Source organism: Glycine max, chromosome 3 (assembly GCF_000004515.6).
Source record: "Glycine max cultivar Williams 82 chromosome 3, Glycine_max_v4.0, whole genome shotgun sequence".
Classification (NCBI taxonomy): Eukaryota; Viridiplantae; Streptophyta; class Magnoliopsida; order Fabales; family Fabaceae; genus Glycine; species Glycine max.
In genome coordinates, this window is record NC_016090.4 from 13,451,666 (window position 1) to 13,595,844 (window position 144,179).

The 144,179-nt window shown below is 40.7% G+C and overlaps 1 non-coding gene across 1 annotated transcript; it reads left to right on the forward strand.

Annotated features, from left to right (window-relative positions):
- The first annotated feature begins 136,516 nt into the window (after positions 1–136,516).
- LOC113001265 (small nucleolar RNA R71) lies at positions 136,517–136,623 on the forward strand. The gene has a single exon (XR_003266584.1). It is a non-coding gene; the product is annotated as a small nucleolar RNA R71 (small nucleolar RNA).
- Positions 136,624–144,179: the final 7,556 nt, after the last annotated feature.

Sequence of the window (144,179 nt, forward strand, 5' to 3'; positions counted from 1 at the left end):
TGATTTTTCTGCCAATTTGTGTGATTTTTAGTATTTTTTCCTTTTATCCAAATCACTTGGTTCTTTTTTTATAATTTTGTTCCAGATTTCTGTAAAACTTTCAGCTCAAAATTCGTAGTTACCAATTCCCAGTAATTTATACCTCTTCGTATGTTCAAGCTGCCAGCACCAACGATTTCAACCTAGAAATCAAGAGTAGTGTTTATGTTGCTTAAGGCTTGGATAGTTACAATTTGTATTTGCTTATGCTCAATTATCTTGAATAACACAACTCAAGAGAGCTTAAGACTTATTTGGATTCACAAATCAAGCCACAACTCAGCACCATAACTCAACTTCATCATAGGCATCATGTAGGAAACTTAGAAAACGAAAAAAAAAAGTTCAACAACAATACTACTTCTAGGAATTGATTTAGAACATGTTATGAACTAAATAACATGCATGGATTAAGTGATTTACACTTAGATTTTTGTGTTTTTTTCTAATCAATATTTTGGAAGAAAATTTAGATCTAAAGGTTCGACACAAGAATATTATGACTGAAAAATGATAGAACCTAAAATCAACACAAAAACTTGGTTCAAGAGTAGATCTATAAAATTTGAACCATAGAAATGCAAGAACAAGTGTAAATCTAAGATTTAATCAGTTTATATTTTTTAATCTACTCTAAACAGAACCAAACCACAAGACAATGGAGGATATACATGGAGAATAAGATGAATAACAAGGAATTAAAGTGAATTGACTGAAAAAAAAAAAATAGAGGAAGCAAAAGAACATCACCTAGATGAAGATGCTCTTGATACCACATGATGTAGCTCCATGTGAAGCTTGTAGGCCTTGGATCTTCTTCATCAATGGATTCCTTTGATTCTTGAGGTCTGATTGTAGTGGAATGGAGAAGGAGAAAGATGAATGGAGACACCACTTCAAGTAGAAGATGAGTCTAGAAGAAGCTTACCACCATAAGAAGCCATGGATAAGAGCTTGAAGGTAGAAGAAGATGAATGAAGGGAGAGGAAGAGAAGAACATGAAATTTAGTGCCTCTAAAGAGATCTGAATTTTGTAGTGTAATTTTCAAATGATCAAAGTTGAAAAAATGCACACTGTTCACTTCCGGCAAGTGCACCGGATCGCGCAAGTAGTATAAAACGGAAAGAACCAAGTATCGAACTCTCAGGGAACTTGTGTTACTTGGTAAAGCTATTTTAATGAATATGTGTCTAGTGTGAAAAGAGATGTGTTTACTATGAACAAGTGTGTAAACTAACTATTAACAGGGAAAATCATGTGAGTAATGATGCGCAAAGACAAGTAGACGACACGTTGGTCTTCCTAATAGGTGCTTGATGTTAGAAGGATATTCTCTTCTTAACAATGCTCATGCGTTCTATGGTGTCTCCTGAAATGCTAAACCCCGATTCCTCATGATAGTCTAGCCTAATCCTGATCAAGCATCATCCGCATATTCCTCTTGTTGGACTAAACTTGGCTAGGACCTCATTATGACAAACATACAACAACTACGTTACCATACCACGATTCCTCGTGAAAATACAAAAAACTGGCCCTATCCTATCAAGTTCTAAGAATCAGACCAGTTCCCACTGTTGAATGATCCTTAAAACACATGCATCTACATGATCAAGGCAAAAGCATGGTAGAATGAAGATCTGATAGCACAGTGAACACACAAAACATCATTAAATAGATAAAAGAGATATTTACATCAAGTACCTACAAGGAAGATCCAATAGAGGATTAAGCTTTCCATAACTAGGAAGCTTCCTTTACAACAAAGAGAAGAGAAAGATGAAAGATTGCAGAAATACAAGTAGTGGGGATGTCTCCTCCACCTCTAGGACCTCACAATCACTCTCAAACTCATCTCAAGCTCTTAGGACAGCTTCCTCTTGTTGGATCGAGTGGCCTCAGAATAATTAAGAAGGGGGGTTGAATTAATTATTCCCAAACCTTTACTAATTAAAAAATTACTCTTTTAAGGCTTTTACTTTTGTTGTTAAGAGAATATGGAGTAGAAGAGAAACTTAACAGAAAGTAAAAGCAGAAATTAAATGCACAACGGAAAGTAAAAGAGTAAGGAAGAAGGAAACAAACACACAAGAGTTTTATACTGGTTCGGCAACAACCCGTGCCTACATCCAGTCCCCAAGCGACCTGCGATCCTTGAGGTTTCTTTCAACCTTGTAAAAATCCTTTTACAAGCAAAGATCCACAAGGGATGTACCCTCCCTTGTTCTCTTTGAACCTAGTGGATGTACCCTCCACTAGAACTGATCCACAAGAGATGTACCCTCTCTTGTTCTCAGTCAAACCCAAGTAGATGTACCCTCTACTTGTACCACAAAGGATGTACCCTCCAATGTGTTAAGACAAAGATCTCAGGCTGTTAAACCTTTGATACTTTGTGAATAGGGATACAAAAGAATTCTCAGGCAGTTAGTCCTTTGAATACTTTTGTATTAGGGAATGGGAAGAATCAAAAGAATTCTTAGACTGTGTAGTTTTGAATTCTTTGACAAGGGAGAGGGAGACACAAAAGAATTCAGGCGGTTAGTCCTTCGTTCTTTAGGAAAAGGGAGAAGAGAGACACAAAAAGAATTCAGGCGGTTTGTCCTTGGCGAATTCTTTTTGGCAAAGGGAGAAGAGAATGAAAAGATGAATAACACAAGTTTTCAAGGTTTAGAAAACCAGAAAACTTCAGAAAGCTTTTGGTACAAAGAAGAAGAAGAAGTTCAAAGAGATTCAAGGCTTGTAAAGGATTGTATGAATAAGTGTTCAAGATTATTGAAATGCAAAACAATGCCTTGCTTTTATAAACTCTTCATGTCTGGTCAAGAAGACCATTTAGAAGAGTTATAACTTTTAAAAAAAACTTAAAACCAATTTGAAAAAGTCAAAAACCTTTTTGAAGAGTTACATCTTTTGATTTATCAGAAACAATCACTGGTAATCGATTACCAAATTAGTGTAATCGATTGCACAAGGCTTTTAAGTGAAAGGATGTGACTCTTCACCTTTGAATTTGAATTTCAACATTCAAGGGTATTGGTAATCGATTACCAAAACATTGTAATCGATTACAGCTTTTTGAAAATAATTGGAACGTTGTAAATTCAGTTTGAAAACTTTTTCAAACTCATTTTGCTACTGGTAATCGATTACCAGAGAGTAAAAACTCTTTGGTAAAAGGTTTTGTCAAAAATTCATGTGCTATTCAAAGTTTTGAGAAAAAAACTTTTCATACTTATCTTGATTGAGCCTTCTCTTGATTCTTCAATCTTGAGTCTTGAATCTTGATCTTGATTCTTGAGATCTTGAACCTTGAATCTTGATTCTTGATTCTTGACTCTAGACTTTCTTCTTGAGTCTTGAATTCTTCTTGATTCTTATCTTGAAGTCTTGAATTGTTCTTGATTGATCTTGGATTCTCTTGAATTGTTCTTTGTCATCATCTTTTGTTATCATCATTGTTATCATCAAAACACCTTTGAATCACCTTTGATTCACCATGAAGCTTTGCTTCTACACCTCTTCCAGCTCTGGTCTCTGCAGATCTTCACACAACAAAATCTCTCAAACTCTCTGGAACTTAGACCTTTCTCTCTCTAGAACTCTCTAGACATGCAGAAGCTTCAAGAAAAGGCCAAACTCCCTTTCAAAATCTGATTTCAGGCTTAAATAGGTGGCTTTGTTCGTACTCGTGAGCTTAGCGCAATTCTGAACCGCTTAGCACGCATTAGTGAATTTCGGCTTAGCGTGGCTTTTCTCACTCAGCGTAAACAAAGTTAAAGTAAAAGAAAGTAAAAATAACAGAATCATGGGAACAACAAAAATAGGGAAATAACGAAAAATGTGAAAATAACGAAATTTAGTGCTTCGGAAATCCTAAATTACGGAAATGAAAATAACAGAATTTGGTGCGTCAAAAATACGTAAATTATGGAAACCAAAATAAGTTAATTCAAGAATAACATAGGATTGGATTTCATCGCTCATACCTTTAGTATCCTAACAAGGTTAACATATATAAGTCATTTTCTAACATTAATCATGCACGCATAGTTATTCCAAGTCAATTCCTTGCACTTGGAACCTAAGAATATTTATTAAATATTGATCCCTCGCATATGCAGTAAATATCCTACCATTACAATTATATTCTTGTGCTTTTTTTGCAATCAAAATGATATGCTCCATTCCTAGCAACGTAATGTAAAGAGTAAAACCATTCGGTTCAGATTCTAAGATTACCTTTCAATCTCACTTAAAAACCAATTTCATGACACTAGTGATCAACTAGAATCAAGCATTACGAGTAGAATGAAATTGCCAATAATGAGTAGAAAAGATTAATACATACATAATATCAAGAGGGGAGTCATAAGGGTACAAGACTAACAAGAGAAATGGTGAAGGAAGTGATCCACGGTCCCAATTCTGCAACGCCTCGGCTCCACTTTTTCTCTTCTTATTCTTCTTATGCTTTTTTCTCTTTGGTTTTAGGTTGTTGAACCCTTTTTCCTTTTCCCTTGCATGGCTATTTATAGAAAACAACCATTGAGTGCAAGGGAATTCACCCAAGCGAGCTGCAGCTCACCCAGGCGAGTTTGCTTAGGGCTGAAGGTATCTACTCGCCCAGGCGTGTTGTAGCTCGCCCAGGCGAGTGGCTTGCTTAGGGTTGAAGTTAACTCTTACCCCAGGTGAGCTGGATGCTAGCCTAGGTGAATTTAGGGTTAGAAATCTTCATGAAAAGACCATTTTACCCTTCCTTGTGGCTTTGTTTTTAGATCTAACAAACAACCATCAAAACCCTGAGTGACCCCTTGGCCTTACGCTATAAGCGATGCCAAATGCCGCAATTCGATTGGCAATGATAAAAACATTATACCCGAATGATAAAAGCATTATACCCTAATCTGAGAATGGCCATCGTACATGCCCTACTTGTGAAGAAGACACAAGCTATGTACAGCTGAAACATGGAAGAAAAACAGTATACTCTCAACATCGACATTTTCTAAAAGCTTATCACCCTTACCGGCTATTAAAAAATCTTTTAAGGGAAGTTAAGAGCATGATAGTGTGCTGATACCATTAACTAGTCAACAGGTTCTTGAGCGGGTTGAGGGCATCAATACTATATTTGGAAAGACCCAAAAGAAGAAAAAAAAAAGTAAAACTTCCATATGGAAGAAGAGGCTGATATTGTTTGATCTTCCATACTGGTTCGATCTAGATGTCATACATTGTATTGATGTTATGCATGTCGAGAAAAGTGTGTGTGATAGTGTCATCGACAATCTTCTTAACATTCAAGGCAAGACAAAGGATGGTTTGAATACTTGCCAAGATCTAGTTGAGATGGGTATACGAGACCAGTTACATCCAAGGTTTGATGGTAAGAAAATATACTTGCCTCCAGCTTCTCATACTTTATCCAAAAAGGAAAAGCTAAGTTTTTTCTCATACTTGTTGAGGTTCCGGAGTCTTAGCATGGCGAAAGAGTGGGAGGTAAGGGTTCAAGAGGATTGTATGTTATCACTCCAAGTCTAGAAGAATTGCAACAAGCTCATTTGTATATACTAAATAATAGTAATGAAGTTATGCCATACATAGTTCGTCACAAAGCTTTAGTCAAGGAAAGTAACCCAAAAATGACCAACAATAGGATGTTGAAAGAGCATAACAAGACTTTCCTAAATTGGTTTAAAGACATAATCTTTAGTGACGATAATGCATCTGAAATGTGTAAGAAGTTAGCAGATGTGCCTAAAAGAAATGTTATAACTTGGCAAGGATATGATATCAACAAGTATTCATTCTTCACAAAATCACAAGACGACAAGAGTACAATGCAAAGCAGTGGTGTTAATCTAAGGGTTGAATCTCAACACTTTGCTATTGTACATGATGACAATCCCCGTGTAGCTTCCATGCCTTACTTTGAAGTCATTGAAGAAATCTGGGAGGCTAATTATGTAAAATTTAGTGTCTTTTGTTTTCAAGTGTAAGTGGGTTGATAGCAATATCAGTGTGCGAATTGATGATTTTGGATTTACTTTGGTAGATTTGAAAAAGCTTGCTTATCAGAATGAGTCTTTCATCATGGAAAAACAAGCTAAACAAGGGTTTTATGTTCAAGACCCTTGTGATGAAAGATGGTCATTGATTCTATATGGAAAAACAATTAGTCCTAATATTGAAGATGATGATTCAACCATTGATACTTGTCTCAGTCCTTTCTGTAGACAAATGCTGACTAACATCAACAAAGAAGAAGTTGACGAAATCCTCGCAAATCGTAATGATCATGATGAGAGAGAATTAATTAACATCATATAGTGTAATTTATTTCATATTTACTTCTTTTATTAATTTCAGTTACACGACTTAATATAGTTTTTAGACATTGTTTAATTAATGTTGTTTTTTAACAGGCACATGGCTACACCACCCAACTCCCCTCCTCTTCATGAGTCAGTAGCACTTTCACCATCTACGTCAAAGAAGACAAGAAATGCAACACAAATCAGATCATTGGCTACTAGACCAGTTAGGGAAGAGGGACCAGTGGTTCATGTCGATCCTGCCACTGGGAAAGTCGATGGTCCCTACAAAAAGAACTTAAGAACATATTTGGAGATTGTAACTCATAATAAGGTGGATGTTACATATGATAATTGGAAACATGTCCTTGCAGCTCAAAAGTGATGCAATCCTCCCTAGGAAGGGACTAGTCACTAGAGCCATAAGCAAGAGGCTCCAAGAGGATTGGGCTAGAGCTACTGAAGAAGGCCCTAAGGTCTCATGAGAACTTAAGAGCATATTCGGAGATTGTAACTCACAATAAGGTGGATGTTGCATATGATAATTGGAAACAAGTCCTTGCAGCTCAAAAGTGATGTAATCCTCCCTAGGAAGGGACAAGTACACTAGAGCCATGAGCAAGAGGCTCCAAGAGGATTGGGCTAGAGCTACTAAAGAAGGCCCTAGGCTTTTTATGAACCTCAGGATAGATTTCTAAGCGCATGGGACAAGGTTGGGTCCATTTTTCTTTGTAAATATTAGAATAGGTTTTCCTTCTTCCGGGCCTTGTATTTTGGCCATTTTAGATTTGTAGGATACCCTAAAAATTAAGGGCACCCTACCCTACAAGTTAAGGGTACCCTAGTAGTACAGGGTTTTAGCCTTGTATTTCAGGGCATTTTGAGTATTCTTTGTAGAAGGGACTTTTTTTTTGTATTTTCATGTATTTTGGGGGGGGGGGGGGTGAGCTTAGCTATTGGAGAGGTGTGTTCCCATGGGGTGAGCTTAGCTATTGGAGGGGTGTAACACTTGCTTCCCAAGGAAGCTTCTCAAGGAAGCTTTCTTCCATCATGTATTTTGGCATGGGGGTGAGCTTAGATATTAGAGGGGTGTAACACTAGCTTCTCAAGGAAGCTACCTAGGCTATAAATAGAAGCATGTGTAACACTTGTGGTAATTTTGATGAATGAGAGTCTTGTGAGACACACTTCAACGTTCAACTTCTCTCCCTACCTTTCCTTCATTCCCATGCCACTTTCTCTCTCTCTCTCTCTCTCTCTCTCTCATTCTCTTCCTCTATTAAAGCTTCCTCTCTAAGCTTCTTATCCAAGACATTCTCTTGGTGGTGAAGCTTCTTCTTCCATGGCTCATCCCCTGGTGGATGACGCCTCCTCTAACTTCTTCTCCTTTATCTTCCAGTGTAACTCCATGGCTAAAAATCACCATTGAAGGACCTCATTAAAGCTCAAAGATCTAGCCTCCATAGAAGCTTCTCAAGAAAGCTTCCATAAAAATGGATTTGATCTAGGAGGATATTCAGGTATTTCAATTAAATGTTGAATGCTGTTGTAATTGGTTGTACTAAAAATCTTAATTTGTAATTGACTAACTAGAAAATGTATTTAATGTATCGCAGGCTGAATTTGATATTCTTGAAGCATCCGATTTGGGGACAAAGAAAAAAATACTTCATACCATAGGAGAGTGTGGAGGTAGGTTAAGTCAAATTTGACCTCCAAATGGGCTGTGGCAAATGACAAGGAGGGCAAGGATGACAAAGTATGTGAAAAGTACGACAAAAGCAAAGAGAGGTGGAACCAATTTTGTCAGAGCCATAGAGACCCTTGATGGGAGTTTAGTTGAAAAGTATATGATTTTTTCATTGTTTTTTATACTTCATATTTACATATTATTGTCAAACGTATTAAGTTATACTTATATGTAATTGTCATAAGATGTTCAAAAGAAGGCGCAAGCCATTTAGAAACAAAACTCTGCCCCTCACGTGTTATCTCGTGCAGGTTATGATTTTCTAGAACAAAAGTTGATGGAGGAGAAGAAAAAGAAATGATTGGAGGAAGCAACCCAATATGGGAGCACTGACACAATCCTTGATCCTCCATCTCCCAATGGACGACACATGAAGTGGAAGATGGCCCGCATGAAAAAATTAGGTCAAATGATGTCTAAGGCAGCAAAAAAAATTACAAATAGGATTGTAAGTGACTCTCATTTTTTATAATTAGGTCAGTGGTAATTTTTTATAATAATTATTGGATAAGTAAATCAAATTTGTTTCATTTTTTTACTACAACAGGGAAACTTTGTTGCCCATGGACGTCAAGATGGACTGATTGACTGCTGCCATTGGGTGACCAGAGCACCCTAGTCGTGTTCATGCTGTTGGAATCGGTGTCACGATCAAAAATACTTTGGAACGGCTTCAAGGGGCTCCTACACTTCTTCATCCATGGCTCCTGAAGACCTAGATCAGTTGACACACAAAATCCAAGACCAGCTGGAGGAGTGGATCACACAAAGAGTGACTCAACAATTAATGTTTTCCTTCAGCCAGATGCAATCGCAGGGACTTGCACTGCCTCCTAAGGTTGAGGTTGGTCCTTCTGCTTCTTGTGTCGGCACAAAGGAAAGTTGTATCGATCCCTCAAGGTAGGACCCAGAAACAGTGACTAAGAACAAATGTAGGTTGTATGTCGATGACAATCCTCCCCGTCTAGTTGCTCTTGGAAGAGTTTATGAGGGGTGGACGATCGTCCCCAATATTCTTGTCGCAACCTACCCTTCGACAGGAGGGCGACGCAGGGCTCACGGGTGCATCTTCCAAGGGAGGCGCAACCAACGTTTATTTGAGGAAAACGTCAGAAAAATCGGAAAGGTGTAGTCTATGAACTTTAATTGCGAAAGGTTCAGGAGTTGTTTTTATGCACGGGGAAGATATTAGCACCCCACACGTCCGTCACAAGGGACGACAACCTTTAACCATGTGTGCAATATCATGTCTTCGATTTGTTTTATTTTCCCTTTTTTACGATTTTAGTTTTTTATGGTCCTTTTTGTATTTTTTATCTTTATGTGGTCGACAAGGGTGTGTCCCTTGCTTCTACGTATTCCTCAATTGCGATGAGGAAATCAGACCTACGTAGTTCTTTCAAAACTAAACGTTGGTGGAGTTGTTTTTATCTTTTTTCACAAGATATATTTTAATCAAACAAGAGGTCATTTAAGGCGTTGGACCATTAAACGATCTTTTGATTTTTGAAAAGTAGAGAAACGTTAAGGCGTTGGACCATTAACGATCTCTTGGTTTTGAAAGGAGAGAAACGTTAAGGTGTTGGACAATTAACGATCTCTAGGTGTTTGAAAGGATAGAAACGTTAAGGTGTTGGACCATTAACGATCTCTTGGGGTGGTCGACAAAAGCGGGGCTTTTGCTCCTACGTATCCTCAATTGCAATGAGGAAATCAGATCTACGTAGTTCTTGCAAAAGCTGTAAAGTTATGTGTTGCTTTTGAACGGTCCATGTTAACTGATAAAATCAAAGAGGACCATTTAAGGCGACAGACCTTAAAACGGTTTTAAGTGACTTTTTTGGACAAAGCTTGATTTGTGAGTTGATTTTAGCCTTAGTTTCACTTTGATTATTAGTCAATTCATTCAAGGAAACTTTCAAAGAAAAATGTCTGATTGATTTTTTTGATTATTTTATTATTACTTTTTTCAAAGATATTTTGATTATTTTATTATTATTTTGCTTTTTTGGTTTAACCGAGGTTACAGTGTGAACGATCTGTTAGATTTTTCTTTAATAGTTATTAAACGAGATTACAACACAAATGATCGGTTGAAATTCATTTTATCATTTATTAGGCAAGATAACAGCTTAAACGATCGGTTAAAGCTCATTAAAAATGGAAGAAAAGAAAACTGAAAGTGATAGAAATAAAGATGAAAGCCAACAAAACAAGAAATGAATTGAAAGTCTCGGATTTGAAAACTTACCGGTTGAAGAACGAAGAACGTATGAAGAACGGTGAAGAACGACGAAAAATCTTCACGAAATTACTCATGGAAACATCTCGGAAACGTTACGGAAGCACCTCAGCTTGGATTTTCTTCACGAAAATACATTTTTTCACCCAAAACAGCTTAAATGCATAGCATAGGGGTCAGGGACCCTTTGGAACAGCCACCCCCCCCCCTCGCCTATTTATAGAAAAATGGAGAGGAGGTTCCCGCCTAGCTTGCCCAGGTGAGCTAGGTTACTTCTTCCTTAAAAAACCCAGCTTCCAAAATGTTCTGGAAGGGCCTGGATTCGAAAATTTGAAAATTTCTATTTACACCCCCAACTTCATAAGTTCACCCCCTTTTTCGTAATTTACGAAAAAGTTATGGAAGCCTTACAGAAGCATATAGGACTCGATTTTCTTCTTTTTTCTCTTCCTTCTCACCCATATTAAGTGAAAAATGCTTATTTAGGGTTTCAGGAATTTTATGGAAGCATTACGAAAGCCCCGAAAGCCATTTTTCAACAAAGGAGGGAGGTGCTTGCCGCCTATCTCGCCCAGGTGAGTTGGTTGCTTAGCCAGGTAGAAAGAAAAGGTCCAGAATCCTCTAGATAGGCCCAGATTTGAAAATTGCTATTTGCACCCCCATTTTACTAAATACAACCCCTTTCGTGTTTTTCTATCGATTTCTTTCCGAAACCTCTCGAAACTTTACGGGTTCCATGGTGATAGGTGTTTTTCTTCCAAAACATTGCGAAACTTTATCGATTACGCAATGATGCTTGCTTTTCCTTTTGGAATGTTGCGAAACTTTATGGAACACAACAATGCTTGTTTTGACTTCTGGAATGTTGCGAAACTTTACGGATTACGCAAAAATGCTTGTTTTGAGGGTCTCGAAGGGAACAAACAAGGTTTGAAAGCCGACCGCAAGTGTCCCCGGATGAAATTAGGGTATGATAGTTGCCCCTCTTTACTTGTCTTTTATTGGAGATAAAAGGGAAGTAAAGATTAGACACTAATTTCATTCTAGCGGAACATAACTCGACCGATCAATAGCCCAACCAGCGGAAGCTTTCAATCAGAAAGAATAGAAAAGGCATCAGGAGCACCAGTAAAAACCTCAATGCCTTGAAAGTGATAAAACTGGATAGCCATGACGTTTCCACATGCTATCGTACTTGATCGTCTCTGTTTAGCAGAGAAGAGTCTTGCGCGTCATCGGACTTGAATGTCTCTGGATGACAAAGGTAAAACCTGCAAAAATCTTCAAATTGATTAGAAATGAGACTTGTTTGCCTCTGGACGACCATCATCATCCCGATATCATCGGACTTGTTCGCCTCTGGCTGACGAAGATGCGGATAACCATGAGGTATCTCCACATGCTACCAGACCCTTGAGTCTGACGTAGAAACAAGACTTTTTTGCAGTCTCGGCCGGAAGATGCTGACATCTCTGGGAAAGGTGCAGATGACCACGTTGGTCTCTGCGTGCTACCGGACCCTTGAGTCTGACGGTAGAAACGAGACTTTTTCGCAGTCTCGGCCGGAAGATGCTGACATCTCCGAGAAAGGTGCAGATAAACATGTTGGTCTCTGCATGCTACCGGACCCTTGAGTCTGACGGTACAAACGAGACTTTTTCGTAGTATCGGTCGGAAGATGCTGACATATCCAGGAAAGGTGCAGATGACCATGTTGGTCTCTGCGTGCTACCAGACCCTTGAGTCTGAAGGTAGAAAAGAGACTTTTTCGTGGTCTCGGCCAGAGGACGCTGACATCTCCATGAAAGGTGCAGATGACTACGTTGGTCTCTGCATGCTACCGAACCCTTGAGTCTGACGGTAGAAACGAGACTTTTCATAGTCTCAGCCGGAAGACGCTGACATTTCCTGGAAAGGTGTAGAAGACCACGTTGGTCTCTGCATGCTACCGGACCCTTGGGTCATGATAGCAAAAAGTGTGTGCGGATAAACATCGGGTGTCTCTGCATGCCACCGGAATCACAGGTCACGATAGCATAAGGTGGGGTGGTCGACAAAAGCGGGGCTTTTGCTCCTACGTATCCTCAATTTGTCATGAGGAACTCAGACCTACGTAGTTCTTGATAACTATGTGAGACTAAAATTGTCTCGGTATTCTTTCACTAAAATGCGTACATGCTTTAATAAAGAAAAAAAACGTCCAACCGATCAGAGCAACATATAATTTTTGGAGAAAAACAATGTGTTTATTGGGGAAGGAGAGTATGCTGATGAAATTTTCTCGTAACCACAAATGAGATTTTCGATGTTAGCGTTTCATTTCTAAATTACCATTTAGAGGAAACAATAGGTCCAACTGAAAATAGAAGAAAATCACTCAGAGTGTATAAACCTCACACAGGCAAGTGTTTCATCCTAATTCCGAACCATAGGTATGTCATGATTTGACTTTGCAACTCATTTCCTATCAAATCAGAGATAACGTGCGTGATCATGGATCACTAGGACTTTGAGTGTTTTGGCCTTTTCCTTTTCTGTTTTTGTTTAGTGCTGGGCAAAAAAGTCGTTGACGCACAAGATTTTGGTTGGTAATTGATGTGTCATTATTTTCTCCTATTTCTTAACCCTTTTTGTCACCATTTTAATTACTGATTAGCCTTAATTGTTAAATTAATTATGCAATTTTATCATTTGGGCCTACTTGACTAATTTTGTGTTTTTAATTTAATTTCAAGAGAATTATAAGCAATTGGGCTTGGATCTGGAATTGGGCTGAACCGGCTTGGACTTCAAGAGAGCAGACAATTTTATTTTATCCAATTTTATTTTATTTGGGCCAATTTTATTTTATTTTGTTTTTGGGCTTGGACTTAGAAGAGATTTGTAAGCTTTGGGGCTGAGGACCTTTATAACAACAACAGGGTTTCAGTAGAAGCAGACTGTTGACATGAGAAAAATTTTAGGGTTTTGCATTTCTAGTTTTGTGTTAATGTTCACGCGCACTGTTCACGTAGCAATAAAATTCTGTTTTCTGCTTCAAATTGCAATTTCGTTTTCTGCTTCTGCCTTTGAATTCGTTTTCGTTTCTGCTGATTAATGAATGGCTGAGTCTCTAGTGTTGTTTTCTTTTGAGGATCAAGCACAACTCTCTTTGAGGTTCTGTTATTACTATTGAATTCTGATCAGTTTTTCCTCTTCACCAATTGCTTCTGTATTTGTTCCTATTAATCCATGCATGCTAAATGCTTGATTAATTGTCTTTGTGCTTAATTTACGTTCATGCTTAATGATCAGTTTCGTTCATGCTTAATGGACATGTGAGAGGGATTAATTGGTGTATATGTTGCTTAATCACATAATGACAGCCTTAGGTTAATTTTCACTTAGTAAATTAATTTTGGGTTGGATTAAGTGGTTGAACTGATTAGGGATAAATTGTCGTAACCTAGGATAAGAGACTTGCTTTTGAATCAAGGGGAAACATCACGTTTTAGTTCTGTTATTTCTTTAATTCAAGTTACTTGCTGTTTAAATTACAAAAACAAACAAACCCCCCTACTTCGTTACTGTTTGATTAACACATGTTATGAATGTTTTGTTGATCATTGCTCACTGGGAGATGACCTAGGATCACTTCCTAGATACTGCATTTTCAATGTTTATTTGATTCGGGTACGACCTCGATCAAATTTGGCGCCATTGCCGGGGAGTAGTGGTCCAAAGGTTCATAATAGTGTTTAGTTGTCTTGTGTGTAGCTCTGTCGTTTAGGTTGTGAGTGTGTGTTGTTTTGTTTTGTGTAGTGTTCTGTTTTGCATTTCAGTCGCGTCCCCTGTTTATCGCTTCCCTATTTCAATTTTGTGTAATGCTGTGAATAGTGATTAGCAACTGATTTTGCAATTTAATTGGCGATTTTTGTTTTGATAGTTAGAGTTGTTGTTTTTGGCTGATTTTTTGTGTGGTAGTTTATTTTGATCCATATTTTGTGTGAAAAATACCAAGAGCACTTGGTGTGGCTGAATTTGAGAGAGACAAAAAATTTGGGGACTTGTTCTTAGCAAAACTTAAATTGGCCATAACTTTTGCTCCGGGTATCAGAATGACTATTATTATATATGCATTTGGGGTTGAAAAAAAAATTTCCCATGCTGTGGCAACCGGCTTTAGCCGGTTAGGGTTTCCCAAACTCGAAAAATCAGTCGTTTACTAAGTTTTTTTTTTATTTTTCAAGTATTATTGTCCTATTTTTCTAAACTTTTCTTAGGTAGTTTTCATAGTTAGACTTTGAATTTTTCTGAAATTTTTTGTGCTATCTTTTCATGATTTTAGGGTGTTGCTCACAAATTTTCAGCTCATTTGGATATCGTTTGACTATAGTTGTAGTTTTACCCCCTTTGTAGTTCTTATTTGAGAGATACATGATTTGCTGCATATAGTGCATGACTAGGGGCAATCTAGGTGATTTATAACCCTTTGATCTTGAAATAGATAGAACCTTTCATAGATTAGTTAGGCATAGTGTGCATCCTGATCATTCTGAGCATTTTTAGCATTTTTAGCATTTGAGTATTTTGTTGCTGGTGATTCTAAATATTTTGATTTTGAGCATTCGACTATTAATTTTCATATTGAGAACATGACTCAACCTCCACCTCGTGAGAGGACTCTTAGGGAGATGGTTGCACCTGATTTCACTAATGAAAGCTTGTGCATTCAATATCCTGATGAGGATGTTCCATATGTTCTCAAGACTGGACTAATACATTTGCTGCCCAAATTTCATGATCTTGCAGGTGAAGATCCTCATTAGCATCTTAAGGAGTTCATATTGATCTGTTCTACCATGAAACCCCCTGATGTCCAGTAAGATCATATCTTTCTAAAGGCTTTTCTACCTTGCTCCCAGGTCCATTTCTAGTTGGGATGACCTTAAGAGGGTGTTCTTGGAGAAATTATTCCCTGCATCTAGGACCACTGCCATCAAAAAAGACATTTCAGGCATCAGGCAACTTAGTGGAGAGAGCTTGTATGAGTATTGGAAAAGATTCAAGAAATTGTGTGCAAGCTGTCCTCACCACCAGATTTCTGAGCAACTCCTTCTGTAATATTTCTATAAGGGACTTAGCAACATGGTGAGGAGTATGATTGATGCTACCAGTGGTGGAGCCCTTGGTGATATGACTCCTGCTGAGGCTAGGAATTTGATTGAGAAAATGGCTTCCAACTCCCAAAAATTCAGTGCAAGAAATGATGCTATTGTCCTTAGAGGAGTCCATGAGGTGGCCACGGATTCATCTTCATTTGCTGAAAATAAAAAGCTTGAGGGAAAACTTAATGCCTTGGTCAACCTAGTAACTCAGCTTGCCATGAATCAGAAATCTGCATCTGCACCTGTTGCAAGAGTCTGGGGTCTATGTTCTTCTACAGATCTTCTTTGCAGCAATCTAGAGTCAATGAGCAACCTGAAGCTTATGCTGCAAACATTTATAATAGACCCCCTCAGCAGCAAAAGCAACAACAACAGAATAATTATGACCTTTCAAGCAACAGATACAATCCAGGTTGGAGGAATCATCCAAATTTGAGATGGGCAAGTCCTTCACAACAACAACAACATGTCCCTCATTTCTAGAATGCTTGTGGTCCAAGCAGGCCATATTTTCCTCCTCCAATGCAGCAGCAACAACAACAACAACAAAGACAACAAGCAACTAAGGCCCTTCCTCAACCTTCCTTAGAAGAGTTAGTGAGGCAAATGACCATCCAGAATATGCAATTTCAGCATGAGACAAGTGCCTCCATTTAGATTCTGACGAATCAGATGGGCAAATGGCTACTCAGTTGAACCAAGCTCAATCCCAAAATTCTGACAAATTGCCTTCACAAATTGTGCAGAATCCGAAAAATGTGAGTTCCATCACCTTGAGGTCTGGCAAGCAAATTCAAGTGCCTCCACCAGTAGCAGCACCTGCACCTGAACCTGTCAAGCTTCATTCTACACCTAAAAAAGAGGATGAGATAGTTGCACAAAAGAGAAAGCTTCCTGATCATGAGGGAGCTAACAAAAATTTTCATGCAGGTGGACCTTCTTCTAGTAATTCTGACTTGCAGTAGCCTCCTATCCCTCTTCCATTTCCACCTAGAGCAATTCCAAACAAAAAGATGGAAGAAGTGGATAAGGAGATCTTGGAGACCTTCAGGAAAGTAGAGGTGAACATACCTCTGCTAGATGCCATCAAGCAAATTCCAAGATATGCCAAGTTTCTAAAGGAGCCGTGCACCCACAAAAGGAAGCTCAAAGGCAATGGAAGGATTAGCATGGGCATAAATGTGTCAGCATTGATAGGTAAATCTGTTCCTCACATTCCTGAGAAATGTAAGGACCCAGGTACTTTCTGTATACCTTGCATTATTGGGAACAACAAATTTGAGAATGCCATGCTAGATCTAGGAGCACCAATTAGTGTCATGCCTCTGTCCATTTTCAATTCTTTATCTGTTGGACCTTTGCAATCTACAGATGTGGTGATTCATTTGGCAAATATAAGTGTTGTTTACCCCGCAAATTTCATAGAGGATGTGCTAGTTCGAGTTGGTGAACTTATTTTTCCTGCTGATTTTTATGTTCTTGATATGGAAGAGGAATTTTTCTATGGTTCAATTCCAATTATTTTAGGCAGGCCATTTATGAAAACAACCCGAACCAAGATAGATGTTTATGCTGGCACATTGTCTATGGAATTTGGTGATATTGTTGTTCATTTTAACATTCTTGATGCCATGAAACATCCATCTGAGGATCATTCTATTTTTCGTGCTGAGATAATTGATTAGATTGTTGATGATTATATGTTTGATTTTGATTCTCTTTATGGCAGGAAACATCCATTTTTATCTGATCTGCATACATGTCATTCCTTATGCATTGAATCTGAATCTGAGTTTGAATTTGATCCTGTATCTGATTTTTATGCTGAGAGTGAATTTGAATTTGAGTCTGGTTCTGATTTTTTGGGTGTTGTACCTCTTGATGTTGATTTTTTAGAGTCAGAATGCACTAACCATGTTGCAGGAAGTACATACACTTTTGACTTGCTTTATGAGATGCAGGCTGAGGAACCTTCTTCTTCTCCTACCCTGGTTCCTCCCACTGTTCAGCCACCACCCACACCAGAGTTGAAGCCCTTACCAGCAAACCTCAAATATGCTTACTTGGAGGACAAGGAAAAATTTCCTGTGATCATCTCTGCCTCCCTTGCTGCTGAGCAAGAGGAGAAGTTGTTGGTAGTTCTCAAGAAGCACAAGAAAGCCATTGGATGGACTTTAGCAAACATTCCTGGTATTAGCCCATCTACCTGCATACATAGGATACTTTTAGAGGACAGAGCTAAGCTAGTGAGGCAACCACAACGGCGACTCAACCCCGTCATTCTAGATGTGGTGAAAAAGGAAGTGACCAAGCTCTTACAAGCTGGAATCATCTACCCCATTTCTGACAGCCAGTGGATAAGTCCAGTCCAAGTGGTTCCTAAGAAGACAGGCCTCACAATGATTAAGAATGAAAGGGATGAGCTTATCCCCACAAGAGTGCAGAACAGCTGGCGAGTCTGCATTGATTATAGGAGGCTGAACCAGGTAATTAGAAAAGATCATTTTCCCCTGCCATTCATTGATCAAATGCTTGAGCGCTTGGTAGGTAAGTCTCATTACTGTTTTCTTGATGGTTTTTCTGGTTATTTACAAATTCATATTGCTCCTAAGGATCAAGAAAAGACCACATTCACCTGTCCCTTTGGCACTTTTGCCTATAGGAGGATGCCCTTTGGCCTATACAACACCCCTGGTACCTTCCAGCGGAGTATGCTTAGCATTTTCAGTGATTTTTTAAAGAATTGCATAGAGGTGTTTATGGATGATTTTACTATTTATGGATCCTCTTTTGATGCATGTTTGGATAGTCTGGATAGAGTTCTTAATAGATGCATTGAAACTAACCTTGTGGTGAATTTTGAAAAATGTCACTTCATGGTAGAACAAGGTATAGTTTTAGGGCATATCATTTCCAGTAGGGGCATAGAGGTAGACCCTGCAAAAATAGTTGTTATATCACAATTGCCTCACCCCTCTTGCGTGCGAGAGGTTTGTTCTATTCTTGATCATGCAGGGTTTTATAGGCACTTTATCAAGGATTTTAGCAAAGTGGCCCTTCCAGTATCCAATCTACTGCAAAAGGAGGTGGAGTTTGATTTTGATGACCGGTGCAAAGAGGCTTTTGATTGCCTCAAGCGTGCGGTGACTACCACCCCTATCATTCAGGCACCCAATTGGACAGCCCTATTTGAGCTAATGTGCGATGCATCCAATTACACATTGGGGGATGTCCTTGCTCAAAAGATTGATAAGCCGCCTCGAGTGATCTACTACGTTTCCAGAACTTTGGACGCTGCTCAAGAAAATTACACTACCACAGAGAAGCAGCTATTAGCAATAGTTTTTGCTCTTGAGAAATTTTGTTCATATTTACTTGGTACTTGTGTTATTGTTTATACTGACCATGCAGCTCTGAAGTACCTATTGAAGAAGGCTGAATCAAAGCCTAGATTGATCAGGTGGATGCTTTGGCTCCAAGAGTTTGATTTGGAGTTCCTTGATTGGAGCAGTGCACAAAACCTCATAGCTGAACGCTTGAGTAGGATTGAGCGGACGTCTGAGGACTCACCCATTTAGGATGATTTTTCGGATGACCATTTGTACATTCTGTATAATATTTCTGATTCCTTCCCCACTCCATGGTTTACTAATATTGTGAATTATTTGGTTGCTTCTATTTTTCCTCCCTTAGCATCTAAAGCTCAAACTGATAAAATTAAGAGCGATGCTAAGCATTATATTTGGGATGACCCCTATTTGTGGAAATTGTGCAGTGACCAGGTTATTAGGAGATGCATTCCAGACCATGAGATTGACTCAGTCCTGCAATTTTGTCATTCTTTCGCACCAGGTGGCCATCTTGGCATACAGAGGACAACTCGCAAGGTGCTTGACTGCGGTTTCTATTGGCCCACCATCTTCAAGGATGTGTGGAGAATCTGTAGCACTTGTGAGCCTTGTCAGAGAGCTGGCGGCTTACTTTCACGGAGACAGCAAATGCCTCAACAACACATGTTGTTATGTGAGGTGTTTGATGTCTGGGGTATAGACTTTATGGGGCCTTTCCCTGTCTCTTTTGGTTTTGTTTATATTCTCCTTGTTGTTGATTATGTTTCAAAATGGGTGGAAGCCAAACCCACCAGAACTAACGGTGCTAAGGTTGTTGTGGATTTTGTTATATCTAATCTGTTTTGCAGGTTTGGAGTCCCTAGAGCCATTGTTAGTGATCAAGGCACCCATTTTTGTAATAGATCCATGTATGCCTTGCTCAAAAAGTATGGGGTCGTGCACAAAATTTCCACACCTTACCACCCCCAAACTAATGGGCAGGCTGAGATTTCAAACAGGGAGATAAAAAGGATCTTGGAGAAGATTGTGCAGCCGAACAAAAAGGATTGGAGCACCAGGCAGGATGATGCTCTTTGGGTGCATAGGACTGCCTACAAAGCACCCATAGGAATGTCTCCTTATCTTGTTGTCTTTGGCTTGGCATGTCATCTTCCTGTAGAGATAGAGCACAAAGCCTACTGGGTTGTAAAGACCTGCAACTTCTCTATTGATCAGGCTGGAGAGGAAAGGAAGTTGCAACTAAGTGAGCTAGATGAGATCCATTTAGAAGCCTATGAGAATTCCAAATTCTACGAGGAGAAGACCAAGAAGTTCCATGATAGTTTGATAGCTAAGAAGGACTTCGTGGTTGGACAGAAAGTTTTATTGTCTAACTCTAGGCGCGGACTCATGAGTGGTAAGTTGAGGTCAAAGTGGATTGGTCCTTTTGTGGTGACTAATGCTTTTCCTTATGGTATAGTTGAGATCAAAAGTGAATCCACAGATAAGAGCTTCAAGGTCAATGGACACTGGCTGAAACCATTCCTCACAAATCCCTCCTATGTGGATGTAGTGGTGGAGGAGACCTCCTTACTTCACCCTACTTCTCTTCCGCCATGACTTAGGGAGTTTTCTTTTTTTGTCTCCTTCTTTACTTTTATTGCACTTGTCCAAAATTGTTAATTATTTTGATTGCTCTTGATCCTATGATTGTGCTACATTGAGGACAATGTGTTGTTTAAGTGTGGGGGGGGAGATTGTTCTTTATTTGGGGTTTTCTAGGTTATTTTGTTTTTATTTGGGGTTTTCTAGGTTAATTCTGTTATTTTGGATTTATGTTTTGTGTACAACATTGCATGTTTCTCTTTGAATTTTGGGTTATGTACCGGTAATGGGTAATTGTTTTTTGAAATAGAAGTTTCTTGGCATTTTGTGAATTGAAATCCTTGTTTTTCTCTGCATGTCAAGTTAGTTTTGAAAGGTCGAATTGAAAGTGATAGATTTACCCTTGGTGAGATTTTGAGCCATCATCATCTATTTTATTCGGTGTGTTTTGCCCCATTGATTGCTTGCACAATAGCCTTGGCTTGACTCTTGTTGATACTTCTTGCTTCACATGCATGTTGGGAGATGATTTAGGCATTTTGTTCTTATAAGTCTCTAGCCAAATGAGCCTACCTTGAATTAATTCCTTTGATAGCCCCTTTGAGCCTATGTCCCCTTTCTTTGTTTTGAAGCTCATTACAAGCCTTAAGTGAAAAACCATGATCTCACCCTACCCTTAAGGAATTTTAGAGCTTTGGAATTCTTTTAGGAATAAGTGTGGGGGGGTATGTTTCACTGGATGATATGTTTTTGTTGGCCATGCTTGATGATGTATTTTGGCCATGCTTGATGTATATACATATATTTCCTAATTGTTGCTTTATTTTTCAAATATTCAAAATGCTTTTAAATTTTCGTTTGTTGTTCTAAAAAAATTCGAAAAAAAAGAGTGCAAAACAGAAAAAGAATGAAGTTGAATAAATAGGATTTTGGTTTGAGGACTTGGTTGATTTTGTTTTGGGTTTACTTTTTATGCTTAATTTTTAATTTTGGTTTTGGGGTTTACTACTTTTTCTTTGTTCCCACTTATTCCCCATTGCTCCTCTACTCCTTTGGGTTTTAGCTACTTATCCCATACTTTCCTCTACCTTATCCTTGGCCCATTACAACCTTAAAAGACCTTTTGATCCTCATGTGTATATGTTTGTCGAGTTTGGTTGTCAATTTTAGATTTTTTCCAAGTCTATGTGGTTTTTGTTTTCATGGGTGCTCTGAGAGTAAACAGTAGCCTAGACACTTGAGAGATAGAGTGCATATCTTGAGGCTTTATCACTTTTCATTCAATTCTTGAGTTGATTGACTACCTTGCCATGTTTGAGGTGCTTGGATGATTTTCATGACTGTCTTGATTCTTTAACTCTTTACGTGTTGGATGTTGCCCATTCCTTTCATTCCTTGGGATTAATTGAGAAATATATAAATGTTTTTGTGTTTGATTGTCTCTCTTTAATGTCTCTGGATTTGTTCCTTGCTCTGCTTTTTTATTTTGCCTAGGAGTGAAAAAGGCTAAGTGTGGGGAAATTTGATGTGTCATTATTTTCTCCTATTTCTTAACCCTTTTTGTCACCATTTTAATTACTGATTAGCCTTAATTGTCAAATTAATTATGCAGTTTTATCATTTGGGCCTACTTGACTAATTTTGTGTTTTTAATTTAATTTCAGGAGAATTATAAGCAATTGGGCTTGGATCCGGAATTGGGCTGAACTGGCTTGGAATTGAAGAGAGTAGACAATTTTATTTTATCCAATTTTATTTTATTTCGTTTTTGGGCTTGGCCTTAAAAGAGATTTGTAAGCTTTGGGGCTGAGGACCTTTATAACAGCACCAGGGTTTTAGTAGAAGTAGACTATTGACATAGGAGAAAAATTTTGGGGTTTTGCATTTCTAGTTTCGTGTTAGTTCACGCGCACTGTTCACGTAGCAATAAAATTTCATTTTCTGCTTCAAATTGCAATTTCATTTTCTGCTTCTGCCTTTGAATTCGTTTTCGTTTCTGCTGATTAATGGAAGGCTGAGTCTCCAATGTTGTTTTCTCTTGAGGATCAAGCACAACTCTCTTTGAGGTTCTGTTATTACTATTGAATTATGATCAGTTTTTCCTCTTCACCAATTGCTCTGTATTTGTTGCTATTAATCCATGCATGCTTAATGCTTGATTAATTGTCTCTGTGCTTAATTTACGTTCATGCTTAATGATCATTTTCATTCATGCTTAATGGACATGTGAGAGGGATTAATTGGTGTATGTGTTGCTTAATCACATAATGACAACCTTAGGTTAATTTTCGCTGAGTAAATTAATTTCGGGTTGGATTAAGTGGTTGAACTGATTAGGGATAAATTCTCGTAACCTAGGATAAGAGACTTGCTTTAGAATCAAGGGGAAACATCACGTTTTAGTTCTGTTATTTATTTAATTCAAGTTACTTGCTGTTTAAATTACAAAAACAAACAAATCCCCCTACTTCGTTACTGTTTGATTAACATATGTTATGAACGTTTGGTTGATCATTGCTCGCTGGGAGACGACCTAGGATCAATTCCTAGATACTGCATTTTCAATGTTTATTTGATTCGGGTACGGCCTCGATCAGTAATCAAAGGGAGAGGACCACTTCCAATCGTGGTTTTCTTTCTTTTCTTTCTTGCTCGTGACAACTTTGTATGTTTGTTCTCATACTGTCTAGTCTGAAGACCTTTCTGTAGAATTCCTTTTTGTTTTCTTCTGATCTTTGATCGGGAACTTTCTTTTTCTTTTGTTTTCTTCTGATCTTTGATTGGGAACTTTTTTTTCTTTTCTTTTGTTTTTTGCCGATCTTTGATTGGGAACTTTCTTTTGTTTTTGTCTTTTTTATGCATGTTAGCAGCTCAACAGTGAGTGACTCTTCTTTCTTGGGAGACCCCACTGTTCCTTTCTCTGAGGGCAACGATGGAAATTCTCATCCTGGGTCAAGGTTCATGGCGATTTGAGGTCTTAGCTCAAAAGGCTTGCAGAGGAATGTCCCACATTATTTCCATGACACTCATGCAACAATGATGATTTAGAAACTTATGCAAAGCTAGTCATGCATGCACCTATGCAGACACTCAAGCATCAAGTTTTAGGGTTGTGTGACACTAGGGCTCAGGATTCATTTTCCCTATTTAAGTCAACCTAGTGTTTCCAAAACATGCTCTTTTATCAATTTATGCAATCGTCCGAGTCCATTTTGGGTGTTCGAAAAATTCCACAACATTCACCCTTTAGGTTGTAGACACATTTTTTTTCTCAAAAACCCTTGTGTTTTGATTGGTGACTCTTCCCAACGAAAAGCTGGAGTCTATTTCTTTTCGAAAGCATGTTGGCTTTTTAGTTAACCAATTTTATTTTTTATTTTGTTTTTGCTACCTAAACATATACATACGTATTCAAAGCATTTTTGCTACCTAAACATATACATATATATATATTTTGCGAGGTATTACTGCCTTCTCAGTTTGTGCTTGTTTATTTAGGTCCCTAGGATTATGAGCAACTAGGCATGTTCAACCGTGGCTTAAGAAACATAGGTGCACAAAATAACAAACGGAAATTTAAAAGGTACTAGGTTGCCTCCTAGTAGCGCTTCTTTAACGTCTTGAGCCGAACGCGGGATGGTGATTTGTTGATCACGGGCCCAGTACCTGCTCGTACCTGTATCGATGGTTGGGTGCCTGCTGGTCGGCCATGTATCGTAGGCAATGCTCTAGCCTTTGTAGATGAGCTGAGGTGGATTCTGGAGGTGGTGGCGATGCATATGCCGCTAGCTGCTGGCCGTCCCCAGGCTACCGTGGTGCCTCGCCCTGCGCCTGCCTGGGGGCGCAATACTTCTTGATGAAAGCCCGGTTAATAGGGGGCCTGATGACCTTGTTGGGGGCGGCAGGCACTCTGTAAAACCGACAGAGGCCCATAATCAAAGCTAGAACCCCAGGACCTTGTTGAACTTCTTCGGGTCCACTGGGTGTCTTGCGGGCGCGATCCTTGCAAATAGTAGATGGCATCAGAAACTAGTTGAGCCATGTGCATACTTACCTATGTCATGATGGCATAAACCTGCTGACACTTTGGCAGGGGGAGATCGGAGTGGTGGTCACTCTGTAGAACTGACAGAGTCCCATAATTAGAGCTAGAACCCCAGGGCCCTGTTGGACTTCTTCGGGTCCACTGGCTGTCTTGTGGGCGCGATCCCTGCAAATAGTAGATGACATTAGAGACCATTTGAGCCACGTGCATACTTACCTATGTCATGATTACATAAACCAGCTGACACTTCGGTAGGGGGAGATCGGAGTGCTGGTCGCTGGGAAAAAGGTTGATAAGTAGCAACATCATCCATATGTTGGTGCGCACGATCCACACTCGTCTCCTTGCAGCGGCTGGGTGAAATCTTGCCCCAGTATGCATAGTAATTGTGCGATAGTCTCCTCATCAAAGCCAGAGACCTGCCCCATCCTCTGGTTGCGCTTGCACACTTAGTCACCCTCCAATATCAGGGGGTGGCCCAAGAACTAATAAAAGCAAACTACTAGCCCCTCACCCGGGAGCGCAAGCCTCGATTAAGCATTAAGGGCAGAGCACCTTGAGTTCTCAGAAGGCATAGATGTGGAGCCCTCTGAAAGCAAGGATGTGCAGCCCTCTGAAGGCGAGGGCGTGTAGTGCTTTGAAGGCAAGGGTGTGTATCCCAACGAAGGCGAGGACATGCGGCCCTCTGAAGGGGAAGACATGTAGTCCTATGAAGGTGAGGACGTGTACTCCTCTAAAGGCGAGGGCATGTAGCCCTCTGAAGGTGAGGGCGTGCAGCCCTCTGAAGGCGAGGGTGTGTAGCCCTCTGATGGTAAGGGCGTGCAGTCCTCTGAAGGCGAGGGTGTGTAGCCCTCTGAAGGTGAGGACGTGTAGTCCTCTAAAAGGGAGGACGTGCAGTCCTTTGAAGGCGAGGGCATGTAGCCCTCTGAAGGCGAGGGCGTGTAGCCCTCTGAAGGCGACGACATGTAGTCCTCTAAAGGCGAGGGCATGTAGCCCTCTGAAGGTTTGGGCGTGTAGCCCTCTGAAGGCGAGGACGTGTAGTCCTCTGAAGGCGAGAACGTGTAGCGCTCGAAAGGTGAGGACGCGTAGCCCTATGAAGGCGAGGGCGTGCAGCCCTTGGAAGGCGAGGACGTGCAGCCCCCTAAAGGCGAGGACGTGAAGCCCTCCGAAGGCTAGGGTGTGCAGCCCTTTGGAGGACGTGTAGTCCTCTGATGGTGAGGACATGTAGCCCTTGAAAGGCGAGGACGTGCAGCCCTCGAAAGGCGAGGACGTGCAGCCCTCTGAAGGCGATAATTCATGTAACCTTATCCTATCTTTTGCAAATCTCTCCGAGAACTCCCTCAGAGTGTATGTTCTGTTTGATTTAGTCACTTGACCATTTTGGAGTGACGACAATGGAGCCGTTTGACGTTTAATCAATCCATTAAAATCCAAGGGTTTGTCCCCCCCTTTTTTATTTAAAAACATCGACGGGTGAGAACTTTTGATCTTCCCCTAAGTTTTCCTGAGGCTCATGTGCCTTTCATTGCCCCAGTGTAGGGCTCTGAGGTATCCATCGTTGTTTTGTTTTCACAACCTTGTAGGAAGGAAGAATGAAAGAAGCGGTTGATTCTCAAAAAGGATTTCCAAGGACAAGAAATAGTTGAAGGATTTTTCAGTTGACGGATTAAGTCAAATGACTCCTATTCTTGATAACTCACTTCTCTCTCAAAAAGACACTTTTAGGAATGATGAAATGAGGTCACATGAATGTCTATATTTTTACTTGAAAACACAGTCAATCAAATGCTTTTTTTCTTCTTTTCTTATTCAGAAACTTATTGCTTTGAACTTTACTCATCATTTTACGGCACCCCCACCAACGTGCAGGATGAGTAATCTCTGATTGAACAGTCTTGGAAGTCAAAAACTCAGGAGCACAGGTTGCTTGAGCAAACAAACCAATGGCTTACACTCACATTCTGATGGAAGTTGAATTTGCAAAGATGTAATTGTGAGAGGATGAGAGAGACAAGGATGTCAAATTTATCCATATTATTTAGCATTGTAACTGTGGTTCACAATAATGGCATAAGCTTGAAAATCCTAATGAGTCATTAGAGATCTCTTGTAACAACCTTCAAATTGCCCCATGTGTGGCATCTCTTGTCAATGTCGGGATTCACAAGCGATTCTCCTCAAATTTCAGCCAGCCCGCATCAATTAGACCTTGCACCTTATGCTTCAGGGTCCTACAATGCTCAATGGAATGCCCCAGGGCCCCTCTATGATAAGCACATGTTGCGTTCGAGTCGTATTCTCGGAAAAATGGAGGTTGAGGAACCTTGGCTGGGGTTATGGCAACCATTGAATTATCGAGTAGATATGGGAGCAATTCAGCATAGGACACTGGAATTGGGGTGAATTCTACAGACTTTTTCGCTGCCAAATTCATTTCTTGGTTGGTGTTTTGGTTTGCGCTTGGCATTGGATGTGCGGCCAACAAACTTTGTGGATGATTTTGGGATAGCCTTTGTGGATGACTGGGTGAGAGGGACTGTTATTGGTTGAGTAATGACATTGTTGGGCTCATGGGAAATTTGACTGTGTAGGAATGGTAGTCATAGCAAGGGTTTCTCCCTCATTCTCATCCTCTTCATTTGCCCCAGTTTTTGCATTCATCAAAGCAGGATGATCAGATTTGCCTTTTTCCAGACCCACTTTGATACTTTCGTCGGCGAAGACCAAATCCGCAAAGCTTGAAGGTGTGCAACCCACCATTTTTCCATAGAAGGGTTGTGGTTGGGGGCGAAATTAAGGCCCCTCCAAAGTGTTTTGCAGGGGTATACCACCAACTGCTTGCCCTTTAGTGGCATATCCGAGGCAAGGCTCGAAGTCGGCTAGATTGTGGTGGGGAATTTCATGTGTCTCCCCAATGGTTTGAGAGACATGTGCATGATCAGTTTGAGGTTGTCAGCTTTCAATGAGTATGGGTTCAGAGTTATTAACATCCTCACTGGGAGTGTATGCCACATTGGGTGGTGTATAGTTGGGAGGCAAGCCATATGGTGAGAAGGCATGTTTGTTTTTCGCACTAAATGAAGGCCGCCCATACCTCCCAACTCTTTGCCTTCCAGACCTACCATATCTGGGGTTGGATGATTTATTTAGTTGAGGCCATATGGAGGGGTCAAGTCCACCTCAGCAATGGTGCTAGTAGCGGCTATTGCAACCGCATTGACCTCCATTATCTCCTTTATGCTCATCATGGCCTCCATTATTGTGGCCATTTGCTCTTTCAAGGCCTCAGTGTTGGCCTTCATTTGCTCTTGCACCTCCTCTACTTCACCCATTACTCTAGCTCTAGCACCGGTTCGGTAAGGGTGCCGTAAAGTGTGTTATTTCCTTTTGATAACAATGATTAAGTTCGTTTTTTTTTCAAGGAAAGAATGCAATGAGCAATGCAACCAATGAAAAGCATGGATGTATGCGAATGAGGCACAATTGAAGTATTGCAAATTTTTATGCAGGACATGGGGTTGAATCAATTTAGATTTTCAACATGGTCCATGACATCTTTGTCAAGGTGAAAATGGGAGTAATAAGGACATCAACAGTCCTAAATGTGTTTGGCAGTAGACGAAGCAGCGATGTAACTTGATTCATCTTTTGCCCCAATTTTTTTGCAAGATGGTTACTTCCATACTTTAACTTGAGTCGATGAACCTTTTAGCAAAAGCATGAGCTTGGTTCAACCCCATAACCCAAGGAATGTCAATTTTGATCGCCAATACTTTGATAACATTTCATAGAGATGAAAGACATGGGAATACGTATGCTATGCTTGGAAAATGGAATTACGAGATTGAGATGCCTGCAGAAACATCATTTCCTAGTTAACCACACATTAGGTATCATGCTCAATCATTTTGTTTTGTTGTTTTTTTTTAGACATGGTTGGCTCATGGTACCTAACACATGCAACTAAGTATGCAGTGTGAATTTTCACACTTCCTTTTTTTGTTTTTGTTTTGCAGAGGAAAATGCAAGGATCATGCATGAGTAAACATGAAAATAAAAGGTATGCAAAAAGCATGTTAGATGCAGATACATGGTGATGAAATGTCTTATGCAAAATGAAATGCATGAAATGATAAGTCACAAATGCAGGAACGATACGTCCATTACGATGCCATGAAGAGATGCTTATGCGATGCATGATATGAATGCATTTACGGACACGAGAGCCCAAAAAATCATCTCTTTTTACTTGCGCATTCGAGGGCGCAATGCCCCATTTGTGCAGTTAAGAAGGTGATATGAACCATCCGGCTTCCCGTGACAAAAGATGAGACAAGCATACAACGTATGCGTGATGGCATGATGCAGATGCGTGCAAGCGCAACAGGGAATGTACACAGCATGGCAATATCCTCTAATAATCATACAGCAAAGGCGTACATGACATTTAGGTTATATGCATGGCAGTGTTTAAAAGGCACGCAGCGTGTTCGCTTCGTGCCCCTATTTTAGGGACCTAAACGGGAGAAACTAATAGGCTTTTAGTGATAATTCCCAAGGTGGTCATATCTCTCTTGATGGTTTCTAGAGGTATCATCCCCTTCGAAAAACATATTGCGGCAGTAGGGACTACCAGCAGCAATATGTTATCAAAGAGAAAAACTCTAGATGAAGGTTCACTGTTATCAAGCAAGTCGGAGACCCAGCATGACCACAGATTCACCTCCACTCCATATGTTCCCTCGGACCCGGGTATAGGGCCCCTTTTCAACTCACCGCGTGTGCAAAAAGGTGTTGGTGTTGTGTGCATCAAATGAATACATATTTATCTCATGCATACATTAAAACACGCTTATAGCATCGAAGAAGTTTATACAATAACATAAAGGAAAAGGGAAACCGATGAAAGAGAAAACACAACTTTTGCACAAAAGATTAATAGGCCTAACTCTCTAAAAACAGTCCCCAGCGGAGTCGCCATATGTCGCAACCTACTCTTCGGCGAGAGGGCGACGCAGGGCTCACGGGTACATCTTCCAAGGGAGGAAGGCGTGCGGAGTCGCCACCAACGTTTATTTGAGGAAAACGATGGAAAACCCAGAAAGATGTAGTCTACGAACTTTAATTGCGAAAGGTTCGGGAGTTGTTTTTACGCACGGGGAAGGTATTAGCACCCCACGCGTTCGTCACAAGGGACGACAACCTTTAACCAAGTGTACAATATCATGTCTTCGATTTTTTTTATTTTCCTTTTTTTATGTTTTTAGCTTTTTATAGGCCTTTTTGTATTTTTTATCTTTTTGTGGATGACAAGGGTGTTTCCCTCGCTCCTACGTATTCCTCAATTGAGATGAGGAACTCAGACCTACGAAGAACAGTGAAGAACGACGGAAAATCTTCACAAAATTGCTCACAGAAACGTCTTGGAAGCGTTACAAGAGCACCTCGACTTGGATTTTCTTCACGGAAACACATTTTTTCACCCAAAATAGTTGAAATGCATAGCATAGGGGTCATGGACCCTTTGGAACAGCCCCCCTGACCTATTTATAGAAAAATGGGGAGGAGGTTGCCGCCCAGCTCGCCCAGGCAAGCTAGGTTGCTTCCTTCTTAAGCAACCCAGCTTACAAAATATTCTGGAAGAGCCTAGATTCGAAAATTTAAAAATTATTATTTACACCCCCATCTTGATTAGTTCACCCCCCTTTTTCGTAATTCATGGAAAAGTTACATAAGCCTTACGAAAGCATATAGCACTTGATTTTATTCTTTTTTCTCTTCCTTCTCACCCATATTAAGTGAAATATTCTTATTTAGGGTGACAAGAATTTTACGGAAGCATTACGAAATCCCCAGAAGCCATTTTTCAACAAAAGGAGGGAGGTGCTTGCCACCCAGGCGAGCTGGTTGCTTAGCTAGGAAGAAAGAAAAGGTCCAGAATCCTCTAGATGGGCCCAGATTTGAAAATTTCTATTTGCACCCCAATTTTACTAAATACACCCCCTTTTGTGTTTTTCTGCCGATTTCTTTCTGAAACCTCCCGAAACTTTACAGGTTCCACGGTGATGGGTGTTTTTCTTCTGAAATGTTGCGAAACTTTATGGATTACGCAACGATGCTTGCTTTTCCTTTCAGAATGTTGTGAAACTTTATGGATTACACAACAATGCTTGTTTTGAGGGTCCCGAAGGGAACAAACAAGGTTCGAAAGCCGACCGCTAGTGTCCCCGGACGAAATTAGGGTATGACAGTTCCTTTAGGAAATGATCAAGTGAAGGTTGGTGTTGAGGAAGTTGGAGATGCTAATGCTCACATTCATGTACCCACTCAAGAGGTTCAGTTACTGGGGGAGGCACTTAACACCTTCCTTGCTTGGCCGACACATCTTGTAAAAAGCCTTTTTCAGAACATGTATTTCATTGTTTTTGTTTTTAAGAATTATTTAAAAAGTTGTTACAAATAAAGTTTTCACTCTCATTCGCTTATGTTTATTAACTGTGTAAGATAAACAGGGAACTGAGGAACCAGTGAAACCTATAGATAGGTCGGATCCTGATGTCGATCCCATATACCTAATGACATTAACCATCCCGCAGCTTTTCCTCAAGCCGTTGCAGGTGTCGTGGGATGCTATCGTGTTTGGGGTGTATAATGATAACTTCCCATTGTACATAAAGCATGAAGATCTTTCTGAAATAGCACACCATGGTCAATGTCTGAGCATCTTTGTTATACAATTGTGGATTCTGTTAGTCACTTTACATTATTGTATATTACCTACCTGATTCATTTAAATTCATACATAATTTACTTTATTTTAACAACAATAAGCATATGATTAAGACAAGTATGTGAGCGGGGAATGACGATGTGTATGGATTCCTCGAGCCATAGTCCATAAAAAAATTTGGGCAATTACAATTTGAATCAAAAGATTATATTAAGAAATGGATGCAGAATTCACAGAGAGATGTGTACCTAGGAGCCTACTTGAATGGGTAAGTTAAACTGAACAAATCAATTTAAATCATGTATGCTTTATAATAACTTAATATTCTCCAATGCAATGCACATTGGAAAATGGCCGTTATTTTGCCTAAGGACAATGTTGTCATCTGGTTTTGTTCCTTGCACAATAGGCCTGACAACTACTTGAAAAGGAATTATTAACAGGTCAGTTGAATTTTAAAATACATCTACATTATGATTACAATTTGACATCAGTATTTTAATTGTACAATGCACATGCATGTTTCTCTTAATCAATGCTTTGAAGGGATTCAAGGATAGTCAAGGAAGTAAATCCAAGGTTGCTACTAGATGGATTATAGTTAAAGTAAGTCATTTAAACAATGTTTGATGCCTTAAAAAATTAAATTTTATTGCCCTGTACACTAATTTTTAGTTAACGTTGAATATCTAAATATCCTATTCAATTTAGTGTAATAAGAAAAAAGGAAGCAATGAGTGCGGGTACTATGTAATGCATTGGATGCACTATTAGAAAATGTAGATTTAACATCGTCAGATTAACATCAATGGCATAATTGTAAATAATGTATATTAGTTGACATCGGTCATCGGTTTTTGAAAAATCGATGTTAACTTGACTTCGTTAACATCAGTTTTTAAAAAATTGATGTTAACATAAGTTCGTTAACATCAGTTTTAGGAAAAACCGATGTTAACGTTTGATAAGTTAACATCGGTTTTTTCAATAAAACCGATGTTAACATTTACATCACTTGGTTAACATCGGTTTTGTATTGAAAACCAATGTTGAAGATACATTTAAAAATATTAGAACGCGAGCCCTATTTTCCTCGCACTCTCTTCTTCTCCGTCTAAGCTTCATCTTTGCGACTCTATCTCCCTCTACAACCACCGTGATAGCTCGCCACCGTACCCAAGTATTTTGCTGCATATTTTTTACAACTTTGTCTTCTCTGCATCTTTTTGTATTCAATACCATGGCAGAGTTTGGCTCACCTCGCATGGCTGAGCATTTGCTTGCTACACTCCATTGCCACATCATATAGTCACACTTTGTGCATGTCCTTCATGCTTTACATGTCTCATGACACCTAAGCACACTTAGGGGAGAATCTTGGAAATAATCTTGGATTAGTGGGCTGAACCATATCTAAAATTCACTAATCATAATTAGTAAAATTTTGGATTCACAATTTGGCTCCACAAATTCAATTTCAAATTCAAGTGAAATTTGAATAGAAATTCAAATTTCCCTCCAATTTTGTGTGACACTTAGGCTATAAATAGAGGTCATGTGTGTGCATTTTTTCAACTTTGATCATTTGAAAATTACACTTCAAAGTTCAGACCTCATTTGAGGCACACAATTTTGTGTACGTTCATAATAGTCACGAAGTTCTTCACTTAGGCTCTTGCAAGGGTCATGACTACTATAGGATGTATGTTTTTCTTTTCTTAATTCTTTTAGTATTGTCCTTCTTTCTTCTTCCCTTATTTGTTCCCTCTCACCTTGATTTATTTCTACCCTCTCTTTCCCTTTTTCTTTCCTTTCTAGTTTTTCTTTCCATAACTTGAAGAAACTCAACTCATCTAAGATTCTAGATAGAGGGTCCTTATGACTAGTACCCTCACCATTAACACTAGATGAATGATGACTCATGTTGGTTCCTAAGTTGTGGTTCTTTCATGTTGGGGGTTTGCAAAAGGTAAAAGCTAGGGTTCAAAATAACTTAAGATAAGTGTGATAAGCAAGAAGAAAGTATTATGTAATAACAAGATAAACTAGGCATGACTAGTAAAGAAAATAAGCTATGAAAGTAAGCAACAAATTAAAGTGCAAGAAATGTAAACTAGGTGAATCCTAAGAGTGTTTGGATTGACCTGATTAAAGGTTTCCAAAGAAACACTCACAATCCTAAGGGAAAATTGCCTAAAATTATTACACACAAATGGAAGTAGGGTGACCAGTTGGAGGCTCCCAACTTACTTCTAATGAAAGGCCTTTTTGTTACAAAATTTGAAAGCAAAGGAAATTGCCAATTACAAAAAAAAGTCCTCAATTTTGGTGTCTATTCTCTCTTTGGTGTTTCACTTAATTTGGAGTGCTTCTTAGTCCAATAACTCTTAAGGTGGTTGGCCCCTTGCTTCTTGACTCAAATTCTTCAAGGGATGGCACCAATACTCCTTTCCAATTCCCTATATGGCAACTCACAAGCAAGGAAACAAAGAGACAAGTAATAACCAAATACCAAAAAATGAAATGAAAGCAAATCCAATAGAGTTTTAACAAGACAAATTTTAAAGGATTATTCAACAATTAAAGCAATGAAAAGCACATAAAAGCAAGCTAGGACTCAAAGAGAAACTTAGAATGGCTATAGAGTAGAGTAAAAAAAACTAAAAGAAAGACTCAAGAAACCTCTAGTTTTGGCACTTGTTTTCACACTAATATTCAATTGAAATTTCAGAACTAAAATTGGTATAAAATAGGCACCAATTATAGAACAAATTTCGAGCCAAAATAACAAGCACACTTTCCTTTTATCCAAATCACTTGGTTCTTTTTCTATAATTTTTTTCCAGATGTCTAGAAAATTCAGTAAAAATTTCAGCTCAAAATTCACATTTACCAATTCCCAGTAATTTTTACATGTATGTTCAAGCTACCAACACTAGCAATTTCAACCTAGAAATCAAGAGTAGTGTTTATATTGCTTAAGGCTTGGATAATTACAATTTGTGTTTGCTTATGCTCAAATGTCTTGAATAACGCAATTCAAGAGAGCTTAAGACTTATTTTTATTCACAAATCCGGATAGCCACAACTCAGCACCACAACTCAATTTCTTCATAGGCATCATATAAGAAACTTAGAAAACAAAACAAAGTTCAACAGCAAGACTACTTCCAGGAATTGATTTAGAACATGTTATGAACTAAATAACATGCATGAATTAGACTCAAAATTAAAAAGATAGGTTAAGAATGACAAGAGTACATGAATAGATGTATCTAGAATTCAATCAACAAAATCAAAATTCAACAAAAACTTAGAACATAATGTGACAGTTATTATGACTAAACATGACTCTAAGACAACATGGATTAAGTGATTTACACTTAGATTTTTGTGTTTTTTTTTCTAATCAATATTTTGGAATAAAATTTAGATCTAAAGGTTCAGCACAAGAAGATTATGACTGAAAAATTATAGAACCTAAAATCAACACAAAATCATGATTCAAGAGTAGATCTATAAAATTTGAACCATAGAAATGCAAGAACAAGTGTAGATCTAAGGTTTAATCGGTTTATTTTTTTGAATCTACTCTAAACAGCACCAAAACACAAGACAATGGAGGATATACGTGGAGAATAAGATGAAGAACAATGAATTAAGTGAATTGACCGAACAAAAAGATAGAGGAAGCAAAAGAACATCACCTAGACGAAGATGCTCTTGACACCATATGATGTAGCTCCATGTAGAGCTTGTAGGCCTTGGATCTTCTTCATCAATGGGGTCCTTTGCTTCTTGAAAATGAATGGCAGGGGAATGGAGAAGGAAGAAAGATGATTGGAGATGCCACTTCAAGGAGAAGATGAGTCAAGCACAAGCTCACCACCATAGGAAGCCATGGATAAGAGCTTCAAGGAGGAGAAGATGAGAGGAGGGAGAAGGAGAGAAGGAGCACAAAATTTTGTGCCTCAAATGAGGTCTGAACTTTGAAGTGTAATTCTCAAACGATCAAAGTTGAAAAAATGCACACACATGGCCTCTATTTATAGCATAAGTGTCACACAAAATTGGAGGGAAATTTGAATTTCTTTTCAAATTTCACTTGAATTTGAAATTAAATTTGTGGAGCCAAAATGTCACTAATTATGATTAGTAAATTTTAGCTATGGTTCAGCCCAGTAATCCAAGACCAAGTCCAAGATTCTCCACTAAGTGTGCTTAGGTGTCATGAGACATGTAAAGCATGAAGGACACACACAAAGTGTGACTATATGATGTGGCAATGGGGTGTAGCAAGCAAATGCTCAGCTCCCCCTCTAAAATTTAATTGGATTGGGCTTCTCCCAATTCAATTAAATTTATTTCCCTACACACAAATCAAATATTCTCTATTTAGAACCCTAGGGCCTTCTCTTGCATCTCTGGCCCAATCTTCTTGGAGTCTTCTATCCAATGCCCTTGGGGGGTAGGATTGCATCATATGAGCCAATCATCAATCAAGCCTAAAGGATAGACTAACAAAGATCATGAGCTTTTGTGAATCTCAATTTATATATATAATCGAATTTTACTTGATATATCCAATTTTGTCTTATATCTCACTTAGCATTCAAATATTTAATTTGTAGGCACTATTTGTCTTCTTGTTTGCATCGTGATCACGACATTCGTTGTTGGACATTATACACATCATCATCATAGGTACGAAAGTTTTTCATAAAATTTTGATGCTCATTTTTTTACCAATGGTTTTGTATGTTGTTGTCTCTGATTAATGACCAGTGCTTTATATACAAGTTTTGTTCGTCATGAGTGAACCATAGATTCCCGTTTGAGATTGAATACAATGATTCTTGCAGAAAATTTGCATTGGTCATTGTATAGAATCTTGAATTGTCCGTTTGGATAGTTTGGGAAGAATCATATTTTTATGGTAGATTCATGTGTTAAGGTTACCATTATTTTGTTGAATTTAATGAAATTTCGGAACAATGCATTGCTAGTTGTTCTCTGAGTGCATACTTGATTGTCGGGGAATTAATGTCACCGCTTTCATGTCGTGTACTTAGAGATCAATGCGAAATGCTGCCGAAATTTTGTCAAATTCAACAAAAGAGAGTTAACCTTGACATATGAATCTACCATAAAAAAATGTCTTCTTGAATGGGATAGGGCTACACCTTTAATGAAAAAGTGGGATTTTCATGCATTAAATAACTAGTTGAGTATCACAGAGTTATTATTTAGATCGATCAAAGTTGGATGAACGAAAGTCGCATGAGTCCTACGTATGAGGAAGGCATGGGGTAGTTCTTGGAATTTGCTTTCGAAAGAAGTTGACTGGATGGGGATGGAAATTTTGTTGTCCCTGTATAAATTGTTTGAATGGGAGACAACAAATACTTAATGACATACGAGAGCATCTATTGTGTGATGGGATTAAGAAGAATTGTACAACGTGGATATGGCATGGTGATGTAGCTCCATGTGGAGCTTGTAGGCCTTGGATCTTCTTCAATGATGAATTCCTTTGCTTCTTGAAGATCATGGAAGCAAAATGGAGAAGGAGGAAAGGTGATTGGAGACGCCACTTCAAGGAGAAGATGAGTCAAGAACAAGATCACCACCATAAGAAGCCATGGATAAGAGCTTGAAGGTAGGAGAAGATGAGTGTAGGCAGAGGGAGAGACGGGGGCACGAAATTTATGCCTCAACTGAGGTTTAAACTTTGAAGTCTAATTTCTCAAATGATCAAAGTTGAAAAAATGCACACACAAGGCCTCTATTTATAGCCTAAGTGTCACACAAAATTTGAGGAAAATTTAAATTTCTATTCAAATTTCACTTGAATTTGAATTTGAACATGTTGAGCCAAATTTGAAGCCAAAATTTCACTAATTATGATTAGTGAATTTTAGCTATGGTTCAACCCACTAATCCCAGATCAAGTGCAAGATACTATATGATGTGGCAATGGGGTGTAGCAAGCAAATGCTCTCCTCCCCCTCTAAAATTTAATTGGACTGGGCTTCTCCCAATTCAATTAAATTTCTATCCTAACACACATACATCAAATAGTGCACTTAATGCATGTGAAATTACAAAACTATCCCTAATACAAAAACTAGTCTAGGTGCCCTAAAATACAAGGGCTGAAAAATCCTAAATTACTAGGATACCCTCCCTACACTATGGATCCCTAAATACAAGGCCCAAAAATAATGAAACCCTAATCTAATATGTACAAAAATAAGTGGGCTCATACTTAGCCCATGGGCCCAAAGTTTACCCTAAGGCTCATGAGAACCCTAGGGCCTTCTCCTGCCTCTCTAGTCCAATCTTCTTGGAGTCTTCTATCCAATACCCTTGGGGGGTAGGATTGCATCACATGGTGAATTGATAGGCATGCAGAGTAGATCCCAATCTGAACCATTTGATGTAGAAATGGGAGATCGCTTGGAGGATATGATTTGTGATCTTGGACAAAGTCTTTTCAGCAAGCACATGCCCCTTTGTGTGATACATTGCAAACTGATTCAAAGAAGCCTTTGTATCCGGGTGCAAGAATTCCTTGATGTTTTTATTAGTAGTGTTAAGTTTGGTTAATGCGAAGGCTAGATATGGGTGGATTTACAAAAGCTTTAGTTCACTGCTTCAAGTAGTGCACGATATGCTTCCAGATGAAAACACGTTGCCAAAAGGTTCATGCTTTCCCTAATGATTGCATACTGTACAGACATGAGTTTCAACAAATGCACAAATGCTCCAGGTGTGGGGTTTCAAGGTACAAAGTGAAGGATGATGACGAATGTAGTAGTGACAAAAACTCAAAGAAGGGCCCCCCAACAAAGGTGTTGTGCTTTCTTCCGATCATTCCAAGGTTTAAGCGTCTATTTTCTAATGGAGACGATGCAAAAGACCTTATGTTCGACAACTGGCAAGTAGTATAAAACGGTAAGTGAATACCGAGTATCAAACTCTCGGGGAACTTGTTTTACTTGGTAAAGTTGTGGTTCAGTAAATGAGTGTCTTGGGATGAAAGTTTGGTGTGTGGTATGGAAAAATATGTAAACAAAACTATTCTAAAGCAAATCACGTGAGCAGTGGTGTGTGAAGACAGATAGACAACATGTTGGTCTTCCTACTGGGTGACTAATGTTATTAAGGATGTTCTCTACCTAACAATGTTTACGTGTTCTATGTTGTCTCCTGGACTACTAAACCCCGATGTCTCGTGCATGTTTAGCCAAATCCTAATCAAGCTTCATCCTCAGATGTCTCTTATTGGACCAAACTTAACTAGAACCGCATTAAGACATAACATAACAAAAACTAGGTTACCATACCCCGATGTCTCATGAAAATACGATAAGCTAGCCCTATTCTATTAGGTTCTAAGGATCAAACCATTTCCTAATGTTGAGTGACCCTAACTAAGCATGCAGTTGCGTGATCAAGGCAAAGACACACTAGAATTAAGTACTGATAGCACAACGAACACATAAAACATCATTTGGTAGATATACAAATATTTACATCAAGTACCCCATAGGAAAAACCAACTGAGGATTTAGCTCTCCATAGCAGTGAAGCTTCCTTTGCAACAATGAGAAGAAAAGATGAAAGATAAAAGAAATACAAGTAGTGGGGATGTCTCCTCCACCTCTTGAAACCTCACAATCTCTCAAAATCTCATCCAAAGCTCCACAAAATGGCTTCCTCATCAAGCTCAGCTCTTTCTCAATCTCTCCACAGCCAAAAACTCTAAAAAAAACTCAACAACCCTTCCAAAATTGAGATTTCAGCTTTAAATAGGCTATCCTGTCGGTGGGCGTGTGCTTAGCCAAAGATGAGCTCACTTAGCGCCCGTAAGTGACTTTTGGCTTAGGACTAGTCTTCTCGCTTAGCCTAAGGGTTAAAGGCGGTGCACTTAGTGAGTTCACTCTCGCTCAATGCCTCTGTACAACTCATCCTTCTTCCAAATTCTTTTGCGCGCTTAGCTGGAGGATGGTGCGCTTAGCGGATGGCTCGCCCAGCGCGTGGCATGACTCAGCGAGTTCATAAATTCTGCACTTCACCAATCTTGCCCATTTTGCCTGAAATTGAAAAGGAATGATCATTAAATACACAAAATTGGGATACTGAGTACCTATTACTTAAATCAACAAAAAGTAATTAAAATACTACCAAAAACAACTATAAATGGGAGGAGTCATATACAATTTACAACAGTTTCTTACACAAAAGTTAGTCGGATTTACCAACTAACAATCTCCTCCAAATTTACAGTTTTGCTTGTCCTCTAGAAAATACAGAACAACTCACTGATCCTCAAGACAAACATGCAGTGATTATGTACAAAGGTGTGTGATTCACAAAATTTTAATTACATGATAACAAATGAAACAAAAATGCTTTTATCAATTGCTTTTCACAAGACATGCCATTTTTCAGAGAAAAGAACATGTTAGTCAGCACCAAAACTAAATGAAGCTAGGCAGGAGACAAATTTCATGGAAAGATACTTAACCTAATTCTGATGGCCACTGTATCACTCACGCATAAGTGTTTAAACTATTTAGCAATAACAACTAACAAGAGGTCCAATCTTTATACTTTATCTCATGCCATAAATTTAGAAATGCACAAATTGAATCAGAAGGACTTTTATTAGCTTGTACTGAGGCTGGGCTACAAAAAATATTGGTTTTTCTATGATGCAAACACTTGAGTTCTAAGAGAGAACAAATCCTAGACTAACCCAGTTTGTCTTTTCAATCCACTTAGTCCATTCACTAGCCTTTCACTTGACTTTGTTTTAATAGCACACACTTATTTGAATTTCTCTTTTTTTAACACATAAAACATTTTATTAATTTGTTGTGTGTGTTGCTGTTTCTTACCTTTTAAATTATCCATCAAACAAACTCCCCCAAATTTGGGGCAAAATTATCTTAAACCAATGTGCTCTCCTAAAACCTAAGCAAGGTAAATAGAGATGACAATTTCAAAGCTTAAGGTTCAATTTGACAATTACAATTTAGTTAACAGATGGGTGCAAATGATATCATCATTGATAAACAGGTAAGCTTTTTGGTCAAGTGGCTTTCAAAACAATAATGGCCTTCATCATATCCATATTTATGCATTTCATTCTAAAATTCAGAGATTGATACAAAAATCATTGCTCTATGCTAGTCGTTCTCTCAACAATTAAGTTCACACTCTCACCGGGTTATGGTTCAAGCTTTTCTTTCTTAATCAATTTGTCCATTGACTAACATTTCTAATTGTGATCCTACTTTCTTGTTCTTTCTCATCTACATACATGCTCATTCAAAACTCATGATTTCAACACATGCTTCACCCCTTCATGCAATCAATTCACAACACCAATTTCATAAACAAAATAATTATGTTTGCACTGCATACTCAGATAATCAAGTCAAACTGTTCATTATGCTTCAAGACATGCATACTATTATCTACAATCAAAAGTAAACCAATATCACCACAAAAAAGTGTACTAAAGACATAAGTATAATAATTATAATATTAATCCAAAAAAAAGAATAGGAATTTAAAACTCCTGTGATTGGTCATCCTGCTGGGGTCTCTTGATCCTAAGTGCCCTCCTCATCTGTAAAATGTAGCACAAGAGTGGCTGGAGGAGTGGTAGTCAGTCCCAAGACTGGTGTGGCAGGGTCCTCTGGAATCTACAGTAATGGAGTAGAAGGGTTTGCTAGCATCTCATGCATTGGTGTAGCAGGGTCTGCTAGTTGTTGAGGAGAAGATTGATCCATCACTGGCAAGGGTGGATCTGGTGAAATCTGTGGTGACCTCTCTGGAGTAGTAGCCTCCTGCCTTACCTGTGTCCCTCCTGCCTAAAAAAAAATGGCTCAGGGATGGTGGCCTCTAAAGATGCATCCTGTACCTGCTGAGGTACCTGAGCACTGGGACCTCCACTTTCCCTCACAAAAGAAGGCTGAGTTCTTGGCCAGGCTACCTTCTCCATTAACTGCTCAACTGTCAAGATTGTTCCTAGTGGAGCCACAACCTGCATGCTCTGAATTAACAATACCTGTCCCTAATAAAGACTCTGAAGCATGGACTCAAAGTGTTGAAAGTCCAGGCTAGATGGGCCTGGAGGAGTTGGTGTAGGAGTAGTAGAAGTGGAAGGAGCTGGTGGAGTAGAAGAAGAAGGAACATCAGCTGGCCGAGCCCTTGCCTTCCTTGCCCATCTGAAGTTAACTGTCAGATCATCCATATTCCAACAGTTTTTCTTAATGTAGACCAAGTTAATGGCCGGGCTCAGGCTCTCATAAGTCAGACTATCAGAGGTAACTCCTCTAGCTCTATAGAGGGCAGTGATCAAGGCTGGAAATCTGACCCTAGAGGAGTTACTCTGAGCAATATAAGAGATTTGACCTGAGATCAAGGCGTCGATGTTCATATCTATGTGGGTTACCAAGCCATAAGCTAACCTGGCTCTGTCCATGTTCAAATCTGAGGTGTGGGATGTGAGAGCTAAGTTGGAGTAAGAGAAGACACTCCATGTCTGGGCTAGTGTAGTCAGATCCTTTCTAAGGAGTTTCCATGGATGGCCCTCAACATTCAGAATAAACCCCTTGCAGGCAATACAAAGCCTGGCTTCAATCTCCTGAGGATTAGACCTCAACCTACAAAATCTAGAGTAGGTGGGTAAAGATTCCCCCTCCTCTAATACCACTAGAGTCTAAAGAAACTCATTTAGGTTGTCTGCATCTATTTTGATCAGGTGTCCTCTTACTTTGGCTTCCATTGGAGCTTGGTCCTCTGTGGTGTATAAATTAGCATAGAATTCCTTAACCACAACCACCTCTATGCTTCCATCCTGGAGGTTGGTGAGGCGTTTGTGTAGATTACGCCTCTCCAACTCCATTTTGAACTCATCAAACTCAATATGATAAATCTTAACATTTCTCTTCGGAAGGATATTCTGGCCGAGAATGTTGACTGTGTATCTATTCCAAGCTTCCAAAGATTGGAATTGCCTGGTATCTTACTGAGCTACAGGTCTAGAAGCAGTGCTCTTCCTCTTCCTGGATGCCATCTACAATAAAAAGAACCCATCGGTTTATTAGACCAGAAGTTATCAAAATTGAAATAGAAAATAAAAACTGAAATTGGCAATGTGCGCTAAGTGAGACGCAGCTTGCTTAGCGCGCCTTAGGAAAAACAACACACTGGCTTAGCGCAATTGGGGTGCGCTTAGCCAGTCATGACAGGAAATTTTTCTCTGCATAATTGGCTTAGCGAGATAGTCCCTCACTTAGCTTGGAGCACTTTTATTTCAAACAATGGCTTAGCAAGCAGCGCTGGCTTGGCCTTATGCATGCCACAATGAATAGCACTTAGCCCACGGGGACGGCGCTTAGCGCGAGCAACACTTCAAAAATTTGACTAAGTTATATGGGCTTAGCGATGAGACTCGCTTAGCCCAATCACTGCCGCAACGAATTGTGCTTAGCTCAGACAAGCTGGGCTTAGCGCAAGGTAGTCAATAGAAAAAAACTGTCTAAGGTACCTGGGCTTAGCGAGACAGCCCTCGCTTAGCCACAGGTTTGTCATTAATGATGTGTTCAGGGGCTTAGCACACACAGATGCTGCTTAGCCGCAATGTTTATAAAAAAGATGAACATTCAACAACATGGATGAACTCACTTAGTGCAGGCATGTTGGCTAAGCGAGTTTGTCTAGAAATACATATATTCAAGGCTTAATTGATGAACTCGCTTAGCGCATCATGTGGAAGCAAGACTACAAGAGATTTTGATGATGCCAATAGTCAAGTTTTCTTCATGGATAATTCAAGTGAACTTCAAGCAATCCAAGAAATACAAGTTACTTCTACAAGTTAGATTTGAAAGCACAAAGGTTTGGCCAAGAGGATTTTCTTTCAAAACCTTTTATTTTAAAGATTTCTCTCTGGTAATCGATTACCAAAAGCCAATGTGCCTTCTGAAAAGCTTTTAAATGTTTTCAATGTTTTAGAAAGCATGTAATCGGTTACACATGGCTTGTAATCGATTACCAGTGGTTTGGAAAATTTTAAAACAACCATAAGAAATTTGAATTTAAATTTCAAAGTTGTGTAATCGATTACAGTAAGTTGGTAATCGATTACCAGTGTTTAAAAATTCAAATTTCAAATGTGAAGAGTCATAACTCTTCAGAAGTAATTGTGTAATCAATTACACCATTATGGTAATCGACTACCAGTGAGTAGTTTCGAAAAATATTCCCAACAATCACAACTTTTCATTTGAATTTTGAAAGGCTATCAAAGGCCTATAAATTAGTTACTTGGGAACAAAATTGCAATGAGAGTTTTGCTTGGCCAAAATGTTTTATGCTCTCAAAAGATTATGAGAGTTTTGCTTGTCCAAAATGTCTTATCCTCTCAAAAGATGATGAGATTTTTTCATTGCCCAAAATGTCTTATCCTCTCAAAAGATGAAGAGAGTTTTTGATTGCCCAAAAAGTCTTATCCTCTCAAATGATTAAGAGAGTTTTTCACTGAGTTCAAAGTTGTTATCCTCTCAAATACAAATCATCTTATCTTCAAAAATTCCTTGGCCAAACACTTGTAAGATTCAATAAGGAATTGAGTGCTTCATTGTAAACATCTATCTCTTTCAAGAGAGATTATCTTCTTCTTCTTCTCTTTCTAATCAAAGGGCTAAGATACTAAGAGTCTCTTGTTGTAAGGCATCTGATCACAAAGGAAGGGATGTCCTTGTGTGTTTCAGAAGTTGTAAAGGATTTACAAGATAGTGGAACTCCCAAGCGGGTTTCTTGTTGTAAGGCATCTGAACACAAAGGAAGTTATTTTTAGTCCATTTTATCAAAACATTTAGATCAAACCCCAATATCTATAACTTAGTATAAGCTAATATACCCTTTTTTCAATGATCATAAAACAAATTCCAACTTATGCAATGCATGAAAAACAAAATGAAAGAAATCAGAACTGGGTTGCCTCCCAAGAAGCGCTCTTTTAACGTCATTAGCTTGATGCATATACCTCAATGGGTGATATCATATGCAAGATGGTGTTTACCTTTTCAAACTCTCCACCATGGTACAATTTCAACCTTTGACCATTCACCACCCATGTTCTGTCAGGGTCCTGAGATTGTGGATCATACAACTCTATTGCACCATAAGGCCGAACTTTCTTGATGACGAAAGGTCCAGACCATTTGGATTTCAGCTTACCAAGAAATAATTTCAATCTTGAATTAAAAAGTAGTACTTGTTGTCCTGGTTTGAAGTCTCTCTTCAACAGCTTTTTATCGTGATAGGCTTTGACTCATTCTTTGTAGAGTTTTGAAGATTCATAAGCTGTCAGTCGCATTTCTTCTAATTCCAAAAGTTGAATCTTCCTTTGCTCCCTGGATGCCTTCTCATCAAAATTTAGGAATTTAAGAGCCCAATATGCTTTTTGTTCCATTTCAACTGGTAAATGACATGATTTTCCATACACCAGTTGAAAAGGAGATAAGCCAATTGGGGTCTTGCATGAAGTTCTGTAAGCCCATAGTGCATCTTCCAATTTGATTGACCAATCTTTTCTGGTTGACGCCATTGTTTTCTGTAATATCTTCTTTAATTCCCTGTTGGATACTTCAGCTTGCCCATTAGTTGGAGGGTGATAGGGGGATGCCACTTTATGATTCACATGGTATTGACTCAACACCTTTTGAAGCTGAGCATTACAAAAATGCGAACCACCATCACTAATCAAAATCGGAGGCACCCCAAATCGAGCAAAAATATTCTTCTTTATAAACTTTACCACAGTCTTAGCATTGTTTCTTGGAGTGGCCATAGCTTCCACCCATTTAGACACGTAATCAAAAACCACCAAAATGTACTCATTACCTGCAGATGAAGGGAAATGACCCATGAAGTCAATACCCCAACAATAAAAAACTTCAACTTCCATAATGTTTTGAAGAGGCATTTCATTCCTTCGGGAAATTCCCCCCATTCTTTGGCATTGATCACACTTCAAGACATGGTGATGGGCATCTTCCAAGAGTTAGGCCAGAAAAATCCTGGTTGTAAGACCTTAGCCGTTGTTTTGTCTCCTCCATAATGCCCTCCACATGGTGAATTACGATAGTGCCACAATATACCCTTGGCCTCCTCACTTGTCACACATCTTCTAAGGAGATTATCTACACCTACCTTGAACATGTGTGGATCATCCCATATATAAAATCAAGCATCATAGAAAAATTTCTTTCGCTACTGCCAAGTGAGGTCTTTGGGGATGATACCAGTTGCCTTGAAATTGGACATGTCAGCAAACTAGGGTCTCTCTGCAATCAAAAACAAAGATTCATAAGGAAATTCATCTTTTATTTCAACTTCCTTTAAAGTGACCTCTTCATTGAGTAGTCTGGATAGGTGGTCTGCTACCATATTTTCAAATCCTTTCTTGTCCCTGATGACTAAATCAAATTCTTGGAGTAACAATATCCATCTGATCAGCCGTGGTTTAGAATCCGCTTTGCGCAAAAAATATTTAATTGCTGCATGATCAGTGTAAATTACTATCTTTGACCCCACCAAGTAAGATTGGAATTTCTCAAGTGCGTAAACGATTGCCAGCAATTTTTTCTCAGTAGTGGCATAATTGATCTGAGCATCATTCAACACTTTACTGGCATAGTAAATGGTATGAAAAATTCTGCCCTTTCGCTGTCCTTGCATAACACCTACTGCATAATCACTTGCATCACACATTAATTCAAACTCTAGTCCCCATTCTGGTGTTGTAATCACAGGAGCAGAGACTAACTTGGCTTTGAGGGTATTAAAGGCTTCTAAACATTCATCATTAAACACAAACACAACATCCTTGTTCAACAGATTACTTAGTGGTTTGGTGATTTTGGAAAAGTCTTTGATGAATCGCCGATAGAATCCAACATGACCCAAAAAACTCCGTATGCCTTTAACATTAATTGGAGGGGGAAGTTTATCAATAATCTTTGCTTTATCCACCTCAATTCCTCTTCTAGAAATCTTGTGTCCCAACATGATGCCTTCTTGAACCATGAAGTGGCATTTCTCCCAGTTGAGCACCAAATTAGATTCCTCACACCATTGTAACACTTTCTCTAGATTTGCTAGGCAATTTTCAAAAGATGCGCCAAAGACAGAGAAATCATCCATAAAGACTTCAATACATTTCTCTACCATGTAAGCAAAAATTGCCATCATACATCTCTAGAAAGTAGCTGGGGCATTACATAAACCGAAAGGCATGCGGCGATAAGCAAATACACCAAAGGAGCATGTGAAAGATGTCTTTTCTTGGTCCTGAGGATCCACTGCAATTTGATTGTAGCCCGAATATCAATCTAAGAAATAGTAGAAAGATTGCCCTGCAAGTCTCTCAAGCATTTGTTCCATGAAGGGAAGCGGGTAATGGTCTTTCCTGGTGGCTTCATTCAGCTTTTTGTAATCAATACACATCCTTCACCCAGTGACTGTTCTTGTAGGAATTAACTCATCTTTATCATTCTTTATCACTATCTTACCTCCCATTTTCGGAACAACTTGAACAGAACTAACCCATGAACTGTCGGAGATTGGGTAGATAAGCCCTGCTTCCAGCAACTTGAGCACTACCTTCCTTACTTCTTCTTTCATTATTGGATTTATCCTTCTCTGAGGTTGTCTCCCGAGCTTGTAATCAGCTTCCATATAAATTTTATGCATACAATATGATGGACTGATCCCTTTTAAATCAGAGATGTGCCAACCAATAGCGGCTTTGCAACTTTTCAGAATATGTACCAGTTGATCCTCTTCTTTCTTCTGCAAGGAGCTGCTAATTATTACAGGTTTAGTCTCATTGTCCTCCAAAAATACATACTTTAGATGCGCTAGAAGGGTCTTCAATTATACTTTGAGCTTTTCTGTTGGTCTATTGTTTTTCAATTCTTCAAACATCACATGACCAACAGACTCATCGTCTGTGATGTAAGCTCCATTGGAGCTTGTAGGCCTAGAATCTTCATCATCAATTGATTCCTTTGCTTCTTGGAAGATGAATGGCAGCAGAATGGAAAAGTAAGAGAGAGAGGAGATGCCACTTCAAGGAGAAGATGAGTCTAGAAGAAGCTCACCACTATAGGAGGCCATAGATAAGAGCTTGGAGGAAGAAGGAGATGAATGAAGGGAGAGGAAGAGAAGAGCACGAAATTTTGTGCTCTAAAAGAGCTCTGAAATCTGAAGTTTAATTTTCAAATGATCAAAATTCAAAAAATGCACACACATGGCCTCTATTTATAGCCTAAGGGTCACACAAAATTGGAGGGATGTAAAGCATGAAGGACATGCACAAAGTGTGACTATATGATGTCGGAATGGGGTGTAGCAAGCAAATGCTCACCTCCCCCTCTAAAATTTAATTGGATTGGGCTTCTCCCAATTCAATTAAATTTATTTCTCAACACACACATCAAATATTCACTTAATGTATATGAAATTACAAAACTACCCCTAATACAAAAACTAGTCTAGGTGCCCTAAAATACAAGGGCTGGAAAATCCTACATTTCTAGGATACCCTACCTACATTATGGAGCCCTAAATACAAGGCCCAAAAATAATGAAATCCTAATCTAATATGTACAAAGATAAGTGGGCTCATACTTAGCCCATGGGCCCAAAATCTACCCTAAGACTCATGAGAACCCTAGGGCCTTCTCTTACATCTTTAGCCCAATCTTCTTGGAGTCTTCTATCCAATGCCCTTGGGGGTAGGATTGCATCAGTCTGGATCATCCAGCTCTTCAATACAAGCTAGCATTTCTCCTCCATTTTCACTGACTAGGCATTCTGTCACATCGTCAAATTCTTTCTCCAAAGGAGTCTGTAATACCATGGTTGAGGCTGTTAATTCTATCTCCTGCTCCAACATTTCTTCTTCAAAATAGGCCTCACTATCATCTGGGTGTTTCATTGCTTCAAATAAGTCAAAGGAGATCTTCTAATCCTTTACACTTAGTTCCAATGTACCTTTACCCATGTCTAATACACAACTAGCTGTTGACAGACAGGGTTGTCCCATAATGATTGGAACCTCATGGTCTTCATGCCTTTCTTCTTTGACAATCAGTTGATGAGGAAATGTGTTAACTTGGAGATTATTTTCTTGTTGAGTGTGTACTTGTGAGCATTGCTCCCATTGTTGCACTTTCTCCTTATCTTCTTCTTTTAAATCATACTCATTTACAGGGCTAGGGTACATCACTTGTGGATCTTTGCTTGTATATGATTTTACAAGGTTATTGGAAATCTCAAGAATCGGTGGTTGCTTGGGGACTGGCATGGGTTGTGGTAGAACCAGTATAAATCTTGTGTTTGTTTTCTTCTTCCCTACACTCTTTAATTTCCGCTGTGCACTTTTTACTTTCGCTTTACTTTTGTCTAAGCTATTGTTATTGTTCTTTACTTTCTCATAACTTAGTTGTAAAGCCTAATTGAATCTAGTAATATTAAGAAGGATAATCTTTTAATTAGTAAAGACACGTTCATAATTAATTCAACCCCCTATTCTTAATTATTCTAAAGCCATTCGATCCAACAAGTGGTATCAGAGCAGGTTTCTTGTAGAAAGTTTAACAACTTCAAGAAAAATGGCCTCAACAAATTTCTTATTCCCAGAAAGAAATTCCATGGTAACTGCCATTATAGAATTTAAAAATCTATCTACTATGTCTCTTGCCACATTATTTGAAAAGTTGCAGGAACATGAGATGGAATTGCAAAGACTCAATCAAAATCAAGAAAGCGACAAAAGAAAAAAAGGGAATAACACTCAAAGCCTCATCCTCCATCCAAGTAGATAGTGACAACGAGGACTTGAATGATGAAGAAGATGATTCTCAAGAAATCAAAGACAAAACCAAAAGAGTAGTGTCGCAACCTACCCTTCGGCAGTAGGGCGACACGTGACTCGCGGGTGCGTCTTCCAAGAGAGGAATACGCGCGGAGTCGCCACCAACGTTTATTTGAGGAAAACGTCGGAAAAACCGGAAAAGACGTCATGGTCTACGAACTTTAAGTGAAAGGTTTGGGAGTTGTATTTACACACGGGGAAGGATTAGCACCCCACACGTCCGTCGTAAGAGACGGCAGCCTTTAATCAAATGTGCAAATATGACTTCAATTTATGTTATTTTCCCTTTTTTACGTTCTTATGTCTTTTTATGCCATTTTATATTTTTTTGTTTTTGTGGTCGACGAGGGTATTTCCCTTGCTCCTACGTATTACTCAATTGTGATAAGGAAATCAGACCTACATAGTTCTTTGAGAACCAATCGTTGGTTAAATTGTTTTTATCCCTTTTTTTTTGCAAAATATGTTTTTATTGAATGAAATGTCATTTAAGGCATTGGACCATTAAACAATGTTTCGATTCTTTTGAAAGGAGAGAAAACATTAAGGCATTGGACCATTAATGATCTCTTGTTATTTTTTGCAAGAGGTAACAAAACTACGTGTTGATTTTAGGCTTCTTAGAAATCTACGTTTAACCAATAAAGGCGGAAAAGACCATTTTAGGCTTCCTGGAGAACTTCCTGGAAGGCCCAAGTGGGCCTGGTTGCTATTTGCACCCCCTGTTTACTAAATACACCCTCTCTGCCTTTTCTGTTGATTTTTTTTTCATAACGTTATGGAACTTTACGAATTTCGTAACGATACTTGTTTTCTTTCCGTAATGTCACGGAACCTTACGGATTATGCCATAATGCTTCCTTTCGACTTCCGACATGTCACGGAACTTCACGGATTGCCTAACGATGGGTGCCAAGTACCTCGAAGTGGTCAAACGAGGGTCGCATCCCAACAAACGGATGGTCCCCGGACAAAATTAGGGTATGACAGTTGCCCCTCTTTACTTGTCTTTTATTGGAGATAAAAGAAAAGTAAAGATAAGACACTAATTTTGTTCGAGCGAAACACCATTTGGCCGGTGAATCTCCCTGCCAGCGGAACCTGCAAAAATTTTGAAAGTGATCAGTACCGACACATCATCCTGATACTGTCGAATTTGTTCCTCTTGGTTGACACAAGGCACAGAATGACCATAATTTGTCTCTGCGTGCCATCGGACACGACTGTGTCTGAATGGCAAAAGGTAAAAAAGTGCAGGACCAAATGGTTCCCACATGTCATCGGGCCCGCTGCCTCTGGATGACAAAAGGTAAAAGTGTGGGACCAAATGGTACCCGCATGTCATCGGGCCCGCCGCCTCTAGATGACAAAAGGTAAAAAGTGTGGGACCAAATGGTTCCCCGCATGTCATCGGGCCCGCCGCCTCTGGATGACAAAAGTGCAGATGACCATAATTGTCTCTGCGTGCCATTGAACACGACTGTGTCTGAATGTCAAAAGGTGAGCGGAATGACCATAATTTGTCTCCGCATGTCATCGGGCCCGCCGCCTCTAGATGACAAAAGGGCGCAGAATGACCATAATTTGTCTCCGCATGTCACAGGGCCTCAGGGTCAGTATGACAGAGATTGTGGAGCGGCCGACAAAAGCGAGGCTCTTGCTCCTACGTATCCTCAATGAGGAACTCAGACCTACGTAGTTCTGGATAACTTGTGAGACTAAAAATAGTCTCGATGTTTTCTTCACTAAAATGAGAACATGCTTTAGTAAAGAGACAAAACTTCCAACTAAACTGAGCAACATATGCTTTTTGGATGAAAAACAATGTGTCTACTGGGGAAGGAGAGTATGCTGATGAAATCTTCTTGTAACCATAAATGAGATTTTGGATGTTAGCATTTCGTTTCTAAATGACCATTTAGAGGAAACACTGGGTTCAACAAAAATAGAAGAAAATCACTCAAAGTGTATCGATCTCACACAGGTAAGTGTTTCATCCTAATTCTGAACCATAGATATATCATGACTTGATTTTGCAAATCATTTCCTATCAAATCAAAGATTGCATGCGTGATCATGGATCAATAGGACTTTTCCTCGGGAATGGTTTGTTTCTTGTGGGAAATTTGGCTTTGAGTGTTCTTGGCCTTTTCCTTTTCTGTTTTTGTTTAGTGTGAGGTGAACAAGTCACTGACGCACAGAATTTTGGTTGGCAATCAAAGGGAGAGGACAACTTTAGATTGTGATTCCCTTTCTTTTCTCATTTACTTGGTGACAATTCTATATTGTTCAGATGTTATCTGGTCTAAAGACCTTTCTGCATATTTCTTTTGTTTTCTTCCGATCCTTGATCAGGAATTTTCTTTCCTTTTTTGCTTTCTCTCACTCTTCGATTGGGAATTTTCTCCTTTTGTTTTCTCCCGCTCTTTTGATTGGGAATTTCCTTTCTTTCTTGCTTTCTTCTGAGGGCAAGGATTAATATTCTCACCCTGGGTCAAGGTTTATGGTAAGTTGGGATTTTGGCTCAAGGCTTGTAGAAAAGCTGGACATGACATATGTCAGTTTTGGCCAGCGGTTTGGGGGTAAAGGGGATGTCCCACATTATTTCCATGATACACATGCAACAATAATGATTAGGATATTTTATGCAAAACTGGTCATGCATGCACCTATGTGGACACTCAAGCATCAAGTTTTTATGGTCATGTGATACTAGGGCTCAAGATTCATTTTCCCTATTTAAGTCAACCTAGTGTTTCCAAAATATGTTCTTTTATCAATTCATGCATTCATCCGAGTCTATTTTGGGCGTTCGGGAAAATTTTCACAGCATTCACCCTTCAGGTGTATTACACACATTTTCTTTCAAAAACTGGTTATTTTCACAAGCATGTTGTTTTTTTAGCTAGACAACTTTTTATTTTTATTATTTTCTTTTTTTCTTCCTTCTTTTTCTTTTCTTACTTGCTCTTTTTTCCTCTCTCCTTTTTTTCTTTTTTTCTCTTTTTCTCTCTGAAAAGGTCGTGCGGACGAGGGCGCACACTACCTACTTACGTCTAACCACAAGGTAAACAAAAAACGCACGAAATGGTAAGTCGCAAAAACTGTGACGAAATAACTGGGAGCCATAACGCCAAAAATTTCTAACAGAAACAAACGATAATAATAGTAATGTTAGTAACCATATGAACAAAAACAGAAAATAATAGTGTCAACAGCAATATAGACAACAACAGAAAACGTCAATAGCAAACTAACAGAAAAATGTCAATAAAAAAGGTGTGGTGACCTCGGTCACGTGGCTCCGCTTCCTCCCAAGAAACCGAGCAAGTCCATCATCTCCTCATCCATACGGGCCTCCTCTGCATCGCCGGGAGCTCCTGCAGGCGCCTCCCCTACCTGGGCCTCGGGCCAATCTCCGGGCCATGCGACCTCGGCCCTAAATTGCTCTTGAGTAGGGCACGCAAAAGGAGCGAAACCCTTCCCCTGCTGACTGAGGCTGAGCTGGTAGAGACACTCATGTATCTGCACCTACCCCCGGTGGTTGGCCGCCTGCTGGCGAACCAAGTGCTGTAGATACCGCTCCATTCCTAATGACCCAGCGGCCTGAGGTGCATCACCCTGCGCCTGCCTAGGCGTGCAATACTTCTTAATGAAGGCCCTGGTGATCGGCGGTCGGATCACCTTATTAGGAGTGACGGGAACCCCGAATGACTGGCAGAGGCCCGTGATCAATGCCGAAAACCCCAGGGCCCTGTTAGACTTATCCGGGTCTAGAGGGTGCCTGGTGGGTGGAATACCTGCAAATAAATAGATGGCGTCAACAATCAACTGAGCCACGTGAATGCTCATCTGTGTCAGGATGGCATACACCAGCTGACACTTCGGCAGAGGGAGATCGGAGTTATGATCACTGGGCAAGACATTGCTGAGCAGCAACGTCATCCACATCTAGGTCAAGGTGGTCATGCTGGTGCGCATGATCCGCACCCGCCTCCCTATAGCGGTCTGGGAGAAATCCTGACTCGGTGCGCATAATAGTTGGGCAATGGCCTCCTCATCGAACCCATCGGCCCTGTTCCTCCTCTGACTAAACTCGCACTCCTGGTCTTCCTTCAACACTAGGGCATTTACGTCAAAGGGAATCCACTGACCCCTCACCCATGACCGCATGTCTCACACTCCCTTTTCTGTGGGCCAAGCATTAGCATAAAACTCCAGGACTATACCAGGGTCAAACTTAGCCATGGGAGTGACCAACGACGTCCAATGTCGGTGAGCTATCTCCTCCTGAAAATCTATGTACTCATCGTCCCTGAGCTGGACGCGTCTCTCTCTGTGGAACGACCATCCTTTGATGGCCTCGAAGCATTGCTGGTGCTCGGCACTCCTGAAACGGTGGCTATCAAACTCGGGGGCGGCACTGGTCCCTTCAGTCGCGGCGTCCCTCCTAGATCTCTTCGCGGAAAGCTTTTTCGGAGCCATTTCCTGTGAGGACAAACATTTGGAAAGTTAATTTACAAGGAAATATCAATCATTACAAACAAAAGCCAAACAACACTTATATGGTGCGAGTGTCAACATGCACTTTACAAAACAATTGTATTGGGGCATGTGCTATTTTATGACACATACTTATATACATGCATTTACAAAAAAAAAATTTGGTGAAAGGCATTTTATGACACATATCCCCGTATGTTTTTTACAAGCATTTTCATGCTACATCCCACATACGTGCACATTTCTTTTGAAAGGCTCCTTATGCTACCTACTCACAAATATACATATTTTGAAAGGCATTTTTACGCTACCTATCCAACATATACACATTTTGAAAGGCATTTTTTGCTATATATTCACACACTTTGCAAGGCATTTTCATGCTATATATTCAACATATATACATACTATTGAAAAGGTATTTTTGCTATATATTCACACACTTTGCAAGGCATTTTCATGCTATATATTCAACATATATACATACCATTGAAAGGTATTTTTCATGCTACCTAGGTGCAAGGTACTCCTCATGAGGCAGCAAATTCAAATTCTAGTAAAAAACCTCACAAACATGTTCTAATATTCATGCATCTTTTACATTCAAAACCAAAAACTTAGATTCCTAGGCGTAAGTCATGCTTTTGGCACTTTAGTCTAGCTTTTACAAAACTGCCCACACACTCACAATGGCAGCCATATGTGCATAATTCGTTCCACAAGCTAAGTTTCATAAAATTATGCGCAAAAGCCATTGAGGCATTTCACCGAACACTTGGTGGGCGCATGTTTGGACATGAATAGCAAGGGAATGGGGGAAATGTGGCATGCCCCATTATCTCAGAATGCACCATAGGCCTAGGGCCATCCCTTACAACCCCCCTAACTCAAACCAACAAGCATAAAACAAAGCCAAAATTGCTCCATAGATTTGGGCACATTCACACAATTTAAAGCACTAAAAGAAGACTAAGATACACCAATGAAAAGCTAGAAAGCCCAAGAATGAGATACTTACTTGATGGAGTGAGTAGCAACACTAAGAATGGAAGCAAAAGCACAAAAATGGTGGCCTAGGGGTGAAAATCCGTAATTCCTATTGTGTTGGCATTTTTTGAGTGAGGGGGGACAGTTTGGGGTGGAGAAAAACTCCCCATCCCTCGTTTTTTATATTTCCAGGTGCAGGGGTGCTCGCCCAGGCGAGCTAACCTGGACTTTTTTTTTTAGGGAAGACATAAGTATGGCTTTCTACGGGTCAGCGTTCGCTTACTCGAACCCACTCAGGGTAGATTAGGCATCCAATATTTACTTTAAAGACACAACAGTAATAATTACTGGGAATTTAAAGGATACTAGGCTACCTCCCAGCGGCGCTTTTCGTTTGTCCAGAGCTGGGCAAGGGATGACGATCTATCGGTCGTGTTCCTAGCCTCTACTTGCGTACGTCCCTAAGTACCTGAAAGTAGGAAATGACATCGCACAGCAAAACTGTGGCCGCATTACCGTTTTACCTTGATCAGTTTCTGCCTTCAGCTTTGTCCCGGCATCTGACCACTGCCTAAGATGATTCTGCCCCTGTCATCACAAAATATGCATGCGTATGCGTATGCATGAGTGTTTTCAAATGCAACAATCTTTTTAGTGAAAGCTGGTCAGGTTCAGTTTTAATTAAGCGCTTGGGGCATCCCATGGACTGAGCGAAAAGGCTCAGGTTATCACAAACTGCACATGGTTTAAAGCACAAAGTGAGGACTGAAGCCTCAAACTCATGTTCTCTTCTTTTAAAAGACTGTGACGATAAATTTACAACAGATAGGAATCCCTAGGGGAAACCAAGAAGAACATATAAAAAGGAAAGAACATGCAGTGACTTCCTCAATTGCCCCAGATTCTAAGCATAGTATCGCTTGACAACATCGGAGTTCACGGGTAAGGGTAGCTCCTCACCATCCTTGTTGGTAAGCACCAGGGCCCCTCCGGAAAAAGCCTTTTCCAAAACGAAAGGCCCTTCGTAGTTTGGGTCCCACTTCCCTCGATTATCTTTAACAGCATGGGACATCTTTTTCAGCACAAGGTCCCCCTCATGGAACTTGTGCAAGCGCACCTTCTTGTCGAACGCATTCTACATTCTTTGTTAATACAAGCGCCCATGGCTCATGGCCGTCAAGCGCTTACCTTCAATAAGGTTGAGTTGGTCGTAGCGTGTTTGAGCCCACTCTGATTCTTCTATACCTGACTCTGCTAGTATCCTCTGGGAAGGGACCTCCACTTCAAATGGGAGTACCGCTTCTGTTCCATAAACCAAGGAATACGGTGTTGCCCCAGTAGAAGTTCGTACCGAAGTTCGGTATCCATGCAGGGTAAAAGGCATCATCTCATGCCAATCTTTGTATGACACTATCATCTTCTGAATAATTTTCTTAATATTCTTATTGGCTGCTTCCACGGCTCCGTTCATCTTTGGTCGGTAGGGTGTGGAATTGTGATGCTGGATTTTGAAATCCGTGCACATTTCCTGCATCATTTTGTTATTCAGATTGGTGCCATTGTCAGTAATGATCTTCCTAGGGAGTTCATACCGACAAATCAACTCCCTCTTTATGAATCTAACCACTACACTCCTCGTGACATTGGTGTAGGAAGCCGCTTCGACCCATTTGGTGAAATAATCTATTGCCACGAGAATGAAGCGATGACCGTTTGAAGCCTTGGGTTTGATGGCCCCGATGACGTCTATCCCCCACATGGAAAAAGGCCAAGGGGCGGACATGACATTCAGAGGATGTGGCGGAGCATTGACATTGTCCGTGAACGCTTGACATTTATGGCATTTCCTTACATGGATGCAACAATCACTTTCCATGGTGAGCCAGTAATAACCTGCTCTCAGGATCTTCCTGGCCATAGCATGCCCATTGGCGTGCGTTCCAAACGAACCCTCGTGGACTTCCTCAATCATGTGGTTCGCCTCTTTGGCATCCATGCATCGCAGGAGGGTCATGTCATGGTTTCTTTTATATAGTATGCTCCCGCTCATGAATAAAACGACTGCCAATCTCCTCAATGTCCTTTTATCATTGTCGGAAGCCCCCGGTGGGTATTCTTTGCTTTCAACGAATCACTTGATATCGAAATACCAAGGCTTACCGTCCTGTTCCTCTTCCACCTGACAACAATGCGCGGGTCTGCCACGGCACCAGAACTCAATGTATGGTAGGTCCCCGTGCGGTGCTAGCTGGAACATGGATGCCAAAGTAGCAAGCGCATCCGCCATTTGATTTTCCTCCCAGGGAACGTGATGGAAGGAGATCTCATCAAAGGAATCAACCAACTCCTTGATATAGGCTTTGTAGGGTATTAGCTTGGGGTCCCTAGTTTCCCATTCCCCTCTCAGCTGGTGAATCACCAGTGCTGAGTCCCCATATACTTTGAGCAGTTGGACATTAGCATCAATTGCCGCCTGGACGGCCAGGGTACACGCTTCATACTCAGCCATATTGTTGGTGCAATCAAACCCCAGCCTGGCTGTGAAAGGTATACATTGATTGTCTGGAGAGACCAATACTGCTCCAATGCCATGGCCTAGAACGTTTTACGCTCCATCAAACCACACGGTCCACTTGTCCCGGTCTTCATCTAGTTTTTCCTCAATCAAGGCCATGATGTCTTCATCTAGGAATTCGGGATGCATGGGCTGATAGTCGTTGAGAGGCTGCTGAGCCAAATAATCTGCCAAGGCGCTTTCTTTTATCGCCTTTTGGGTGACGTAAACTATATCAAACTCGGATAGCAAGACTTGCCACCGGGCGATCCATCCTGTGAGAGCAGGCTTTTCAAAGATGTACTTAACCAGGTCCATCTTGGATATCTACCAGGTGGTATGGCTCAGCATGCATTGTCTTAGACGGTAGGATGCCCAAACTAAAGCACAACACGTTCTTTCGAGCAGGGAGTAATTCATTTCACAGGCCATGAACTTCTTACTCAAGTAGTAGACAACATGCTCTCTCTTCCCGGACTCGTCATGTTGCCCCAATATACATCCCATCGATTCGTCCAAAATCGTCATATACAAGATGAGAGGCCTTCTAGGTACCGGTGGCATAAGCACAGGAGGGTTCATGAGACACTGTTTGATCCTTCCAAACACCTCTTGACAATCCTCGTTCCAGTGGAAGGTTTGGTTTTTGCGTAAGAGTTTGAACAACGACTCACAATTAGCGGTGAGTTGTGATATGAATCTGGCAATATAATTCAAACGTCCCAGGAAACCTTGGACCTGCCTCTCGGTACGGGGTTCCGGCATCTCAAGGATGGCCTTCACCTTTTTGGGGTCCACCTCTATCCCTTTCTGGCTCACGATGAAACCTAGCAATTTGCCTGATTTGACCCCGAAGGTACACTTAGCGGGGTTTAACCTCAATTGATACTTCCTAAGCCTTTCGAACAACTTCCGCAGGTTAACAAGGTGTTCCTCCTCGGTCTTAGACATGACAATTATGTCATCCACATAGACTTCGATTTCTCGATGCATCATATCATGGAACAAAGCCACCATAGCCCTTTGATAAGTTGCCCCGACGTTCTTGAGTCCAAAGGACATCACCTTATAACAGAATGTCCCCCACAGGGTGACGAAGGTAGTCTTTTCCATATCCTCCGACGCCATTTTTATCTGATTGTAACCAGAGAACCCATCCATGAAGGAAAACAAAGCAAAATTGGCCGTATTATCCACGAGGATATCGATGTGCGGCAGAGGAAAATTTTCTTTGGGACTGGCTCGATTCAAGTCCCGATAATCCACACACATTCGCACTTTCCCATCCTTCTTAGGGGCTGGTACAATGTTGGAAACCCATTCTGGGTACCGAACGACAGCCAAAAAACCAGCGTCAAATTGTTTCTTTACCTTTTATTTTATTTTCAAGGATGTCTCGGGCTTCATCCTCCTCAAGTTCTGTTTTACCGGGGAACACTTGGGATTTAGAGGTAATCTGTGTTGTACGATATCAGAACTCAAACTGGGCATATCTTGGTATGACCAAGCAAAGATGTCTTGGTAGTCTTTTAGCAAGGCTATCAATTCTTCACAAATGGGGGTGGTCATACCCATGCCTATCTTTACTTCCTTTTTCCCATTGCCGGTTCCTAAGTCCACTATTTCTGTCTCTTCTTGATGAGGCCCCATTTCTTGGTCCTCATGGGCGACTATCTTTTCCAACTCCGGGGGAAGTCCTACATCTTCGTTTTCTTCATCCTCCGTCTAATCCGTTTCTTGCTCGAAATCAATGGTCGGGTCCCAGGTATTAGTACCTTCGAGGGACTCGTCGTCGGATCTGGCGTTTTAAACGTTAAGAAATAAACATGCAAATGGATGAGAATGGGTAGAGACGTAGGAACATATGAAGAAAGATCTTTGTATTATAAACTTAGGAACAAAAGACATAAAGCATTAACAAAGAGAAACTCTAAAGCCTAGGCCCAACCGTAGAGTTTAAAAGCCACAAAGGGTTACATTATGCTTGTCGCGTAAATGTCCGGGCGCTCCTCCACTCGCCAATTTCCTAGTCGGAAACCAGGAGGGCATGGTCGTACCAAATTCGACCCACTCGGAGAATCATCTTTGCATATCGCAACAACTTGGCCTTCATGTCCTAAACCCGCGCTTATAAAGCTCCTACTGATGTGGCAGGGCGGGCCTCCTTCAACTTCTCGTCCCAATCCCGAGCCTTGACCTCCAATCTTCCTTCCTGCAACGCTTTCCCTTATGTCTGCTTGTGTGGGTTTATAGCCTAATCCAAACTTCCCACGGTTTCCTCTGGCGCTTATCAGGCTGGTTCTACCGCCGTTGTCTTTGCCTAAACCCATTCCGGGCTCGTAACCATTCCCCAACATCACTCGGGCCACCATTACTGCCATATCGGACAGGCAAGGTTGCCCATAGAAGGAATCTACAGAGGCAATGCTTACCACCTAAAAAGACTAGAAGGCTATTTCTAATGACTCCTCCGCGGCTTCCACATATGGCATAGAGGACGGGCAACTCACCAAGATGTCTTCCTCGCCCGATACGATAACCAAATGTCCCTCTACTACGAATTTCAATTTCTGGTGGAGTGTAGAAGGAACGACTCCCACCGAGTGGATCCACGGGCGCCCCAAAAGGCAGCTATAAGCGGGGTTAATATCCATTATTTGAAAGCTAACCTGACAGGTATGGGGGCCTATCTGTATAGGGAGGTCGATCTCTCCCCTAACCTCTCGGCGGGTGCCATCGAAGGCACGGACCACCATGGAACTTGGCTTTAGATGGGAAGCATTAAACGGTAATTTCTACAAAGTGCTTTTGGGCATTACGTTTAAACTGGAACCGTTATCGATGAGCACCTTGGCCACGACGTGGTCCATGCACTTGACTGATACATGCAAAGCCCTGTTATGCCCTCTCCCCTCGGCAGGGATTTCTTCTTCAGCGAAGGTGAGATAGTTGTTGGCGGTGATATTATTGACGAGTCCTCCAAAGCCTTTTACAGAGATATCTTGGGCCACATGAGCTTCGTTCAAGACCTTTACTAGCAAAGCCCGATGAGGCTCAAAGCTTATGAGTAATTCCAAAAGAGAGACCCTAGTCGGGGTTTTGTTGAGCTGCTCAATGACCTTGAACTCGCTTTGCTGAATAATGCGGAGAAACTCGCTTGCTTCCTCTAGCGACACTTCCTTCTTGCCACAGCCATCCCTTTTCTCCGGAAGACCTTTCACTGGAATATCCTCATTCGGAGTGAGGGTCGTTTTGTCATTTTGTTCTTCCACCACCTTTGCCTTCCCCTTAACGTTTGCGGGTTGAGTCGGCAGGTCAGGGGGTGCAAACACGCGACCGCTGCGGGTCACGCCGCTCAGCCCCGTGATATTAGTCACCTTGGCTGACAACGAGCTGATGTCGGTGGCCTCTTCTTTCCTTTCACTTGGAGGTGCATACCTCCAAGGGACTACGTGGCTGTTTCGGTATGGGAAAGGAACAGGTTTAACTACCGAGGGGTATCGGGGCTTTTGTGGAGCTGCGTCCTTGGTGAAATATACCACCAAAGGTTTAGGCCTTCCAAAACATCTCTCATCTGTGGACTGCATACATATATGTTGCTTTTCCCTCCCCTCATCGTCGACTTCCTGTCGGCCTTGATCTATCATCTGTTGCAACAATTCCTCCACTGCTACACATGTTTCCATGTTATGTAGCTCGTCGGGATGCAACAAACAAGAATCCTCTTCATGCCCACTGTGGGGAATTACGGCCCCCTTTTGTAGGGCCTCGTAGATAAACCTCCAGGGGGTCGTCACATCCTTTAAAGGCTTAGACCTGTGCGGCCTATCTGACTCAATGGCATTAACTGCTCCCCGTCCATGATTGGCGAGTGGGTTTGTTTTCACGTTAGGCCGATCCTCTTGAAACGTCAGCTATTCAGCGTCTATCAAATGTTGGACCTTGTATTTAAGGGCCAGGCATTTTTCGGTGGAGTGGCTCGGGGTTTTCCCTTGGTACGTGCAAGTTGCATCAGGGTCATACCACTTTGGGAAAGGATGTTAGTAGATCTTCCCGGGAGTTATTACGGCCATTTGGTTGGCGATGAGGGACGGCAAGAGGTCTCCATATGTCAAAGGATCGGGGTGAATTCTGGAATTGGCTTCGGGGGAAACTTCCTCATCGCGTTGGAACCGACACCAAAGTGGGCATTTTCAGCCGGGCGAGTCGTGGTTGGAGTCAGAGCTTGGGGGGCCTCCCTCTGGATGGGGGCGGGCGCTCTAGGCTGTATGGGTGCTGAATTGGAGGAGTTCCCGGCACGAGCTGAAAAGCTCGGATGATGTTGCGCGTACTGATGGGTACCATGAGAGGTCTGCGGGGGCTTGACCCATGCGGGTGCCGAAGTGACGGCATGGGTATCTCCTTCCTTCCTTTTTGCCCCAGTTGCTCCAATTCTCCTAGCATTGGCACTTGTGGAGGAGACGTAATCGAACTTCCCTCTTTTCAACCCTACTTTGATTCTTTCCCCGGTGAATACCAAGTCCGCGAAGTTGGAAGGCATCTAGCCTACCAACTTCTCATAGTAAAACACTGGCAAGGTGTCTACCATCATGGTAATCATCTCCCTTTCGACCATGGGAGGGGCCACTTGTGCTGCCAGGTCTCTCCACCGCTGTGCGTACTCTTTAAAGGTCTCACTTTCCTTCTTAACCATGTTATGTAGCTGAGTGCGATCGGGAACCATATCGGAATTATACTGATATTGCCTTAGGAAGGCAGTAATCAGGTCCTTCCAAGTACGGATGCGGGAAGCTTCCAGATTAGTGTACCAAATAACCACGGCTCCAGCCAAGCTATCTTCGAAAAAGTGAATTAACAACTTTTCATCCCTAGAGTGCGCCCCCATCTTGTGACAATACATCTTAAGATGGTTCTTAGGACAAGTCGTCCCTTTATACTTGTCGAAATCAGGTACCTTGAATTTTGGTGGGATGACGACATTCGATACCAAGCAAAGATCTGTCATGTCCGCGAACGGATAGTCACCAAAGCCTTCAACAGCTCTCAATCTCTCGTCGAGGAGATCGAGTTCCCTTCTTTCTTCCACCGCCGGGGGTGGTCCTTCTGTGGACAAGAATATTGGTTGTGCTGTGAGGTTGTGCTAAGGCAATGTGTTGGGTGCCGGCCCCTCGACAGGGATCGGGGGGTAGAAATTGACATCCTCTTGGGCATACTCTCGATGATCTTCATGGACCTCGTCGGGTTATCGAGGAGGCTCCCCTTCAAGGATGAGGGAGGGGACATGACCTGCGTCATCATGTATGACTGGCAGCGTGTAATTAGGTGGTAATCCATAAGGGTAAGCCACCTGGTTGTATCCCAAATGGGGGTTGTTGCTGTGCCCCAGTGTGCTCCTTTCTTGTCCTACCGCATTTGGGGGAGGATGGTGTGCGATAGCTAGAAGAGTTGGGTCTGCTTTGGCAGCCGAACTAACAGCGGCAGCCGTGGCCACGTTTTTCTCCATGAGTTGTCTCATTCCCAACATGGCCTCCATCATGGAAGCCATTTGCTCTTTCAAAGCCGACATGTCGTCTTTCATCTGTTCTTGTGTCTCCTCTTGATCACCCATCGTTCTAGATTTGGATATGGTGCGATAGGGATGCCCTGGGGCGCGTTTAGTTATGGTGGTTTTCCTAAATAAACCAAACGTGAGGAGTAGGTACAAAAATGAATGCATGCTAGAGATAAAATGCGGGAGTGATTTGATTCGCACCGATCTTTGGAGTAAAAATATGGGATAAACTCATTTTATTCAGAAAGTTATAACTAGTCAAGATCTGAGTGACAATACAAGCTTCCTAGCGGTTTCTAATTATATGGGCCATTAAATTTATCATATGCTGACAATAGCTGAGAAGTCTGTGGATCTCCTCGGGGGCGGAGTAGGTGTCTGCCATCGCTTTGGCCTTGGCTAGCAATCAGGGAAGTTCTTGACTCTCGTTCAAGGTAAGAGCAAATCGATCCATCCACATTGTTGCCTCTTGATGTAACGAGTCGATCACCCATCCTCTAGCCTTCTTTTCCTTGTACACTTGGGCATACTCGTCCGCCACTCTATGCTCGTGGGCCGTGGCTAGATTTAGTTCTTCTTGGTACTTGCTGATGATGGCTAACATGTTGGTCTCTGTCTCGCATAACCGCTGAGACAAGTTTCTTTTGGACCTTGAGCAAACCTTCAACTCATCTTTCAAGATCAAATTGCCTACTCGTGATTGGTCCCTTTCCTCTCTCCGGAGCTTAAGCTCGCTGTTGCTGCCCCACAGAGCCCCTCAGAACTGGTTCCGGCCATGCTCTTCCCTACGAGCCCTCTTGGTCTCTTGTTCCAAGGCCTTGGTGGTAGCTATGTTTATATCTCTTAGTTCGACATTCTCTTTTCGGATCTTAAGAGTTGCTAATTTGAACCTTTCTTTGACTGTTTGGGCTTGCTCGAGTTTTGCCCTATGGGCTTGCACCTCTTCTTCTTCCTCCGGTGCCTCAACTTCCTCCCTTTTAGCGGTTCTCAAACTCGGGAGCCAATCCAAACCTTGCACATGGGCTTTCAACCACTTACGGTAGCCACCGATGGGCCCATTGTTACTGCCCCTAAGTTATTTGTCCTTCTTTTGCACCACCTCCTATGCCTTGCGGACCTTCTAAAGTGTCTCCATGTTGGTCTTATTGAAACCTCGTGACATGACAGGCGCGAGCTCTTCCTCTAGTGGTACCCCTCTCATAGGGTAGCCAAGTTGCCTTATAGCAAGAACGAGATTGTAACTGATGCAACCCCTTGTCCCCATCAAGGGAACATTCGGAAATCCTCCGCATGAAATAAGAACCCCGGTTCTTCCTTCTTTCCATCGAGGGAACTAGTTGACAGACGCTCCTTCTTTGTTTGCTAAGAGTCGGTCCCAATTTGCCCCTCCTTTCTATGTGCATGAACGGTGGCTTTCTAGCGGGCAAGCATGCCTCACCTCTTGGCGAAAAAGGTGTGAAACCAACCATACATAAAGAGTTGGAGTACAGCAAACAATCCTCGTACTGCTCTTCTCACATCTTCGGTCGAAGGTGTCATATAGGTCGACTAGCATAGCGACAACCGGGCTTTCCTTGTGGTCATGATAGGCAAGAAAAGCGTCGATCGCTGCTAGATCCACCAACCCATCCACATTTGGAAAAAGGACTCCTCCGAAGATCAACAGTGTGAGAATGTCTATGAACGGGGCCCATTCGCCTTTACCTGCCAAGATTCTTGCTTTTGCCTCCAAACATTTTCTCGGTATTCCAACCACCCCATTTTCGACTTGCTTTCTGTGGTCTAATTCCTATGCCGAGATTTGGACTATCTTAGAAACTCTAGCTAATGAGGGATAGAACCCTGAGAAGAGGTATGGTCTCTATCCCCCTAGAGGACATCCTAAGATCTCTTCAAATTCTTCCACCATGAGTGATAACTGGAAGTCCCCAAAGGTGAAGTACCTCAATGGCTGATCATAATACTGGGCGAGAGAGGCAATGGCCTCTGTGGAGACTTCTACCATGGCTAGGTCCCAGATTTTACCGTAAGCATTGCAAAAAGCTTGCCGCTGGAGCTGACCCATCAACTGCCCTAACTTTTTTAGACTGGTGATTCCTAGGCTCTTGACCTTGACTTGATAAAACCCCTTTTTAAGCGAAGGCGTTTGACTTGATCCCATGTTTTACTAAAGTGAAACAAAATCTAGTGCGAATCAAAACTCCGACATCTATCATGGGTGAAATAAATGAATACATGAAGAAATGCATATGACACAGATGCAATTTATGAATACAGGAGCCCGGGAAATTGTCTCCTTAGATACAACGTCTTGGGGTAGCACAATGCCCGACATATGTATTTAAGAAGGTGACATGGACCCTTCGTTGGTTTGCCAAGGAGAGGGGATCAAGACAGAACCTGTGCATGATGCACACATACGAAAGGCACCATACGTGGATGTACATAGTACGACAATATTCACAAACAAATATAAGCAAAACGGTACATGACACTTATGCATGGCAGTGTGAAAAAAATGGCACGCAGCGTGTCTGCTCCGTGCCCCTATTTTAGGGACCTACATGGGAGGGAGCTAAAAGGGCTTTTAGTGATAATTTCCAAGGTGGTCATATCTCTCTTGATGGTCTCTAGAGGTATCATCCCCTTCGAAGAACATATTGCAGCAGTAGGGACTATTAGCAACAATATGTTATCAAAGAGAAAAACTCTAGATGAGGGTTCACTGTAATCAAGCAAGTCGGAGACCTAGCATGATCACAGATTCACCTCCACTCCTTATGTTCCCACAAACCCGGGTATAGGGCCCTTTTTTCAACTCACCATGTGTGCAAATAGTGTTGGTTTTTGTGTGCATCAAATGAATAAATATTTACCTCATGCATACATTTTAAAACGCACTAAAGCATCAAAGAGTTATATATACAAGAACATTAGAAAAATAAAGGGAACCCAACAAAGGAGAAAGTCATGATAAAACATTGCACAAGATTAAATAGCCTTACTCTCTAAAATTAGTCCCCAGTGGAGTCGCCAACTGTCGCAACCTACCCTTCGACGGTAGGGTGACGCGTGACTCGTGGGTTCGTCTTCCAAGAGAGGAATACGCGCGGAGTCACCACCAACGTTTATTTGAGGAAAACATCAGAAAAACCGGAAAAGACATCATGGTCTACGAACTTTCAGTGAAAGGTTCGGGAGTTGTATTTATGCGCGGGGAAGGTATTAGCACCCCACACGTCCATCGCAAGAGACGACAGCCTTTAATCAAATGTGCAAATATGACTTCAATTTATGTTATTTTCCCTTTTTTACGTTCTTATGTCTTTTTATGCCTTTTTATATTTTTGTGTTTTTGTGGTCGACGAGGGTGTTTCCCTTGCTCCTACGTATTACTCAATTGTGATAAGGAAATCAGACCTACGAAGTTATTTGAGAACCAAACGTTGGTTAAATTGTTTTTATCGTTTTTTTTTGCAAAATATGTTTTTATTGAATGAAAGGTCATTTAAGGCGTTGGACCATTAAACAATCTTTCGATTCTTTTGAAAGGAGAGAAAACATTAAGGCATTGGACCATTAATGATCTCTTGTTATTTTTTGCAAGAGGTAACAAAACTACGTGTTGATTTTAGGCTTCTTAGAAATCTACGTTTAACCAATAAAGGCGGAAAAGACCATTTTAAGGCGTTGGACCTTAAAATGGCTTTTTTAGGTGATGACAAAAGTTTGATTTATGAATTGATTTTAGCCTTAGTTTCACTTTGGTTATCAGTCAATTCGATTAAGAAAGAAAAATCCCAAAGGAAAACGTCCGATTGATTTTTTTTATTATTTTACTAAGACATATTTTTTGGTTATTATATCATTATTTTGCCTCTTTTTTGGTTTTAAACGTGGTTACGGCATGACCGAATGGTCGGATTTCATTTTAGCAGAAATTGAAAGATGTTACAATACGAATGATCGGTGAAAATTTATTTTATTTTTGATTAGGCAAGAAAATGACTTAAATAAATGACTAAAGCACGTCAAAAGGGGGTACGAAAAGTAAATGGAATGAAAATAAAAGCACGCGAAACAAGTGGGGACCACCAAGGGTACATAGAATGAATTGAAAAGTTCAATTTCGGGAACTTACCAGTTGAAGACCGAAGAACAACGGAGAACAGTTGAAAATCTTCGCGAAATCACCCACAGAAACGTCTCGAAAGCGTTACGGAAGTGCCTCGGCTTGAATTTTCTCCACGGAAAAAATTTTCCTCACTAATTTTAAGTGTTTCTTAGATACTAGGAGGGTTGAACATTTTTGTTCTTCCCTCCTCCCCCTATTTATAGGAAAATGAGGGAGAAGCTTGCCACCCAGCTCGCCCAGGCGAGCTCAGCTCACCCAGGCGAGCTAGGTTGCTTCCTCCAGAAGGCACCGCCTTCTGGAGAACTTCCTGGAAGGCCCAAGTGGGCCTGGTTGCTATTTGCACCCCCTGTTTACTAAATACACCCCCTGCCTTTTTTGTTGATTCTTTTTCCGTAACATTATGGAACTTTACGAATTTTGTAACGATACTTGTTTTCTTTCCGTAATGTCACGGAACCTTACGGATTATGCAATAATGCTTCCTTTCGAATTTCGGCATGTCACGGAACTTCATGGATTGCCTAACGATGGGTGCCAAGTACCTCGAAGTGGTCAAACGAGGGTCACATCCCAACAAACGGATGGTCCCCGGACGAAAGTAGGGTATGACAAGTAGCATGTCTCCTAAAACATTTTCTTGACAACATTATTAGTAATATCTCAAAAGAGGTAACATCTGAATTATCTCAATGTTTGATTATTACATTCAGTTAAGTTTTATTATTGTGGCTAATTAAAAATAATTCAAAAATTGTTTGATTGTGTTTTTACAATGTTTAATTAACTATATTTAGTTTAAATAATTTGAATATACATGATAGATTGATTTTTTTTTGTGTTTGTTTGTGCTTGATTGATATTCAGTGTTTGTTAGTTTGATAAATTGACTATATTTTATATTTGATTAATTGGGTTTTGATTTTTTTTATTAAGTTTTTATTGTCTTTGGTGATTGTGTCCAACAAGTGGGAAGTTTTGAAATTAAAAATTTGAATATTGGAAGTGGAAGTTATTGGAAGTTGAAAGTTAAAAATGGAAGTTAGAAGTTGAAAGTTGGAAATGGAAGTTACTAGAAGTTGAAGTTGGAAGTTGGAATTTGAAATTAGAAATTTAAAAATTTCAAATTTCAAATTTGAAAATTGAAAATTGAAAATTGAAATTGAAATTTAAAAATTTGAATTTTAAATATATTTTTTGGGAAACTATTGTGAATAGTTACTTGATTGTTAATTTAATTAATTTAATTTAAAATGGTTAACGATTAATTATATTTGATTATGTTTGAGAGTTATAATGATTATTTGTTGTTTTTTACATCATGTTAGTTATTTATTCTCTGAACATTGGTTATGTTTTAAGTATTTGGTACTTAATTAGTTATGACTGAACTTTGTGATTTTATTTACTTATTTACACTTAGTTGTTTGTGTTATGTGTTTAAACTTGGTTATTTTGATGATATGACTAAGTGGTATGTGTTTAAACTTTGTGTTATTCAAATTATGCTTTATGTATGTTTTAAAAAAATATTTATGTATGATTTTATTTTACGCACTTTGGCTTTTTGATGTTGTCAAAGGGGGAGAGAAAATGGGTATTTTTGAAATCAAGATATTATATTTTCAAAGCTTTAAAATTAAGCATAAATTCAAAAAGAAAGGGGGAGAAAGAGATGAGTGAATGGTAGAACAAAACTTGTATGTATCCTTTTGATTTAAGGATTGTCATCATCAAAAAGGGGGAGATTGTGGAAGCAATGTCTTCCAAGATTATTTTGATGATGCCAAAGAATCAAGAGTCAACCAAGTTCCAAAGAATCAAGAGTCAAGCAAGTTTCAAGAATCAAGATCAAGATACAAGATTCAAGAATAATCAAGATCAAGATTCAAGATTCAAGTAAAGAATTAGGACTCAAGATTCAGGAATCAAGAGAAGACTCAATCAAGATAAGTATTAAAAGAATTTTTTCAAAAACTATATGAATAGAAAAATTTTGTTCAAAAGAATTTTTCAAAAGAAAAAATTTACCAGAGTTTTACTCTCTGGTAATCGATTACCAGAAGGTAGTAATCGATTACCAGTAGCCTGCATTCTTTTCAAAACTGATTTACAAAGTTGTAATTGATTACCATAATCATGTAATCGATTACCAATGTTTTAAAACACTAGATTTCAAATTTCAAGAGTCACAACTTGTGATAAAACTTTTTCAAATCATTTCAAACTTGTGTAATCGATTACACAATACTTGTAATCAATTACCAATGTTTCTAAACGTTTTAATTTTCAAATTTAAACATGAAGTGTCACATCTGTTAATGTGTAATCGATTACGCTATGATGGTAATCGATTACCAGTGACTTATTTCAAAAAATAAATTACCAAAAGTCACAATTCTTAAAGTGACTTATTTCTGAAGAGTTTTTCAAAAGTCACAACCTTTAAGTGACTAGTTTTCAAAAAGAGTCACAACTTTTAAAGTGACTAGTTTTTTCAAAAGAGTCACAACTTTTAAAGTGACTAGTTTTGAAGAAATTGCCAAGAGTCATAAACTTTTAACTTGAGTCATCAAATGACTATAAATATATGACTATGGCACGAATTTCAAATGATGCAATACAAATTTGTTTCATAGAGTTTTTGTTCAATACTTTCTCTTTCAAGAAAAGTTCATTGTCCAAACACTTGTGTTATTCTTCTTCTTTATTCTCTTCTTTCTCTTGCCAAAAGATTCAAAGGACTAACCGCCTCAGAATTCTTTTGTTTCTTCCCTTCTCCCTCTTGACAAAAAGATTTCAAAGGACTAACCGCCTGAGATATCTTCTGTTTCCTACTAAAGATTTCAAAGGACTAACCGCCTGAGATATCTTTTTCCCTTTCCCTTTATACAAAAGATTTCAAAGGACTAACCGCCTGAGATATCTTTTGTATCCCCCTCACAGAGAATTCAAGGGACTAACCGCCTAAGAATTCTTTGTCTTAACACATTGGATGGTACATCCTTTGTAGTACAAGTAGAGGGTACATCTACTTGGGTTGTTATACTGAGAACAAGAGAGGGTACATCTCTTGTGGATTAGTTCAAGTGGAGCGTACATCCACTTGGTTGTTCAAAGAGAACAAGGGAGGGTACATCCCTTGTGGATCTTTTCTTGTAAAGAATTTTACAAGGTTATTGGAAATCTCAAGAACCGGTGGTTGCTTGGGGACTGGACGTAGGCACGGGTTGTGGCCGAACCAATATAAATCTTGTGTTTGTTTTCTTCTTCCCTACACTCTTTAATTTCCGCTGTACACTTTTTACTTTCGCTTTACTTTTTTCTAAGTTATTGTTACTGTTCTTTACTTTCTCATAACTTAGTTGTAAAGCCTAATTGAATCTAGTAATATTAAGAAGGATAATTTTTTAATTAGTAAAGACACGTTCATAATTAATTCAACCCCCCCTTCTTAATTATTTCGAGGCCACTCGATCCAACATTGCTCCCATTGTTGCACTTTCTCCTTATGTTCTTCTTTTAAATCATGCTCATTTACAAGGCTTTCCTCTTGAGCTTCAACCTCTACAAATTCTTCTTCTCTTCTGCCCATAGCTTGAGTCACTTCTTCTACCAGCTTACCAACCTAAATTTCTATACTTTTAAATGCTCGTTGAATTGATTCAATTGTATCCTTGAATTGCATCAACAAATTGTCCAGATTGAAACCTCTTTCTGCCTCTCTTTGACAAAAATCACAATTTATTTGAGGAATAGAAATAATAATCCCCATGATGCTGAATCAGAAGATTGAATTTCTTCGTCTAAAATGGAAGCTATTGTCCTATCTTGCAACAATTTCCTTCTCCTTTCAGCTCAATTCCTTCTTAAAGTGGCTTCAATTTCCAAGTCCCGAGGAATTAAATTACCTTTAGAAGATCTATGCATACAAAACACTGACAGAAACAGCGGTTATCCAATTCAAGAAGAAAACAAATATAAACAAAAACAAATATTCACAAGTAATAAAATAATAACAAAAAGACACTTAAAACTGAACTAAACATTTCCAAATAGAAAGAAGTTCCCCGAGAATGGCACCATAAGCTTGTTCAACGACCGGCAAGTGCACCGATCATGCAAGTAGTATAAAACGATAAGCAAATACCGAGTATCGAACTCTCGGGGAACTTGTTTTACTTGGTAAAGCTGTGGTTTAGTAAATGAGTGTCTTGGGATGAAAGTTTGGTGTGTGGTATGGACAAATATGTAAACTAAACTATTCAAAAGCAAATCATGTGAGTAGTGGTGTGTGATGACAGATAGACAACATGTTGATCTTCCTACTGGGTGACTAATGTTATTAAGGATGTTCTCTACCTAACAATGTTTACATGTTCTATGTTGTCTCCTGGACTACTAAACCCCGATGTCTCATGCATGTTTAGCCTAATCCTAATCAAGCGTCATCCTCAGATGTCTCTTGTTAGACTAAACTTAACCAGAACCGCATTAAGACATAACATAACACAAACTTGGTTACCATACCCCGATGTCTCATGAAAATATGATATGCTAGCCATGTCCTATGAGGTTCTAAGGATCAAACCATTTCCCAATGTTGAGTGACCCTAACTAAGCATGCAATTGTGTGATGAAGGAAAAGTCACACTAGAATTAAGTACTGATAGCACAGTGAACACATAAAACATCATTAGGTAGATATACAAATAGGCAATCTTGATGGTGGGCGCACGCTTAGCGGAAGATGAACTCGCTTAGTGCGTGTAAGTGACTTCTGGCTTAGCGCAAGTCTTTTCGCTTAGCCTAAGGGTTAAAGGCGGTGTGCTTAGCAAGTTCACTCTCGCTCAGCGCCTCTTTACAGCTTATCCTTCTTCCAGATTCTTATGCGCCCTTAGCCGGAGGATGGTGCGCTTAGCGGATGGGTCACCCAGCGCGTGGCATGGCTCAGCGGGTTCATAAATTCTGCACTTCACCAATCTTGCCCATTTTGCCTGAAATTGAAAAGGAATGATCATTAAATACACTAAATTGGGATACTGAGTACCTATTACTTAAATTAACAAAAAGTGATTACAATACTACCAAAAACAACTATAAATGGGAGGAGTCATATACAATTTACAACAGCTTCTTACACAAAAGTTAGTCGTATTTACCAACTAACACCTTACATGGCATGCAAATGGGAGAAACTGTGATGGAGTGCTCCGTCATCCGGCTGATTCCTCCCAGTGGAAGAAGATTGATCATTTGTATTTGGATTTTGGCAAGGAGGCAATAAATCTTAGGCTTGGACTTGCCACCGATGTAATGAATCCATATGGCAGTCTAAGCACTCAACACAGTTTATGGCCAGTTTTGCTAGTAATTTACAATTTGCCTCTTTGGTTGTGCATGAAGCGAAAATACATGATGTTGTCTATGATGATATCGGGCCCAAGACAACTCAAAATGACATCAATGTTTATCTCAATCCGTTGATTAAAGACTTGACAAAGTTGTGGGATGAGGGGGTTTCAATGTTTGATGGGTTTTGAAATGAGACTTTTCATTTGCGTGCAATGCTTTTTTGTACCATTAATGACTTTCCAACATATAGGAATTTAAGTGGGTACAATGTTAAGGGTCATCTTGCATGCCCCATTTGTGAAGAAGACACAAGCTACATACAACTGAAACATGGAAGAAAAATAGTATACACCAGGAATCGACGTTTTCTGAAACCATATCATCTTCATTGGCGAATGAAAAAAGCATTTAATGGAAGTGAAGAGCATGGAACTACGATGATAGCTTTGACTGGTCATTAGGTCTTTCAGCGGGTTCAACACTTGAATACTATATTTGGAAAAACCAAAAAGAAGGCAAAAAGTAACACTTTGATCGAGGTCGTACCCGAATCAAATAAACATTAAAAATGCAGTATCTTGGAAGTGATCCTAGGTCGTCTCCCAACGAGCAATGGTCAACCAAACGTTCATAACAGATAGTAATAAAACAGTAACGAATTGGGAGGAGGGGGGTTGTTTGTTTTTGTAAATTAAACAGCGAATAAATTTGAATTAGAAAATATCATAATTAAAACACGTTGCTTCCCTTGGATTCACAAGCAAGTCTCTTATCCTAGGTTACAAGAATTTATCCTTTATCAGTTCAACCACTTAATCCAACCCTATATTAAATTACTAAGCAAAATTTAACATAAGGCATTCATTATGTGATTAAGCAACACATACACCAATTAATCATAAACGATCATTAAGCATGCACGTAAATTAAGCGCAGAGACAATTAATCAAGCACTAAGCATGCATGAATTAATAGCAACAAATACAGAGTAATTGGTGAAGAGGAAATACTTATCAGAATTTATTAGTAATAATAGAACCTCAAAGAGAGTTGTGCTTGATCCTCAAGAGAAAACAACGCTGGAGACTTAGCCTTCCATTAATCAATAGAAAACGAAATTGTAGTAGAAACGAAGAAAACTAGAATTATTCTCCAAAACAAAAAAGAAAGTAAAACAGATTGAGAGTAGCACTCTAAAACTAAAACGAAAAAGAGAGAGAGGAGAGGAGAAAGAGAAGAGAGAGCCTAAACTAGAACCTTGGTGCTGTTATATAGTTTTCAGCCCCAAAGCTTACAAATCTGTTTTAAATCCAAGCCCATATATAAAATAAAATCTAGATAAGATAAGATAAGATAAGATCTAGATGAAATAATATCTAGATGAGATCAAATCTTAATAATATCTAGATAAGATAAAATCTAGATAAGATAAAATTTGGTAGAATAAAATAGTCTGCTCTCTTCAAGTCCAAGCCCAATTCTAGATTCAAGACCAATTGCTTATAATTCTCCTGAAATTAAATTAAAAACACAAAATTAATCCAGTAGGCCCAAATGATAAAACTGCATAATTAATTTGACAATTAAGACTAATCAGTAATTAAAATGGTGCAAAAAGGGTTAAGAAATAGGAGAAAATAATGGTGCACATCACACTTACATATGGAAGAAAAGGTCGATTTTGTTTGATCTTCCATATTGGTCGGATCTAGATGTTAGACATTGTATTGATGTTATGCATGTAGAGAAGAATGTATGTAATAGTGTCATTAGGACGCTCCTTAACATTCAGGGCAAGATGAAAGATGGTTTGAATACTCATCAAGATCTATCAGAGATGGGTATACGAGCCAAGTTACATCAAGGTCTGATGGTAAAAAAATATATACTTGCCTCCAGCTTGTCATAATTTGTCTAGAAAGGAGAATATGAGTTTTTGTCAGTGTCTGTGTCGTGTCAAAGTCCCACAAGGATACTCTTCAAATATTAACAGCCTTGTGTAGTTGAAAGCTTTTAAGTTGGTAGGGTTAAAGTCTCGCGATTGTCACATCTTGATGCAACAATTGTTAGTCGTGGCCATACGAGACATTTTGCCTGACAAAGTCAGGCTTGCCATAACTTGGCTCTACTTATTCTTCAATGCCATATGTAGGAAAGTCCTTGATCTTGTCATGTTAGATGAGCTGGAAAACGAGGATGTCATTATATTGTGCCAATTGCCATAACTCTTGCTTTCTTCGACATCATGGTTCACTTAAATTGTTCATCTGGTCAGAGAAATCAAATATTGTGGTCCTGTTTATTTGCTGTGGATGTAACCGGTTGAGCGGTACATGAAGAATATACACCATCCGGAAGCATCTATTGTTGGAAGTTACATTGCAGAAGAGACTATTGAATTTTGTTCAGAGTACTTTGAAAAGTAAAAATCTGTTGGGCTTCCCGAGTCTCGCCATGATGAAAAAGTAAGTGGTAAAGGTTTAAGAGGACTGCATGTTATCACCCAAGTGTAGAAGATTTTGAAGTAGCTCATTTGTATGTATTAAATAACAGTAACAAAGTTTAGTGAAGGAAAGTAATCCAAAAATGTCGAAGAACAAGGTGTTGAAAGAGCATAACAAGACTTTCCTAAATTGGTTTAAAGATACAATCCTTGGTGATGATAATGCTTCTGACACATTAAGAAAGCTAGCAGATGGGCCTAAAAGAAATGTTATCACTTGGCAAGGATATGATTTAAACAAGTATTCCTTTTATACAAAAGCACAAGACGATAAAAGTACAACACAAAATAGTGGGGTTACCCTAAGGGCTGAATCTCAACACTTTGCTAGTGTACATGATGACAATCCTTGTGTAGCTTCCATCCCTTACTTTGGTTTCATAGAAGAAACTATGTCAAATTTACTATCTGTGTTTTCAAATGTAAGTGGGTTGGCAGAAATACGAGTGTGCGAACCGATGATGTAGGATTTACGTTGGTAGGTCTGAAGAAACTCGCTTACTAGAATGACCTTTCATTATGGCAGAACAAGCTAAACATTTATTTTATGTTCAAGACCCTTATGATGAACGGTGGTCAGTGGTTCTACATGGGAAAACAATTGGTGTTAATGTTGAAGACGATGATTCACACATTGATACTTATGTTAGTCCTTTGTCCACACAAATGTTGCCTAACATCGTTGGAGAAGAAGAAGCTAACAACGTTCATGTTAATCGTAATGATCATGATGAAGGAGAATTAATTAACATTGCCTAATGTAATTTTTTTATTATCTACTTCGTTTAAGTCCATTAAGTTACATAAGCTATTCAGTTTTTTTGATAATGTTGAAAATTAATTAATGTTTTTTTCTTTACTAGCAAATGACTGTACCACCCAGCTCCTCTCCTCCTCCTATTGGTGCAGCATCAATTCCCCTCCTACCTTGAAGCGGACAAGAAAAGCCACACGCCTGAGATCATTGGCTACTAGACCAGTTGGGGCAAAGAGACCCCTGGTCCATGTGGATCCTGAGATCGAGAAAGTCGATGGTCCCCACAGAAAGAAGTTAAGAACCTATTTGGGGATCGTCGCTTGTGATAAGATGGATGTGACATAGGAGAATTGGAAATAAGTCCCTGCTACTCAGAAGGATTTGATATGGGAGGATATTCAGGTATTTTAGTTAAATGTTGCCTTTTGTTGATTAACAATAAAATTGTAATTTAGTAACAATAAAATGTAATTTTTCATTTGTCAGGCTAAATTTGGTATCCCTGAAGCATTTGATCTGAGGAAAAAAAAGAAACTACTTCAAACTGTGGGGGAGCGGTGGAGACAATTTAAGTCTGATTTGACATTGAAATGGACACTTGTAGTCGACAAGGACAATATCAATGACACTGTATGCGAAAAGTACAACATTAGCAAGGAGAAGTGGGCCCAATTTTGTCAGAGTCGCAAAGACCCTTCGTGGGAGGTAACTTTGTGATTTTCATTGTTTTAAACTTTAAATTTACTTATTGTTGTGAGTAATGATAACTTTCAATAATCTTTAATTTTTATAGGATGTGCGAAAGAAGGCACGGGCCATCCAGATACAAAACAGTGCCCCTCATGTGTTGTCTCGTGGGGGTTATGAATTTCTAGAAAACAAGATGATGGAGGAGAAGAAAAAGAAACAACTGGAGAAAGCTGCTAAATCTAGAAGAACTGACACTGTCATTGATCCTTAATCTCCCATCAGATGACACGTGAAGTGGAAGATGGCCCGCAGCAAGAAAACTGGGCAAATGACTTCTGAGGTAGCTAAGGAAATTGCCAACAAGATTGTAAGTCACTTTCAATTGTCAATTCCAATTATTTATGCTTATTATTTGATTGAGTAAACAAATAAGTGTGTTCGTTACAGGATTAGTTGGAGGAGCAGGCCTCACAGAGTTCCTTTGTCACCCATGGACATCGGGATGTACTGGCTATTGCCATTAGGCAACCAGAACACCCTGGTTGTGTACGTGCTGTTGGACCAACTCCAAGGACCTCCCGCACATCTTCTTCCATGGCTCCCTGATTCCACCCCTAGGAATACTACTTGTTTGTGTGGGTGCGAAATCTACTAGCAAGTGCATCGGATCGTCAAGTAAATAATTAAAACAGAATGATTTGAGTATCAAACTCAGGGAACCTATTTTACTTGGAAAAGCTTCATTCAAAATGCAACTGTTTGTAAAAAGAATTAAGTATCATGAATTTAAACAGAGGTATATTCTATTGTGATCAAAGAAATAGTAAACATGAACAATTGAGTTTGAAAACAAATAAGTAAAAGTGTTGGGTCCTTCCACCGAGATAGTTGATGCAATTAGGGTTTTTCTCTATTTGAAATTATTCATGTGTTCTATGCTGAGGACAAAAATACCAACACCGATGTCTCGTGAGTTTGGACTAATTTAAACTAAGCTTTGTTCGCAGATGTCTCTTGTTGAACTTAGCCTAATTTAAACAGCATTATAAGCACAACATAATAAAAACTAGAACCCTACACACTATGTCTAGCACTACAGTTATCTAGCCCTGCTCTATCAAGTTCCAAGGAAACAGGACATTTGTCAATGCTAAAGTTCCTAACACCATACACCAATGGGTGATCAAACCACAAGCATGCATACAATAAGCTTAGATAGAAACATTGAACACATGAAAATAACCTCAAATAGATAATAAAAATATTTACATCAAGTACTCAGTAGAAATTCCCAACAAAGGATTTTAGCCTTCCATTACAAGGGAGCAGCTTTCACAAATAAGAGAAGGGTTTTAGAGAAAATACCAGATTACAAAGCAGTGGGGATGTCTCCTCCACCTATAAGAACCTAGAAAATAACTCTAAAACCTAGAATCTACCAAAAAGTTAGGACCTTTGCTTCCTTGCTCAGCTTTTCCTCTGTTCTCTGCACACAATTCACAGTCAATTCCGACCTCTTTCACGTCGTCACACTCTCTCTTTTTTTTTCTGTGCAAATCAGGCTTAAAAGGGGCTTTCTGACCTCGAAGGCACGCTTAGCACCATTCTTGCGCTTAGCACAAGTAAGTGATATTTGGCTTAGTGCCAATTTTGCGCTTAGCGCAGAAGAGACAACCGCCTCGTTTAGCGAGCTGCATACGTGCTAAGCGCGTGCTTGTGTGGAAGAACTCTCTTCAGGCTTATCCTCACGCGCTAAGCCATTGTTGTCTCGCTTAGCGGTTTGGTCTCGCTAAGCACATGGTTCAAGCTTAGCGAGACAACACTTTTTGAACCTTCATAATTTTCTCCTTTTTACCTGAAATTTACATTAAATTCAATAGAAAGGCTTCTACTGAGCACAAATGAAAACTAAACTAGAAATATTTAGAATCCTACCAAAAATTAACCATAAATTGGGAGATTTATTTACATTTTGGAAACTTTTCTATACCAAAAAATTAGTCGTAAAAGACAACTAACAAACTCCCCCAAATTTACAGTTTTGCTTGTCCTCGAGCAAAGAAAGAACAGATCACTTGTCCTTAAGTGACAAACTCATAGTGGTTATTCAAAAACAATGTTTGTTCCAAAGAATTCAATCACATGACATGAATGGCATAATGCTTCAATCAATAGCTTCTCACAAGACATACAAATTTTCAAAGACATGAACATGATTATTAAGAAACACAACTGAGATAAGTTAGTAGGAATGACGGATATCAAGGAAGGATCATCAACCAAAGCCTCACGGTCACTGTTTCACTCAAGCACAAGTATTCAGGCTATTCATCAGTCAACAACCAACATAAGTCTCAATCTATGCACTTCATCTCATACTATACAGTCAAGAACACACAAACTTGAATCCAAAGGACTTTTACTAGGCTTGTAATTAGGCTGGGCTGCAAACAAATCATGGTTTTTCTAGGATGCAAAACTTAAGTTCTAAGAGAGCATTCATCCTTAGATTAACCTCTTTCTTTTTATTCCAGCTCTATTACTTTCCTTTCCGCACTTTACTTTTCTTTTTCTTGAATAACAGCATACATTTTTATTTTTCTTTACTACTTATAGTTTTTTTTATTGAACACATTGTTGTGCTTATTAACTGCTGTGTATGCTATTATTTCTTACCGTTGGAAGCTTTCACCCAATAAACTCCCCCAAATTTGGGGCAAATTGATTTAACCAAATTTTTCCTTTCATGAATGATGCTCTCCTACAACCTAAGAAAAGGTAGAAGGAGATAAACTGTACAGGCTCAAGGTTCAATCAAACAATCATACCTTCAGCTCAAACTAGGTGCAAGGGATAAATCATTCATACACAAGGTAAGCTTTTTGGCTAAGTGGCTACTTTCAATTAAAACATGGCCTTCATCATCTTCAAACTCATGCATTCATTCCATATTCAAAGATTCATGCAAAAACCATTACTTAACGTTAGTCGTTCTCTCACAATTAAAGATCACACTCTCATCGGGTTGCGGCTAATGCGTTCCTTCACAATCAACCTCACAAACCAACTAACATTTTCAGTCATGATCCTAATTCCATGTTCTTTCTCTTCTAATGACTGCATGCTCATTCAAGGCATATGATCTATGCATTCCAATTCACTCACATCATAAAATTGATCAATTCAAACCAATCACAAACACTGAATTCCAAAATGAAGTATCAACCACTGGATAATATAAATGCACTGTTCAATCAAGCTTTGTACAAGCTATCAATAAAAATAAAAACTATGAACAGAAATTTAAAAGCTGAAACATAAACATAAATCTAAATTATAAAATGTACTAAAGACGAGATAATAATAAAACTATTCAAAAAGCATGGAAATAAAAATCTTGATCCTGATCCATGGCATGCTCATTTAGATCCAGTGCAGGATTTCTTGATGGTGAATCCTGATAAAGGGGCAGATCCAACACTGGTGCAGATGGCTCAGGCTAAGGAGATGGCTCTGGTACTGCAACATCCTCCTGTACAATAACTGGATTAGTCTAAAAAATGAAAGGCTCAGGTGGAGTGGGCTCTAAGGCCTCTAGAATGTCATCCTGCTGATCTTGCTGAGGCTCCTGGGCTGCAGAGGCCTCACCCCCTCCCAAAGGAGAAGGCTGGACTCCTGGCCAGGCCACCTTCTGAAGAAACTCCTCGATGCTCATAATTGGCCCCTACTGGACCACACCCTGCAAACTCTGCATGATCAGAAGCTGGCCTTGATGCAAGCTCTGCAACATAGACAAAGAAGGCTCTGAGCTCTGAACGAAGGGACTTGGAAGAACTGGAGCTGCCGGTGGTGGAGGGAGAGGAGAGGTAAAAGGAGCTGAAGTAGATGGTGCCTCAGATCCTCTGGCCCTAGATTTGCAGGTTCCCCTAAAGGTGACTGAAGGGTCATCCAGGTTCCAATAATTATTTTTAATATAAGCCAAATTATTGGCTGGGCTTAGGGATTAAAAGGTTAGAGAATCAGATGTGACTCCTCGGGCCTTGCATAAAGCAATAATAAGGGTTGGAAAACCTAGCCTTAAGGAGTGATGCTGTGCGATGAGAGAAATCTGACCTGAGATAAGGGATCCCAAGTTCATATTCATCTGCATTACAAGCCCGTAGATTAACTTAGCCCTATCCAAAGTAATATCCGAAGTATGAGATGCCGGAGCTAAGTTAGAAAAAGACAGAACACTCCAGATCTGGGCCAGAGTAGTAAGATACTTCCTCAAAATCTTCAGAGGCAGCCCGTCTGCATTCAACTTAAATCCCCTCCCAGGGATACATAGATAGGCTGCAAGCTCTTGAGGATCTAGCCTCAGATTAACAAACCTGGAGTAGGCGGGCGAGCTCTCCCCTTCCTCTATGATGCAATCCTACCCCCCAAGGGCATTGGATAGAAGACTCCAAGAAGATTGGACCAAAGATGCAAGAGAAGGCCCTAGGGTTCTCATGAGCCTTAGGGTAGATTTCGGGCCCATGGGCTAAGTATGAACCCACTTATCTTTGTCCATATTAGACTAGGATGTCATTATATTTGGTCCTTGTATTTAGGGCTCCATATTGTAGGTAGGGTACCATAGAAATATAGGATTTTTCAGCCCTTGTATTTTAGGGCACCTAGACTAGTTTTTGTATTAGGGGTAGTTTTGTAATTTCACATGCACTAAGTGAATATTTGATGTGTGTGGTTGGAAATAAATTTAATTGAATTGGTAGAAGCCCAATCCAATTAAATTTTAGAGGGGAAGGTGAGCATTTTCTTACTACACCCCATTGCCACATCATATAGTCACACTTTGTGCATGTCCTTCATGCTTTACATGCCTCATGACACCTAAGCACACTTAGTGGAGAATCTTGGAATTGATCTTAGATTAGTGGGCTGCACCATAACTAAAATTCACTAATCATAATTAGTGAAATTTTGGCTCTAAAGTTTGGCTCCACAAATTGAATTTCAAATTCAAGTGAAATTTGAATTGAAATTCAAATTTCCCTCCAATTTTGTGTGACACTTAGGCTATAAATAGAGGTCATGTGTGTGCATTTTTTTCAACTTTGATCATTTGAATATTAACTTCAGATTTCAGAGTTCTTTTAGAGCACAAAATTTCGTGCTCTTCTCTCCCTCTCCCTTTATTCATCTCCTTCTTCCTCCAAGCTCTTATCCATGGCCTCCTATGGTGGTGAGCTTCTTCTAGACTCATCTTATCCTTGAAGTGGCGTCTCCTCTCTCTCTCTTCCTTCTCCATTCCGCTGCCATTTATCTTCCAAGAAGCAAAGGAATCCATTGATGAAGAAGATCCTAGGCCTACAAGCTCCAATGGAGCCCACATCATGTGGTATCAAGAGCATCTTCATCTAGGTGATGTTCTTTTGCTTCCTCTATCTTTTTCTTCGGTGAATTCTCTTTAATTCCTTGTTCTTCATCTTATTCTTCATCTTATTCTCCATGTATATCCTCCATTGTCTTAAGCTCTCTTGAATTGTGTTATTCAAGATAATTGAGCATAAGCAAACACAAATTGTAACTATCCAAGCCTTAAGCAACATAAACACTACTCTTGATTTCTAGGTTGAAATCGATGGTGCTGGCAGCTTGAACATACGAACTTGTATAAATTACTGGGAATTGGTCACTAAGTTTTTTGAGCTGAATGTTTTACTGAATTTTCTAGACATCTAGAACAAAATTCTAAAAAAAGAACCAAGCAATTTGGATTAAAGGAAAAAATAATAAAAATCGCACAAGCTGGCAGAAAAATCAGTGTCCAGGAAAAAAAAAAGTGAAAGGAAAGTGTGCTTGTTGTTTTGGCTCAAAATTTGTTCTATAATTGGTGCCTATTTTATACCAATCCTAGTTCTGAAATTTCAATTGAAAATTATTGTGAAAACAAGTGCCAAAACTAGAGGTTTCTTGAGTCTTTTTTTTTAGTTTTTCTACTCTACTCTAGAGCCATTCTAGGTTTCTCTTTGAGTCCTAGCTTGCTTTTTTGTGCTTTTCATTGCTTTAATTGTTGAATAATCCTTGAAAATTTGTCTTGTTAAAACTCTATTGGTTTAGCTTTCATTTCATTTTTTTTGGTCTTTGGTTATTGCTTGTCTCTTTGTTTCCTTGCTTGTGAGTTGCCATATAGGGAATTGGGAAGGAGGATTGGTGCCATATCTTGAAGAATTTGAGTCAAGAAGCAAGGGGCCAACCACCTTAAGAGCTATTGGAATAAGAAGCACTCCAAATTGAGTGAAACACTAAAGAGAGAATAGCCACCACAATTGAGGACTTTTTTTTCTTTGTAATTGGCAATTTGCTTTGCTTTCAAATTTTGTAACAAAAAGGCCTTTCATTGGAAGTAAGTTGGGAGCCTTCGCTAGGTCACCCTACTTCCATTTGTGTGTAATAATTTTAGGCAATTTTCCCTTAGGATAGTGAGTGCGTTGTTGGGAACCTTAAATGAGGTCATCCAAACACTCTTAGGATCCGCCTAGTTTGCATTTCTTGCACTTTAATTTCTTGCTTACTTTCATAGCTTATTTCCTTTACCCTCCATTGTCAAACCGCCTAGATAGTTTGCCTTTTACCAATTAGTTTTTACCTTATCTTTCACACCTCTTTTAGTGTTTATTTTGGCTAGTTTAAACCATAGTTTCTTTTACCTTTTGTTTTCAAACCCCCAACAAAAAAGAACCATAACTTAGGAACCAACATGAGTCTTCATTCTTCATCTAGTGTTAATGGTGAGGGTTCTACTCCTAAGGACCCCTTGTATAAGATATTAGATGAGTTGAGATCCCTTAAGTTGTGGAATGAAAAACAAGAGAGAAAAGAAAAAGGAAAAAAAAGAGTGGAAGAAATAATTCAAGATGAAAGAAAAAAAATAAGAGAGGAAGAAAGAAGAAAAATAATGAAAGAAATGAAAAGAGAAAAACATGCCTCCTATAGTAATCATAACTCTTGCAAGAGCCTAAGTGAAGAACTTCGTGACTATTACGAAGAAAGGCATAGGTCACATCTTAGACCTCACTCCCATAGAAGAGAATAGGAAAGAAAGCCTCAAGAGGCTAACATTAACCTCCCATACTTCCATGGGAAGGACAATGTAGAGGCTAACTTAGATTGGGAAATAAGGGTAAAGCAACAACTTAAAAAGAAGTCTACTTCAAAATCTTATGGCTCTCACTCTTATCCAACGAAAGACCAAGGTCAAGGCATCTTAGGGGTGACACCTTCTAAGCCCAAAGATGATAAGGGGAAGACAATAGAAAAGCAAGCCCCTAAGGCTAGTATGCAAGAGAAAACTAGCTCTATAAAGTGCTTTAAATGTCTTGGAAGAGGACACATTACTTCTCAATGCCCCACCACAAAAACCATGATTATGAGGGGCCAAGACATTTATAGTAGCCAAGATGAGGCTACTACTTCACCTTCCTCTAGTGAAAGTGAAGAAGCAAAAGGTGAAAAATCTAGTGAAGAAATCTACCCCCAAGAAGAAAGACAACCATTAGTGGTTAAAGAGAAGTGTAAGGAGGTAAGTGTCTCCTCCAAGAGTTTAGCTAAGAAGGAAACTCATTTTACAATAAAGACAAACATCAAAGAAACTTTCCCTCTTAGACAACCTCCACATTTTCTCTTTTGTAAAAAGACACTTGCTAGCATTGCCACACCTCTTGGGCTTGAGTTTATTCCTCAAGTAAAGAAATTGTTGGATGAGGGTTTGGTTCGCAAGAGCTTAAATCCTTGTGCTTTGTTGGTGCCTAAAATAGGTATTATTAGGCACCAAATCCTTATGATAGGCGGTATGATGAATGTGTTGAGTGGTGCAATACTCTTTTGTAAAATCACTCATGCACCCAACATCTTCATGATTTGTGTACATAGGGACTCATTAGGTAGGTTTGTTCTTATTTTTTGTTTCAATGCAAACCTAGGTGCTCATGTGGGACACCTTAGGTTTGTCGTAATTTTTTGTAGGAATAATCAATATGAAAATAAAGAAAAAGGTATGTTTTATTCCATTACTTTCCTTAACTTTTTAAATAGTGATCAAGGGCTTCCCATGGACCCTAAGAGAATAAAGGTCATTCATGAGTGGCCTACTCCACCAAGTATAAGGGAAATTTGGGGCTTCAATATCTTAACAAACTTTTACAAAAGGTTTGTCCCATATTTTTCAATACTTGTAGCACCACTCATTGAGTTGGTGAGGAACTATATTCTCTCATGGGAAGATGGCCAGGAAAGGGGTTTTCAATCCTTACCGTACTCTAACATACCCAACATCACTAATACATATGTTTTTATTCTTTTTACAGGTGTCGAGGAAAGAATTAATGAGTTTCAAGAACCCCTGGATTTGAGGTCAAATCCTTTTCAAGGGGGAGGGAATGATGCAATCCTACCCCCCAAGGGCATTGATAGAAGACTCCAAGAAGATTGGACCAAAGATGCAAGAGAAGGCCCTAGGGTTCTCATGAGCCTTAGGATAGATTTTGGGCCCATGGGCTAAGTATGAGCCCACTTATCTTTGTCCATATTAGACTAGGATCTCATTATATTTGGTCCTTCTATTTAGGGCTCCATATTGTAGGTAGGGTACCCTAGAAGTATAGGATTTTTCAGCCCTTGTATTTTAAGGCACCTAGACTAGTTTTTGTATTAGGGGTAGTTTTGTAATTTCACATGCACTAAGTGAATATTTGATGTGTGTGGTTGGAGATAAATTTAATTGAATTGGTAGAAGCCCAATCCAATTAAATTTTAGAGGGGGAGGTGAGCATTTGCTTACTACACCCCATTGCCACATCATATAGTCACACTTTCTGCATGTCCTTCATGTTTTACATGCCTCATGACACCTAAGCACACTTAGTGGAGAATCTTGGAATTGATCTTAGATTAGTGGGCTGCATCATAACTAAAATTCACTAATCATAATTAGTGAAATTTTGGCTCCACAAATTCAATTTCAAATTCAAGTGAAATTTGAATTGAAATTCAAATTTCCCTCCAATTTTTTGTGACACTTACGCTATAAATAGAGGTCATGCGTGTGCATTTTTTTCAACTTTGATCATTTGAATATTAACTTCAGATTTCAAAGCTCTTTTGGCGCACAAAATTTCATGCTCTTCTCTCCCTCTCCCTTTATTCATCTCCTTCTTCCTCCAAGCTCTTATCCATGGCCTCCTATGGTGGTGAGCTTCTTCTCCTTGAAGTGGTGTCTCCTCTCTCTCTATCTTCCTTCTCCATTCCGTTGCCATTTATCTTCCAAGAAGCAAAGGTGTTGAGGGTGTCAACATCAAATTTAATTAGGTGCCCTCGCACCCTCACCTGCTTAGGCAATTTTGTTGGACAAGTGGCCTCAGATATCTTAAGAAGGGGGGGTTGAATTAAGATATCACAACTTATTTCCCCAATTAAAAATTCTATTTATCTTTCTATTCCAGTTCTAAATTCCCTTAATAATGAGTTTCTTAAATATTGATTCAAACAGAACAGATTGAATATGAATATAAAACAATAATAAATAAAGGAGTTTAAGGGAAGAGAAAATGCAAACTCAGATTTATACTGGTTCGGCCACACCCTTGTGCCTACGTCCAGTCCCCAAGCAACCCGCTTGAGAGTTCCACTATCTTGTAAATTCCTTTTACAAGTTCTAAACACACAAGGACAACCCTTCCTTTGTGTTTAGAATTCTTTCACAACAAGAGACCCTCGGTCTCTTAATCCCTTTTTCAGAATGAAGAAGAAGAAAAGAAGAAATCTCTCTTGAAAGAGATAGATTGAACAATTTGAGCACTCAAATAATTCCTTATTGAATCACAAGTAATTTGGCCAAGGAATTTGTAAGAGGATAAAACGATTTGCTTTTTAAGAGGATAAGACCTTTTTGTTCTGAAAAACTCTTAGCAAATTCGTGTCTCAAGTCACATATATATAGGCCTATGATAGCCATTCAAGAACCACACAAAAAGATGTGACTGTTGAGAATGTTTTCTGAAAAACTCCTCTGGTAATCGATTACAGTATATGTGTAATCGATTACAGGCTTTAAAATTTGAATTAAAACGTTCAGAAACTGCTGGTAATCCATTACCATATATGTGTAATCGATTACACAGTGCAAATTTTGAATTCAAATTTTAATAGCTGTTGTAAATCGTTTTTGGCCACTGGTAATCGATTACATCCTCTGGTAATCGATTACCAGAGAGTAAATCTATTGAAAAACCTTTTTAACTTAGATTTCTTGGCCAAACCTTTTGCGACTTCAATTCGAATTCCCTTCCTATTTAATATACCTTTCCTAAGACTCTAGAGACTGTCTTGATCATTCATCTTGAATATCTTTGTCTTGAATAAATCTTTGAGAAGCATGTGATTCATGTAATCCTTTGGCATCATCAAAGCATTCAGCTTGATCCTTTGTCTACAATCTCCCCCTTTTTGATGATGACAGTACCTGAAATCAAACCAAGCTATATACAAGATGATAGCACGTTCACACAACCCTTACTCCCCCTATCTTTTGGTATGTATGCCTAAGATAAATTTCTAATTGATAATTGATTTCTAACCCAAGTTATCTCAAGTTCTCTCCCCCTTTGGCAACATCAAAAAGAACTAGAGCAAACATTAATACAATAATTATCCAAAACCAAGCCAACCATGAAATCAAAATAACTCCATATAGTGTCATAATTAACCAAAACAAAAAGCGAGAAATATAATAATAGTGCAAGAGTACGATAACTAGAATAAAAAGCCAAATACACGGCGATAAAGCAAAGTACTAATAATACTTAACCACTAATAAAACTAAGTCATAATAATAGCATATAATCTAAGAGGATGAAGGAGGCGGAGGTGGTGGATCAAAACAAGTTCGGATGAAAGAGACATCTTCTTCAACTCTTGTGATCCTTGATTCCATAGCATCGAACCTCATGTCAACTTGTAATTCCATGGCATCAAACTTGTCACCAACAAAAGTCTGAAGTCCATCAAACTTGTCCATAAGCCTGCGAAGAAGAGTGCAATTATCTTCATCTGGGAGGTTGCCTTCTTCATTAGCGGGTTGAGTGCCCTTTCTGACCCAAGAGCCGTCACGCTCTTTGCGGTAACCAAAAGAAACAATTGCAGCAGCACCAATTAAAAAGGATCTCTTGATTGGAATATAAGATTCAGAATCAAGAGGAATTTCAAAATGACGAAGAAATAGAGTAACAAGCTGTGGATATGGTAGTGGAGCATTTAATCGCAATGCCTTATGCATGCGATATCTGACTAAGTGTGCCCAGTTGAGTTGACGCCCTGTATGAAAGGCCCACATGATAATTAGATCTTCCTCAGAAACCTGGGCAAGGTTGGAAGACCGTGGAAGCAGAATATGCACAATTAAATAGTGAAGGATGCGACTTTCAAAAGCCAATGACCCGGCAAGAAGACGTCCGGTCATATCCGCATTGTTGGTGCAAACCAACTGGCGGGCATCATGGGCAGAGAAATCAAATTTCCAGTCGTCATTCAGTGTACCTTCAAATGGTACACCGTCACTGGGTAATTTGGTTAAGTCATGGAAAAGGGACTGGTCAATGACCATTTTTGTCCCAAAAACCTCAGAAATCAGAGTGTTGTCCTGAATTTCAAGATTACAATAAAAAGCTTTAACCAATTCAGGATAAATAGGCAATTGTAATGACATGAAAGGTATAAGACCTAAGTTCTGAAAGGCTTGAATGCAATCAAAGGTTTCATCAGAGAAGAATTCCATATCAATAAACTTAGGGTCGATAATGGAACGAGATGAGAAAAGATTTGAATACCGTTTCTGCTGTTCTTCGGAAGAAAACAATGGGGAAGAAGACAATGAGGGTGGAATTGGTGCTGTGGATGCGCTAGTGGCTCCGGAACGATGAGCTCTTGAAGCCGAAGCGGAGGCGGAAGAACCCTTTCGTTTCTTTGACGATTCTGCCATTTGAAGGAGTTTTTGCAGATTTCAATCGGTGAAATCAAAAGAGAAATGAAAAAGAAGAAGATTGCAATTTACGGGAGTTGATTTGATGGAAAAATGAGTGAGATGCGAAGGTTTGGAGGTTTGGGAATGGAGGAACGTCGTAAGAGAAAAGGGGCTGCGTAGGGATTTTTGGAAAATGTGATATTTATAGAGCAGGACGCGTGGTAATCGATTACAAGTAATGGTAATCGATTACAGGAGGAGGCAGCCTACTGGTAATCGATTACATGAATACTGTAATCGATTACAGGCCATCTGTTCTAGTGTAATCGATTACAGTATTCATGTAATCGATTACCAGAACAAAAAATAGCCTTTTCCTAAAAGAAAAACTTATTTCTAAGTCTAAAAACTTATACTATCTTAATAATTAATTATACTAACAAGAAGTAAATTAAATTAAACAACACAAGCGTCATACTCAATCAAAACATAATCAAACATTCATAAAAAATTACCTATCCAAATCACTAAGGTCTAAAAGGCCTAATTCTCTTCTTATTGAAAAGAATATTTCTTTTGGGAGAGGTTTTGTAAAGATATCAGCAAGCTGATTCTTTGTATCAACAAACTCTAATATACAATCTCCCTTTAGGACATGATCTCTAAGAAAATGGTGCCTAATTTCTATATGTTTGGTTCTAGAGTGTTGAACAGGGTTTTTGGATAGATTTATGGCACTAGTATTATCACACCTAATCGGTATACGATCAAGAAGGATGCCATAGTCAGATAATTGTTGCTTCATCCATAAAATCTGTGCACAACAACTGCTGGCAGAAATATATTCCGCTTCAGCAGTGGATAAAGCAACACTGTTTTGTTTCTTACTATGCCATGAGACAAGAACGGATCCAATGAATTGACAAGTTCCACTTGTACTTTTTCTATCAGTTTTAGATCCGGCAAAGTCAGAATCAGAATATCCTATTAAGTTACATGTTGAGTTCTTAGGATACCATAATCCTAAATTTATTGTACCTAATAGATATCTCATGATTCTCTTAACTGCACTCAAATGTGATTGTTTGGGGTTGGATTGAAACCTAGCACACATGCATACACTGAACATAATATCAGGTCTACTAGCAGATAAATAGAGAAGAGATCCGATCATACCTCAATATTGTTTCATGTCTATAGATTGACCAGATTCATCTTTATCTAAGTAACAGCTAGTGCTCATCGGTGTAGCCATGTGTTTTGCACTTTCCATCCCAAATCTTTTGATCAATTCCTTGCAGTACTTGGCTTGATTGATGAATATACCTTCTTGAGTTTGCTTGATTTGTAATCCCAGGAAGTATTTTAGTTCTCCCATCATTGACATTTCAAATTCACTTTTCATATCAAGGGAAAACTCCTTGCACAATGAATCATTAGTGGATCCAAAAATTATATCATCAACATATATTTGAACCAACAAAATATCATTATGCTTTCTCTTTATGAACAATGTGGTATCCACTTTACCTCTAGAGAATTCTTTTTCTAGAAGAAAATTGCTTAAACGTTCATACCACGCCCTAGGGGCTTGTTTCAAACCATAAAGAGCCTTTTGCAATTTATAAACATGAGTTGGTTTATCTGGGATTTCAAAGCCTGGGGGTTGTTCAACATATACTTCTTCTTGAATTAAACCATTTAGAAAAGCACTTTTAACATCCATTTGATAGAGTTTAAAATTCATTATGGATGCATATGCTAAAAGCATTCTAATGGCTTCTAATCTTGCAATTGGAGCATATGTTTCTTCATAGTCTATTCCCTCTTCTTGATTATACCCTTTTGCTACTAACCTAGCCTTATTTCTAATAATTATGCCATGTTCATCTAATTTCTTTCTAAAAACCCATTTTGTTCCTATGACAGGATAATTTTCAGGTTTTTCTACTAGTTTCCACACATTATTTCTTTCAAATTGATTCAGTTCTTCTTGCATAGCAATTATCCAGTTATCATCTACTATGGCTTCTTTTATATTTTTAGGTTCAATCATAGATACAAAAGGCATATTATTGCATAAATCTTTAAGAGAATGTCTAGTTGTTACCCCTTTTGATATATCACCAATAATGTTGTCAAGGGGATGATCTCTTGAGGCTTTCCATTCTCTTGGAAGTTCATTATTTCCTCTAGCCCCATTATCTTGAGAATCCTCATTGCTTCCTTCATCTTTTTCTTTAGATTCATTTCCATGAATATGTGTATCTTCTAAGGAATCTGAAATATCATCTAAAAAATCCTTCCTTGGAAGAATGGCATTAGACTCATCAAAGGAAACATGTATAGACTCTTCAATTGTCATTGTTCTTTTATTATATATTCTATAAGCTTTACTATGCAGAGAATATCCAAGGAAAATACCTTCATCTGACTTAGCATCAAATTTTCCTAAGTTATATTTTCCATTATTCAATACAAAACATTTACAACCAAAGATATGAAGATGTGAGATGTTTGGTTTTCTGCCATTGAACAACTCATATGGAGTTTTCTTTTAAATGGGTCTTATTAAAGCCCTATTTAAAATGTAGCATGCAGTGTTAACGGCTTCAGCCCAAAAGTATTTTGGAAGAGGAGTATCATTTAATAAAGTTCTAGCAATCTCTTCCAAAGATCTATTTTTCCTTTCAACAACACCATTTTGTTGAGGGGTTCTTGGTGCAGAAAAATTATGCTCAATTCCATGCTTATCACAAAATAATTCAAATTCTTTATTTTCAAACTCACCCCCATGATCACTCCTAATAGATATAATCTTGAGATTTTTCTTATTTTGAATGATTTTTGCAAGTTTTCTAAATGCTTGAAATGCATCATTCTTATGAGTGATAAAAAGAGTCCATGTGTATCTAGAATAATCATCAACTATAACAAGAGCATAGTAACTTCCTCCAAAACTCATGATTCTGGAAGGACCAAACAAATCCATATGAAGTAATTGTAAGGGTTGAGTAGTTGAAACAATGTTTTTAGATTTGAAAGAAACTCTAGTTTGTTTTCCCTTTTGGCATGCATCACATAGCCTATCTTTTTCAAATCTTAGTTTTGGTAAACCAACAACTAAATCTTTTGATATTAATCTATTTAAGTGTTCCATGTTTATATGTGCAATCCGTTTATGCCAAAACCATGGATCATCATCTTTACTAAGAAAACATTGATTATTATCTAGTTTTTGACTTAAGTCTATCATGTAAACATTGTTGACTCTAAACCCTACATGCTTTATATTCGTATCATGTTTATGTTCAATGACACACTTTTGAGAATCAAATGATACCAGATAGCCTTTATCACATAATTGACTCACACTAAGCAGACTGTGTTTAAGACCTTCAACAAGTAGAACATTTTCAATGGAGGTTGAAGCATTTGTACCTATTTTTCCAACTCCAAGAATTTTACCTTTGTTGTTGTCACCATAAGTTACATGTCCGCTTTTCTTGGGAGAGATATGTGTGAATTTTGATTTGTCTCCCGTCATATGTTTTGAGCAACCGCTATCTATGTACCACTTTTTCCTCAAGGGTTCCTACAAAATCAAGGTTGTAACTTAGGTACCCAAACTTTATTGGGTCCTTTTGTGTTAGTATGAATAAAGGATCCTTTTGGGACCCAAATCATTTTAATTTTATTACAATTTCTTCTAATATAGCATGTAGATGTGCCATGCCCTTTTCTTCCACAGTAAAAACATGTGATAGAACTAGAATTATATTTTTGTGTGGAAGTAGAGAAGTTTTTATGAAATTTTTGTTGTTTTTCAGATTTATATCCTAATCCAGCCTTATTGGAGACATGTCTTTGTTTTCCTAAAATGACATCTAAATTATTTTTACTATAACAGAATTTTGCAAGAGAGTTTTTCAATTCTTTGATTTCTTTTTCATACTTTTCACAACAACTGCAAGAATCTGACATTTTCTTGTCAGAAATAGTAGAAATGTGAACTTTTTCATTTGGTTTAGAAATTGGGACTTCATTTCTAAGATGATCTAATTCTTTGTTTAATTTTAAAATTTCATTTTCTAAATTTGAAATTGTTTTCTTTGAAGATGAAACTAACTTTGCAAGTTTAATTGACTCTTTATGCAAATCAGCAAATGCATCTTGCAATTCATCAAAAGAAATAGATAAATTGTTTGAAGATGTTACCTCTTCATCACTTTCATAACTTTTTGCCATAAGGCAGAGGTTTATTTTTTCATTTTCTGAATCTTCAAAAGATTCCATATCGTTTTCATCCCACGTAATGTATGCTTTCTTCAATTTCTTTTCATTAATATTTTTCTTTTCAGACTTCTCCATCTTTTTCTTGAAGATGGGACAATCAACCCTCAGATGTCCAGGTTGATTGCACTCAAAGCATTTTAGAGTAGAGGATGAAGTTTCTGTCCTTCTTTTAGGTTTAAAATTGGGTCGCTTTTGATTTCCTCTGACTCTCAGGAACTTGTTGAATCTTTTTACAAACAGACTAATATCTTCATCATTATCCAAGTCAATTGAACCTTCTTTATCATTGCCTTCTTGGATTGCAGATGAGGCTTTAAGAGCGATTCCTTTCTTCTTCTTATCAGTTTCTTCATGCTGATTTAATCTTAGTAATTCCATTTCATGCTCCTGCAATTTTCCAAATAATGTAGCAAGAGACATACTAGATAAATCTTGAGATTCTGTGATGGCTGTTACTTTTGGTTGCCATTCTCTATTAAGACATCTTAAGACTTTATTTACTAGATCTTCATTTTGAAAAGTTTTTCCTAGAGATGCAAGATGATTAACTATGTGTGTGAACCTCTTTTGCATGTCTTGTATACTTTCATTTACATTCATCCTAAAAAGTTCATATTCACGCGTTAAAGTGTTTATCCTTGATCTTTTAACATCTGTTGTGCCTTCATGTGTTACTTGTAGTGTATCCCACATATCCTTAGCACTTTTACAATTTGAAACCCTAAAGTATTCATTTATTCCTAAGGCAGATGTAATAATATATTTGGCCTTTAAATTATATTGTACTAATCTTCTTTCTTCCTCAGTCCAATCTGCTCTAGGTTTTTCTATTGTTGCACTTCCGGCTATTATAGAGGGAACATAAGGTCCTTGTTCTATTGCTTCCCAAATATTTAAATCTATTGCCTCTATAAAGATTTGCATGCGGGTTTTCCAGTAGTGGTAACCCACTCCATTAAAGATGGGAGGTCTATTTATAGAATTTCCCTCGGGAAACAAGTAGTTTGATGAGGCCATAATTCTTGAAGCTTCTAAACTTTATACAAGAATGAAGCTCTGATACCACTTGTTGGACAAGTGGCCTCAGATATCTTAAGAAGGGGGGGTTGAATTAAGATATCACAACTTATTTCCCCAATTAAAAATTCTATTTATCTTTCTATTCCAGTTATAAATTCCCTTAATAATGAGTTTCTTAAATATTGATTCAAATAGAACAGATTGAATATGAATATAAAACAATAATAAATAAAGGAGTTTAAGGGAAGAGAAAATGCAAACTCAGATTTATACTGGTTCGGCCACACCCTTGTGCCTACGTCCAGTCCCCAAGCAACCCGCTTGAGAGTTCCACTATCTTGTAAATTCCTTTTACAAGTTCTAAACACACAAGGACAACCCTTCCTTTGTGTTTAGAATTCTTTCACAACAAGAGACCCTCGGTCTCTTAATCCCTTTTTCAGAATGAAGAAGAAGAAAAGAAGAAATCTCTCTTGAAAGAGATAGATTGAACAATTTGAGCACTCAAATAATTCCTTATTGAATCACAAGTAATTTGGCCAAGGAATTTGTAAGAGGATAAAACGATTTTCTTTTTAAGAGGATAAGACCTTTTTGTTCTGAAAAACTCTTAGCAAATTCGTGTCTCAAGTCACATATATATAGGCCTATGATAGCCATTCAAGAACCACACAAAAAGATGTGACTGTTGAGAATGTTTTCTGAAAAACTCCTCTGGTAATCGATTACAGTATATGTGTAATCGATTACAGGCTTTAAAATTTGAATTAAAACGTTCAGAAACTGCTGGTAATCCATTACCATATATGTGTAATCGATTACACAGTGCAAATTTTGAATTCAAATTTTAATAGCTGTTGTAAATCATTTTTGGCCACTGGTAATCGATTACATCCTCTGGTAATCGATTACCAGAGAGTAAATCTGTTGAAAAACCTTTTTAACTTAGATTTCTTGGCCAAACCTTTTGCGACTTCAATTGGAATTCCCTTTCTATTTAATATACCCTTCCTAAGACTCTAGAGACTGTCTTGATCATTCATCTTGAATATCTTTGTCTTGAATAAATCTTTGAGAAGCATGTGATTCATGTAATCCTTTGGCATCATCAAAACATTCAGCTTGATCCTTTGTCTACAAATTTATCTTCAGGGTAATAGAGGTTAGCATAAAATTCTTTAACAATAGAAACATCAATGCTTCCCTCTGAGAAGTTAGTGAGCTCCTTATGCCAATTCCTCCTCTCAACTTCTCTGCTAAATTCATCAAATTCGGCATAGAACAACTTCAAATTGAAAAGCAAAAAATAAAACTGAAATTAAGGCTGGGCGTGTGAACAGAAAATATTTTTTCTGTAGAATGGGCTTAGCGAGTGTCATACCCTAATTTTTTCTGGGGACCATCTGTTTGTTGGGATGCGACCCTCGTTTGACCACTTTGAGGTACTTGGCACCCATCGTTAGGCAATCCGTGAAGTTCCATGACATGCTGGAAGTCAAAAGGAAGCATTGTTGCACAATCCGTGAAGTTCTGCAACATCCCGGGAGCCATAAAAGGGATGATTACGTAATCCGTAAGGTTCCGTGACATTACCGAAAGAAAACAAGTATCATTACGAAATTCATAAAGTTCCGTAACGTTACGAAAAAAGAATCAGCAAAAAAAGGCAGGGGGTGTATTTAGTAAACAGGGGGTGCAAATAGAAAGTAGGCCCACTTGGGCCTTCTAGGAAGTTCCCCAGAAGGCGGTGCCTTCTGGAGGAAGCAACCTAGCTTGCCTGGGCGAGCTAGGTGGCAAGCTTCTCCTTCTTTTCCCTATAAATAGGGGAAGGAGGGAAGAACAAAAATGTTCAACCCTCCTGGTATTTGAGAATCACTTAAAATTAGTGAGAAAAATTGTTTTCGTGAAGAAAATCCAAGCCGAGGCACTTCCGTAACGCTTCCGAGACATTTCCGTGAGTGATTTCGCGAAGATTTTCCGCCGTTCTTCGTTCGTTCTTCTTCATTCTTCGGTCTTCAACCGGTAAGTTCCCAAAATCGAACTTTTCAATTCATTCTATGTACCCTTAATGGTCCTCATTTGTTTCGCGTGCTTTTATTTTTATTTCATTTACTTTTCGTACCCCTTTTTGACGTGCTTTAGTCATTTATTCAAGTCATTTTCTCGCCTAATCAAAAATAAAATAAATTTATACCGATCATTCGTATTGTAACATCTTTTAATTTATGTTAAAATGAAATCCGACCGTTCGGTCATGCCGTAACCACGTTTAAAACCAAAAAAGAGGCAAAATAATAATATAATAATAAAAAAATATCTTTCAGTAAAATAATCAAAAAATCATTCAGACGTTTTTTTCTTTGGGATTTTTCTTTCTTAATCAAATTGACTAATAACCAAAGTGAAACTATGGCTAAAATCAATTCATAAATCAAACTTTTGTCATCACCTAAAAAAGCCATTTTTAAGGTCCAAACGCCTTAAAATGGTCTTTTCCGCCTTTATTGGTTAAACGTAGATTTCTAAAAAAGCCTAAAATCAACACGTAGTTTTATTACCTCTTGCAAAAAAAATACCAAGAGATCATTAATGGTCCAATGCCTTAATGTTTTGTCTCCTTTCAAAAGAATTGAAAGATTGTTTAATGATCCAACGCCTTAAATGACCTTTCATTCAATAAAAATATATTTTGCAAAAAAGGATAAAAACAATTTTCCCGTCTCTTGTGACGGACGTGTGGGGTGCTAATACCTTCCTCGTGCGTAAATACAACTCCTAAACCTTTCACTTAAAGTTCGTAGACCACGTCTTTTCTGGTTTTTCCGACGTTTTCCTCAAATAAACGTTGGTGGCGACTCCGCGCGTATTCCTTTCTTGGAAGACGCACCCACGAGTCACGCGTCACCCTCCCGCCGAAGGGTAAGTTGCGACAGTTGGCGACTCCACTGGGGACTATTGTTAGAGAGTTAGGCCAATCAATCAGTGTGCTTTCTTTACTATGACTTCCCTTTTGTTCTTTTTCTTTTTCTTATGTTCTTGTGTATATAAACTCTTTTTGATGCTTTTAGTGTGTTTTAAAATGTATGCATGAGGTAAATATTTATTCATTTGATGCACACAAACACCAACACTATTTGCACACACGGTGAGTTGAAAAAGGACCCTATACCCGGGTTCGTGGGAACATAAGGAGTGGAGGTGAATCTATGATCATGCAAGGTCTCTGGTGAACCCTCATCTAGAGTTTTTCTCTTTGATAACATATTGTTGCTAGTAGTCCCTACCGCTGCAATATGTTCTTCGAAGGGGATGATACCTTTAGAGATCATCAAGAGAGATATGACCACCTTGGGAATTATCACTAAAATGCCCTTTTAGCTCACACTGCCATGCATGTAGTCCTAAGGGTCATGTACCCCTTTGCTTATATTTGTTTGTGAATATTGTCATACTATGTACATCCCCGTGTTGTGCCTTTCGCATATGCATCATGCACGGGTTCCGTCTTGATCCCCTCTGTCGCAACCTACCCTTCGGCGGGAGGGCAACGCGTGACTCGCGGGATGCGTGTTCCACGAAAGGAATACGCGCGGAGTCGCCACCAACGTTTATTTGAGGAAAACGTCGGAAAAACCGGAAAAGACGCGATCTACGAACTTTTAAGTGAAAGGTTCGGGAGTTGTATTTACGCACGGGGAAGGTATTAGCACCCCATACGTCCGTCCCAAGGGACGGCAGCCTTTAATCGAATGTGCAAACGTGACTTTGGTTTTTATGTTCCCTTTTATGTCCTTATATCCTTTATACCCTTTTTATATTTTTCCTTTTTTGTGGTCGACAAGGGTGTTTCCCTTTGCTCCTACGTATTCCTCAATTTGTGATGAGGAAATCAGACCTACGTAGTTCTTTCTTATCAAGTGATTCTTTTTTACTTTAAAAGGTGATCATTTTAAGGCGTTGGACCTTGAAAATGATCCATTTACTTAGTAGGAATTTTAAATGATAAACTTCAAAACCTATTTTTATGGACGAGCTTGACTAGGCAAGTTGATTTTAGCCTTAGTTTCACCTTAGTTATTAGTCGATTCGATTAAGAATGAGAAATCCCAAAGAGAAAACGCCCGATTGATTTTCCGCTTTATTTTACTAAAAGATGTTTTTTTGATTATTATATTATTATTTATCTCTTTTTTTGATTTCCAACGTGGTTACGGCACGACCGAACGGTCGGAATTCATTTTAACCGAAGTTAACGGATAATACAATTCAAACGATCGGTGGAAATTTATTTTATTTTAAGGTTAAGCGAGAAATGACTTAAGTAAAATGGCTTAAGCACGTCAAAATGGGGTATAAAAAGTAAATGAAATGAGAATAAAAATACTCGAAACAAAATGTGGACCACCATGGGTACATAGAATGAATCGAAAAGCTTGGTTCGAGGTACTTACCCATTGAAGATCGAAGAACGATGAAGAACGAATGAAGAACGTCGAAGAACGGTTGAAACCTTTGCGAAATTCTTCACGGAAATCGTTACGGAAACGTTTCGGAAGCGCCTCGGCTTAGATTTTCTTCACGGAAACAATTTTTCCAAGCAAATTCGAAAGAGAGAGAAGTGCCTAAGGGGCTGAACCCTTTTCTTCTTCACTTCCTCCCCTATTTATAGCAAAATAGGGGAGATGCTTGCCGCCCAGCTCGCCCAGGCGAGCCAGGTTGCTTCCTCCAGAAGCAACAGCCTTCTGGAGGAATATTCTGGAGGGCCCAAGTGGACCTGGGTGCTATTTGCACCCCCCCATTTTTACTAAGTACACCCCCTCTGCTTTTTTTTTTGTGATTCTTTTTTCGTAAAGTTACGGAAACTTACGAATTTCGTAACGATACTTGTTTTCTTTCCGTAATGTTTACGGAACCTTGCCGATTACTTAATCATCCCCTTTTTGACTTACGGAATGTTACGAAACCTCACTAATTATGCAACGATGCTTCCATTTGATTTCCGGTGTGTCACGGAACCTTTACGGATTGTGCATCAATATTTTCTTTTGTTTTTTTCGGCATGTCCCGGAATTTCACAAATTGCCTAATGATGGGTGCCAAGCACCTTACAAGGACCAAAGAAAAGTCGCATGTCATCATGCAAAGGTCCCCGGACGAAATTAGGGTATGACAGTTGCCCCTCTTTACTTGTCTTTTATTGGAAATAAAAGGAAAGTAAAGATAAGACACTAATTTCGTTCCTCTCGGTTGACGAGAGTCACGGGTGACCATAAAATTTCCGCATGCAAATGACTCGTTGTTCCCGAGGGAACAAAAGGTGCAGAAGACGGTGTCAGTCCCTGCCTGCTATCAAGCGTTCTGTCTTACAGATAGCAAAAGAATGTTTATACGGATAACCACTCGGGTATTTCCGCCCGTCAGCGTGACTCAAAAGTCAGTATGACAGATCTTGTAAGTGCGGAAGATGATGTAAATCTCCGCGTGTCAACGGGCTTATCGGCCGCGATTGACAAAGGGTGCAGAATGACCAAATTTTGTCTTTGCGTGCCATCGGACACGACTGTGTCTGAATGGCAAAGGGGTGCGGAATGACCAAATTTTGTCTCCGCATGTCATCGGGCCCGCCGCCTATGGATGACAAAGGGTGCAGAATGACCAATTTTTGTCTCTGCGCGCCATCGAACACGGCTGTGTCTGAATGGCAAAGGGGTGCGAAATGACCAAATTTTGTCTCCGCATGTCATCGGGCCCGCCGCCTCTGGATGACAAAGGGTGCAGAATGACCAATTTTTGTCTCTGCGCGCCATCGGACACGGCTGTGTCTGAATGGCAAAGGGGTGCGGAATGACCAAATTTTGTCTCCGCATGTCATCGGGCCCGCCGCCTCTGGATGACAAAGGGTGCAGAATGACCAATTTTTGTCTCTGCGCGCCATCGGACACGGCTGTGTTTGAATGGAAAAGGGGTGCAGAATGACCAAATTTTGTCTCCGCATGTCATCGGGCCCGCCGCCTCTGGAGGACAAAGGGTGCAGAATGACCAAATTTTGTCTCTGCGTACCATCGGACACGACTGTGTCTGAATGGCAAAGGGGTGCGAAATGACCAAATTTTTCTCCGCGTGTCGTCGGGCCCGCCGCCTCTGGATGACAAAGGGTGCAGAATGACCAATTTTTGTCTCTGCGCGCCATCGGACACGGCTGTGTCTGAATGGCAAAGGGGTGCAGAATGAGCAAATTTGTCTCCGCGTGTCATCGGGCCCGCCGCCTCTGGATGACAAAGGGTGCAGAATGACCAATTTTTGTCTCTGCGTGCCATCGGACACGGCTGTGTCTGAATGGCAAAGGGGTGCGGAATGACCAAATTTTGTCTCCGCATGTCACATGACCTCAGGGTCAATATGACAGATCTTGTGGGGCGGCCGACAAAAGCAATGCTCTTGCTCCTACGTATCCTCCAATGAGGAACTCAGACCTACGTAGTTCTGGATAACTTGTGAGACTTGAAAAAGTCTCGGTGTTTTCTTTACTAAAAATACAAACATGCTTTAGTAAAGAGACAAATATTCCAACTGATTAGAGCAGCATATGCTTTTTTTTAGTGAAAAGAACAATGCGTTTACCGGGGAAGGAGAGTATGTTGATGAAATCCCCCATAACCATAAATGAGATTTTGGATGTTAGCATTTCGTTTCTAAATGACCATTTAGAGGAAACACTGGGTTCGACAAAAATAGAAAAAATCCACTCAAAGTGTATCAATCTCGCACAGGTAAGTGTTTTATCCTAATTCCGAACCATAGATATGTCATGACTTAACTTTGCAAATTATTTCCTATCAAATCAAAAATTACATGTGTGATCATGGATCAATAGGACTTCCCTTGGGAATGGGTTCTTTTGATGGGTTTTTCGGCTTTTGTGTGTTTTTGGCCTTTGATTTTTTTTGTTGGCTTTTTCCTTTTCTGTCTTTGTTTAGTGCGGGGCGAAAAAGTCGCTAGCGCACAAGATTTTGGTTGGCAATTAAAGGGGGAAGACCATTTTAGGTCGTGGTTTCCTTTCCTTCTTTTTGTTCATTTGGTGACAATTCTGTATTGTTCAGATATTGTCCGGTCCAAAGACCTTTCTGCATATTTCTTCTGTTTTCTTTGATCGGGAATTTTCTTTCTTTTCTTTTTGCTTTCTCCCACTCTTTGATTGGGAATTTTCTTTCTTTTCTTTTTGCTTTCTCCCGAGGGTAAGGATTATGGTGAGTCAGGATTTCGGCTCAAGACTTGTAGAATGGCTAGACATGATACATGTCAGGGTTTGGTTTGGTTCAAGGATAAAAGGGATGCCCCACATTATTTCCATGACACAAATGCAAAAATGATGATTTGGAAATTTTATGCAAAACTGGTCATGCATGCACCTATGTGGACGCTCAAGTGTCAAATTTTTATGGTCATGTGATGCTAAGGCTCTGGATTCATTTCCTCTATTTTAAATCAACCCAATGTTTCCAAAATATGTTCTTTTATCAATTTGTGCATTCATCCGAGTCCATTTCGGGCATCCGGGGAAATTTCACAGCATTCACCCTTCAGGTGTAGACACATTTTCCAAAAATTGGTTATGATCAATGAATTTTTTTTCAAAGAAAAGTTGGAAATCATCTCTTTTCAAAAGCATGTCGGTTTTTAAGCTAGACAACTTATTTTTCTCTTTTTCCCATTTTTTTTCTTACTTGCTTTCTTTTTCCTTATTTGCTCTCTTTTTCTTTACTTGCTCTCTTCTTCTCTCATTTGCTCTCTTTTCCATTTCATTTTTTTTCTTTTCTATTTTTATTTTTATCATGATTTTTGTTTGTTTTATATATATTTTGGACGATGTTCCTAAACGAAGAACTCTGCATGGTTCCAGAATTTCAAACATCATCGATAGTAATGATATATAAACACTAACGCAACAATCCAAACAAAAATGTATGCGCTGTACAAATGACAATCGAAACAACTAAAACAAACATTAGTCTCTCAAGTCATAACATATAAATGATAAAAGAAATACGAAAGAAAAACATGAATCTGGGGATCTCCCAGTCATGTATCTCCACTCCCTCCCAAGAAGTCAAGCAAATTGGCCATCTCCTCGTCCTCGTGGGCCTCTTCTCCACCGCCGGGAGCTTCTGGGGGTGCCTCTCCTGCTTGGGCCTCGGGCCAATCTCCGGGCCATGCGACCTCTGCCCTGAACTGGTCTGGAGTAGGGCATGAAAAAGAAGCGAAGCCCTGGCTCTGCATGCTGAGGCTCATCTGGTACAGACAATCATGGGTCTGCACATGTGCTCGGTGGTTGGCCGCTTGCTGGCGAACCAAATGCCGTAAATACTGCTCCATGTCAAATGCCCCAGCCTGGCCAGCCTGATGAGGTGGTGGTGGCGCGCCTGCGGCCTGTGGAACATCACCCTGAGCCTGTCTCTGGGTACAGTACTTCTCAATAAAAGCCCGGGTGATGGGCGGACGAATTACCTTGGTAGGTGTAACGGGGACTCCGAACGACTGGCAGAGTCCTGTGATCAGTGCGGGAAATCGCAGGGCCCTGTTGGACTTATCTGGATCCAAAGGGTGCTTGGTAGGCGCCATACCTGCAAAAATATAAATGGCATCAGCGATTAACTGAGCCACATGGACGCTCATCCGCGTCAGGATGGCGTACACCAGCTGACACTTCGGCAGGGGGAGGTCGGAATTATGATCGCTGGGCAGGATGTTGCTGAGGAGCAACGTCATCCATATCTGGGTCAGGGTGGTCATGTTGGTGCGCATGATTCGCACTCGCCTCCCTGTAGCAGTCCGGGCAAAATCCTGCCCCGGTGTACATAGCAGTTGGGCGATGGCCTCCTCATCGAACCCGTCAGACCGGTTCCTCCTCTGGCCATACTCGCATTCCTGGCCCTCTTCCAACACCAACGGATATCCCAGGAGCTGGCCGATAGCGTCGGCATCAAACGGGATCCACTGACCCCTTACCCAGGATCTCATGTCACGCACGCCCTCCTCTGTTGGCCAAGCATTGGCATAAAACTCAAGGACTATTTCTGGATCGAACTTGGCCATGGGAGTAACCAGTGATGTCCACCGCCGGCGCCCTATTTCCTCCTGGAAATCAGTATACTCGTCGTCCCTGAGCTGGACGCGTCGCTCCCGGAGAAACGACCATCCCTTGATGGCCTCGAAGCGCTGCTGGTGTACAGCGCTCCTAAAGCGGTGACTGTCATACTCAGGAGCGGAACTAGTCCCTTCGGCCGCCTTATCCTTCCTGGACCTCTTTGAGGCAAGCTTCCTCGGGGCCATTTCTTGTTGGTGATGAACAAAGGCGCAAAACGGAATCAAAAAATGCGAAAAATGTTGACCCTAGGGCTGCAAACTCATCAATCCCGTGGGTATGGCTTTTGAAAGGGGGGAAAAGAAGTTTTTGAATGCAAAAATGTCCCCCCTTTCGTCATTCTTATAATTTGGTGCAGGGGTGGCTCGCCCAGGCGAGCTAACCTGCATTTTTTTTTTAGAGGAACATTAACCATGTCCCCTCCTTCCTTATGGTTTAGCGTCTTGCTTAACTTGAACTTACTTAAGTTAGAGTTAGGCGTTGATTACTTATTTTTAAAACAAACAAATAGTAAGACAACTGCGAATACAAAGGATACGGGGCTGCCTTGCAGCGACGTTCTCTGCTTGTCTAGCGCAGAGAAAGGGCAACGATCAGTCGGTCGTGACCCCATCCCCACTTGCATCCGTTCCTAAGTACCTACAAGTAATAAACAACCAGGTTCGGCCAATCTTGACCGCGTCATTGTCTTACCTTGATTGGTTTCTGCTGTCCACATTTGGTCCTCACCCCAGAAGGTAGCTCAAGATGATCCTGCCCCTGTCTTACCACAACAATATGCATGCGTATGCGTATGCATGAATGTTTTCAAACGCAGCGAATCTTAGCAAAAGTTGGTTTAGGTTCAATTTTAATTAAGCGCTTGGGGCATCCCACGAACTGAGCGGAAGGGCTCAGGTGATCACAAATCAAATGCAAGGTTTGAAACCAATGTGAGGACTAAAGCCTCGAATCCACGTTCATTTCTTTGAAAGATTGTAACGAGAGATACAGCAGACGGGAAATCCCTGGGGGAAATCCAGAAAATGCATAAAGATAAAGAACATGCAGCGACATCCTTTATTGCCCTAGCTTTTAAGCATAATATTGCTTGACGACATCAGAATTCACGGGTGAAGGTAACTCTTCACCATCCATGTTGGTAAGCACCAGGGCTCCTCCGGAGAAAGCCCTCTTCACAACAAAAGGCCCTTCGTAGTTCGGGGCCCATTTCCCTCGATTGTCCTTGACAGCATGGGACATTTTCTTTAGCACAAGGTCTCCCTCATGGAACTTGCGCAAACGTACTTTCTTATCGAATGCATTCTTCATTCTTTGCTGGTATAAGCGCCCATGACTCATGGCCGTTAAGCGCTTACCCTCAATGAAGTTGAGCTGGTCATAGCGCGTTTGAGCCCACTCTGATTCCTTTAATTCGGATTCTGCCAAGATCCTTAATGACGGGACTTCCACCTCAAACGGTAACACAGCCTCCATCCCATATACCAATGAGAACGGCGTTGCCCCAGTTGACGTTCGCACTGAAGTTCGGTAACCGTGTAACGCGAATGGGAGCATTTCGTGCCAATCCTTGTATGACACGGTCATCTTTTGGATAATCTTTTTGATATTCTTATTGGCCGCTTCCACAGCTCCATTCATCTTTGGCCGGTAGGGTGTGGAATTGTGATGTTGGATTTTAAGCTCCTCGCACATTTCCCCCATCATCTTGTTATTCAGGTTGGTGCCGTTGTCCGTGATAATCTTCCTTGGCAAACCATATCGGCAGATGATCTCTTTCTTAATGAACCTGACCACTACACCCCTCGTGACACTGGTATAGGAAGCCGCCTCGACCCACTTGGTGAAATAATCTATCGCTACGAGGATGAAGCGATGACCATTCGAGGCCTTGGGCTCAATGGCCCCGATGACATCTATTCCCCACATGGAGAAAGGCCAAGGGGCGGACATGACATTCAGAGGATGTGGTGAGGCATTGACATTATCTGCGAACGCTTGACATTTGTGGCATTTCCTTACATGGACACAACAATCACTTTCCATGGTAAGCCAGTAATAACCTGCTCTTAGGATCTTCCTGGCCATAGCATGCCCGTTGGCGTGTGTTCCAAACGAGCCCTCATGGACTTCCTCGATCATGTGATTTGCCTCCCTGGCATCCACACACCGCAGGAGTGTCATGTCGTGATTTCTCTTATACAGTATGCTTCCGCTCATGAAGAAACCGGCTGCCAACCTTCTCAATGTCCTCTTATCATTGTCGGCAATCTCTGGCGGGTATTCTTTGCTTACGACATATCGCTTGATGTCGAAATACCAAGGCTTTCCGTCCCGTTCCTCTTCCACTTGGCAACAATGCGCGGGTTTGCCACGACACCAAAATTCAATGTAGGGTAGATCCCCGTGCGGTGTTAGCTGGAACATAGACGCCAAAGTAGCAAGTGCATCCGCCATTTGATTTTCCTCGCGGGGAACATGATGGAAGGAGATCTCATCGAAGGTCTTAGCCAATTCCTTGATATAGGCTTTGTAGGGTATCAGCTTGGGATCTCTAGTTTCCCATTCCCCTTTCAGCTGATGGATTACCAATGCCGAGTCGCCGTACACCTTGAGTAGTTTGACATTGGAGTCAATCGCTGCCTGGACGGCTAGGGCACATCTTCATATTCGGCCATGTTGTTGGTGCAGTCGAATCCTAGCCTGGCTGTGAAGGGTACACATTGATTGTCCGGAGAGACCAATACTGCCCCAACGCCATGACCTAGAATGTTTGACGCTCCGTCAAACCATACGGTCCATTTGTCCCGATCTTCGTCCAATTTTTCCTCAAACAAGGCCATGATGTCCTCATCCGGGAACTCAGGATGCATGGGCTGATAGTCGTTGAGAGGCTGTTGAGCCAAATAATCTGCTAAGGCGCTTCCTTTTATCGCCTTTTGGGTGACGTAGACTATATCAAATTCGGATAGCAGGACTTGCCACTGGGCGATTCGTCCCGTGAGAGCTGGCTTTTCAAAGATGTACTTAACCGGGTCCATCTTGGATATCAACCAGGTAGTATGGCTCAGCATGTACTGCCTTAGGCGATGGGATGCCCATACTAAAGCACAACACGTTCTTTCGAGCAAGGAGTAATTCATCTCACAGGTCGTGAACTTCTTACTTAGGTAGTAAACAGCGCGCTCTTTCTTCCCGGATTCGTCATGCTGCTCCAGCATACACCCCATTGACTCGTCCAAGATTGTCATGTACAAAACGAGAGGCCTTCCAGGTACTGGTGGCATAAGCACGGGAGGATTCATAAGGCACTTCTTGATCCTTCCAAAAGCTTCTTGGCAATCCTCATTCCAGCGATCAGTTTGGTTTTTGCGTAAGAGCTTGAACAACGGCTTACAAATGGCGGTGAGCTGCGATATGAATCTGGCAATATAATTCAAGCATCCCAGGAAACCTCGGACTTGCCTCTCTGTACGGGGTTCTGGCATCTCAAGGATAGCCTTCACCTTTTCAGGGTCTACCTCTATCCCTTTCTGGCTTACAATGAAACCAAGCAATTTCCCTGATTTGACCCCAAAGGTACACTTAGCGGGGTTCAACCTTAATTGATATTTCTTAAGCCTTTCGAACAACTTCCGCAGGTTGACAAGGTGTTCTTCCACGGATTTAGATTTAGCAATTATGTCGTCCACGTCGACCTCGATCTCTTGATGCATCATATCATGGAACAAAGCTACCATGGCCCATTGATAAGTTGCCCCGGCATTCTTGAGTCCAAAGGACATCACCTTGTAACAGAACGTCCCCCACAGGGTGACGAAAGTAGTCTTTTCCATATCCTCGGGCGCCATCTTTATCTGATTGTAACCGGAGAAACCGTCCATGAAGGAAAATAAAGCGAAATTGGCCGTGTTATCTACGAGGATATCGATGTGTGGTAAAGGAAAATTGTCCTTGGGACTGACCCGATTCAGGTCCCGATAATCCACACACATTCGTACTTTCCCATCTTTCTTAGGGACCGGTACGATGTTGGCAACCCATTCTGGATACCGAGCGACGGCCAGAAATCCAGCGTCAAATTGCTTCTTCACTTCTTCTTTTATCTTTAAGGATGTTTCGGGCTTCATCCTTCTCAGTTTCTGCTTTACCGGGGAACACTCGGGATTTAGAGGTACTCGGTGCTGTACAATGTCAGAACTCAAACCGGGCATATCTTGGTATGACCAAGCAAAGATGTCTTGGTAGTCTTTTAGCAGGATTATTAATTCTTCACGGATAGGTGCGGTAATACCTGTGCCTATCTTCACTTCCCTTTTTCCACTGCCAATTCCTAAGTCTACTAGCTCTGTTTCTTCTTGATGAGGCCCCATTTCTTGGTCCTCATGGGCGACCATTCTTTCTAATTCTGGGGGAAGTCCCACATCCTCATTTCCTTCATCTTCCGTTTTATTCATTTCTTGCTCGAAGTCGATAAGCGGGTCCCAGGTATTAGTACCTTCGGGGGACTCGTCATAGGATCTGCCGTTTCAAAAAAAAGAAGTGAACATGCAAATGAATGAGAATGGGTAGAGACGTAGGAACAAATGAAGAAAGGTCCTCGTATTATAAATTAAAAAACAAAAGACACAAAGCCTTAACAAAAGGAAAAACTCTAAAGCCTAGGCCCAACTATAGAGCTTTTAAAACCGTAAAGGTTTACATTATGCTCATTGCGTAAATGCCGGGGCGTTCCTCCACTCGCCAATTTCCCAGCTGGAAATCAGGAGGGCATGGTCGTACCAAATCCAATGTACTCGGAACATCATCTTCGCATATCGCGACCACTTGACCTTTGTCTCCCAGACCCGCGCTTATAAAGCTTCTACTTATGTGGCAGGGCGGGCTTCCCTCACTTTCTTGTCTCCAACGCGAGCTTTGACCACTGCTCTTCCTTCCCGAGATGCTTCTTTTCATATCCGCCTGAGTGGGCTTATAGCCTAAACCATACTTCCCACGATTTCCTTTGGCATTTATCAGGCTAGTTATGCCGCCGTTGTCCTTGCCTAAACCCATTCCGGGTTCGTAACCGTTCCCTAACATAACTCAGGCCATCATTACTGCTGCATCGGACAGACAAGGCTTCCCAGAGAAGGAGTCCACGGAGGAAACACTGACCACCTCAAAAGACTGGAAAGCGGTTTCTAACGATTCTTCTGCGGCTTCCACATAAGGCATAGAGGATGGGCAGCTCACCAAGATGTCTTCCTCGCCTGACACGATGACCAAGTGCCCCTCCACTACGAATTTCAACTTTTGGTGGAGTGTAGAGGGCACAACTCCCACTGAATGGATCCACGGGCGCCCCAACAGACAGCTGTAGGGGGGGTTAATATCCATTATTTGGAAGGTGACTTGACAGGTGTGAGGGCCTATTTGTACTGGGAGATCGATCTCTCCCCTAACCTCTCGGCGAGTGCCGTCGAAGGCACGAACCACCATTGAACTCGGCTTTAAGTGGGAAGCATTGAATGGTAATTTCTCCAAAGTGCTCTTAGGCATCACGTTTAAACTGGAACCATTATCGATGAGCACCTTGGCTACGATATGGTCCATACATTTGACTGATACGTGTAAAGCCTTATTATCCCCTCTCCCCTCGGCGGGGATTTCTTCTTCGGCGAAGGCAAGATAGTTGTTGGCAGTGATATTGTTGACCAGCCCTCCGAAACCTTCTACCGAGATATCTTGGGCCACATGGGCCTCGTTCAGAACTTTTACTAGCAGAGCCCGATGAGGCTCGGAGCCCATAAGTAACTCCAACAGCGAGACCCTGGCCGGGGTTTTGTTGAGCTGTTTGATAACCTTGAATTCGCTCTGCTGAATTATACGGAGGAACTCGCTGGCTTCTTCTAGCGACACCTCCTTTTTACCATCCTTTTTCTCTGGGAGGCCTTTTGCCGGAATATCTTTATTCGAAGCGTGGGGTGCTTCGCCATCTTGTTGCTCCACCACTTTTCCTTTTCCCTTGACGTCCGCGGGTTGGACTGGTAGGTCCGGAGGCGCGAACACATGACCACTACAGGTCACACCACTCAGTCCCGTGATATTTGTTACTTTATCTGACAACGAGCTGACGTCGGTGGCTTCTTCTTCCTTCTCCCTCGGAGGTGTATATCTCCATGGGACTGCGTGGCTATTTTGGTACGGGAAAGGAACAGGTTTGGCTACTAAGGGGTGTTCGGGCTTTTGCAAAGCTGCGCTTTTAGTGAAGTATATCACCAAGGGTTTGGGCTTCGCAACACTGCTCCCATCCGTGGACTGCATGCATATATGCTGCTCTTCTTTTCCTTCACTGCCGACTTCCAGTCGACCTTGATCTATCATCCGCTGTAACAACTCCTCTACTCCCAAACACGTCTCCATGTCATGCAGCTCGCCGGAATGTAGCAAACAGGAATCCTCCTTACACCCACTATGGGGAATCACACCTCCCTTTTGTAGGGCCTCGAAGATAAACCTCCTAGGGGTTGCCACATCCCTTAAAGGTTTAGACTTGCGCGGTCTATCGGACTCAACGGCGTTAATTGCTCCCCCTCCATGATTGGCGAGCGGGTTGGTTCTCACATTGGGCCGATCCTCTTGGAAGGTCAGCTATCCAGCATCCATCAAATGTTGGACCTTGTACTTAAGGGCCAAGCATTTTTCAACGGAATGTCCCGGGACACCCCCATGGTACTTGCAAGTTGCATTAGGGTCATACCACTTTGGGAAAGGGGGTTGGAGGACCCTTCCGGGAGTTACCATGGCCAAATGATTGGCGATGAGGGATGGCAAGAGGTCTTCGTACGTCATTGGGAGTGGGGTGAATTCTTGAAATGGCCTCGGAGGGAAGTTCCTTGTCGTGTTGGAATTACCAGCCGGGCGAGTCGTGTTTGGAGTTGGAACTTGGGGAGCTTCCCTCTGGGTGGGTGCCTTGGGCTGCACGGGTGTTGAACTAGAGGCGTTCCCAGTATGAGCCGAGAAGCTCGGGTGATGTTGCGCGTACTGATGGGTACCATGAGGTGTTTGCTGGGGTTTGACCCACGCGGGTGTTGAAGAGACGGCATGGGCATCTCCTTCCTTCCTTTTTGCCCCTGTTGCCCCGATTCTTTTGGCATTCGCACTCATGGAGGAAACCTAATCAAACTTTCCTCTTTTCAATCCTACCTCGATTCTTTCCCCGGCGAATACTAGGTCCGCAAAGCTGGACGGCATATAACCTACTAGCTTCTCATAGTAGAACACTGGCAAAGTGTCTACCATCATGGTGATCATCTCTCTCTCAACCATGGGAGGAGCTACTTGTGCCGCCAAATCTCTCCACCACTGCGCATATTCTTTAAAGGTTTCACCCTCTTTCTTGAACATATTCTGCAGTTGAGTGCGGTCGGGAGCCATATCGGAATTGTACTGATATTGCCTTAGGAAGGCAGTAATCAGATCCTTCCAAGTACGGATACGGGAAGCTTCCAAATTAGTGTACCACACTACCGCGGCTCCGGCCAAGCTATCTTGAAAGAAGTGTATTAATAGCTTCTCATCCTTAGAGTGTGCGCCCATCTTGCGGCAGTACATCTTGAGATGGTTTTTGGGACAAGTCGTCCCTTTATACTTGTCGAAGTCCGACACTTTGAACTTCGGGGGGATAACAACATCGGGTACTAAGCAAAGATCCGTCATGTCTGCGAACGGATACTCCCCAAATCCTTCCACGACCCTCAATCTTTCCTCAAGGAGATCGAGCTTCCTCCTTTCTTCAGTTGCCGGGGACGGTCCTTCTGTGGACAAAACTATTGGTTGTGTCGCGATGTTGGGTTGAGGCAACGTACTGGGTGCCGGCCCTTCGGGGATCGGGGGATAGAACTCGACATCCCTTCGAGCGTAGTCTTGAGGGTCTTTGTGGCCTTCTTCGGGCTGTTGAGGAGGCTCTCTTTCAAGGACGGGAGAAGCAATATGGCCTGCATCGTCTTGCAAGACGGGTGGTGAGTAGTTGGGCGGCAATCCATAAGGGTTAGCCGCTCGGTTGTATCCCAGGTGAGGGCTGCCATCGTGCCCTAGTGTGTCCCTTCCCCGTTTTACTATGTTTGAGGGAGGATGGTGCGCAGTTGCCAAGAGAGTTGGGTCTGCTTCGGCAGCCGAACTGACAGCGGCAGCGGTGGCCGCGTTCTTTTCCATGAGCTGCCTCATACCTAACATGGCCTCCATCATGGAGGCCATTTGTTCTTTTAGAGCCGACATGTCGGCTTTCATCTGTTCCTGTGTCTCCTCTTGATCACCCATCGTTCTAGATTTGGATCTGGTGCGATAGGGATGCCTTGTGGCGCGTTTAGTTATGGTGTTTTTCCCAAAAAAAAAAAAAAACCAAACGTGAGGAGTGGGTAAAGAAAAAAAGAAAATGTATGCTAGAGATGAAATGCAGGAGTGATTTGATTTGCACAAGCTTTTTGGAGTAGAAACATGGGACCAACTCATTTTATTTCAAAAAGAAAGTTGTATCTAGTCAAGGTCTGAGAGACCATACAAATTTCCTAACGATTTCTAATTATGTGGGCCATTAGGTCTATCATATGCTGACAATAGCCGAGAAGCCCATGAATCTCTTCGGGGGTGGAGTAGGTGTCCGCCATTGCCTTGGCCTTCGCTAATAAGCGGGGAAGTTCTTGACTCCCTTTCAAGGTAAGAGCAAACCGATCCATCCACATGGTTGCCTCTTGGTGTAAAGAGTCGATCACCCTTCCTCTAGCCTCTTTTTCCGCGTATACTTGAGCATACTCGTCTGCGATCCTATGCTCGTGGGCCGCGGCTAGACCTAACTCTTCTTGGTACTTGGCGATGATAGCTAGCATGTTGGTCTCCGTCTCGCATAAACGCTGAGACAAGCTTCTTTTGGACCTTGAACAGGCAACTAACTCCTCTTTCAAAACCATGCTACGTGCTCGCGACTGGTCCCTCTCTTCCCTTCGCAGCTTGAGTTCACTATTGCTACCCCACAGAGCTCCGCGAAATTTATTCCGGCCATACTCTTCCTTGCGAGCCTTCTTGGTCTCTTGTTCAAGGGCCCTTGTGGTAGTTGCATTCTCTTCCCGTAACCCGGCACACTCCTTCCGAATGTGTGTAGCGGCCAACTTGAACTTCTCCTTGGCAAGTTTCGCCTTTCCTAACTCGCTTTTGAGAGCTTGGACTTCTTCGTCCTCTTCCGGTGCCTCAAAACTCTCTTCGCTGACGACTTTTAACTTGGCGAGCCAATCTAAACCTCGTATATGAACTTTCAGCCATTCATGGTAGCCACCAATGATGCCATTACGAATGCCTCTAAGTTCTTGATCTTTCCTTAACGGGGTTTCCCATGCCTTATGGATTCTTTGTATAGTCTTGGAATTTTGTGCGCCGAAATCCCTCACAAGGAAAGGAGACATGCTTTCTTCCGTCGGTGCTCCCCTCATGGGGTACCCTAGTTGTCTTATAGCGAGCGCGGGATTGTAGTTAATACAACCCCTCGTTCCTATCAGCGGAATGTTTGGGTATCTTCCACATGAGAAAAGGACTCCTTCTTTTCCTTCCTTCCATCGGGGGAACCAACTGATTGTTCTACCTCCTATCCCGGCCAAAAGATGGTCCCAATCTATTCTCCTCTTTTCAGTACACGAGCGATGGCTCAGGAGCGGACATGGATGTCTCGTGTCTTGTTGGAACAAGTGCGAAACCAACCAAACACAGAGGGCGGGCAAGCAACAGATGATCCATGCGCTACTCTTTTCGCACCTTCGGTCAAATGTGTCAAATAGATCTGCCAAGACAGCTACCACCGGACTTTCCTTGCTATGGTGGTAGGCAAGGAAAGCGTCGATTGCTGCTAGGTCCACCAAACCATCCACGTTTGGAAAGAGGACGACCCCAAAAATTAGCAAAGCTAACACATCCATAAACGGGACCCAATCTCCTTGATTGGCCATACCCCTCGCCTTGTCTTCTAGGTACCCCCGTGGTAGGCCCGCTATGCCGTTCCGAGTCTGTTTTATGCGGTCCAAACCTCTTGCTGAATCCTTGACCACAGTTGCAATTCTGCTCAAAGAGGGGAGACACCCGGAGGAAAGATATGGTTTTCTTCCCCCGAGAGGACATCCTAGAATTTCCTCAAATTCTTCAATGGTTGGTACTAATTGGAAATCTCTGAATGTGAAGCACCTCAAAGGCTGGTCGTAGTATTGGGTGAGTGATGCAATGGCTTCTATGGACACTTCTGCTATGGTCAACTCTAAGATCTTTCCGTAAGTCTTGCGGAAAGCTTGCATTTGGAGAGGTTCCATCAACCGCCCTAATTCCTTGATGCTGGTGGTATCTAGGCTTTTAACCTTGACTTGGTAGAATCTCTTGCCGGTTTGATTTGTTCCCATGCTTACTAAAGTGAGACAAAAGCTGGTGCAAATCAAAACTCCGATATCTCATGGGTGGGATGGATGAATGCATGATGGAATGCATATGAAACAGATGCAATCTAGGAATGCGGGGGCCCGAGGAATTGTCTCCTTCTTAGATACAACGTCTAGGGGTAGCAAAGTGCCCCAACATACGTTTTTAAGAAGGCGACACGAACCCTCCGTTGGTTTGTTTACAGAGGGGATCAAGACAGAACCCATATGCGATGCATATGCAAAAGACGCAATACGGGAATGTACATAGTATGACAATATTCACTGAACATAAGCAAAAGGGTATATGATACTTATGCATGGCAGTGTGAAAAATGGCATGCAGCGTGTTTGCTCCGTGCCCCTATTTAAGGGACCTATAAGGGAGAGAACTAACTAGGCATTTAGTGATAACCCCCAAGGTAGTCATATCTCTTTTGATAGTTTCTAGAGGTATCATTATCTTCGAAGAACATATTGCAGCAGTAGGGACTACTAGCAACAATAAGTTTTCAAAGAAAAAAGCTCTAGATGAGGGTTCACTGTAATCAAGCAAGTCGGAGACCTAGCATGATCATAGATTCACCTCCGCTCCTTATGTTCCCATGAACCCGGGTATAGGGCCCTTTTTCACTCACAGTGTGTGCAAATAGTGTTGGTGTTTGTGTGCATCAAATGAATAAATATTTACCTCATGCATACATTTTAAAACGCACTAAAAGCAACAAAGGGTTTATATACACAAGAACAAAATGAAGGGAAACCAACAAAGGGATAAGTCACGGTAAAACATTGCACAAGATTAAATGGCCTAACTCTCTAAAAACAGTCCCCAGTGGAGTCGCCAACTGTCGCAACCTACCCTTCGGCGGGAGGGCAACGTGTGACTCGCGGGATGCGTGTTCCACGAAAGGAATACGCGCGGAGTCGCCACCAACGTTTATTTGAGGAAAACGTCGGAAAAACTGGAAAAGACGCGATCTACGAACTTTTAAGTGAAAGGTTCGGGAGTTGTATTTACGCACGGGGAAGGTATTAGCACCCCATACGTCCGTCCCAAGGGACGGCAGCCTTTAATCGAATGTGCAAACGTGACTTTGGTTTTTATGTTCCCTTTTATGTCCTTATATCCTTTATACCCTTTTTATATTTTTCCTTTTTGGTGGTCGACAAGGGTGTTTCCCTTTGCTCCTACGTATTCCTCAATTTGTGATGAGGAAATCAGACCTACGTAGTTCTTTCTTATCAAGTGATTCTTTTTTACTTTAAAAGGTGATCATTTTAAGGCGTTGGACCTTGAAAATGATCCATTTACTTAGTAGGAATTTTAAATGATAAACTTCAAAACCTATTTTTATGGACGAGGTTGACTAGGCGAGTTGATTTTAGCCTTAGTTTCACCTTAGTTATTAGTCGATTCGATTAAGAATGAGAAATCCCAAAGAGAAAACGTCCGATTGATTTTCCGCTTTATTTTACTAAAAGATGTTTTTTTGATTATTATATTATTATTTATCTCTTTTTTTGATTTCCAACGTGGTTACGGCATGACCGAACGGTCGGAATTCATTTTAACCGAAGTTAACGGATAATACAATTCAAACGATCGGTGGAAATTTATTTTATTTTTAGGTTAAGCGAGAAATGACTTAAGTAAAATGGCTTAAGCACGTCAAAAGGGGTATAAAAAGTAAATGAAATGAGAATAAAAATACACGAAACACAATGTGGACCACCATGGGTACATAGAATGAATCGAAAAGCTTGGTTCGAGGTACTTACCCGTTGAAGATCGAAGAACGAATGAAGAACGTCGAAGAACGGTTGAAACCTTTGCAAAATTCTTCACGGAAAACGTTACGGAAACGTTTCGGAAGCGCTTCGGCTTAGATTTTCTTCACGGAAACAATTTTTCCAAGCAAATTCGAAAGAGAGAGAAGTGCCTAAGGGGCTGAACCCTTTTCTTCTTTACTTCCTCCCCTATTTATAGCAAAATAGGGGAGATGCTTGCCACCCAGCTCGCCCAGGCGAGCCAGGTTGCTTCCTCCAGAAGCAACAGCCTTCTGGAGGAATATTCTGGAGGGCCCAAGTGGGCCTGGGTGCTATTTGCACCCCCCATTTTTACTAAGTACACCCCCTCTGCTTTTTTTTGTGATTCTTTTTTCGTAAAGTTACGGAAACTTACGAATTTCGTAACGATACTTGTTTTCTTTCCGTAATGTTTACGGAACCTTGCCGATTACATAATCATCCCCTTTTTGACTTACGGAATGTTACGGAACCTCACTAATTATGCAACGATGCTTCCATTTGATTTCCGGTGTGTCACGGAACCTTTACGGATTGTGCATCAATATTTTCTTTTGTTTTTTTCGGCATGTCCCGGAATTTCACAAATTGCCTAATGATGGGTGCCAAGCACCTTACAAAGACCAAAGAAAAGTCGCATGTCATCAAGCAAAGGTCCCCGGACGAAATTAGGGTATGACACCCTCTCTTTGGCAAACCAACGGAGGATCCATGTCACCTTCTTAAATACATACGTCGGGCACCGTGCTACCCCAAGACGTTGTATCTAAGAAGGAGACAATTTCCCGGGTTCCCGTATTCATAAATTACATCTGTGTCATATGCATTTCTTCATGCATTCATCCATTCCACCCATGATAGATGCCAGAGTTTTGATTCGCACTGGGTTTTTGTTTCACTTTAGTAAACATGGGAACAAATCAAACTGGCAAAAGGTTTTATCAAGTCAAGATTAAGGGCCTAGATATCACCAGCATTAAGGAGTTGGGGTGGTTGATGGGACCTCTCCAAATGCAAGCCTTCCACAAGGCGTACAGAAAGATCTTAGATTTGACCATAACAGTGATATCCACAGAAGCCATTGTATCACTCACCCAATACTATGACTAGACTTTGAGATGCTTCACATTTGGAGACTTCCAATTAGTACCGACTGTCGAAGAATTTGAGGGGATTCTAGGATGTCCTCTTGGGGGAAGAAAACCGTATCTTTTCTCCGGGTTTCTTCCCTCCTTGAGCATGATTGTAGTTGTGGTTAGGGATTCGACAGGAGGATTGGATCGTGTAAAGCAAACTCGAAACGGCGTAGTGGGCCTACCACGGAAGTACTTGGAAGGCAAGGCAAGGGATATGGCGAATCAAGAGGAGCGAGTCTCGTTTGTGGACGTATTAGCATTGCTAATATTTGGGGTTATCCTCTTTCCAAACGTGGACGGTTTGGTGGACCTAGCCGCAATTGATGCTTTCCTTGCATATCACCATAGGAAAGAGAGCCCGGTGGTAGCTATCTTGGAGGACTTATTTGACACATTTGACCGAAGGTGCGAGAAGAGTAGCGCACGGATCATTTGCTGTTTACCCGCTCTTTGTGTATGGTTGGTTTCACACCTATTCCAACAAGACATAAGGCACCCATGTCCGCTCCAAAGTCATCGCTCGTGTGTCAAAAAGAGAAGAGTAGATTGGGACCAATACTTGGCTGGGATAGGAGGTAGAACGATCAACTAGTTTCCTCGATGGAAGGAAGGAAGGGAGGGAGTCCTTTTCTCATGTGGGGAGTACCCAAACATTCCGTTGATAGGGACGAGGGGTTGTATTAACTACAATCCCGCACTTGCTATAAGACAGTTAGGGTACCCCATGAGGGAAGCACCGACGGAAGAAAGCCTCTCTCCTTTCCTTGTGAGAGATTTCGGCACGCAAAGTTTCAAGGTTATACAAAGAGTCCATAAGGCGTGGGAAAGCCTGTTAAGGAAAGATAAAGAACTTAGGGGCATTCGTAATAGCATCATTGGTGGTTATCATGAATGGCTGAAAGTTTGTACACGAGGGTTAGATTGGCTCTCCAAGTTAAAGATTATCAACGAAGAGAACTTCGAAGCTCCGGAAGAGGATGAAGAAGTCCGAGCTCTAAAAACCGAACTAGGAAAAGCAAGACTTGCCAAAGAAAAATTCAAGTTGGTCGCTACAGACGTCCGAAAAGAGTGTGTCGGGTTACGAGAAGAAAATGCAGCTACGCAAGAGCCCTTGAACAAGAAACCAAGAGGGCTCGCAAGGAAGAGCACGGCCATGACAAATTTCGTGGAGCTTTGTGGGGCAGCAACAGTGAGCTCAAGCTTCGAAGGGAAGAGAGAGACCAATCACGAGCACATAGTGTGGTCTTGAAAGAGGAGTTAGTTGCTTGCTCAAGGTCCAAAAGAAACTTGTCTCAGCGTTTATGCGAGACAGAGACCAACATGCTAGCCATCGTCAGCAAGTACCAAGAAGAACTAAATCTAGCCACGGCCCACGAGCACAAAATGGCGGATGAGTATGCCCAAGTGTATGCGGAAAAGGAGGCTAGAGGAAGGGTGATCGACGCGTTACATCAAGAGGCAACAATATGGATGGACCGATTTGCTCTTACCTTGAACAGGAGTCAAGAGCTTCCCCGATTGTTAGCCAAGGCCAAGGCAATGGCGGACACCTACTCCACCCCCGAGGAGATCCACGGACTTCTCGGCTATTGTCAGCATATGATAGATTTAATGGCCCTATAATTAGAAACCGCTAGGAAGTTTGTACGGTCACTCGGATCTTGACTAGTTATAACTTTCTGAATAAAATGAGTTTATCCCATGTTTTTACTCCAAAGATCGGTGTGAATCAAATCACTCCCGCATTTTATCGCTAGCATGCATTCATTTTTTACCTACTCCTCACGTTTGGTTTTTTTAGGAAAAACACCATAACTAAGCGCACCCCAAGGCATCCCCATCGCACCAGATCCAAATCTAGAACGATGGGTGATCAAGAGGAGACACAAGAACAGATGCAAGCCGACATGTCGACTTTGAAAGAGCAAATGGCTTCCATGATGGAGGCCATGTTAGGAATGAGACAACTCATGGAGAAAAATGTGGCCACCGCTGCCTCTGTTAGTTCGGCTGCCGAAGCAGACCCAACTCTCCTAGCTACTGTGCACTATCCTCCCCCAAACGCAGTAGGACGAGAAATGAGCACATTGGGGCACAGCAACAACCCCCATTTGGGATACAACCGGGTGGCTTACCCTTATGGATTGCCGCCTAATTACACGCCACCAGTCATGCATGATGATGCGGGTCATGTCTCTTCCCCCATCCTTGAAGGGGAGCCTCCTCGACAGCCCGACGAGGTCCACAAGGATCATCGAGTGTATGCCCAAGGGGATGTCGATTTTTACCCCCCGATCCTCGTCGAGGGGCCCCCGGCACCCAACACATTGCCTCAGCACAACCTCACAGCACAGCCAATATTCTGGTCCATAGAAGGACCACCCCCGACGGCGGAAGAAAGAAGGAAACTCGATCTCATTGAGGAGAGATTGAAAGTTGTTGAAGGCTTTGGTGACTATCTGTTCGCGAACATGACGGATCTTTGCTTGGTACCGGATGTCGTCATCCCCCCCAAAATTCAAGGTACCTGATTTCGAAAAATACAAAGGGACGACTTGTCCTAACAACCATCTCAAGATGTATTGTCACAAGATGGGGGCACATTCTAGGGATGAAAAGTTGTTAATGCACTTTTTCCAAGATTGCTTGGCTGGAGCCGCGGTTATTTGGTACACTAATCTAGAAGCTTCCCGCATCCGTACTTGGAAGGATCTGATTACTGCCTTCCTTAGGCAATATCAGTACAATTCCGATATGGCTCCCGATCGCGCTCAGCAGCAGAACATGGTTAAGAAGGAAAGTGAGACCTTTAAAGAGTACGCTCAGCGATGGAGAGACCTGGCAGCATAAGTGGCCCTTCCCATGGTCGAAAGGGAGATGATTACCATGATGGTAGACACCTTGCCAATGTTTTACTATGAGAAGTTGGTAGGCTATATGCCTTCTAGCTTCACGGACTTGGTATTCGCCGGGGAAAGAATCGAAGTAGGGTTGAAGAGAGGGAAGTTCGATTACGTCTCCTCCACAAGTACCAATGCTAGGAAAATCAGAGCAACTGGGGCAAAAAGGAAGGAAGGAGATACCCATGCCGTCACTTCGGGGCCCGCGTGGGTCAAGCCACCGCAGACCTCTCATGGTACCCATCAATACGCGCAACATCATCCGAGCTTCTCAGCTTGCGCCGGGAACTCCTCCAATTCAGCACCCGTACAGCCTAGAGCACCCACCCCCATCCAGAGGGAGGCCCCCCAAGCTCCAGCTCCAACCACGACTCACCCGGCTGGCAATGCCCACTTTGGTGCAGGTTCCAACGCAATGAGGAACTTTCCCTCGAGGCCAATTCCAGAGTTCACCCTGATCCCAATGACGTACAAAGACCTCTTGCCATCCCTCATCGCCAACCAAATGGCCGTAATAACTCCTGGGAAGATCTACCAACATCCTTTCCCAAAGTGGTATGACCCTGAAGCAACTTGCGCGTACCATGGGAAAAACCCGGGCCACTCCACCGAAAAATGCCTGGCCCTTAAATACAAGGTCCAACATTTGATAGACGCCGAATGGCTGACGTTTCAAGAGGATCGGCCCAACGTGAAAACAAACCCGCTCGCCAATCATGGAGGGGGAGCAGTTAATGCCGTAGAGTCGGATAGGCCGTGCAACAGATGATAGATCAAGGTGAGCTACATAACATGGAAACATGTTTAGCAGTGGAGGACCTTTTGCAACAGATGATAGATCAAGGCCGACTGGAAGTCGGCGATGAGGGGAGGGAAGAGCAGCATATATGTATGCAGTCCGCAGATGATGGAGCATCAAACGTTCTAGGCCATGGCATTGGAGCAGTATTGGTCTTGCCAGACAATCAATGTATACCTTACTCAACCAGGCTGGGGTTTGACTGCACCAACAATATGGATGAGTATGAAGCGTGTGCCCTGGCCGTCCAGGCGGCAATTGACTCTAATGTCAAGCTGGTCAAGGTGTACGGGGACTCAGCACTGGTGATTCACCAGCTGAGAGGGGAATGGGAAACTAGAGACCCCAAGCTGATACCCTACCAAGCCTATATCAAGGAGTTGGCTCATTCCTTTGATGAGATCTCCTTCCATCACGTTCCTCGAGAGGAAAATCAAATGGCGGATGTGCTTGCTACTTTGGCGTCCATGTTCCAGCTAACACTGCATGGGGACCTACCATACATTGAGTTCTGGTGTCATGGCAGACCCGCGCATTGTTGTCAGGTGGAAGAGGAGCGGGACGGTAAGCCTTGGTATTTCGATATCAAGCGATTCGTTGAAAGCAAATAGTACCCACCGGGGGCTTCCGACAATGACAAAGGACATTGAGGAGGTTGGCGGACGGTTTCTTCATGAGTGGGAGCATACTATATAAGAGAAACCATGACATGACCCTCTTATGATGCGTGGATGCCAAAGAGGTGAACCACATGATTGAGGAAGTCCACGAGGGTTCATTTGGAACGCACGCCAATGGGCATGCTATGGCCCGGAAGATCCTTAGAGCAGGTTATTACTGGCTCACCATGGAAAGTGATTGCTGCACCCATGTAAGGAAATGCCATAAATGTCAAAGCGTTCGCGGACAATGTCAATGCCCCGCCACATCCTCTGAATGTCATGTCCGCCCCTTGGCCTTTTTCCATGTGGGGGATAGACGTCATAGGGGCCATCGAACCCAAGGCTTCGAACGGTCATTGCTTCATTCTCGTGGCAATAGATTATTTCACGAAATGGGTCGAAGCGGCTTCCTACACCAATGTCACGAGGAGTGTGGTGGTCAGATTCATAAAGAGGAAGTTGATTTGTTGGTACGGACTCCCTAGGAAGATCATTACTGACAATGGCATCAATCTGAATAACAAAATGATGTAGGAAATGTGCGTGGATTTCAAAATATAGCATCACAATTCCACGCCCTACTGACCAAAGATGAACGGAGCTTTGGAAGCAACCAACAAGAATATTAAGAAAATTATTTAGAAGATGACAGTGTCATACAAAGATTGGCATGAGATGTTGCCTTTTGCCCTGCATGGATACCGAACTTCGATACGAACTTCTACTGGGGCAACACTGTACTCCTTGGTTTATGGAATGGAAGCGGTACTCCCGTTTGAGGTAGAGGTCCCTTCCCAGAGGATACTTGCAGAATCAGGCTTAGAAGAATCAAAGTGGGCTCAAACACGCTACGACCAACTCAACCTTATTGAAGGTAAGCGCTTGACGGCCATGAGCCATGGGCGCCTGTATCAACAAAGAATGAAGAACGCGTTCGACAAGAAGGTGTGCTTGCGCAAGTTCCATGAGGGGGACCTTGTGCTGAAAAAGATGTCCCACACTATTAAAGATAATCAAGGGAAGTGGGCCCCGAACTACGAAGAGCCTTTCGTTGAGAAAAAGGGCTTTTTCCTGAGGGGCCCTGGTGCTCACCAACATGGATGGCGAGGAGCTACCTTCACCCATGAACTCTGATGTTGTCAAGCGATACTATGCTTAGGATCTGGGGCAATTGAGGATATCGCTGCATGTTATTTTATTTTTGTGTGTTCTTCTTGGTTTCCCCCAGGGATTCCTGTCCACTATAATTTTCTCGTCACAGTCTTTTAAAAGAGGAGAACATGAGATTGAGGCTTCAGTCCTCACTTTGTGCTTTAAACCATGTGCAGTTTGTAATAACTAGAGCCTTTTCGCTCAGTTCATGGGATGCCCCAAGCGCTTAATTAAAAATGAACCTGACCAGCTTTCACTAAAAAGATTGTTGCATTTGAAAAAAATTCATGCATATGCATAGACATGCATATTTTGTTATCTTATGACAGGAGCAGAATCGTCTTAGGCAGTGGTCAAATGTCGGGACGAGGCTGAAGGCAGAAACCAATCAAGGTAAAACGGTAACGTGGCCACAGTTTTGCTACGCGATGTCGTTTTCTACTTTCAGGTACTTAGGGACGGACGCAAGTAGAGGCTAGGGTCACGGCCGATAGATCGTCGTCCCTTGCCCAGCTCTGGAAAAATGGAAAGTGCCGCTGGGAGGCAGCCTAGTATCCTTTAAATTCCCAATAGTTATTACTGTTGTGTCTTTAAAGTAAATATTGGATGCTTAATCGACCCTGAGGGGGTTCCAGTAAGCGAATGCCAACCCGTAGAGAGTCATACTTATGTCTTCTCTAAAAAAAAATGCAGGTTAGCTCGCCTGGGCGAGCACCCCCTGCACGAAAATGGTTAAAAAGGGGGGAAGGGGAAGTTTTCTTCACCCAAAACTCTCCCCCCCCTCATTCAAAAACGAAGGCTCACGGGATTCCTTGGTTTTCCAGCCTTAGGTCACCATTTTTACGCATTTTTGATTCCATTTTGCACTATTATTCATCTCCTACAGGTAAGTACCTCATTCTTGGTCTCTCTAGATTTCCATTGATGTATTTTGGTGCTCTAAGTTGCATGTATTTACTCAAAAACGTGAGGGATTTATCCTTGAATTGTTGCTTGTTTTTGTTGAGTTGGAGGGTTGTAAGCAGTGACCTAGGGCCTAAGTTGTATTCTGAAAAGATTGGGCATGCCACTGCCCCCATTCCTTTGTTATTCATGCCTAAACTTGTGCCCACCAAGTGCTCGGTGAAATGCCTCAATGACATTTGGGCATGGTTTTGTGAACTTTGGATTGTGGGGGCTGTTTTATGTGTATAGGGACAGCGTGTAGAAGCTAAATTGAGTGCCCAAATTAAAGACTTAGACCTAGGAATCCAAGCCTTTGGTTTTGAGTGCAAGAAAGCATAAAAACGAAGATGTTGGTGAGGACTTCCCTTTAGGCCAGCGGCTGATTTTTGGGGCTGCACCATGATGTTTGCTTAGTTTGTGTAAAGATGTTATTCACCATGTACATGTATATATAGAATAGGTAGCTAAAGACAAATACCCTTCAAATAAAACGTGTATATGTTGAATAGGTGGTCAAGCGCTTTATGAATGTACACATGTTTGAATGTGGCACGAGAATGCTTCCCAAAATGAATATATGACGTGGAATTGCCTTTCAAATGTAGATAGATGGCATGAAAATTCCTTTTCAAATAAATGCAAGTGTGTGCATGACATGAGATTGGCTCTCCAATATGCATATATGTATAAATAAATGTGAATGAAACACCAAAAAATTTTGTATGTTAATAAAATACTTCAAATGTGCGTATGTAATTTTTGGTAGCAAAATACTTTGAATATGGACATGTGTATTTTTGGCACAATACCTTGAGCATGCATATATGAATTCTTTTCAAAAGAATATGTGTGGTAGCTAGAATGTTCTTGTATATTGATATAAATAGCAAGATATTTTGCACGTATGCACGTTCATAAATGTTCTTCTTTAAGGAAATGTGTGCACAAGTTTGTTCTAAATCGAAAAGATTAGCATGCTGTTTTTTCTTTAAAATAGCATTTCCGTGTAAATTAACTTTCCAAATGTTTGTCCTCGCAGGAAATGGCTCCGAAAAAGCTTTCCGCGAAGAGATCTAGGAGGGACACCGCGACTGAAGGGACCAGTGCCGCCCCCGAGTTTGATAGCCACCGTTTCAAGAGCGCCGAGCACCAGCAGTGCTTCGAGGCCATCAAAGGATGGTCATTCCACAGAGAGACAGATTTTTAGGAGGAGATAGCTCGCCGACATTGGACGTCGCTGGTGACTCCCATGGCTAAGTTTGACCTTGAGGTAGTCCTGGAATTTTATGCTAATGCTTGGCCCACAGAAGAGGGAGTGCGAGACATGCGGTCATGGGTGAGGGGTCAGTGGATTCCCTTTGACGCAGATTCCCTTAGCCAGTTCCTGGGTGACCCGCTAGTGTTGGAGGAAGGCCAGGAGTGCGAGTTCAGTCAGAGGAGGAACAGGGCCGATGGGTTCGACGAGAAGGCCGTTGCCCAGCTGTTATGCACACCGGGGCAGGATTTCACCCGGACCGCTGCAGGGAGGCGGGTGCGGATCATGGGCACCAGCATGACCACCTTGACCCAGATGTGGATGACATTGCTTCTCAGCAATGTCTTGCCTAGTGATCATAACTCTGATCTCCATCTACCGAAGTGTCAACTGGTGTATGCCATCCTGACACAGATGAGCGTCCACGTGGCTTAGTTGATTGCTGACGCCATCTATTTATTTGCAGGTATGCCAACCACCAGGCACCCTCTAGACCCGGATAAGTCTAACAGGGCCCTGGGGTTTCTGGCATTGATCACGGGCCTCTGCCAGTCGTTCGGGGTTCTCGTCACTACTAGTAAGGTGATCCGAACGCCAATCGCCCAGGCCTTCATTGAGAAGTATTGCACGCCTAGGCAGGCACAGGGTGATGCACCTCAGGCCGCAGACGCACCGCTACCACCTCATCAGGCTGATCCCGCTGGGTCACTAGGCATGGAGCGTTATCTACAGCACTTGGTTCGCCAGCAGGCGGCCAACCACCGGGGGCAGTTGCAGATACATGAGTGTCTCTACCAGCTCAGCCTCAGTCAGCAGGGGCAGGGTTTCGCTCCTTTTGCATGCCCTACTCCAGAGAATTTTAGGGCTGAAGTTGCATGGCCCAGAGATTGGCCCAAGGCCCAGGCAGGGGAGGCGCCTGCAGGATCCCCCGACGATGCAGAGGAGACCCATATGGATGAAGAGATGATGGACTTGATCGGTTTCTTGGGAGGAAGTGGAGCCACGTGACCGAGGTCACCACACCTTTTTTATTGACATTACTATTTTTTGCTAGTTTGCTATTGACGTTTTCTATTATTGTCTATATTGCTGTTGACATTACTATTTTCTGTTTTTGTTCATATGGTTACTAACATTACGTTACTATCGTTCGCTTCTGTTAGAAATTTTTGGCGTTATGGCTCTCAGTTATTTCGCCACCGTTTTTTTTTTGCGACTTACCATTTCGTGTGTTTACCTTGTGGTTAGACGTAAGTAGGTAGTGTGCGCCCCCTTCCGCACAATCTTTTTTAGAGAGAAAAAAAATTAAAAAAAAAGGAAAGAAAAAAAAGAAGAAAAGGAAAAAAGAGCAAGCAAGAAAAGAAAAAGAAGGAAGAAAAAAAGAAAATAATAAGAATAAAGAGTTGTCTAGCTAAAAAACAACATGCTTGTGAAAGGAGATAACTTCCAACTTTTCTTTGAAAAAAAATTCACTGATCATAACCAGTTTTTGAAAAAAAATGTGTATACACCTGAAGGGTGAATGCTGTGAAAATTTCCCCGAACACCCAAAATTGACTCGGATGAGTGCATGAATTGATAAAAGAACCTATTTTGGAAATACTAGGTTGACTAAAGTAGAGAAAATGAATCATGAGCCCTAGCATCACATGACCAAAAATTTTTCAACGCTTGAGTGCCCACATAGGTGCATGCATGACTAGTTTTGCATAAAATTTCCAAATCATCATTGTTGCATTTGTGTCATGGAAACAATGTGGGACATCCCCTTTTATCCCTGAACCAAACCAAACCCTGACATATGTCATATCCAGCTGTTCTACAAACCTTGAGCCGAAATCCCAACTTACCATAAACCTTGACCCAGGGTGAGAATGTCCATCCTTGCTCTCGGAAGAAGACTAAAAAAAAGAAGAGAAAAAAAAGAAAAAAAAAAGGAAAAACAGAGAGAAAAGGAGAAAGTTCCCAATCAAAAATCGGAAGAAAGCAAAAGAAAGAAAATTCCCGATCAAGGATCGGAAGAAAACAAAAGAAATATGCAGAAAGATCTATGGACCAGACAACATTTGAACAATACAGAGTTGTCACCAAGTAAACAAAAAAAGAAAGGAAACCACGATCTAAAGTGGTTCCCTCCCTTTGGTTGCCAACCAAAATCCCGTGCGTCGGTGACTTGTTCCCTTCGCACTAAACTAAACAGAAAAGGAAAAGGCCAAGAACACTCAAAGCCGAATTTCCCACCAAAAAACGCCATTCCCAAGAAAAAGTCCTATTGATCGATGATCACGCATGTAATCTTTGATTTGATAGGAAATGATTTGCAAAATCAAGTCATGACATATCTATGGTTCGGAATTAGGATGAAACACTTACCTGTGTGAGATTGATACCCTTTGAGTGATTTTCTTCTATTTTTGTTGAACCCAGTGTTTCCTCTAAATGGTCATGTAGAAGTGAAATGCTAAACATCCAAAATCTCATTTATGGTTACGAGAAAATTTCATCAGCATACTCTCCTTCCCCGGTAGACACATTGTTTGTCTCTTTACTAAAGCATGTTCGCATTTTAGTGAAGAAAACACCGAGACTATTTTAGTCTCACAAGTTATCCAGAACTACGTAGGTCTGAGTTCCTCATTGAGGATACGTAGGAGCAAGAGCCTCGCTTTTGTCGGCCACCCCATAATCTCTATCATACTGACCCTGGGTCATGTGACATGTGGAGACAAATTATGGTCATTCCGCTCACCTTTTCGCCATTCAGACACAGTCGTGTCCGATGGCACGCAGAGACAAATTATGGCCATTCTGCATCTTTTGCCATCCAGAGGCGGCGGGCCCGATGACACGCGGAGACAAATTATGGTCATTCTGCTCACCTTTCCGCCATTCAGACACAGTCGTGTCCGATGGCACGCAGAGACAAATTATGGTCATTCTGCGTCTTTTGCCATCCAGAGGCGGTGGGCCCGATGACACGCGGAGACAAATTATGGTCATTCCACGCACCTTTTTGCCATTAAGACACAGTCGTGTCCGATGGCACACGGAGAGAAATTATGGTCATTTTGCGTCTTTTGTCATCCAGAGGCAGCGTGCCCGATGACACACGGAGACAAATTATGGTCATTCCGCTCACCTTTTCGCCATTCAGACACAATCGTGTCTGATGGCACGCAGAGACAAATTATGGTCATTCTACATCTTTTGTCATCCAGAGGCGGCGGGCCCGATGACACGCGGAGACAAATTTTGGTCTTTCCGCTCACCTTTTCGCCATTCAGACACAGTCGTGTCTGATGGCACACAGAGACAAATTATGGTCATTTTGCACCCTTTTGTCATCCAGAGGTAGCGGGCCGATGACATGCGGAGACAAATTATGGTCATCCGCACGTTTTTGCAATCTGTGAGACTCGTTGAGTGATAAACGCGCAGAGACAAATTATGGTCATTCTATGCCCTTTGTCATTTAGATTTCGCAAGTCGAGTGATAAACGCGCAGAGACAGATTATGGTCATTCTGTGCCCTTTGTCATTCAGGAGCAGCGAGTCGAGTGATAAACGCGCAGAGACAAATTATGGTCATTCTGCGCCCTTTGTCATTCAGGGACAGTAAGTCGAGAGGTGGGCGGAGATAAATTATGGTCATTTCTCACACCTTTTCGCCATCTAGAGGCGATCGTGTCCGGTGGCACGCAAAGACAAATTATGGTCATTCTGCGCCTTGCCACCCAGACTCGATTGTGTCTGAGGGCACGCAGAGACAAATTATGGTCATTATGTGCCTTGTGTCAACCAAGAGGAACGAACTCGGCAGTATCAGAATGATGTTGGTCGTTCGGTACTGATCATTTTCGAACTTTTTGCAGGTTCCGCTGGTTGGGAGATTGACCGGCCAAATGGTGTTTCGCTCGAATGAAATTAGTGTCTTATCTTTACTTCCCTTTTATCTCCAATAAAAGACAAGTGAAGAGGGGCAACTGTCATACCCTAATTTCGTCCGGGGACCATCTATTTGTTAGGATGCGACCCTCGTTTGACCACTTCGAGGTACTTGGCACCCATCATTAGGCAATCCGTGAAGTTCCGTGACATGCCGGAAGTCAAAAGGAAGCATTGTTGCACAATCCGTGAAGTTCCGTAACATCCCGGGAGCCAAAAAAGGGATGATTACGTAATCCGTAAGGTTCCGTTACATTACGGAAAGAAAACAAGTATCGTTACGAAATTCGTAAAGTTCCGTAACGTTACAGAAAAAGAATTAGCAAAAAAAGGCAGGAGTTGTATTTAGTAAATAAGGGGGTGCAAATAGCAACCAGGCCCACTTGGGCCTTCCAGGAAGTTCCCCAGAAGGCGGTGCCTTCTGGAGGAAGCAACCTAGCTCGCCTGGGCGAGCTAGGTGGCAAGCTTCTCCTTCTTTTCCCTATAAATAGGGGAAGGAGGGAAGAACAAAAATGTTCAACCCTCCTGGTATCTGAGAATCACTTAAATTTAGTGAGAAAAATTGTTTCTGTGAAGAAAATCCAAGTCGAGGCACTTCCGTAACGCTTTCGAGACATTTCCGTGAGTGATTTCGCGAAGATTTTCCGCCGTTTTTCATCGTTCTTCGTTCGTTCGTCGTCGTTCTTCGGTCTTCAACCGGTAAGTTCCTGAAATTGAACTTTTCATTCATTCTATGTACCCTTAGTGGTCCTCTTTTGTTTCGTGTGCTTTTATTTTTATTTCATTTACTTTCTGTATGCCCTTTTGACGTGCTTTAGTCATTTATTTAAGTCATTTTCTCGCCTAATAAAAAATAAAATAAATTTCCATCGATCATTCGTATTGTAACATCTTTTAATTTCTGTTAAAATGAAATCCGACTGTTCGGTCATGCCGTAACCACGTTTAAAACCAAAAAAGAGACAAAATAATAATATAATAATAATAAAAAATATCTTTTAGTAAAATAATCAAAAAATCAATCGGACGTTTTTTTCTTTGGGATTTTTCTTTCTTAATCAAATTGACTAATAACCAAAGTGAAAGCTAAAATCAATTCATAAATCAAACTTTTGTCATCACCTAAAAAAGCCATTTTTAAGGTCCAAACACCTTAAAATGGTCTTTTCCACCTGTATTGGTGATCGAGGCCGTACCCGAATCAAATAAACATGAAAATGCAGTAACTAGAAGTGATCCTAGGTCGTTTCCCAACGACCAGTGACAAGCCAAATGTTCATAATATACTTGCAATAACAGTAACGATGGGGGGGGGGGGGGTTTGGTTGTTTGGTAATTAAAGAGCAGAACAAATAAAATGGAATACGAAACTACTAATATTAAAAACGGGTTGTTTCCTCTGATTCAGAAGCCACTCTCTTATCCTGGGTTATGGAGAATTCGTCCCTAACAGTCAACCACTTAATCCAACCCTATTTCAATTTACTAAGCAAAAATCAACTTAGGGTTTTCAATACGTGATTAGGCACCACATAAACCAGTTAGCCCTTCGTCCATTAAGCATGAACGCAAGTTAGGCTCAGAGGCAATTAATCGAACACGAAGCGTGCACTGATTAATATTCACGAAATTGGGATAACTGGTGAAGGGAAAACTGCCAGGAAACCACATTACAAACGAAACCTCAAAGAGAGTTGAGCTTCGTCCTCAAAAGGAAACAACACCATAAAATCTAGCCTTCCCTGGATTCAAACAGAAAACACAAATGAAACATGAATCAGAAACGTAAATGAACAAGAACGTAAATGAACAGAAACGTAAATGAAAGTAGAAGAAGAAGCAAGAATGAACTCGTAATTAGAAGCAGAAAACGGAAATTTGCATTAAGAACGAAAATTGTAACAAGGGCACAGAAAAACGTGAAAACCTAAAACCAAAGCTCTGAATAATGAAAATAGCATAGCAGAATAGAATGCCCTGCACGAATCCCAAGGCAGCTATTTAAAAAGAGTCACTCAAAGTCACTGGGCTCTATTACAATACTCTGGCCCAAAATGAAATAAACACTGAACAACATAAAATAAAATTGCGAAATTTCCTAATTAGAAATTAACTAAGGTAAGCGCTTCTTTATTTGCCCTCTTCAAGTCCACAACCAAAATCCGGATTAAGCCCAATGTTTCATTAATTCCTGAAATTAGATTAAAAACATCAAATTAGCTAAATGAGCCCAAATAATAAAACTGCCTAATTAATTGACAATTAAGACCAATCAATAATTAAAATGGTGCAAAAAGGGTTTAGAAAATAGAAGAAAATGATGGCACATCAAAACCCCCCATACTTAGCCTTTTGCACTCCTGGGCAAAATGAAACAAAGAACAAAATCCAAGGATATGAAAGGGAGACAAACAAAAACATTCACATATTTCTCAATGAACATCAAGGAATGAACGGAATGGGTAACATCTAACATAAGGAGATCCAAAAAGTCAAGACATTCATGAAAATCATCCAAGCAACCCAATCATGGCAAAATAGTTAATCAGCTCAAGAATGAAAAGTGATAAAGCCTCACAAGATATACACTCTATCTCTCAAGTGTCTAGGCTACTATTTACCCTCAAAGCACCCACGAAAGCAAACACCACATAAACTTGGAAAGATTCTAAAATTGACAATCAACCCATAAACACAAGCACATGAGGATCAAAAGGTCTTTTAAGGTTGTAATGGGGCCAAGGACAAGGTATGGAGAAATATGGAATAAGTGGCTAAATCCCAAAGGAATAGAGGAGCAAAGGGGAATAAGTGCATATTAAGAAAAAAATAAAAAGAAGTAAAGATAAAAATTAAACATGAAGAGTAGAACCAAGAGTTTCATCATTCTTGTGCCATTTAAGATCTTATTCACTCAACTTTATTGCTTTTCTTTTTTGTTTTTTTTCGAATTTTTTTTTTTTCAATTTTTTTTTTTTTTTTACTCTTTAGCCTTTGAGAAACAACATTTCATTCAGCATGTCCAACATTTAACCAATATACAATGTACATCAAGTATGGCCCAAAATACATCATGAAGCATAGCCAACAAAACAAGTTGTCCAATGAAACAAAAACCCCCCACACTTATTCCCAAAACAATTCCAAAGCTCCAAAATTCCTTAAGGATATGGTAATATCATGGTTTTTCACTTAAGGCTTGTAGTGAGCTTCAAAACAAGGAAAGGGAAACAAGGCTCAAAAGGGCTATCAAAGGAATTAATTCAAGGTAAGTCCATTTGGCTAGAAGCTTATAAGAACAAAATTGCCTTAATCATTTCCAAATATGCATGTGAATTAGGACGCATCAACAAGAATCAAGCCAAGGCTATTGTGCAAGCAATCAATGGGGCAAAACACACCAAATGATTATAATGATGGATGGCTCAAATTCTCACAAAGGTAAAATCACCACTTTCAAATTGAGCTTTCAAAACTATCATGACATGTAGAGAAGAATCAAGGATTTCAAGTCACAAAATGTCAAGAACTTTTATTTTCAAAACAATTACCCATTTCTTGAACATATCCTATAATTCAAAGAAAAACATGCAAAGTCATACGTGCACATGAAATTGACCCAAAATATTAAACTGAAAATCCGACGAAACTAACAACATTAACAAATTAACACAACTAACAAATTAACAAAACCAACAAAACTAGCAAAACCAAAGAACACTCCCCCCCCCCCCCCCTATACTTAAACAACACATTGTCCTCAATGTAGCACAATTAAAAGATTAAAAACAATTAAATCATCAAAGAGAATCGGACAAGTGTAATAAAAGCAAAGAAGGAGATAGGAAAAGAAAAACTCCCTAAGTCATGGTGGAGGAAGAGTAGGGTGGAGTAAGGAAGTCTCTTCCACCACTACGTCCACTAAAGAAGGGTTCGTGAGGAATGGCTTAAGTCGATGTCCATTGACCTTGAAGCTCTTGTTTGTGGAGTCGCTTTTGATCTCAACTGTACCATAAGGAAAAACATTAGTAACAACAAAAGGACCAATCCACTTAGACCTCAACTTACCACTCATGAGTCCAAGCCTAGAATTATACAATAACACTTTTTGCCCAACCACGAAGTCTTTTTTAACTATCATGCTATCATGGAACTTCTTGGTCTTTTCTTTGTAGAACATGGCATTCTCGTAGGCTTCTAGGCGGATTTCATCTAACTCACTCAGTTGCAACTTCCTTTCCTCGCCAGCTTGATCCATAGAGAAGTTGCAAGTCTTCACTGCCCAGTATGCTTTGTGCTCAATTTCCACTGGAAGATGACATGCCTTTCCAAAGACAACCCGATAAGGAGACATTTCTATGGGTGCTTTGTAGGCAGTCCGATGTGCCCAGAGAGCATCATCAAGCCTGGTACTCCAATCTTTCCTGCTTGGCTGCACAATCTTCTCTAGAATTCTCTTGATTTCCCTGTTAGAAATTTCTGCCTGTCCATTAGTCTGGGGGTGGTATGGTGTGGATACCTTGTGTACCACCCTGTACTTTTTAAGCAGGGCATGCATTGTCCTGTTGCAAAAATGGGTTCCTTGATCACTAACAATTGCTTTAGGTACTCCAAACCTGCAAAACAGATTAGACCTGACAAAGTCTGCGACAACTTTAGCATCATTAGTTCTAGTGGGCTTGGCTTCCACCCATTTTGAAACATAATCAACTGCAAGGAGAATATAAACATAACCAAAAGAGATAGGAAAAGGACCCATGAAATCTATACCCCAGACATCAAACACCTCACAGAATAGCATAGGTTGCTGAGGCATTTGTTGTCGCCATGTAAGTGTATTTCCTGCTCTCTGACACTGCTCACAAGTGCTGCAGATCTTCCACGCATCTTTAAAGATGGTGGGCCAATAAAAACCACAATCAAGCACTTTGCGAGCTGTCCTTTGAACACCCTGATGACCTCCCGGTGCGGAAGAATGATAGAACTACAGGACTAAGTCAGTCTCATGATCTGGAATGCACCGTCTAATGACCTGATCACTGCACAATTTCCACAAGTAGGGGTCATCCCAAATAAAATGCTTAGCATCACTTTTAATCTTATCTTTTTGGGCCTTAGATGCTAAGGGAGGAAAAACAGAGGCAAATAAATAATTGACAATGTTAGCAAACCAGGGAGTAGAAAGAGAGTCAGAAATACTATACAATATATACAAATGATCATCCAGGAAATCATCCCGAATAGGTGAATCTGCATCAGAGACACGTTCGATTCGACTCAAATGATCAGCAACTAGATTTTGTGCTCCGCTCCTATCACGGATCTCCAAGTCAAACTCTTGGAGCCAGGGCATCCATCGGATCAACCTAGGCTTAGAATCAGCCTTCTTCAACAAGTACTTTAGAGCTGCATGGTCAGTATAAACAATAATGCGAGTACCAAGCAAATAAGATCGAAATTTTTCAAGAGCAAAAACTATGGCTAGAAGCTCTTTGTCAGTAGTAGTATAATTTGCTTGGGCAGCATCTAAAGTCCTAGAAGCATAATATATCACCCTGGGCAATTTATCAATTTTCTGAGCAAGGACAGCCCCCAATGCATAATTTGATGCATCACACATAAGCTCAAAAGTGGCTGTCCAATCGGGTGCCTGGATGATGGGGGTGGTAGTCAACGCTCTTTTGAGGCAATCAAAAGCCTCTTTGCATCTGTCATTAAAGTCAAACTCCACCTCCTTTTGCAACAAGTTGGACAGTGGAAGGGCTACTTTGCTAAAATCCCTTATAAAGCGCCTGTAGAATCCTGCATGACCAAGAAAAGATCGCACCTCTCGCACACAAGAGGGGTAAGGCAATTGTGAAATAACAGAAATTTTTGCAGGATCTACTTCAATGCCCTTATTGGAAATAATGTGGCCTAAAACTATACCTTGCTCAACCATAAAATGACATTTTTCAAAATTTAGAACAAGGTTAGTTTCAATGCATCTATTCAAAACTTTTTCCAAAGTATTCAAACAACCATCAAAAGAGGATCCATATACAGTGAAATCATCCATAAACACCTCTATGCAATTTTCTAAAAAATCACTGAAAATACTAATCATGCACCGCTGGAAGGTACCAGGGGCATTGCACAGGCCGAAAGGCATCCTCCTATAAGCAAAAGTGCCGAAGGGGCAGGTGAATGTGGTCTTTTCCTGATCCTCAGGAGCAATAGTAATTTGCATATAACTAGAAAAACCATCAAGGAAACAGTAGTGGGATTTACCTGCCAGGCGTTCAAGCATCTGGTCAATGAATGGCAGGGGAAAATGGTCCTTTTTGGTAACCTGGTTCAGCCTCCAATAGTCAATGCAGACTCTCCAACTGTTCTGCACCCGAGTAGGAATCAGCTCCTCCTTCTCTTTTCTGATCACTGTGAGGCCAGTCTTTTTCGGGACTACCTGGACGGGACTCACCCATTGGCTGTCGGAGATAGGATAAATGATTCCAGCTTGCAAAAGCTTGGTTATCTCCTTCTTCACTACATCAAGAATCACCGGGTTGAGTCTTCTCTGTGGCTGTCTTACTGGTTTAGCTCCATCCTCTAAATTTATTCGATGCATACATGTGGATGGGCTAATACCAGGAATGTCCGCCAGGGTCCAGCCTATAGCCTTCTTATGCTTCTTGAGAACTGACAACAACTTCTCCTCTTGCTCATCAGCAAGGGAGGCAGATATAATCACTGGAAAACTCTTGCTATCATCCAAGTAAGCGTATTTTAAATTTGATGGCAGAGGCTTCAATTCTGGTGTGGTCGGCTGGACAGTGGTAGAAGGAGATGGTTTCTCAGCCTTTACCTCATAAAGAAAGTCAGAGGTATGTGTACTTCCTGAAACATGGTTAGTCCTATCTGACTCTATAATATCAATCTCAAGAGGTAAAACACCACCACCAGGCATGCAGTCAATATCACTCTCAGATTCACTCTCAGCATCAAATTCAGACATATGATCAAGTACAATTTCAGACTCAATGCATGAAGAGTGAGAGGCATGCAGATTAGAATAAAGATCAGTCATGTATTCATCAACAACATGGTCAATTATTTCAGCACGAAATACAGAAAGATCTTCAGATGGGTATTTCATAGCATCCAGAATATTAAAATGAACAGTTATATCACCAAACTCCATGGACAGTGTGCCTGCATAAACATCTATCTTAGTTCTAGCAGTTTTCATAAAGGGTCTGCCTAGAATGATGGGAACTGATCCTTGAGAAAATCCATCTTCCATATTCAAGATATAAAAATCAACAGGGAAAATCAGTTCACCAACTCTAACTAAGACATCTTCTATGAAACCAACAGGATAGGCAACACTTCTATTAGCTAAATGAATTACCACATCAGTTGACTGCAAGGGACCTAGAGATAGAGAATTAAAAATCGACAGAGGCATGACACTAACAGAGGCTCCTAAATCTAGCATGGCATTGTCAAACTTACTATTCCCTATAATACAAGGTATGCTGAATGTACCTGGATCTTTGCATTTTTCAGGAATTTGAGGAACAGATTTACCAATCAATGCGGAGACATTTCTGCCCATGCTAATGCGTTCACTTCCTTTAAGCTTCCGCTTATTAGTGCACAGCTCCTTCAAGAATTTGGCATATCTTGGAATTTGCTTTATTGCATCCAACAGAGGTATGTTTACCTCTACTTTTCTAAACGTTTCCAAGATCTCTTTCTCTGCCTCTTCCATTTTTTTGTTGGAAACTGCTCTTGGAGGGAATGGAAGAGGGGGAATGTGCTGCTTCTACAAATCAGAATTACCTGTGGAAGAAGATTCACCTGCACAGAAATTGTTAGGTAGATTTTTGTCATCACCTTTTTTCTGGAATAGAGTGAAGTTTGGCAGGTTCATTTGCAGATGAGGAAGGTGCTACGGGTTGAGGTCCTTGACACTGCTTTCCCGACCTCAATGAAATGGCACTGACATTTTTGGGGTTTTGGACAGCTTGAGAAGGCAGCTTGTCAGAATTCTGGGACTGTTGTTGATTCAATTGAGTAGCTAATTGTCCCATCTGATTGGTTAAGCTCTGAATGGAGGCTCTGGTCTCTTGCTGAAACTGCATGTTCTGCATAGTCATTTGCCTCACAAGTTCTTCGAGGGAAGGTTGTGGAGGGGCCTCAACTATTGGTTGTTTCTGGGGTTGTTGCTGTTGTTGGATTGGTGGAGGAATGTATGGTCTGCTTGGGCCAGCAGCATTTTGGAAGGAAGGAGCAGGCTGCTGTTGTTGTTGCTAAGGGCTGGACCATCTGAGGTTAGGGTGATTCCTCCATCCAGGGTTGTATCTGTTGCTGGAAAGGTCATAATTGCTCTGCTGTGGTTGATTTTGCTGCTGAGGTTGAGGAGGTCTATTGTAAATATTTGCAGCATAAGCTTCAGGTTGCTCAATTGCTACAGGTTGCTGCATGGAAGGGCAAAGGTCTGTATGGTGGTCAGCAGAGGAGCACAAACCACAAACCCTTGCGATGATGCACGGCCAGTTGGGTTACCAAGTTGACCAACGCATCCAGTTTGCCTTCAAGCTTCTTAGTTTCAGATGATGCAAATGGGTTTGTAGCTACCTCATGCACTCCTCTAATGACTATGGCATCATTTCTGGCGCTAAACTGCTGGGAGTTGGAGGCCATCTTCTTAATTAAATTTCTGGCTTCAGCAGGGGTCATCTCCAAGGGCTCCACCACTGGAAGCATCTATCATACTTCTCTCCATATTACTGAGTCCTTCATAAAAATATTGGAGAAGAAGCTGTTCTGAAATCTGATGGTGGGGGCAACTGGCACATAGTTTCTTAAATCTCTCCCAGTACTCAAACAGGCTCTCTCCACTGAGTTGTCTAATACCTGAGATATCCTTCCTGATGGCTGTGGTCCTGGAAGCAGGGAAAATTTTTTCTAAGAATACTCTCTTAAGGTCATCCCAGCTCGTGATGGACCTTGGAGCAAGGTAATACAGCCAGTCCTTTGCCACTCCCTCTAATGAATGAGGAAAAGCCTTCAGAAATATGTGATCCTCTTGGACATCTAGGGGTTTCATGGTGGAGCAGACAATGTGAAATTCTTTCAAATGTTTGTGCGGGTCTTCACCTGCAAGGCCATGAAACTTTGGAAGCAAATGAATCAGTCCAGTTTTAAGAACATATGGGACATCCTCATCAGGGTATTGGATGCACAAGCTTTCATAGGTGAAATCAGGTGCAGCCATTTCCCTTAGAGTCCTCTCACGAGGTGGAGGTTGTGCCATGTTCTCAGAATGTGCAAAATCAGAATGCTCAGAATCAGAATGCTCAAAATTATAATGCTCAAGATCAGGATGTTCAAAATCACCAATAACAGAATGCACAGATTCACCAGTTATGGAATGCTCAGAATGATAAAAAGGTATAAAATGATGCCTAACTAATCTATGAAATGTCCTATCTATGTCAGGATCAAAGGGTTGTAAGTCAGATGGATTGCCTCTAGTCATACACTACATTCAGCAAGCACACAACTAGTTGCCTTGTCATGTAAATAAAGGTGTAGGTTTGAACTACAGCTACCCTCAAATGATATCCAAATGACTTGAAATTTTGTGAGCAACCTTATAAAATGATGAGAAGATAGCACAAAAAATTTCAGACAAAAATTCAAAGTCTAACTATGAAAGCTAAAATAGGTAGGTTAAGAAAAATAAGTGAATAAAACTTGAAAAATAAAAAACTTTTGACAGAATCGCTTTTTTTGGACGATGGAGACCTCAGCCGGCCTATGGCTGCCTGCCATGGCGTAGGAAATTTTTTCTACCCCAAATGCATATATAATAATTGCGATTCTGATAACCGGAGCAAAAGTTATGGCTTTTGAAGTTTTGACAAACACAAAATTTGCTAGTTTTTTGGAACTTTCAAATCTGACCAAACTAAAGGCTCTAGCTATTTTTCCCACAAAATATGGATTAAAAGAAGTTACCACAAAAAAATTCAGCCAAAAATAACAACCCTAGCTACTAAAACAAAAAATCCCAATTAATTCAGCATGGGTGGTCGCTAAAATCCGTCTCTAATTGATTTCTACTACTACTCTGTTTTTCCGTAAGCTGATTTCTACTACTACTCTATTTTTCCGCAAGCTGATTTCTACTACTACTCTGTTTTCAAGCACAATCTTCACAGCAAAACACCCAAGACTGAAACAGGGGAAACGCTTAATGGTAAAACTGAAACAGAACACACATTAAACAAAATACCAGGACACTAATCAACACTAACACACATACTAACACAATACTAACAATTAAACATAAAACACGAAAGGATTAAACACACAACACTAGCTAGCTATTATGAACCTTTGGACACTGCTCCCCGGCAACGGCGCCAAATTTGATCGAGGCCGTACCCGAATCAAATAAACATGAAAATGCAGTAACTAGGAAGTGATCCTAGGTCGTTTCCCAACGAGCAGTGACAAGCATGAATTTAAAAAAGTGGTTTTTACAGAACTTTCTGATTCATTTCTCAACTTTTTTCTAAGTGTTTTTGTTCAATACTTTCTCTTCCAAGAAAAGTTCATTGTTCAAAAACTTGTGCTACTCTTCTTCTTCATTCACTTCTTTCTCTTACCAAAAGATTCAAAGGACTAACCGCCTGAGATTCTTTTGTTTCTTCCCTTCTCCCTCTTGAAAAAAGATTTCAAAGGACTAACTGCCTGAGATATCTTTTGTTTCTTACAAAAGATTTTAAAGGACTAACCGCCAAAGATATCTTTTTCCCTTTCCTTTTATACAAAAGATTTCAAAGGACTAACCGCCTGAGATATCTTTTCTATCCCCCTCACAGAGAATTCAAGGGACTAACCGCCTAAGAATTCTTTGTCCTAACACATTGGAGGGTACATCCTTTGTGGCACAAGTAGAGGGTACATCTACTTGGGTTGTTATATTGAGAACAAGAGAGGGTACATCTCTTGTGGATCAGTTCAAGTGGAGGATACATCCACTTGGTTGTTCAAAGAGAACAAGGGAGGGTACATCCCTTGTGGATCTTTGGCTTGTAAAGAATATTACAAGGTTATTGGAAATCTCAAGAACCGGTGGTTGCTTGGGGACTGGATGTAGGCACGGGTTGTTGTCGAACCAATATAAATCTTGTGTTTGTCTTCTTCCCTACACTCCTTAATTTCCGCTATGCACTTTTAATTGCCGCTTTTACTTTTGGTTAAGTTATTGTTTATGTTCTTTACTTTCTCAACTTAGTAGTAAAAGCCTAATTGAATCTAGTAACATTAAGAAGGATAAATTTTTTAATTAGTTAAGACACATTAATAATTAATTAAACCCCCCTTCCTAATTATTCCGAGGCCACTTGATCCATCACAACTCACCTACCACTAAGTATGTCAGAGATTCTACCTAACAGACACTAATTTATTTAATCTAGGGTTGGAAACTTGGGACATAAATGGTAGTAAAGTAAAGAAACATACTTGGATTATGTAGATGAATGCAAAGAATAGCAAAGGTGCCGGAATACAGGGAGATGAAGCAAGGTGAGGGCAGATGCAGTGAATGGCCTTAATGCACAACAAGAGTGAAATGGTAACTGCCTAAGGCAAGTACCTTATAATTTTTGGCAGTTTCGTATGGTGCACTTAGCGCACAACTGCGTTTAGCATGTCCATTTGATGTTTGAGTTTTAAAAGCCCCTGCGCTTAGTGCATTTGCTCGCTAAGACCAATTCAAAATGTTAAAATTCCAGAGAAGATTTTGGCCTTAGCGCGCAAGGTCGCGCTAAGTGGGTACTACAACTTTGATTGGTCCTGCATGTTGGATCAAGTGGCCTCAGAATAACTAAGAAGGGGGGGTTGAATTAATTATTCCAAAACCTTTACTAATTGAAAATTTACTCTTTCGAGGATTTTACTATGTTGTTAAGTAAATGAAGAACAAAAAAGAAACTTAACCAAAAGTAAAAGCGGAAATTAAAGTGCACAACGGAAATTAAAAGAGTAGGGAAGAAGGAGACAAACACACAAGAGTTTTTATACTGGTTCGACAACAACCCGTGCCTACATCCAGTACCCAAGCGACCTGTGGTCCTTGAGATTTCTTTTCAACCTTGTAAAAATCCTTTTACAAGCAAAGATCCACAAGGCATGTACCCTCTCTTGTTCTCTTCGAACAACCTAGAGGATGTACCCTCCACTAGAACTAATCCACAAGAGACGTACCCTCTTTTGTTCTCAGTCAACAACCCAAGTAGATGTACCCTCTACTTGTACCACAAAGGATGTACCTTCCAATGTGTTAAGATAAAGTTCCCAGGCGGTTAAACCTTTGAAACTTTGTGAATGGGGATATAAAAGAAATCTCAGGCGGTTAGTCCTTTGAAATCTTTTGTATATGGGAAAGGGAATAATCAAAAGAATTCTCAGACTGTGTCGTTTTGAATTCTTTGACAAGGGAGAAGGGAGACACAAAAGAATTCAGGTGGTTAGTCCTTTATTCTTTTGGAAAAGGGAGAAGAGAGACACAAAAAGAATTCAGGCGGTTAGTCCTTGGCGAATTCTTTTTGGCAAAGGGAGAAGGGAATGAAAAAGATGAATAGCACAAGTTTTGTTTTCAAGGTTTGAAAAACCAGAAAACTTTAGAAAGCTTTTGGCAAAGGAAGAAGAAGAAGAAGAAGTTCAAAGAGATTCAAAGGTTGTAAAAGAATATGTGGAAAAGTTGTTTGTAAAGGTTGTAAGTGTTGTTCAAATGCAAATCAAGGTCTTGCTTTTATAGACTCTTCATGTCTGGTCAAGAGAACCATTAGAAGAGTTATAACCTTTAGAAAAACTTGAAAACCTTTGGAGGAGTTACAACTTTTGATTTTGTTCAGAAACTATCACTGGTAATCGATTACCAAATCAGTGTAATCGATTACACAAAGCTTTTTTGTGAAAGGATGTGACTTTTCACAATTTAATTTGAATTCCAACGTTCAAACACACTAGTAATCGATTACCAAATCATTGTAATCGATTACAACATTTTGAAATCAATTCGAACGTTGTAAATTCAGTTGAAAGCTTTTTGAAAACCATTTTGCTACTGGTAATCGATTACAATAATCTGGTAATCGATTACCATAGAGTAAAAACTCTTTGGTAAAAGGTTTTGAGAAAAATTCACGTGCTACTCAGTTTTTGAAAAAACTTTTTAATACTTATCTTGATTGAGTCTTCTCTTGATTCTTGAATCTTGAGTCTTGAATCTTGATCTTGATTCTTGGAACTTGAATCTTGAAACTTGATTCTTGATTCTTGAAATCAAATTTCCTTTAGAACCTTGAAGTGTTCTTGATTCAATCTTGAACTCATTCTTTGATTCTTGAGATCATCATCTTTGTTATCATGAAGTGTTCTTGACTTTTGAGCTTTTTGTCATCATCTTTGTTATCATCAAAACTCTTTGAATCAATCTTGATTCATCATGAAGATTTCTTCTACACTGCAACTTGCGCTTAGCCGCCAAAGGTTGTGCTTAACAAATTAATGCTCATTAAATGCAGTAATGGCCCGCGCTTAGCACAATTCTAATAATTGCAATTATAGAGAAGGAATTGCGCTTAGCGAGCGTTCGCGCTAAGCCCAATTCGAAAGAATTAAAATCCAGAGAGGTTTTTGGGCTTAGCACTAAGCACTCACTTAGCGGGACCATCCAGCCAATGATCAGGGGTCAAGGCGCTTAGCATGAACAACAGCTCGCTTAGTGCGTGAAGGAAATGGCGCTTAGTGTGAGGGCTACGCTTAGCGCGTGGACCACAGAAAATTTTCTAAGTTATTTTTCTGTCCATCTCTTCACAAAACCTACAAACCCCTTTCTCAATACTAAACATGCTGAAAACACACAATCACAAGCAATCTAACTGAACTAGAATGCAAGAAAAAAAAAATTAAAAAGGGTTGGGTTGCCTCCTAGTAAGTGCTCTTTTAACGCCATTAGCTTGACGCAAAGTTCTTTGTTATCCTAGATCAATCTTGGTTCTCGCCTTCAGAACCTTCTCATCAAACTCCTTCACCTGTAAACAAACATTCTGGTCCAACAATTTTCTTTCTTCATTTAATAAATCGAAGCTAACCTGTTGGTTTTCAATACCCATTTCTAACTTTTTCTTCCCCATGTCCACTACACAGCTTGCAGTAGACATAAATGGACGTCCCAAAATTAAGGGAATATTTGGATCTTCCTCAATTTCCATTACAACGAAGTCAATAGGAAAGATAAGATGGTTGACCCAAACCAGAACATCCTCAATCACTCCATAAGGTGTGGTGATGGAGTGATATGCTAACTGTAAAGTCATCCTAGTAGGCATTATCTCCAACTCTCGAAGTCTTCGGCACACTGAAAGTGACATCAAATTAATACTGGCTCCCAAATCAATAAGAGCTTTGCCAACAAAAACTTCATGACTATGGTGTCACTAAGGATGTACTTGTTCTTTTGAGTTAGCATATCTTTAAGAAATTTAGCATAGAGTGGCATCTGCTGTAGAGTTTCTCCAAAGGGCATGGTAATTTCTGGCTTCTTGAAAATATCCAGGAATCTAGCTAGATGTCTTTCTTTGTCCTTCCTAGAAGGTACCAAAGGATATGGTATTTCTCTCCCTTCAGCTGAAGATGCTTCTTTCTTTTTCTCTCTAGCACACTCACTCTTGCTTTTTCTCTTCTCTTCTTTTCTCTCTTTTTCATTTTCATTTTTTTCATTTTCTTTTTCTTTTTCCTTCTTTTCCTTCTCACTTATTTCTTTTTCACTCATAATTATTGGTATCTCCTTCTGCTGATTATCTTATACTTCCACTTCTTCCTCAGTCTCACTCAAAGGTTCAACCATTAGGTCAATTGCTGGCTCAGTCACCAGCTATTGTTTTTCTTCACCTATCCTATTCTCTCCTTCATTCATGCTTACCATTTTGCTTCTAGTCATAACAGCCTTGCACTCCTCCTTAGGATTCTTCTCTGTGTTGGCTCCAAAGCTGCTTGATGGTCGGTTTGCCAGTTGTTTTGCCAATTGTCCCACCTGGACTTCTAGATTCTTGATGGCTTTCTCGGTGCTCTTTTGATTGGACATGGATACTTGCATGAACTGAGCAAGAGTCTCTTCTAGCTTCGTTGTTCTATCATAAAGACTAGGCCCTTGTTGTGATGGCCTGTTAGATGGCCTACCCTGGTCTTTATTGAACTGATTGCCAGGGTGAGTTCTCCACTGTTCCTATTGCTAATTATATTGCTGGCCATGCTGAAATCCAGAATACCCACCTGCATTAAAGTTCAATCTTGGTTGGTTCCCCATATAGTTACTTTCATGTGTTGTATCTTCTGTGGGAATGCAGCAGCCAGAACCATGTGCTCCACCACATATAACACAACATGCAACATGCAAAATAGAAGAGGGTGAAGGTTGTCCAGAATGCAATTGAGTTGGCAACTTGTTAATGCTTCAATAGGCTTGTTTTGGGCCAACAAAGCGTCCTATGGTGAAAGCTCCAGCAGGCTTCTTTTGGTTGGGATCTGTGCTCTATCACGCAAGATTGCATGGTCACTAGTAGCCATATTCTCAATTAATTCCATGGCTTCTTCAGGAGTCTTCAATTTTATTTTTCCCCCTGCAGAAGCATCCAAAAGCTGCTTGGATTGTGGCCTTAACCCGTCAATGAAAATATTGAGCTGGATTGGTTCTGAAAATCCATAAGTAGGCGTCATTCTTAGTAACCCAGGAAATCTTTCCAAAGCCTCACTCAAAGACTCGTCTGGAAATTGATGAAAGGATGAGATGGCAGCTTTTCCTTCGGCAGTCTTGGACTCTAGGAAGTATTTCTTCAAGAATTTTTCAACCACTTCATCCCAAGTCTTAAGACTATTACCTTTTAAATGAATGGAGCCATCTTTTTGCCTCTCTAGACAAAGAAAATGAAAACATGCTCAATCTAACAGCATCCTCAGGCACACCAACTATTCTAACAGTATTGCATATCTCAATATAGGTAGCTAGATGTGCATACGGGTCTTCATTCGGCAAACCATGAAACAAATTGTTCTGAATCAACTAAATTAATGAATGTGTATAGGTTATATTCTGAACTTGTACCTCTGGCAGCCGTGCAATGCTTGTGAAGAATTGCGGCACAAAAGTACTTGAGTAATCTTCCAAGGTCACTCGTCTTTGTTCATCAGCCATGATATTGGCTTCAATTAATAATGTGTGAGATTCCCCTTGTTTTGGAAAACTAGAAGATGCCTCAAAAGATAGAGGTTCTTCCTGAATTGTTGTTGCCTCAACATCCTACAAAAACTTTCTATTTCTTTCGGCGTTCCTTTTCCTGCAAGTTGCATTAATTTCCAAGTCTATGGGAATCAAAACACCTGCAGAAGACCTTCTTTGCATGCAAAACAAGCAAA